This window comes from Paramormyrops kingsleyae, chromosome 12 (assembly GCF_048594095.1).
Source record: "Paramormyrops kingsleyae isolate MSU_618 chromosome 12, PKINGS_0.4, whole genome shotgun sequence".
Classification (NCBI taxonomy): domain Eukaryota; kingdom Metazoa; phylum Chordata; class Actinopteri; order Osteoglossiformes; family Mormyridae; genus Paramormyrops; species Paramormyrops kingsleyae.
In genome coordinates, this window is record NC_132808.1 from 29,537,561 (window position 1) to 29,681,739 (window position 144,179).

General features: G+C 44.9%; 4 protein-coding genes and 1 long non-coding RNA gene across 8 annotated transcripts in view; 3 read left to right on the forward strand and 2 right to left on the reverse strand.

Annotated features, from left to right (window-relative positions):
• Positions 1–10,646, forward strand: part of LOC111847319 (neuronal acetylcholine receptor subunit alpha-3-like) — a 12,495-nt gene extending 1,849 nt beyond the window's left edge. Inside the window, exons 2-6 of the mRNA XM_023818381.2 lie at positions 3,959–4,095; positions 4,625–4,669; positions 6,401–6,510; positions 6,683–7,685; positions 9,519–10,646. Of these exons, the coding sequence (XP_023674149.2) occupies positions 3,959–4,095; positions 4,625–4,669; positions 6,401–6,510; positions 6,683–7,685; positions 9,519–9,644 (1,421 nt within the window). The 3' untranslated portion in view covers positions 9,645–10,646. The remainder of the gene's footprint in view (positions 1–3,958; positions 4,096–4,624; positions 4,670–6,400; positions 6,511–6,682; positions 7,686–9,518) is intronic.
• Positions 10,647–20,727: 10,081 nt separating this feature from the next.
• On the forward strand, positions 20,728–33,505 carry LOC111847329 (neuronal acetylcholine receptor subunit non-alpha-3-like). 3 transcript variants are annotated; one of them, XM_023818407.2, is made up of 7 exons: positions 20,728–20,841; positions 20,965–21,043; positions 25,720–25,871; positions 29,308–29,352; positions 29,723–29,832; positions 30,509–31,373; positions 31,899–33,505. In XM_023818407.2, the coding sequence occupies exons 2-7, from the start codon at positions 20,992–20,994 to the stop codon at positions 32,031–32,033; spliced, it is 1,359 nt and encodes a 452-aa protein (XP_023674175.1). In that variant the 5' UTR covers positions 20,728–20,841; positions 20,965–20,991; the 3' UTR covers positions 32,034–33,505. The 3 variants fall into 3 exon arrangements, with proteins under 3 accessions (XP_023674175.1, XP_023674177.1, XP_023674176.1); XM_023818409.2 differs by lacking the exons at positions 20,728–20,841; positions 20,965–21,043; positions 25,720–25,871 and adding an exon at positions 28,636–28,694; XM_023818408.2 differs by lacking the exons at positions 20,728–20,841; positions 20,965–21,043; positions 25,720–25,871 and adding an exon at positions 28,737–28,950.
• Positions 33,506–44,385: 10,880 nt separating this feature from the next.
• LOC111847328 (neuronal acetylcholine receptor subunit alpha-7-like) lies at positions 44,386–81,183 on the forward strand. 2 transcript variants are annotated; one of them, XM_023818406.2, is made up of 11 exons: positions 44,386–44,529; positions 53,723–53,862; positions 59,814–59,858; positions 60,719–60,828; positions 69,320–69,399; positions 69,645–69,812; positions 70,740–70,934; positions 73,442–73,528; positions 75,839–75,948; positions 77,958–78,040; positions 78,155–81,183. In XM_023818406.2, the coding sequence occupies exons 1-11, from the start codon at positions 44,460–44,462 to the stop codon at positions 78,492–78,494; spliced, it is 1,428 nt and encodes a 475-aa protein (XP_023674174.1). In that variant the 5' UTR covers positions 44,386–44,459; the 3' UTR covers positions 78,495–81,183. The 2 variants fall into 2 exon arrangements, with proteins under 2 accessions (XP_023674174.1, XP_023674173.1); XM_023818405.2 differs by having other exon boundaries at positions 77,958–81,183.
• A 7,396-nt stretch (positions 81,184–88,579) lies between these two features.
• On the reverse strand, positions 88,580–92,761 carry LOC111847333 (uncharacterized). The gene is made up of 4 exons (XR_002839084.2): positions 92,735–92,761; positions 91,397–91,710; positions 91,163–91,245; positions 88,580–88,716 (listed from the first exon to the last, which is right to left on the reverse strand). It is a non-coding gene; the product is annotated as an uncharacterized lncRNA (long non-coding RNA).
• Positions 92,762–101,543: 8,782 nt separating this feature from the next.
• LOC111847308 (uncharacterized) lies at positions 101,544–105,886 on the reverse strand. Its single transcript, XM_023818362.2, has 5 exons — positions 105,732–105,886; positions 105,000–105,170; positions 103,294–103,393; positions 102,893–103,023; positions 101,544–102,415 (listed from the first exon to the last, which is right to left on the reverse strand). Exons 1-5 carry the CDS (start codon positions 105,786–105,788, stop codon positions 102,128–102,130), a joined length of 747 nt encoding a protein of 248 aa, XP_023674130.1. The 5' UTR covers positions 105,789–105,886; the 3' UTR covers positions 101,544–102,127.
• Between the last annotated feature and the right edge of the window lie 38,293 nt (positions 105,887–144,179).

Consider the following 144,179-nt stretch of genomic DNA (forward strand, 5'->3'; position numbering starts at 1 on the left):
CACTAAAGATGAACTGACCTATATAAACAGATTTTTGGTCTGCAAATGCCTAGTGCAAAACTAGTGAACGCTCAACCGATCCACACAGCCAAACCACAGATGCTTAGTTTAAAATTTACTGGCCTATCCAATGAGGTGTGTGCGATAGCGATTGGCCCATCCAATCAGATGTGTGCGATAGGCATTGATTGGCGTAAACTGCAGAGTGCACTAGCTGCTAGATAATAGCGTTAATTTAAACCTGTACTTGATATAGGGTCACGACTCAGCTGGCGTGGTAAACATTGGGTCATGGTGCAAAAAAGCTTGAGAACCACTGACCTATGTATTTAGATGATAACAATGGTCATTGTTCTATAACACCTGCCCCCTGCTACACAACAACAACAACCACAGTAATAAGGGAAATAATAATAGCTCTGGGTGGTATGTGGTGATCATAACGTCACCGCTGGGGCACTGAACACGACCTTTAACCCCCATTCGGCCCAGGGACTGTCTGACTCTGCTTGCTTTGGATTAAATCATCCGATAAATAAGAAAACGTCATAATAATGATTAATAATATATATTTTTAAGAGTTGAATCTTTTTTAATATGCTTATACGTGATGGTCTTCTGTGTCCGTATGCCATGTCATTATTGGTCTAAGGCGAATCCTGCAGATCTTGCAGAATATGGCATCTGAAAAGAAGGTGGATAAGCCCAGGAAGGGAAATTACTGGCTCTGATTCAAAGCCCCCGCACTGGCGCCCCCCCCCCCCCCCACACTTAAGGAGGCTGAAGGGCAGCCTTCTCAGCGGGAGGGGCAGTTATAGCACGGCCTAAATATGCTCATGGGCTGATAATGGCTAATGGACCAACCCGGCGGGGAATGGGCTGCGGTCCGAGGTCGTGGAATTGCATCTCCGTGTGCTTCAGTGAAGCAGCGGGAACGTAGACCCGGAGGGGGGTGTCGGAGAGTCAGCCTGTAGGGCCAAGATGGAGGAGGTGACCTGGAGCGAAATCCTGACAGGAAGGAGCCCGCTGAGACAGGAGGACTGCCGGCCTCTTCCTCGTCTTGCTCTGTGTCCTCCTTCGACTTTCCTTCTGGAATTCCCACTTGGGGGAGCGGGGGGGAGGGCAGATGTCAGTCATCTGTCACTTTCTTGAGTGACGTCTGGTTTGAGCGGGTGCGTGTGAGCAGTCCGGGGCAGTAAATGGCAGCCTCGTGTCGCGGAGCTGCTGGTTTTGATGTTGTAAGCACCCTTCTGCTGTCACTGAAGTATGGATCGAAGGGGGGGGGGGGGAGGCTGTCCCTCGGTATCTGCAACCAAGCTTTAAGTCAAGGATGCTTCTGAATCTGTTGGCTTCGGATGGTGATTTTAATTTTTTTTGCCCCGAGTCCTTGAAAGAGTCTTGCATTCATCTTAACACTCGGAGAGTGTTAAACTCACCTTTGCTTTCCTCTCTGAATTTTGAGCAGAGTCAGACAGCGGCGATATTCTGAATTTCACACCCACTCCCTCTAACTGCTGGCTTTGAAGGGCAAAATTTTATTCAGATGGAGCCTGTTTTGCACTTGCCCTTGCAGTACTCTGTAAACATACGTAATGTCACCCACATTCGCCATAAATGCCCTCAGGCGAGTAAAGAGTCTGTTTTCAATGTAAAAGTCTGCTACTGATCCCTCAGGTGCTTCCTTTAGGATACAGTGCACTTCCTCCTCAAGGCAGAGAATGGCCGTGCCAGTGAACGTGATTGGTCAGGTATTTATGACAGGCGGCTGAGGCAGCAAATGAGGAACCAGCTCCCACCCAGAGTAATGTGGAAAGTCCCACGTGAGGAAGACTGGATGCGTCTGTTTAAATCACCACACAGGACTAAGCAGAGTCTGTTTTTCAGACTCCTGGAACAGAAACAGCCTATTAGTCTGAGGAATGGATGAATTTTCACAAAATATTTTATTAAAATTAAAACAGAATAACTTTACCATTTGCACATGTTCAATTTATCTATAATAATCTTGCATCATCTTGCATGACTTGGCCAGTAAGAAAATCAGCAGCCAGCCGTATGGCTTATAATATGAACATGATAATTATCTTAAATTACTCCTATTTTACAGAAATCTAAAATGAAAATGAATGCGGGAACCCGTCTGCTTTGTGTGTGCTGCATCCTGTCTCTAGGAAACCTCATTCTGATGACTTAATTCATTGAATTAACTGAATTATTTTGCCGACAAGGAATAATTATTGACAGAGCAAATATTGTGTTGGTTATCGGGATGCAGTGCATGGGACACAGAGGCCCGTGTGGGGAAAAAGTAACAAAAAGACTTGATAAAATAAATGATAAAATAAAATAAAATATCAGTGTGTAATTAGATACTTGTGCTGCAGTGCTGCAGTGCTGTTCCTCTGCAGCTACAGTGAGTTTAGCCATTTTCATGCTAATCCTGAGGGGAAAAAAATCCAAGAGCTGAATTTTGATGATCTCTTGTCGCAAAGTGTAAAAGAATAAACTGTGTTACTGTCAGATGCGCTTATTGTGGATTTTATGAAATTCTGCTGCGCGAGACGAGGGACCGGCGAAAGCTTAGGGACATAAACCGAAGATCTGTGAAGCTTCACGGAATCCTCACGAAGATTCAGTTAAAAAGCACGTTTTCGTGATATGAAGCACGGTTTGCAAAATCTCCTCAATGTAGTAAAGTCGGCAAATGTGAGATTAATCGCTGAAGGTCGTGCATCCTGCGATGATCTTTACAGACATGCCTCTTTGGCTGTTTTGGTGCAGGACGGCACAGCGATTAACTGCCGGAAATACTGATGCCTTTAAATCACCTGACATTCTGTGTCATAAAACATGAAGCTATATGCCCGGTATAGAATATCAAGGTCAGGCATCTTCCGCTGATGGCTTTTATTTATGTTTCTTCTATATCTGTGAGGATGTTTTTCACTTTTGTTAAAAAATTTTTTTTTTTGAGGTGTGGTCCAGTCTGTCTTTTATCACCTGGTTCATCATGGCCTGACTTTTCACTCTACTGCCATTTATCGTGTTAAAATCCACACAGAATGCTTCCAAGAAGATTGTTTTTTGTTTTTATGCCTTTACGAATGTACGAACACACCACGACGGTCCAGACATTCACTGTTTAAGGTTATCGTTTCGCCCCCTGTGTCATTTTTATTCGGCTTGATATTCACCAGGAAACACACCCGCACAATTTTGTTCTGATTAAATCATCACTGCTGTGTGCCAGATAAAAGGTAAAGAGCAGTTAATCAGAAACACCCTGTCATTATGCTCCCCATGTGATTACGCTCGCTGCCTTGCCAGCGTTGCCCCTGTTGTTAGCCACGTGCTAACGCCAGCTACCCCTGCCCTATCCTTTTTGCCTTTCCAAAACAGACGTACTGCTGTCATACCTGAGTGCATCTGGGAGCTTAAACTACTCGTATTGCACAATTCTGTGCTCGGTGATTCTCGGTGAATGTGTTACCGGGGGTTGTGTGTGGTTCTGTGTGCGCTTTAGGGGGTCTGCCTGGTGAAGGTAACTCAGGCATGACCAAGCGAATACCGATCACAGCCCCGTTGATTTATTTTACACAAGTTCCCCTCCTTTTTCCGAAGTCGGGAAATTGGCACAATGGTTAATATGGATGATGTAATTTGGATTTAGGCAAGCCGCGTCTGATGGCCTTACGGTCGTTGCTGTTCGGGAACCATGGGTTGCATATTAAGCCAGGGGATACATTACATAACTATATTAATTAATAGTTATTTAGTACTTGTACTTAACATTTATTTGTATCCTTTATCTACCTATACGAAGTCAGACTGTAAACGGAAGCCTCGTTCTGGCCCGGTTGACCTGGGCTTGTGTACAGTGCAGGTTTGGTCCTGCACTAAGCCCAGATAGATGCTCCTCTGTCACAGCGATGAGGAACAGAGCTCCTCTCCTTCCTAGGTTCCTCCTCCCGGAGTGAGGACCACCTCTTCCGTCGGCTCTTCCGGAGATACAACCAGTACATCCGGCCGGTGGAGAACGTGTCCGACCCAGTTACGGTCCAGTTTGAGGTCTCCATGTCACAGCTGGTCAAAGTTGTAAGCCAACCTTCTATTGAATGGTCTTGCTTTTGTTTTAGAATCTATTCCTACCTTATTTTTACTCAAATCACTTCATCATTCATTATTTCACCTATTAAGATTTATCTTAATCTTAGATAATCTTAATAAGCCATTTTTGAAAAAGAGTTCTTAAAAATGTAAAATATTTAACAAATATTAATCAATCACAAAATTAATTTGCCTTTACTTGTTTTGACGACAGTGTATCTCCATAATGTCAGCATCTTTACCATGTAGTCAATGATTGCAACTAAACAAAACTTACTAATCATGCAGACTGGCCTTTCATTTGCATCCTGCATTGTACCACCTAGAATCTCCTGTAATAGAGCCGAGAGGAATTTTGTATTCAGTGGTTTCAAATGTCTGATCCGTAGCCCAGTAAAGTATAAGCTCAACACAGCAGCAGTTATACTAATCAAATTATCAAGGTCAAATTCTGTTTCGGTTATAGTGACAAGAGTTTTGTTCGTAACTGTGGCCATATTTGCTTCTTGCTCTGCAGGATGAAGTCAATCAGATCATGGAGACCAACCTCTGGTTGAGACACGTACGTTTCTTGGATGTCTTCCTCATGTTCTCCAGCACCTCCTCTGTCAGTGTGATGTGACCTCCTGTGGAGGGTCATTTTGCCCCCCGACCCCCCCCGTGTGGAAACATACACCGGGATGCTAACTGACAGGACCTCCTTTGGTTCTGTGTGGTGCTGAACAGGGAACCAGGACGTCCTGACAGTCATGATTGTGCGGACTGGAAGTTACGTAGAAGATTGGAGCTGTCCTAGAGAACAGACATTTTCAAGAATGTTCTAAATCTCCATGATATTATTCTCGGCATTTAACCTCTGCATGTGGTTCCACCACGTCTTCTCCCCCCACCGAGCCCCCACCCTCCGCCGCTCTGTCATCGCCCTGCATGGGGCTTCTGTCTGACACCCCGCCGACGGGACATTGCTGACATTCAGATCTGCTCACGTCCAGCGGTCACTTGTACCCTGACACACACAAATGCCGGTTCTAGATCATTCCGGTCGTGGGGGAGGGGTGGCACACTGGAGCCAGTTGTTCTGTTCCAGGGGCCGTGCACGTTCGATTTGGCCCTGGCTGCATGCATAGTCACACGCAGACACAAATGCCCGTACCTTAGGGTGAGCACCTAATTCATGTCGGGACAGCTAAGGCAGGGTTTACAAACCACCATCTTAGTTGGATTTCACTTTAGCGCCGGGGTTCTTGCTGCGTGCTGATTGGTCAGTCTCCTACAATCATGCGTGTCGCTGATGTTAATGTAATACAGCTGGATGAGTCTTTCAATCAAGGAAACAAACGAGTCAAAGCGCAAGAAGAACTGAACTATTTAGTCAAGAATAGGAACCTTTCAGTTTTAAAGTAGCTTGTAAACCCTGCAGTAGCTCATAGCGTCTCCCCTGACATGGATCAGAGGGTCTCCCTACTGTACCTAGCTACACGCAAATCCAACACGGGAGCGGCGCTCTAACATGTGTGCTGCTGGATGTGCCGGGTCACGAGATACAATTTCCATGCGTATGTCTGCTTTCAGCAGCCTGCTAGCTAACTATTAGCTATCATTAGCGACAAGGCTTCAAGCTAGCAGTTCAAAGGCACGAGTTTAGGTGGAGCATGTGACCAGTGACGCACAGCTATCCCTTTGCTAGTGCCCTGCACTTCCTGGTAAAGGCTTCAGGATTATCTTTATCTTACACTGAATAAGTCACTGGAGTAAATCATGAAGCAACATGTAATAATCCGTCTACTGTATTTCCAGGAGGTCAGATTCAATTTTCTGATTTAAACTGCAAACTCTTAGTATTATGTAGCAAACACTATTCTGATAATCCATCCATCCAGTCACTTATCCTGGTCATGGTTTGGAGGGACCTGGAGCTCATCTGGACATTGGACAGGATGCCAATGTGCTGATAATGAACTTGCAGATCACACAGATGGTGCTTTGCTTTTACTGACTCTGGTCCATCACCTTTACATCTGTCTTGGCTAGAAGTGACACAGAATGTGTGAAATATTACCATGACTATCTTCACCAACTTTAAAGAGTCATCTTAGCTCTTCATCCACACAATCTCTGCCTCTCAGCAGTCAGCATGCTCAAAATTAGACATACTCAAGAGTTTTTTATTTCCGTCATGTACTATTATGAAAGTTAGTAAATCCCGCTGTAACTTCATAATTACGGGCCTCCTTTCAGAGAATTTGAAATGTTCACCATTCCCAATTTCCTGACACCCCCCTGCCTGTTTCAGATCTGGAATGACTACAAGCTGAAGTGGTCCCCGACGGAATACGATGGAATTGAGTTTATACGTGTGCCGTCTAACAAAATATGGAGACCCGACATCGTGCTGTATAATAAGTAAGTCTTGGCAGAGTTGCTGTGAAGGTCTCTCCTTTCTGAGACCTTCAATACGTTCAGGGTGAAGTTGAACATCAAAGCCTGCTTCGGCTTGCTGACCACAGGGGTTCAGAGCCCATCAAGGCCTTTATCTATAAACAAACTCATCACTTGAATTTTTCCCTCCCATCAGTGCTGTGGGCGATTTCTTAGTGGAGGATAAGACCAAAGCCCTCTTGAAGTTTGACGGGACGGTGACCTGGGTCCCTCCAGCCATCTTTAAAAGCTCCTGCCCCATGGACATCACCTACTTCCCATTTGACTACCAAAATTGCTCCATGAAGTTTGGGTCCTGGACGTATGACAAGGCCAAGATTGACCTGGTCCTGATCGGATCCAAGGTCAACCTCAAGGACTTCTGGGAGAATGGAGAGTGGGAGATCATTGATGCTCCTGGGTACAAGCACGACATTAAGTATAACTGCTGTGAAGAGATCTACCCTGACATCACCTACTCCTTCTACATCCGCCGGCTCCCTCTCTTCTACACCATCAACCTCATCATCCCCTGCCTGCTCATCTCTTTCCTGACTGTGCTGGTCTTCTACCTGCCTTCAGACTGCGGGGAGAAGGTCACCCTGTGCATCTCGGTGCTGCTGTCCCTCACCGTCTTCCTGCTGGTCATCACCGAGACCATCCCCTCTACCTCGCTGGTCATCCCGCTCATCGGCGAGTACCTGCTCTTCACCATGATCTTCGTCACGCTCTCCATCGTCATCACCGTCTTCGTCCTCAATGTGCACTACCGCACGCCCACCACCCACACCATGCCCGTCTGGGTGCGCTCCGTCTTCCTCCAGACGCTCCCCCGCGTCATGCTCATGCGCCGACCCGTGGACCTGCAGGCCCCCAAGGCCGTGGCCAGGGGCTGCTCCGCTGGCAAGAAGCGGAAGGAGAGCACCACCCAGCAGGGAGTGGTGAACTGCCTGGAGTACGGCGAGAGCAAGGCACCCGCAGACTCTAAGGCGTGCCGCTGTCGGCACGGTAAGGATGCCCCCGAGCAGGACTCCGGCAAACCAAACCGGCCCATTGGCGCGGTTCTGGCCTTCTCTGTGGTCTCTCCTGAGATCAAGCAGGCCATCGAGAGCGTCAAGTACATCGCGGAGAACATGCGGAGTCGCAACAAGGCCAAACAGGTGGGAGCAAGTACACCATCCATCCAATCATCCATACCTCCATCATCCATCATCCATCCATCCATCCACTTACCTACTAAAGGGCCATATTGAGCACATAGGAGACACCTAATACACTATGAGTTCCCAATATTTTTGATGACTGTGGACCAGTATAGGCCTATGTTGTGTAAAAATTTCACGGACCCCTTAGAATTTGTCAACTTGGTGAAGCTGGAGGTTAAAATTACTGATCAGATTGGCAGGCCAGATTTAGTAAAATAATCTTCCTTAGTTTTCCATTTTTTTCCAGGTGCAATCAGAACCCTGCACTGCTAGTGACAGAGCTTTGGCGCCGTTTTTAAAACCTACCGCTTGAGTTTATTCCCTTTGAAGTGAGTCTGAAGAAACAGTCTCAAAAAACAAAATCATTGATAGATGTTTCATCGAGCTCACGCCCCTTTCACCCTGACGGTCGCACGGTCGCTGTGCAGGAGGACGCTGTTGGGTAAACTGCGTGTTTGCGCTTAAAAGGGGTCGATGAGATTACAGGGTGAGCGTCCGCACTGGCAGGCGATCCGTTCTGAGCGTCCGCACTGGCAGGCGATCCGTTCTGAGCGTCCGCACTGGCAGGCGATCGTTCTGAGCGTCCGCACTGGCAGGCGATCGTTCTGAGCGTCCGCACTGGCAGGCGATCCGTTCTGAGCGTCCGCACTGGCAGGCGATCCGTTCTGAGCGTCCGCACTGGCAGGCGATCGTTCTGAGCGTCCGCACTGGCAGGCGATCCGTTCTGAGCGTCCGCACTGGCAGGCGATCCGTTCTGAGCGTCCGCACTGGCAGGCGATCGTTCTGAGCGTCCGCACTGGCAGGCGATCCGTTCTGAGCGTCCGCACTGGCAGGCGATCGTTCTGAGCCTCCCATTTCGGTAATTTGAAGATTGCTGCCGTTTGTATGGCATCCCCAGGAAACTCTGCTGCTGATCCACAGTGATGGAGAACAGCATCAGAAATGGAGAGGATGCGTAGTGTCACTGGGGGGGCCAGCGCTTCTGACACTGGAATTAACTGGATTAAATGGTCGCATGGCGCTTTCATATGGAAACGTGATCGGTTGAGTACCTTTTCACCTACCCACTGACCACGAATTGGGGCTGTGTTAAAAAAACGAGCATATCAGAGTGCTAGGAGTAATGGGTAACATCCTATTAAAAGCTGGGTGACGTGATATTTTGCAGTGCTGTGCAAGTGTTTGCCGGTCAATGATGTTTCCAATAAAGGAAATAATGTTTGAGTGATCTTCATGTTGGTGTAAAACCATCATATTATGTCTGCCAATGTGTGTTATTAGTTATTTCAAAAGTCATAAGATCACCCTAGTATAGTGCTGGTGCCATTCCAGATCTGATGGGGGCGGGTGTGTGTGTGTGGGGGGGGGGGGGGAGTGTGTGTGTGGGGGGGGGGGGGGGGGGGGAGTGTAGCCACGCCCCTGGAACAGACTGGGTTTATTTGTTCTAGGATGATCGTCTGTATTAAAAAATGCAGGGGTGTCAAACTCCAGTCCTGGGGGGCCGGAGCCCTGTACTTCCCATGATTTAACACACCTGATTCAACTCCTTTTGCTAATTACCACACAGCTCTCGAGCTGAATCTTTTGTGGTGGAACAGGGAAAGAACTAAGCTACACAGGGCTCCGGCCCCCCAGGACTGGAGTTTGACACCAGTCAAAAATCATCTCCACCTTCAGGCCTCCTTTAGCCCGGCCATGGAGTCCGTAAGCATGTTGCCGTGATCCGTTCCTCATCCCCTGCTGGGTTCTTCACCCCTTGTGTCACTGTGCCTCTCTGTTCCCCCTCAGGTGGAGGACGACTGGAAGTATGTGGCCATGGTCATTGACCGCATCTTCCTCTGGGTCTTCGTGCTGATCTGCATGCTGGGGACCCTCGGCCTCTTCTTCCAGCCTCTCCTGGACTTCCTGACGTAGTGTTTGGCCGGTGTTGGCCAGGACTCCACAATTCCAGTCCTGGTGGGCCAGTCTGCAACACACTTTGCAGATTTCCCTGCTTAGCACACAGCTTATTTAGCTAACTGCCAGCTTTACTAGGTGTCTCTCAGCAGGGGAATCTGCAAAGTGACCCTCCAGGACCCCAACCGGGGGACAGGTGATTTTTTTGCGACATGATGTCACCAAACCCAAATGCTCGTTCTGCATTCTCCATCTCGTATCATCTACATGTTTGTATTTAGTTTCCCCAGATCGTAGCTCTCATCAGTCCAGAGGAGAACATGTATAGCTCAAGGTCAATTCATCAATCAGCAAAGGCATTTCTAAGAAAGGGTGTCCGGATCAGGCACAGATACATGGTGAAGCAGGGACACACGCTGAAGGGGCACAATGTGGGGACCCACCAAAAAGTTAGGGAAGAGACAGCCAAGCAGAAAGAGACCGGCAGGGTGTCCTTGGTGTGATTTTATGTAAATTCCATTCGCTATCCTTTACCCAAACGTTTAATCATTTCAAGCCGCTACAAAACACTTGAGTTCTCCAGATAGAGGAGTTCCCCATTTAATTAAGCGTGATAAATCAGCATGACCTTTTTTAGTCCGAAGGCAATTAGCTCTGTGGCCTGTGGGCCAGTCAGGATGGTTAACTTTCTTGGATGTCATATTCGGCACGGAGGCGACAGGCTTGGGGGATTGACTAGGTCTCCATGGGTGTATCTAATTGGCCCCACCGTTGGAAGATGGCCTCTTCGCTCTCCCCCTGGGTCTCTGGGGCTTGCCTGCTCATTGCTTTCACTTCTCTCCCGAGCTACAAGTGCAGTTAAACTCCCCGAAGCCCATTAACCAGCTTGACATTTCACATTAATGTTCACATTCCACTTTTCTCAAAGCCCCGTTTGACTGCACTTTCATTCTCAGCCGTGTCATTTGCGATTCCCTCTTGAAAATGACCATAAATCACTATTAAGCGTTTTTGTGAAAATTGTACCACTCTTAATAAAATTTCATTCACTGATTGGTCAGTTGAATTATTCCGTTGACTGACTGCTGTACTGTACAGCTGCACCTTTTATGTTACACCATAGGCTGTTTGTAAAACTCAGACTTTGGTTTGATATTATAGTGGGTTCCTGAAAAACTGTGAAAACCAAAGAATTCTGGAAAAGGCTTTCAGGCTCTTGTAGCGTTTGTAGCTTTGTTCAGTAGATGTATAGCAATGTATAGCACTCTCCACATTGTTATAATAGGTGACCATCGTTTGTTTGAAAGTGTCATGATGGCGCTCAATGGTCCTAGATCACCATGACGACAGGTGGTCCCTTTGGCCACTGGACGGGACTGAATATGTCATTTCTAAAGCCGTCCTTAGGGGGAATTTTTTTTTTCCAGGTAGTTGGATGCAGCAGCAAGAGGTGCAGTTCTGCGAAACCAGCTTAGTGTGAGCAGTTGTAAGCCAAAGACTATGGGGTTACAGAGGGGTCTTGGCTGAGGAGAGGACGGCTGCATGAAGGGAGTCAAGAGGAAACTCCCGACAGATCCAGGATCACCAGCCTTTCCTGCTATGCCCAGTTGGCCTGTGGTTTTCCAGTTCAACACTTCTCATATGGTCATGTGGTCTTGCCACCATTTCTCGGAGCACATCAGTGACCCCATACATCTAATCCCATGGGCCTGTTAGCCGCTAGGATGCTACAGATAAGGTCCCACCCTTTCATCTTAGCGATTACAGCTGAGCGCTCTGGCTGCAAGACCCGCGGCTCCTTGGCGGCTCGTCTCCTGGAACGGCACCAAAGACAGCGATTGATTTATAGATAGTGAGGATTAAATCTCCGGCTTTTCATCCAGCCAATAAAAAAGTGGCCTCTGAGGCAAGTTGAAAGATGCCTACCATCAGGAGGAGATGAATGCACGGCTTCCTCGTGAAAGCGCCGCCCGCGTACAGCTGCGATCCGCCACTCGCCAGCGCAGCGCTGGTCTTCAGCCTCTCGGCACACGCCGACACTTGAGAAGATGCAAATTTCTCGCCATTTATGCAAATCTTCGGCTCAAGGCTCATAAATATATATATACCAACTGGGGTGAGCGCGCAGCTGAACCGCGCCGACACTCGGCGACCCCTTGATGTCGCTAATTGGGTTTGCATTCCCTGAAGTGGAGCTGCTTCATCTGGTGACACCCGTGCACTTTCATCTAAAAGAGACTCTCTTGCTGCCGTTCCGTCTGGCTGGCCTTAGTGTACACACACTGAAACTACCCTCTACCTCCCCTTTCAGTGTTCCTCTCATCTGTTTTCCCCTCTCAGCTCCTGCTCCCACCACAGAGACTTTCTCCGTCCTGATTAGACGATGCTCGGGACACCAGGAGTCTCGCACCGACCCACGGCATTTGGCTTCCTTCGAGGGGACGAGCGGAAAGGTTCCATCCGCTTAATTAAAGCCGCCGTCCCAGTTCTGAACAGTGAACTTCGCATCCACGGCACGGCTAAACACATCGACGACCTTCTGTACCTCCATGCTCTTGGTGGAGGTGTTTAACCACTGCACAAACCACGCATTTGCATGAGCCCCCTGAGGTTTGGGAGCCCCCTATTGGACGTGACCGGTCATTACACTAAAGAGTGGGGGAGACTTTTTGTGGAGCCCCAGAAACAATTCACTCTCCCCCGCAGACGCCATTTTACTAGCCAATGGACGCTCTGAAACGAAGTAGTTCACATTATTTCTCTCTGCTAGCATTTTGCTAATGTTCCAGCGCGAGGCAGATATTGCTGAACATACTGACATTCACCCTGAGAGGTGACATTGGGTAGAAGACGTCAGGGTCACGCTGAAGGCTGCAGCTCTCACACTGACAATGTGCCACTGAATACACTGTGCTTAAGCAAAAGCAACAAGATGCAAACGCGCTTAAGCGGCAGCAGCGTGAGATGGACAGTGATACGTACAAGAGGTCAGTTATCAGTGTATACAGAACTTAAGCTGCGGACAAAATGCATTTTGCTCCTGGGCAGAAGTCAGGAGGCTATTGTGAACCATTTGGATCGGTGTAGAGTCATGTGACCACGCCTGCTTGCTCTGATTGGTGAAACCTGCACCTCCTCGGGAGAGCAGTGTGTCTATATGGTGGTAGATGACAAGTCAAACTTTCAAGGTGAACTTTATTGCCATTTCAAAATGTGCAGGCATGCGAAGAAACAATAACATTCGTGTGAGACTTTAGAAACAGCTTTACACACAAAAGACATTAATGATAAATATGCGGTACGTGGTGCAGCTTTTGAGTAGGGCAGCGCAGTGGCTTTCACTGCACATTATCTGAGTTAGAAATGCAGACGTAGTGTATAATGTACAGTGTAAGGCAGCGTCTGCCATCATGCAATCACACTCTGTGATGGAATTACGGCTGCAAGCTTAGGGGTGCAAAGACCTACGCTGCCAGAGCGTTTATCAGTGCTGACCGTCTGTGGGGCACCCGGCTGCTGTCCTGCCTGCCCCTCACTCCCTGGGGTGCTTATAAATGGGCACGTTGTTTGTTTCTCAGCCTCATGGCAGCATGACCTTGCCAGCTCGTGCCCCCGCCCAGCACAGGCAGATGCTCCCCCCCCCACCATCCAGTTTCTGTTTCAGTCCACGCTGAAAGGCAGCTCTCGCTTTGTGTGTGTAGCCTTCTGCCCTGTCCCCACATAGCCTCATTTACCCCAAAAAGAGCTCCAACTGAAGATCTCTCACACACACACATCCCATCCAGGGTGTAGGCCACCCTTGCACCCTGTACCATGTGTGCGAGTGTGTAAAATCATAATATATAATCAGGACAGCGGTGGGCCTCTTACGCCACATCGCCGGGACAGCGGCGGGCCTCTTACGCCACATCGCCGGGACAGCGGCGGGCCTCTTACGCCACATCGCCGGGACAGCGGCGGGCCTCTTACCCCACATCGCCGGGACAGCGGCGGGCCTCTTACTCCACATCGCCGGGACAGCGGCGGGCCTCTTACGCCACATCGCCGGGACAGCGGCGGGCCTCTTACTCCACATCGCCGGGACAGCGGCGGGCTTCTTAAGCCACATCGCCGGGTCAGCAGCGGGCCTCTTACTCCACATCGCCGGGATAGCGGCGGGCCTCTTACGCTACATCGCCGGGACAGCGGCGGGCCTCTTACGCCACAGGCCCTTTTCAGGGCCCTTATCAAAATTTTAAACTTCCTGAGCACACGCTGACAGCAGAGTTAAAAATAAATCTCCTTGAGGCATTGCATGCGCCCCACCCGGCCTCGTGATGCACGCCCCCCCGGCCGGCGACCTGCCCTCTGCCGTCTCCCTCATCACGCACGACAGACTCTACTGAACACGTGCAGTAAGTCTACAAAAATGTGTCTGACATCCATAGGGAAAACGGGTTATTTGCTTAAAACGTTTTAATCACATTCTGCTTGTTATTGCAAAATGAACATGATAATGTGAATTAATTCGAGGTATTTATTCTACAAGGGACATTAAATACTGCTCTGTTTCACGTTTCATTTATTGTCGTTCACTCAACTTTCCAATGCTTAACGAGAATAAAAATCTACAGTTTATGAAGTAAATGGACAAGTGGTAAAACCTGTGGTGGGGAAAAACAAGACGGGGGGGAAGGAGAATAATCACTAATAAACACGGATAACAGACAATATACATACACAGACACATAGAGGAGCAGGGGGTTCCCACAACAATACAACAGACAGAAATAATAAATACAACAGATGTAATATTATGACAGATACGACACAGAGTCTGCATTCGCAGAGTGATTAAATACCCTGGAAATATGCACGAAAAGTCACTTAACTGTCTGCATGACATATTAATGCTGTTCTTAATATTCATAACATGAACAGGGTCATATAAGTACAGTTTGCTGTAAAAGGCATTCATAATGCAAATACATATTAAAAAAGCAGTAAAGTATGTCATGTACAGGGAAACTCAGTTACACTCAGGACAAAAAGACATTCACTGCATTTCAGGGCATTCCAAGGATTATAAAAGCACTGCAACAGAATATTAGATAGATTACATTAGGATATTAGACTAATTAATTATTATTGCGTTCACTTTTGTATAGGATCCTTTACATATCAATATGGTCCCCGGTGGCATGGTAGCTCAGTAGGTGGCGCTGTTGCCTCCCACCCCCCAGGGGTTCGAATCCCACCTGTGTCGTGTGTGTGGGGTTTGCTTGTTCCCTCCCTGTGGTGAGCAGATTCTCCTGTAGATTCTGGTTTCCTTGCCATTAGGTGAAATGCCTTCACTAAGTCACTTATACCATGTCATCTTGTGAGAGTGTATTGTCCCCATGGTGGACAGGCAAGCTGTCCCCTGCTGTCCCCCTTGACCGCCTGGGAGGCTCCTGGCTGTCCATGACCTACATCGGATAAGTGAGTCAACGATACACTTCCTTCTGTGTGACAGTGATTAGCATCAGTTACCCTTTTCTTCATGGGGTAACAGTCATCGACGACTGACCCTAATTCCTGAGGTAAGAATGACCCGCATCATTGTCCATTCTGATCTGCTAATAATGTTTCGATTGATGCCGACAGAAGCAAACATGAAACTGGAGCATCGTCCCTTTGCCCTGGGCCTGAGTCAGATTATTTGTATTCGTCTTCCATAAGTGTGCACTGCACAGCAAGCCCAGAGTTATTTTGGCTTTTGGGGACACATCTGTGACCTTTTAAGCTGACGAGGAAAATCCCCGCGCATTGCTTTGCTTGGTTATCGGGACCGAGGCCGTTTGGGAATAAGTCAGGATTCTGCCAGTCGAGCTTCGGCAAACGAGGACTGGAGATGTCACTTTCCATGGGGGTCTTGAAGGTTGTAGATCTGCAGGCGGGGCGGATTTGTTATTTCTGAGATGCCACTCAAACTTTGGGTTCCCCCAGCCCTGCCATTGTAGTGACCGTTTATGGCCAACATTCGGGGCCTCGCGTGAATGTTTGGGTCAAGTGGTGCAGTAAGAGTTTCCAAGGCAGGGGACCAGTGTAAAATCCACCCTCACCAGTGGTGGCCAACACCACTGCTGTCTGGAGCTAGATCTCGCCCCGGCTTGCCTGCCCCCTCTTCTTCCTCACCTCACCATGAAGGCCATCCCCATCGATGATGTGAGGAGAGCAAACGAAGGTGCGAGAAACAAGTCGAATACTTTGCTTTGAATGAATAGGTGGACGGTCCTGATTGATGACAGCAAACTGGCATCAGTCCTCCCTGATTTACATCACTGCTTCCCAGTCTGGTCCTCGAGGACCTCCGACACTCCCCATAGTCGTCCAAGGCCTGGGTTAGGAAACACTGGTCTACTGAGTTGGGGATGTTAGAGGCATGAGGCTGTGACATTCGGACATGAATGTAGCTGACAGATAATCTGGTCTCACTCGCCGTCCTTCTGGGAAGACAGAGTCCGGGAACAGAGATATGTGTCTTGTTTCATAATCCTAAGGGTACAGGACCCTGGCTGTGATCTAACATCGACATGATCTAGATGAGGTTGGATTGGTCCTTCTTCAGCGTCGGGGGGTGCGATCACACTGAATGGCCCATTAAAGGGAGTTTTTGCTCTCCCTGCTGTTTTCTGGCTTTTTAGATTTAATACGTTTGTGTAACGTTTATTTAATGTTCTAATTTGAGCTCCAATTGCACTTTAATTAAGGAATCATATGAAATATAATTGAATAGTGCCTCTTACAGCTCATCTCGAGGCAGTAGGTGGTCTGATGTGATGGATAGGGGGTCCAACAGCAGCTCTAAAATACTGCCCCCCCACCATCGCAATTAAAGGGCCAGACTCACATTAATAGACACTGTGGTCACAAAAACTTTGCTGAAGTGATCCTACTAATGAGTGAACACAGAGACACTCCCTGCTAATGTCATCTCTCAGTCCTAAACTGCTGTGGATTTATTTCAAAGACGTTTATAAGTCCGTCCCAGCGAGCAGGATGGAGTTTCTTACAGATACAAACCCTGCTGTTTATCAAAAGGACACAGATTTTTGCTCCAGGACAAATACAGTCCTTTGTCTTTTCTGAATCTCCTTTAGTGGCGTAAGTGCTTTCAGAGACAAAAAAGAACAAATAAAGTGCCAACAAAGTGATGAACACATTGACATTTTTCATTAACTGCAGAAGATATAGGCTACATAAAACGTAAAGGCAGTTTCCCCTCGACATTGAGACATAATTATGAATATAAAATGATCAACATCACTTGTATCACACAAACCATGTTCTGTCCATGTAGAAAGAAGGACATCATCTTCAGTCCTGTTAGCATTTGCATTTCTAATTGAAAGTTAATTGCAGGTTTTTAGGTCACATGCAACTGCTTCCGTATTAGAAAGGTGATTATTTAACTAATAAAAGCAAAGGTCTGGCCACAGCAGCTGCCGACACGAAACACCTGGAGTGGAAAATCTGGATGAGCGCCTCCCTAATCAGCCCCAGTTTACTTTAATGGGATTGAGGAGAAGTATGCAAAATGCCCAGTGTGTCTGCCTCTGATCGTCAAATGAATCCATCTCCCTGATCCCGATACGTCCAGGTATGTCCATTCATTTGTCCCACAAAGGAGATTGCTGGAGGGTGCCACAGTGTTTCTCCTGCCCTGTTTAGTGGGTCCGTGGTGATGTGCAAAATGATTCTTTTTAGTGATTCGTTTCATTTCGTTCAGTTCACCAGATTGATTTGAATCATTGAATCACTGATTCGCTCGCTTCAAAAACCACAGCAAGCTATTGGCTGCAGGTTTAAAAACTAGGATGGTATCATAACATTGTAACAACTTTAGCCACCAAACAATATAAGCTATAAAAACAAGCAACAAAAACTGTATCAGTATGTACTAGTTTTGATCTCTGAACGAACAATGTGAATGAATTAATGTTACATTCATATAGCTGTTTTCAAGACACCCCAAGTGTTTTACAGAAGCTACTGGGAGCCACTAAAACCAATATGACAGTAGCACCCACATGGATGATGTGACAGCAGCCACTGGGCACCAGTACAGCCCCCACAGAGAAGCTAAGGTGGTGATGGGCCAGGAGAGAATTCACACATTAGATACAACAAAGAACTCCTTGGTTCGTTCATTGCACATCAGTATGGGTCGTATCACTTATTCTCCAGAGTCCAGATGTCACACGGTTTGTTCAGATAAATATAATCACCGTATTTACGTCAGGGAGAATTTACAAGCGTGGAGAAAACCTGCGCTGGGTAAATTCAACCGCAGTTTTTTGGTGTTAAGAACAGTGATGAATAAATAAGTTTTTTAAATGAAAAGTATACAGACTGACATGGCAGATGCACTAGCCACTCTGATTAATGCCTGCTATTCGGAAAATTTTGTTGGAAACAAATTTATATATTCCCTTAATACAGAATAAATATGAAAAATAAATGAATGGACAATTACTTATAAGGCAGAAACTTTCATAGACAGAGTGGTGCAGCAGAAGCTGCGTGGCCCTATACCCCGAGGTCGGCGTGGCCCTGTACCCCGAGGTCGGCGTGGCCCTTTACCCCGAGGTCGGCGTGGCCCTTTACCCCGAGGTCGGCGTGGCCCTGTACCCCGAGGTCGGCGTGGCCCTGTACCCCGAGGTCGGCGTGGCCCTGTACCCCGAGGTCGGCGTGGCCCTGTACCCCGAGGTCAGCGTGGCCCTGTACCCCGAGGGGCTGCGTCTCTGCCAGTTTATATCTTTCTCTCAGTAGAGTGACTTCACTGTTGGGCCCCAGAGCAAGACCCCTAATCTCCAGTTTCCCCAGGGACCGAACTGACTCAGCCTTCTCAAAAATGTGCACCTATGGATAAAAGCTCCTGCTACACAATCAAAATGTAACTCGTTTCCCCTCCTTTAATTGTTTTTTTGTGGTTTGCTTTAATTAAATGCTTTAGAGCACAAAAAAAGCACAACATTCCTGATCCAGAATTACAAATCACACTTTATATTTCTGTTTTCAAAAGGCACGGAAGACATGCTAACGGGCTGTATCAGTGCAGAAAGTTATACAGGCATTATACACTCATCCAGGGACATGAGGACCTGGAGTCTGTGCCAGACTGCATGGGGCACGGGGCAGGGCTACATCCACTGTACACACACATACACAAGGCTGTGCTTTTAAAATCAAAACATTAAGAGTTTCCTCCACTTTACAGTTAAAGGCCTTTTTAAATACATGAAGTAACTACAGATGGCGCATTAGATACATCTGAACTACAGGATAACATCACTGTCAAGGGCTGTAAGGGTTTATTATATAAATGTGAATATTTCTTCTTAGCTAATAGTCACATAGTCTCTGTGCTTAGAAACAGACTGGCAGCCTAAGGCAGAGTGAGCCAGTGTGTGTGTGGCGGTAATGGGGGATTTCTAAGCCATCCAGGAGAAAATTAGCTAATTTCCTGCCTTTGCTCTTAATGAAGTACTGAATAAAAAAGGTCATTTATTAAATCGTGCTTCAGATTTTCTAAAAATATATTTTAGAAGCAAAAGTGACTATTATGCATTAATTAATCCGCGAGGTTACCTGGATTACTAAAATCATTTAATACCAAAACCTTTGCGAAGCAATCCTCAGATTAAGGTTGCAGTGTGCGGTACACTCCAATCACACCTCAAGGTTTTCTTAGTATACTTTGGGTAAGTGAACATTACAACCAAATTGCGGAAACATTCAGATGTAGGAGTGGACAGGGAGCAAAATGAATTTATGGGCAAGCAAATCAGTAATTTCACATTAGAATTTGCATATAATGCGTGCACAGCAGAAAAATGCACAGCTGTCTGGGAGATTTGCAGTCGGCCCTAGGAGGACGCAGCAGCCAAGACAGGTGTGACAAAATCCGTAAAATAACACGACTGTAAAGCGTCGGCTCTCTTTCAGTCCGTCCGATGCTTCGACGCTTACATGTGCTGGACTGAAGCTCAAATCGTGCTGGATTTTGTATTTACAGCGATTCCCTTAAAGCGTGGAGTCAGCGGTGGTCCGAAATGTGAATCCGTCAAACTGCTGCCTCAGCCAGATCCCTCAAAGGGACAATGGTGTTACAGTGGACTGTAACATCCGAGGGCATCGCATTTATCTCTCAGCAGTAAGTCAATGAAACAGGCAGCAATTAAAGCACAATTAAAGGGAAAGCCAAGATCCGGCTGTGACTTCGCTTCATTATTCACCCATTATGTACTAAACTGCCAGCCTGTAAAATGTACTGGAAATGGTGCATTTTGTGGTTTTAAAGAGATGACTATTGCATCACCTTTAAAGAATTTACTGACATGCCAAATTAACATTTTAATTGCGCTTTTAATCCTTACACTGAGTACAAGGAGGTAAAACTCCACGTCATTTTATGATATAGCCTACCCTATACGGTGATATGTCACACAGGATATTGGTGTCAAAGTTGAGACCCGATCAGAATTTCTTTTCCCCAAGTATTACCACGGCTCCGTTTCACTGTGCCTTTAACACAGCGATCCCCAGCGGCTCAAAAGAGAATTTCCACTGAACTTGACACGAAGCTCCAGAAAAAAAAGCTACTTCGGCTTGTGGCACATTTAGGTGCCTTTCGACTGTTTACTGCAAATTGTGTATCAATCGTTTTAAAATATATCTTCATAGATTAGGATTGCGCGTGGGTTTGCACCGTCGCTAGTCTGAAGCGCCCTTTTTCATCTTGCAATATTTCCCCACAATACAGATATATAACATTCTGATTTATTTACTTTGACCACCACTAAGTGACGCGTCTCTCTTTAAATGTCCGGCAAATGTCCTATACCGGCGTGATCCGTACGATATTCAGATAGAAATCGACATAATAATAATAATAATAATAATAATAATAATAATAATAATAATAAAGACGAATAATAATAACAATAATAATAATAAAGACGAATAATAATAATAATAATAATAAATGTAACGCTTCAAGCTGACTCGGAGCTCTCGGCTGATTAATTCTCCCCTTTCCGTTTGAGATATTCCTCTGTCCCTCTGTCTGTAACGACATTTCTGCCGGTGCCAGACAAACCATTCGCGTCTCAGCTTTCCGTCCTCAGCTTTCCTGACGTCCTGATCCTAGTGGGACCACTAAGACGCTCACATAACGCTCATCACGAAGCAGGTACCCCTATAAAACCGACGCCTTTACACTGATTAATAATGCAGTATTGCACTGCGTACGTGCTGCTGCTCCCCACGGCTGTAAGTGCAGCGTCTCCCTGCCGTTTATGTTTGTCCGCTATAGATCTGAGCAGGACGGCGGTACCGAGGCATGAAGCTGATGGTGTCCGTGCTCTGCGCGGTGTTCTCGCTCACCGTTGCGGGTAAGTTTGTGGGGTCAGACCGCCTTTTATGACTACTGCATCATTTTACGGTCTCCTTCTTTGCAGTATTGAACGCGTCGATTGTTAGCCCTTTCACTTTACGTTAGTTTCTTTCTAACGACAACGGTCACAATACACTACGCAAATGACATAGTGCACCATCATTAGACAGTCTAACTTGGACGATGGAGTTATGTAGTTACAGTTTTGAAGGCTTTCTATAGCATACACATCGTATTATTTGCTATTGTTTATTGCTTAAGACATGAATGTGCAAATTGGTGAAAAAACTAAAATAAAAGAACAAATGTTTTTATGGAATACGCATTTGAAAAATATGTTTTCAAAACGCAATATTATTTATGTTTTGCAGTTGAGTTTATTAGATGTATCTGGACTGTGGAATGGCACTTATGTCAGAAAGTTTATGAAATTGTTAAATAATCCCAGGTTTTCTGGTGGAATTGAATGATATTGATGTTTCTTTATCCAGCCTGCTGTTTCCTGTTAGAAATTTCATGGAGGAATTCTGCTTATTAAGCTCCTCATTAATTCCTACCCCTGGATCTCTGTGTGCAGCTGGGCGTTTGTATAGATTGGTTCTAGGTACTGTGGGTTTGTCCTACAATCTAATGTGAGGTTGTGTGTGTGTGTGTGTGTGTGTGTACATGTATGTGTGTTTGTGTGTGTGTGTGTCAGTGTGTCTGTGTGTCTGTCAGTGTGTCAGTGTGTCTGTAGCCTATAATGCCCTTTGCTTTAGAGGACTGGCTCCATGCTCAATGTGATCTTGCACTGAATAGAAATTGTGGAAAATGGACAGATTGACTGCATATATAACCAGTGGGTAACACCTTACTTGAAGGGGCACACTTATTACTCATATTATTATGTATTATTACATAACTCAGTTACTACTGAAATACAAACCATGAACAAATATAGTAGCTACTCACTTTAAAAAGATGCATCAAGATTCACTAATGATGAACAAACATGAGATCAGGACAGTATTTCTCATGTGTAATTCATTGGTGCTTCAGTAGTTCACAAAGGTTTACAGAAGTAGCAGCTATATTAACAAACATAGCAACTGCTTAAGATGTGTCACGATTCTTTAATGATGAATGAACATCACATTGGTATGCAACTAAGACTTAGTTTGCGGTTAATTAATATATAAGTAATAACATAATAGTATATTATTTGTGCCGCACCAAGTAACATGTAAGTAACCAATTGATGTTTTATGCTTCAGTCTGTAGGCCTCACTTTCGGAGTCGCTAACATATGTGTATTTATCGTCATCGTCGCAGATGCAGTAGGGAAGTCAGGACCGTATCATAAAGTTTTCAGGCATGCAAAGACCTCACAGACTTTCACTGCTACTGAATTAATGAAGTTTACAAATGTTCCTTGACTTTGATGTTCCACAGGGGATGGTGAGCTATTGATCTGCGTGGGATGTGGAGGGTGGACAAGATGACTGTGACTTCTCTAGAGTAGATCGTTTTAAACAGAGCTACACATCGCTTGTTTATTTGCTTAATGAAGGCTTGGGCGTTACTCTTGCCTCGTTTAAGATGTATAGTCCTCTTTAGGTTGTCAGGCAGTTTCACTAATGAGTGCTTGCTGCGATCGCCGTGCTTACTAAAAGAAGCCAAACGAGAGGATGATTAACTTAGCCCTCTGGCAACATCGTGTTTTTACTGCCCGCAAAAGGACACTTCCTGGGTGAGCAGATGGCAGGGGGCTCTGATGCACCCATCCCCCCCCCCGCCCCCCGCCCCGCCGCGGGCTCATCAGAATCGCGCCGGGCCGATCTGGGACGCTCCCGCCTGTCTGGTCAGTTTAAAGGTCTCTCCGTCCCTTTCCAGTCGCTGTTCAATGTAATTCAGCATCACCTCTAAGGTTCTCAGGTGGAGGAAACTCTTGACAGAGAACCGGAACTGTCCAAAGGGAACGTGAGCTCCGGAACCGGCCCAGTAATGTTGACTTACGGTATCATCCATCGACATTAAGCCTGCTGCGTGTAGCACTATGGCTAAAATTACTTCTGAATATATCTTGCACAAGAAATGTGCGTATAGCTTATCTTGCGTTTGTATATATTAACGATGCACAGCTTGACTAATGATATTTATAATCCAAGCCCTGTCACTATTTTTAACATCACAGCATTATTAATGGGTCCATAGAGCAGAATCACTAAGACTGTCCTGCTGTGTACCATACGAGGATTTCCAGTCAACAGTGTTTGACTTCTTTGTAGTTTGTTTGGCTAAATATTTCCTCTCTCTAAAAATACATGTAGTGGATGTATTTAAATATGCCCATCGGCTGCTTGTGTCCCTCACTGCCCCCTATGCAAGGTGAAATAATCATTTGTTGTAAATGTGTTTATAAGGTAAGGAAAACGTCTTTGAAACAAGCATAATCACAAGAGCAAAAGGAGTGTTCTATGCCTTTGATAATTTCTTTGAGGGAACCAAATCGGTAGGTAAGTTACTATATAGACATTAACGGAACTGGACAGATGTACTGGATGAGCTGTCATTTCCAATTGACAGGGTTCATCCCAATATGTTGGGGAATTTAACTTGTGTTATACAACTTTACAGAAAATAGTAGGAAACCTCATACTCTTCTTTCCATCTCAAAAGTAATATCAATTTAAGCTGTTTCTAGTGTTATGAATCGAATTAAAAAAATAAAAACTGGGAACACATTGAGGGAGCACAAATAATGCAGCAGCACACTCTTATTAATGTATTAATTAACCAGAAACCTAATGTAAGTTGTGTACTGATCCCATGTTCGTTCATCACTAATCAGTCATAACTGTCCATATATTTCATTCAGTTAATTTATTTGTTCAAGATTTGTCCTTGATTAGTAACTGAGTCACTACATTAAATGTGTCCTCTTAAGTAAAGTGTTACCAAATAACTAATAATTTGCACCTGTTTTCTGTGATTAATAGTGATTAATTGCACCTAATATTAAAACTTAAAATTCTAACCCACTTTGGTTAGGGATGCCTGATTCTCTCAGTGTCATGCTCAGCCCATTCAACCAGGCGGAGGCCTAGAGAACAAGAGAAAACAATAGGAATTGTGAAGGGCGCTAAACCTAAGGAAACACAGAGGAGAGAACGGGCTGGCTAGTGACACCTGCTGGCCAAATGGAGAAATGACAGACAAGGCAGGAACACGTCCTGACAAAAAAGCTAAAAAAAACCTAAGTTTGAGAGAGTGACAGATTTAAAAATTTGTATAATGGTTTAACCTAAACTAGTGATGTACAGAGTATTCCATTCCAACAAAAATACCATTTGCAAGCAAGTACAGACTGAAATTCAATGCTTTAAAAAAGGCAAGATGCACAGATCGCAATACGACTAGAGGGCATTGCCCACCTTAGTGACTGATGGCATGTCCCACATGCGCATATAATACCACAGACTCAACAGGCTGGAGACACTATTTAATCCCGACCACGTGATCGATCTTAAATCTAAAACATATTTGGCAAATGGCTATAAAAACAGAAGCCTGACAACCGCTGCAAATACACTCAACATGACAGATGTCTGCCATCAAAGAGGCAATAAGGCGATATGACTTTAAAATTAACGCTATACATTAACGTGATTAGTTTCCCGGCCCTAGCTGCTTGGTATGAAGCAGGAAGACTAGGCGTCTTTGCATGCCTAGGTCAGATCTTATGGTAGTAGCATGGGGCAATTCGCCAGAATTGTGTTTTTGGTATAAGTGCACTTAATGCACATTTGGGGGTGTATTAGAATGGGGGTAGCAGCCAAATAGGTCACTTAGGCTTCGCTGTCTACACATGCGTCCTTTGATTCCTTACCCGTGTCCCATTCATGGCTGACTGATGTCTGAAAAGGGCTCCCTGGCAGCGGGAGGGATGAAGGGCAGCGGGACTCGCAGCTGCACTGCAGTTGTGTCTCTTTATATTGATTTCCCCCCCATATACAAGAACGATATTTGAGGTTTTGCCGCGCTCAGCATTTATGGAGCAGTTGTTTAGCTTTGCAGCTAAAAGTCGGCAGTATCGCCGCACTGGGGGCTCTCCGCGAGCGCCTTCTTCCTGCTGGTCCAGCCGACGCTTAGCAGTGAACTGTGAATCAGGTAACAACAGTATCTGTTGCATGTGAGCCATTTTTTATGCGGCAACAAGCTGGGGGTCTCCAGCCTATCCCCAAAGGTACAGGTGCAAGGCAGGGAATAACCCACGATTGGGGGGGGGGGGGGTGTCATAGGATCAAAGAACCCAGAGGAAACCCCATGATAACACGGGGGTAACATGCAAACAAAGAGCCAAGGCAGAGACTCGAACCCTGGTCATAGAGGTGCGAGGCAACCGCACCACTCGCTGTGGTGCCCCTTAATGGCAGTGACCCTCATTAAACATATCTGCCAGAATTGACCAATGAGTCTTCTGTTTAAATGGTGTTAGGATGTGCTGCTGGTTTGGTACAGTCCTGAGTGCCCGTCATGACACACCGATTAATCTGCTGTCCTTCCCCCTGAGACAGGTCTGTTAGCACCACCCTGCCTTAATGGAGACTGACACATTGTTTAATTATTCACCACTTTGAGTCTGGGGCTCGTTCCTAGGTGGGTCAGTCACTCAATCTGTCCTCTCCTGTCCAGGTCAAGGAGAGTTCGCCTCTCTGGCCGAGATGGAGGACACACTGCTGAGGGATTTGTTCCACGACTACCAGAAGTGGGTGAGACCCATCCAGCACGCCAACGACACCATCACGGTGCGCTTCGGCCTGAAAATCTCCCAGCTGGTGGACGTGGTAAGAGCATTTGGGTTAATGACACGTGACTAAAGGGAAAATGAGCTGCCAGGAAGCATTTATGACATGCTATAGTAGTATTTTCCAATCCGGTCCTCGGGGTTCTGCATACAGTCCATTTTTTTGCTCCGCCGTGACCTGGAAGGGAGCAAAAATGCGGACTGTCTGGCAGGGAGCTGGAAGGGAGCAAAAATGCGGACTGTCTGGCAGGGAGCTGGAAGGGAGCAAAAATGCGGACTGTCTGGCAGGGAGCTGGAAGGGAGCAAAAATGCGGACTGTCTGGCAGGGAGCTGGGAGGGAGCAAAAATGCGGACTGTCTGGCAGGGAGCCGGGAGGGAGCAAAAACTTGGACTGTCCCCGAGGATCAGATTGGGAAACACGGCACTGCAGGGCTGGCTTTGCATCTTGGTCACAGTAAATGAATGAAGGAGCTTTACTATTAAACCCAGCTGATCCAATATACATTAAAATCTCTTTCAAAGATATGCACTCCATCAAACCTGGGATGCATTACTGTCTGATGGCAGTTATTCCATTCAATTACGGGCTGCTATCTTCTCTACTAAGCAGTGAATCGATTGTTTTTCAAAATATAGCTACAATTTTGCAGAATTCCTTACGGAAAGATAAAACGAGACGAGCTTAAACGGCATTAATCTTTACGGGAAGAGTTTATATAGATTCTGCCTTTGATTCGCCACTATAAATGGTTGCCCGGGAGATAAAGAGAGGGGGTTTACATGCATTAATTATCAGGTGCTTTGTGTCGTTAAGCCATATTGTTGGAGATGAAGGAGCGATCTGAATCTGCCAGGGAGGGGGGGGGGGGGGGGGGTCACGTTTCTGTTAACTCCCTAACTGCACATGCACTGAGTCACACGCACATACAGATTTCTCAGCATCATGCAGTTTTAGGAAACCTTGACAAGACCGGTCAGTTTGTCACTGCTCTTGCATGTGTTTGTATACATTCCCTGATGGAATCTTCCTTTCACCATGACCTGAAAATGCTTGCGTCTTCTGGATTCCTGAACTTGCATCCAGTTGAGCGATACCTTCAGGAATATGAGTCTTGAAATTTTTGGACCGGGGTCTCCAACTCCGGTCCTGGAGAGCTACTATCCAGTAGGTTTTCTGTCCCACTTGGCTTCTGATGAGCCACACCTGCTCCTGGTATTTACCTGAGAACAGCTGTGGCTCTTCAGAAGCCAGGTAGGATTGAAAACCGACTGAATAGTAGCTCTCCAGGACCGGAGTTGGAGACCCCTGCTTTAGACGTTGATGGCTTTAGTCAAGGTTGTTTCTGATGTAGCACTATTGCAGATGGGGTTCATAAAACTGGCACCAGTTATGGTGAAATTAGAAATATTCAGCCAAGTCATTTAAATTAAACCCCGTGGTTCAATCATCGTGACAAAGCTTGCGCATTCCCAACAGGCCCAATCGCTATGGTGACCAGAAGAGATCCATGTCAAGGGTAATTACCTGCAACTTAAGGCCTTGACCTCACATCCTAACTAATGGCAAATCCTTGTAAATTTGGCCATGACCATGTGTGACTGACACACTAGTCTTCCATGTGATTGAGGGGAGGCAGGAAAGCTGTTGGAGCACCTCCGACCTGTAGGGGGCACCGCATTCCTACTCTTAAGTGTGTTTTTTTTTAGTTTCACTAGCTATTGACGCAGCTCTCGAACCACATGGTATTTACAGGCAAAAACCTAAGGGCTGAAGTGCATTCTATCACACATCTGTGAGGGGAGTCTGTTCTTCGGAAGCCTTATGGACTGAATTCTTAGCATGGTGTCCAGCGAGGACGCTGCAGCACTTAAAACACAGCTTACAGCAGAAAGGGGTCAATTCAGGGTTTGGCTCCAGCCCAGAGAGCTTTCATCCAGCCAGTCCGTCGAGCAGAAACCATTGTGCTTGAACAGGCATAATGGTGAAAAGAATTTCCACTCCTGCACCGGGGTAAACATTAGAGGTTCTCGCAGCTTTTATCTACATCTCACCCATTTACCTTTCAATTTATTGCCACCAGTAGAAGGTAAAGAGTCTAACATCGGTGCAATTTCCTGAATCAGATTATTATAACATTAGCCCCTATTAGGGGCAGGATAACGAATCAGCGGCTCTGCTGTGATGTCACTCAGACTCTGGTATTTCATTGCCAGCGAGTCTAATCAACATCTGCTTAATGGACTTTGCTTGAATTTTGTAAAGCTGGATTTTTTTTGTATTATATTATTCTAGGAGTGTTGTATTGTGGCCTTATCGGAGATCCTGAATACTTAACCATCTCCATTGTTGGATACATAAAGCAACTATGAATTGATACACACATATACACATGCACAGTGTGATAGAAAGACTAGGCTTTTTCAGGTGGCAGGCTGGAGGCGGGTAAAGGGACTGTTCAGACTCAGAAAAAGCAGAGTCATTCATGACACCTTTTTTCACCTTGAGCTTGAGAGCCGATACCAAACCGATGGGGACATTTAGGAAATGTCTTTGGACGAAACCCAACAGCAAGCCCTCCGCTGTGTTTCTGTAGGGATCCCAGAACCTTCCCATGCTACAAAACATGGAAAGCAACCAATGAAAATTAGCTAATGGAACAGACGCTGGTATTTTCTAATTTGTTTGTGTGTTTGCTTATGGAACTGCAGTAACTTCAAACGGTAGGGATATACTGGCCTCTACTGGTCACATTTATAAATTGCACGTAAAGCAGATACGAGTCAGATTAAATGTGTCGGTTTTCTTTCGGGAAGCGCCGCGTCTGACTGGGCAGCATCGATACCTCACGTCTCGGTTTTGGGGGTCTGAATGCCGTCCTCGCGCTCTGTGTGTGTGTGTGTGTAGTTTGAATGCTCACTGTCTGTGTTGTACAGTGTTTATTATCATGCAGCAGTCGCTTCGTGAAAGAATGTTATGTGATGCAAGAGATTTTAAAATAAGGATTTCATTGTGTAAAGTAAGATTAACACTGTTTAAAGTGCAGGTTCACAGCTAAACATAACCAAATAAATAAAATAAAGGAACTAATCCATGTGATAGAAGGAGTTTGTCTGACACGGTACTGCACTATTTGTTGTAAGGACGTGCCGTCGTCGCGCTCTGAACGTGAATGTGAATGGGCCTCAGTAATGCGCGCATTCAGAATGAAAGATAAGGAATACACTCTTCATTATTTCTTTTTTTTCCGGGTGGAGGGGGGGGGGCACCATTGAGTGTGTTTGGTCTCTGATGGACTCGCATCCTATTCTTAGTGCTCTCTGCCTAAACGGCCCTTATCCCTGTCAGCATCTGCTCCAGCGCATTTCACACTCAGAATTCAGAGGGGCTTCTGGTTTATGATGGTTATTGGTTACTGGTTACCAGTACAGCTTCAACACTTTCTCAGCTACGCACCGCTCTGTCTGTTGGCCTGTAGGATGAAAAGAACCAGCTGATGACCACCAACGTCTGGCTCTGGCAGGTAACCTTTTCCTGCCCCTGCGGACGGGCAGCGATCCTTCATTACCAGTCACCCATCCCACACTGAGGTGTCTGCATTAATCACGTACTCAGCATTAGCATTTAAAATATTAGTATTTAAAATACTTTGTCTGCATTAAACACAATGTCCTAATTGCTTTCAGATGGACAGGTTTTTGTGTGAAATCTGTTACATTTGGAGTAATTGAGAAATGTCTGTGTTTGGTTACATTAAATCTACCATCAGGGCAGAGATTGAGAAGGTTACGCTTTGGTAGGGGGCTTGTTTTTGGAGATCGTCAGCGAGTACCGAGTCGCTGGCGGAGGGCCAGTCATGCTGATCTTGTGGCTAAGTTGGGCTGTGACTGCAGGAATGGACGGATCTTAAGCTACGCTGGAGCCCGGACGACTACGGTGGCATCACCTCCATCAGGGTCCCCTCGGAGACCATCTGGCTGCCCGATGTCGTCTTGTACGAGAAGTAAGTTTGCTCTTTCCGCTGAGGATTCTCCAGCGTACTGAACATTTACACACAAGATTTCGATGATTTTACTGCACATCATACTGTGGAATCCAGAATTTATGTTTTTTTCCTGATATCAACATCAATATCGACTAAAATACCCAACATATCTCACTGTATACTGTGTTAATGTATTTCTATATATTGTAATGCTCGCATTAAAGCAGGGGTGTCAAACTCCAGTCCTGGGGGGCCGGAGCCCTGTGTGTCTTAGTTCTTTCCTATTCTACCGCAAATGATTTGGCTCAAGAGCTGTGCTGTAATTAGCACAAGGGGTTGGATCAGGTGTGTTAAATGAGGGTGAACCATAAACTGTGCAGGGATCCGGCCCCCCAGGACTGGAGTTTGACACCCCGGCATTAAAGGAAGCACCTCCCTACGTTTCAGCAGATTCTAATCTTTCTTATGAATTTATAATGATATGAAAAGCCTAATAGTATTCTAGATGAGGAAATGCTCACTGAATTATACAAAATCTCCGCTGACTGTTGATATATTCCGATTCCAGCCACAGTAAACACAGTAAAATTTCCCCACGAAAGCAGTGTTTTCCTTTCATTTAGCAGAAGGTTTTCTTTGTTTATCTTGAACTCTTTCTCCTCTCTATCTGGTCTTTTTCTGCGAACACCCACAGTGCTGATGGGCGTTTCGAGGGATCCCTGATGACCAAAGCCATCGTGAAGTACAACGGCTCAGTCACATGGACGCCACCGGCCAGCTACAAGTCCGCCTGCACCATGGATGTCACCTTCTTCCCGTTTGACCGCCAGAATTGCTCCATGAAGTTCGGGTCTTGGACCTATGATGGCAATATGGTGGACCTGGTTCTGGTGGATGACCACGTGGACCAGAAGGACTTCTTCGATAATGGGGAGTGGGAGATCCTCAACGCCACTGGAATGAGGGGCAGTCGACAAGATGGGCAGTATTCATACCCTTTCGTCACATACTCCTTCATCCTCAAGAGGCTGCCATTGTTCTACACGCTCTTCCTCATCATCCCATGCTTGGGTCTGTCCTTCCTCACCGTTCTGGTCTTCTACCTGCCTTCCGACGAAGGCGAGAAACTCTCTCTCTCCACCTCCGTCTTGGTGTCCCTCACCGTCTTCCTACTAGTCATCGAGGAGATCATCCCCACCTCTTCCAAGGTCATCCCGCTCATCGGCGAGTACCTCCTCTTCATCATGATCTTCGTCACGCTCTCCATCATCGTCACTGTCTTCGTCATCAACGTCCACCACCGGTCGTCCGCCACGTACCACCCCATGGCCCCGTGGGTGAAGAGCCTCTTCTTACAGCGGCTGCCCAAGCTGCTGTGCATGCGGGGCCACACCGACCGGTACCACCAGCCCGAGATGGAGATGGGCAGCCCGGGTCCCCAGAAGACCTCTGCTGGGAGGGAGGACGAGAACCAGGCCTGGGTGGACATTCTGGAGAGGGCCTGCAGCTCTGTGCGCTACATCTCCTGTCACATTAAGAAGGAGCACTTCATTAGGGAGGTGAGCCACACCTCGATGCCTCTAAGAGACTGAGGTAGCGCCATGCTAGCTGTTAGCATAAACCCCCTGAAATGTAAGCAGCATTTTACTCAGTTCTGCTTATTTTGACATGAATATCATTATTATTTACATTAAATACAAACTCTGTAGGGGCGGCATGGTGGTGCAGTGGTTGGACTTGGGTTCGAGTCTCAGCCATGACCGTGTATGTGTGGAGTTTGCCTGTTCTCTCCTTGTCGTCGTGGGGTTTCCTCTGGGTATTCTGGTCCCCCCCCCCGACAGTCCAAAAACATGCTGAGGTTAATTGGAGTTACCAAATTTCCTATAGGTGTCTGCATGCCCTGTGATGGGCTGGTGGACCATCCGGGGTTGTTCCCTACCTTGTTCCCTACCTTGTTCCCTACCAGGTACTGGACCCGCTATGACCCTGAATAGGGTGAGCAGTGGCAGAAAATGTACAGATGGACAAAATCCGCATCTGTGAACTTCAATGTTTGTGTGTATTTCGGTCGTCTTGTGTTGCAGGTGGTTCAGGACTGGAAGTTCGTAGCCCAGGTGCTTGACCGCATCTTCCTGTGGGCCTTCCTCGCGGCCTCCGTGTTGGGCACCATCCTCATCTTCACGCCCGCCCTGCAGATGTACCTGAGCAGCCCACCTTGACCGACTCATACACGCCACGCCCAGCAACATCTCGACGGCATGATCGTAGCCACCGTCACCAGACAAGGACTACGTGCGGCGTAGACCTGCAGCAAAGGGCACGCCCTTTAAGTAGCCAATCAGCTTCCACTCAGCTCAGTTTCTGAATTAAGCACAAATTATTGACAGTCTGTTGCAGACCATATAGAAATGAGTAGCATTGTTTCTGTTGTGATTATGTATTGATTGCAGTACTGCTCACGGGAACAGCATATGGAAAGCAGTTCTTATTGATTATGGTAATATATGCTTTAATGTTTGACTTTGAGTCACACTGACCACTGATCTCCATCCTCCATATTACAGTAGATGTGTAGATATACAGAACTGTAAGCATAGGAAATAGAGAAGTTTCTTATTGCTGTCATCTAAATGCACAATATGCAAATTTATCCCTGTGATGAACTGCTATTTCCACTGCTTCCTGGGACAGGTTCAGGGTCTCTTTGACGTACTGGACACGTGGCTGGTAGATGGATGGTCAATTTGTAAAACCTAAAAAAAACTTTACATGTGGATATTTAATTTAGTAGGATGCAGTTAAAATATGGCTGGGTTTTCCTGTTTGAAAAGGATGGATATGCTTCAGATTTAACTTCACTGGGTAATTGTTCACAGATCATGCCTGGTTCATGAGACCTTTGTTTTATTTTACCACCTGACACTAGGTGGCAGCAGTGGCTAGATAAAGACTCCGTGGGCGGCTTGTCAGCAGCCTGCCTGACTGGGAGACCACATGGAAATTGCAGAGAGACCATAGATTGGTAATGGCGGTGTTAGACCCACCACTGTAATAATAATAATTATCATCCATCTTCCAGTCAATTATTCTGGTCAGATTCATGGGTTAATAATAATTGATAGCAGGCAACTTAAAAAACAAAATGGGGTTCAAACAGCTGTCTGACATTGTCTGTTCTGCTGAAGCTTCATCTGTCTGTCTCTCAGTTTTATATGTTTGTTCGTTTATCCGTTTTACAGTCTCCTGTGATTTACTGCTAACTCCTGCAGGTTAAACCCTGGGTGACGTCATAATGGCGACAGGGTTGGTGTTTGGGGCAGAGAAGGACGCCCAGTAAGTGATTCTCCTGATCGTCCGCTGAGCAGCCGGGCTGAATTCGGTGGGATGGCTTTGCTCTTGGTACATTACTGGCCATCCTTTTGTAGTCAGTACTGGCTTCAGTTTCCTGTGATATCAGCCCAGTGACCTTCTGTCTTCCAAGCCCTGGACTCACCTTGGCACCATGTCCTACTTCCTCACAGTTAAGGCCAAACTGGAGCAACTGCATGCAAAGCTGCTCCTCTTTACTCCTGCTTTTGTGCATCTGATGCAAACTGTGATCCCTTTTGTAGAGACGCCGGCCTTTTTCCACCCCTGGAAATAGCATTTTGGTTGCTGTTTGTAGAATAAACTATTGGAATTATTCAGTGTTGGTTGAAACGTTATTATCTATCGGTAGCTTAAAGTACGGATCAGATAAACTTTTCAAATCTCTCAAAATTTCAGGTGGTCTCTTGACCAGGGGCGTAGCTAGGAATTCTAAATCCACAGCAAATGTCTCCTTGGGCCCCCCAATAACCCAGGTCCCCAATGTTTTTGGGGCCCCAATAAAGTGAATCTGCCAGGGTATCCAGAAACCCTCCCATGCTCCTGCTGTACATCAGTTCCTAACCAATGGAACCACACTGGTTTAGCGTTTCCCTCCTCACTCGCACGATGTCGTGTTTGACACTTCAGAAGTACGTGACAGTCACCTTCTTTACTCTGTTTCCGTTGGACAGACCAGTGCGGCCGCAAAATTGTTGGGGAAGCGGCAGGAGATTACCCCCAGATTAGGGGGGAAAGGCGACGAGCGCAGAAGGGATTGTGGGACGCGTCCGTGCTGATTGGCAGACAGGGGAGGCAGACTGACATGTGACTGAGGGACCTCCGTGGGGCGTGGAGTCTTACTGTCTGGAGAGTCAGACACAAAAATGTTTGCTTTTTCCATGAAGAATGGACCCCCCTTGAGAGATGGGCTGTCTATACTCCTGGGCAATATGAGAAAACAACAGAGAAAGAAATTAATGTGTCGGCTCAGAACTGGCGTTTTGTATGTGTCAGTACAAACTCTGACAATAAACTCACGTCTCACGGAGCGCTGGAGATCTTCGCTTTGTTGCTGTTCGTCGGTCGCGTTAAAACGAGCCGTCACCGATGTTTAAGGTCTGTCACCAGTCAGCCGAGTCGAGAAGCCCAGGGCCGTGCAGAGAGAGAAGGTGCTTGAAGAAAGAGGGCGGCTAATGTAATCAATCAGCAGGGCTTAAATCTTACAAGGACCCTCTTTGATTCCTATAAAAGCACTTGTCAGAAATAGAAATGCAGAGTCAAACTATGTAGTTTGGATTAAAAATAGCTTGTAATTCAACTTAACAAGCAATCACGCATTTAAGGATGAGAGTGTTTGTGAATAATTATCTCTTCATTTTACTTTGATAAATAATGTGTTATTGAGGTACATTAACATCCTTTAGATTTACTTCCATACCGGTGACTTCAGGAAGCATAACCGCCATGAGTGATTAAGCAGCGGCCTTAAATGCTGAGGCCGGCTGCAGTAACTCATCCACACATTCACAAAGCAAGCAGGCCGACTTCGGGATTTGCCGCACGCTGACAAGCGCACACACTACTCCTGCTTGTATTCCACCAAATGAAAAACAAAAACCTCCATAAGACTGGGATTGTATTTGCCTGCGCGGGATTGCGTACCATTAGCTAAACCCACACCCCCCATCCCCCCCCCCCCCCCGCCTGCTTCACTGACCTTTCCATGAGTAGTCGAGTTTGGATGACTGTCGTGACCTTTCACAATTCCTACCCGTATAAATAAAAATAGGACACATCCTCATTGCTGACAGACACATACATCCTTACCTGAGACATGATTGTGAAATTGTTTGAATTTCCTGGCATGAGGGAGGTGTGACCCCCCTCTTGCACACCCTTACTGCTCTGTGTTCCCTTTTGAAATAAAACTTCGATCATGAAACCCTTGTAGTTTTTGAATATGAATGGAGCATTGACATGTTACAACTAATTAAACTCGAACATCTCTTTGAACCTCTTAACATACTCAAAACTTACATTCACGTGTAATAATTATTAAAATGACTATCAAAGCAACAAAGCAAGCCATACAAAACTGGGGGCTGGTATGTGGATCAGTTGGTTTGGCTGCAGTTCCTATAATTAGAAGGTTGCAGGTTCAAATCCCAGCAGTAGCAGAAGGATTTCACTGTTGGGCCCATTGTTCCAGGGACCGGCTGATCTTGCTTTATCACTAGTACGTTGGCTTGAATAAAAGCATAAGCCAAATAAACATACATATGAAATTGTTTTAAGGTGATAAATAATGTGATTAGTTCTTCTAGAGACTTTCTTTGCAAACACAGATCTCACATTATCATTAGATGATGCCATTTACAGCTCATCATAACACAGAACCCCACACGTGAACGTGTATCGGATTTTAATGGGCCGTTGTTCCTCAGTAGGCATCTCGACCTTTTGTTCGGGTAATAGTCCTGAAAAGCTCAAAGGCAAGTTTGTCATTGGGAGATTCAGTGTCCTTTACGTCCACCTCTCTTTACAGAGATTCAGTGTCCTTTACGTCTACCTCTCTTTACAGAGATTCAGTGTTCTATGCGTCTACCTCTCTTTACAGAGATTCAGTATCCTTTACGTCTACCTCTCTTTACAGAGATTCAGTGCTCTTTACGTCTACCTCTCTTTACAGAGATTCAGTGCTCTTTACGTCTACCTCTTTACAGAGATTCAGTGCTCTTTACGTTTACCTCTCTTTACAGAGATTCAGTGCTCTTTACGTCTACCTCTATTTACAGAGATTCAGTGCTCTTTACGTCTACCTCTCTTTACAGAGATTCAGTGCTCTTTACGTCTACCTCTCTTTACAGAGATTCAGTGCTCTTTACGTCTACCTCTTTACAGAGATTCAGTGCTCTTTACGTCTACCTCTTTACAGAGATTCAGTGCTCTTTACGTCTACCTCTCTTTACAGAGATTCAGTATCCTTTACGTCTACCTCTCTTTACAGAGATTCAGTGTTCTATGCGTCTACCTCTCTTTACAGAGATTCAGTGCTCTTTACGTCTACCTCTTTACAGAGATTCAGTGCTCTTTACGTCTACCTCTATTTACAGAGATTCAGTGTCCTTTACGTCCACCTCTCTTTACAGAGATTCAGTGCTCTTTACGTCTACCTCTTTACAGAGATTCAGTGCTCTTTACGTCTACCTCTCTTTACAGAGATTCAGTATCCTTTACGTCTACCTCTCTTTACAGAGATTCAGTGTTCTATGCGTCTACCTCTCTTTACAGAGATTCAGTGCTCTTTACGTCTACCTCTTTACAGAGATTCAGTGTTCTATGCGTCTACCTCTCTTTACAGAGATTCAGTATCCTTTACGTCTACCTCTCTTTACAGAGCTTCAGTGTCCTTTACGTCCACCTCTCTTTACAGAGATTCAGTGCTCTTTACGTCTACCTCTCTTTACAGAGATTCAGTGTTCTATGCGTCTACCTCTCTTTACAGAGATTCAGTGCTCTTTACGTCCACCTCTCTTTACAGAGCTTCAGTGTCCTTTACGTCTACCTCTCTTTACAGAGATTCAGTGCTCTTTACGTCTACCTCTCTTTACAGAGATTCAGTGCTCTTTACGTTTACGTTTACCTCTCTTTACAGAGATTCAGTGCTCTTTACGTCTACCTCTCTTTACAGAGATTCAGTGCTCTTTACGTTTACGTTTACCTCTCTTTACAGAGATTCAGTGCTCTTTACGTTTACGTTTACCTCTCTTTACAGAGATTCAGTGTCCTTTACGTTTACCTCTCTTTACAGAGATTCAGTGCTCTTTACGTTTACCTCTCTTTAGAGAGATTCAGTGTCCTTTACGTTTACCTCTCTTTACAGAGATTCTGGGCGCCCATCCCAGATCAATCCAATTACGTCCCAAATATTTTAAGGCCCGATGCCTCGGGCATCTGCTTAGGATGCCTCCTGGACGCCTCCCTGGTGAGGTATTCCGGGCATGTCCCACTGGGAGGAGGCCCCGGGGAAGACCCAGGACACGCTGGAGGGACTATGTCGGAGCTGGATGAATTGGCCGGGGAGAGGGAAGTCTGGGTTTCCCTGCTGAGACTGCTGCCCCCGTGACCCGACCTCGGATAAGCGGGAGAAAATGGATGGATGGATGGATGGATATTTTAAGGCCCCCGTCACTCAGAGGCTGCCCGAATCCTCCCCCCTCCCCCTTCACAGCACCCCTCCCTGTTTAATCCACACTCCCACCGCCCTGAGTAAAGGAGTCTCTGCTCTCAAAGCGTCACCTTCTGTCTGCTACCCGTTTGGGTTTTTCTTTCCTCCTGCCAAGACAACAATGGCGTGAAAATGAGGCATGCATGCATCCTTCTGCCTTTTCGCAGAAATGCTGGCGCAAAGCTGCCGGTTTCACCCATGGCCAGGCAAATTCCCTCAACACTGCGCTTGTTCATCGGTACATTGTGCTTCTGATAAGAAGCTGCTGACATAGATACGGACGACGCCGGGCGGTCCCGGCTCTCGTTACGGCTGTCTGGGTCTCCAGTGACGGGCAGACGTACGCCTGCTTTAACACACGTCACTTTTATTCATTTGCATTGTTTATGGATCTTTCCTATTGATCCATGCAACTTCTCTTGTACGTAGTAAAATTTACATGCCAATAATAACCATTATATTCATCAGCCGGACAGATTAATCTCACTTTCTTGGGGCATTTAAGGACAAACAAAGAATAACACACCACTCTACCATAAGGGTTCAGTATATACCATCCAAGCAATCTCGAATTGCTCACCCTCACTGGGGTCGTGAACAGGTGGGGGGGGGGGGGGGGCGGAGCCTGTCCCAGGCAGTGGAGGTCACCCTATATGCAGTGCTAGGCCATAGCAGGACTGAAGCACATGCACACCAGAGACAAACCCTGAGTGAACCCCAACGCTGATGCTATGAGGCGACAATGCAAAACTCCAGAGGCTTGATTCCCTGCTCACTATATAGATTAAAGCGAGAAAGCTGTGACACAACGGTACCTCAGTGCTTTCCTGTCCCAAAACCCTACTGGGGGAGACGTACAGGTCACACTCCAGGCTCTGTTACTATGTACATGTTTGTACTGAAATTCTGTAAGAATGCTGCAATTTTTTTTGGCTTCATGACAAAAGTCCCTTGACAAGCGATGTTGACCATATCTGCACAAACCCTCCTCACAGACATTTTGTTATTATTAACAGTCATAATTGTGGCTGGCTAATTCAGTTTTGTTGTTTCCATTTTTTGTATTAATTGCAATTGTAGTGACCGGCTCCCAAAGGGATACTAAACACAAATGTTTGGTGTTTTATGTTATTGCAAAGGTGTTTTCAATTTTTAAAAAATCACGAAGTGAGGCTGCCTTTCAATGAACTTTTCAAATCAGTGCAGCCCTTTTAAAACTATAATTTGGGTTTCAGTTGATTACTACTTTAAATTAATGTTTTACTTTAAACTACTGGGTATTTCTAATGTGATATATATTTTCATAAAATATTTTTGAATATATTTGCAAAATTTCTCCTGAATTAAGGAAGTGTCCCAAGACTTTCTGTGAACACAGTCCTGAGCTTTATCACATTATTTGTCACTGGGATGGAAGGTACTGACTTACAGTGGGTGGATAAAATAACAGAAACAGCACATGAGAAAGAACTTTACCTCTGAAGGAAGTAAATCACAAACACAGCCAGAAAGATGAGACATATTAGGCTAAATGTAAATGAGCAGCATGTGTCAGATACTGTATAAAAGAAGTCTGACTACAGAACTTTGATACATGAGTTTTCAAAGCAATACAAGGCACCAAGCACTGCTGTATGTCCTGCACTGCACTGCTGTATGTCCTGCACTGCACTGCTGTATGTCCTCCACTGCACTGCTGTATGTCCTCCACTGCACTGCTGTATGTCCTCCACTGCAGAAGAATCCCAGCTCCATCATACCTCAAAGAAGTGGAGGCTTTTCATCTAGAAGAATGGTCCATTTTGCCATTATCCGATTATGTCTTTTATGGCAGTGTTCCAGAAAGGACAGAACCTGTTCTGAGGACAGAGCGTGACCCTGATATTAGGTGGTTCATTTACTTCACCTACCCTCTGCATGTCTGAATCTTCAAATACCACACAAGGTTATATGGATGCAGCTCTTACTTGTTTACTTCCTCTTTGTATCGACCAATGATAAATTCATTCAAGGCTAAACCTCCCAAAGAGCAAAGTTACCTAAGGAACATTTTGTGACCAGAGTCACTGGCTTTGTGGTGTAACTTATTTAACTGCGCTGATAGGTTTTGGAAATCACACACAGACACGGTCAGACCTGCAGCGGCATTTACTGAAATACAGAGTCACTTCACTACAACCACAATGCTGATGGAGGAATAACATGCATGAATATAACTGGAGAAGATGCATGTGTCACACTCCTCCACAACACACATGTTGCAGGTATCTGTTGTGTTAAGTGGAGAAATGAAGATCAAGTGTACAAGATGCAATAAAACAAAAAATCAACTTTGTTTGTACAAATTCAGCATGATTGGACCAACACAACAGTCTCAAGGTTGTAATATCGATAGCCACCTGCCCACTCCGATTACATTCACAAACCGTAAAAATTATATAAAAATCCATTCCCTGCACCGGACGTAAAAAAATGAACGGGTTTCCTTTGATTAGATTAGCAAAGACAAATAAATATATGAGTGAATAGTCTACCGTCCCCTCGGTTGGTCAAACGACAAAGTGATTTCGGAGCACACATGCGGAGACTGACGTGCACGCGGATACTCAGCCTGACGAGCACGCGGAGACTCAGCCTGACAAGCACGCAGATAACACCGTCAGACGTGGTCTCAGCCGGGAGGCCCTGTCTTCTCCATATGACCTTCACCGGCCCAGAAACCCATCTTGGGGTGTCGTGGCCGCATGGTACTGCGCTGACTGCTAATGTAGCCAAGCGGAAACCGGAGAACAATTCAGTACCCCTTTGTAACACTGTCCCAGGACTGAAAATGAAGATGCGAGTTTTACCAGTACGTACTTCTCAAGGTAGGACATCTGTGATATACATGGAGGTGGCCATAAGTGTTACATCAAAATATGTATGAATACATACAAATATAATTATAGAATTTTCAAATAGGCAGGCCTACCATCAGATACTAAGTTCTATCAGAGTAACACTAGTAAATACTGTAGTACTTCTTATTTTGACCCTCTAAATGGCTGTGGAAGCTTTCTGTTTGTATTAAACCCATGGCTACAGTTTTCTTAGCATAAAATGTATTTTCCAACCCATCATGAAATCCGTACTACGGCAACAGCAATTCCGCCTGCTACTTTCAGAAAAAAGGTCAAAGTCGAATAAAGGTTAAGACATATAATGCAAACTAGCAACTAATTCATCCTGATAGCTTTCCTAGTTTTAAATTTCAGGTGAGTCATCTGCAAAAGTTCCTCATCAGCTCAAGGGATTGTTAATATCAGTCAAAAAAAAAAAACTTAACTATACAAAAATCCTGATTTAAAAAAAACACACAAACAGAATCTCTAGCACAGGATTTGTACCTATATTTATTTATACTATCATACTACAAATACCTAGTGCATAAACACCTGTTGATGAAGTTAGAAAATCGCTTTTCATTATCCTTCATTTCCGTTTATAAAATTGAAGTCAGTTTTAAATAAAAATTAATTGCAGCAACTCCTTTTCAAAGGACTGGATGGTTTTTTTTCCCGGAATGTATTTTTGAAATTATGGGAGAACACAAAAAGAAGCCAAAAAATAAATCACAAATGGCATCATTTTCTACAAACTCTTAAACCCGTCTGTCAAATAGTCTGTGACCCAAATTCTTATACAGTGGAACCTCGGATTACGAGTAACGCGGTTTACGAGTGTTCCGCAAGACGAGCAAAGATTTTTAATAAATTTTGACTTGGAAACCGAGTCCTGGTTTACGAGCGCCAAGTATCATCAAAAATCATATGGCACACATGCGCTCCTTGTTTTTCTTGTTTTTACGTGCGCTCAGCTTCAAAACAGGAAGCGCATGCATGTGCTTCTTGTTTTGACGCCGAATGCACGTCATCACAACTGAACCAATGGTTATTCACTTTCTCATGCTGTGGAATTGTGGGTAATCGTCTCCCATGCTCGGTCTCAGTCGGCATGCCTCACTCGTATAGTCAAAATTTAGTAGAAAAGCACCACCTGAATAAGGGCGTAGCAGTGCGAGCGATGAATCTGTTTAACGACAATGCAATGTGCACATTTTTGCAAAATCGAAAAGGAGGCAAAAGATGCTGTCATTGGATGGGTTCCTAGTTAAAGTCGCACAGAAAAAGATTTCAGTGAGCCAACAGATACTGTAGCAGTGATTCCGTTAATTATAGTGAAAGTCGTCCTACAAAATAACCCTCCTCTTCTCCTCTCTCGTCTCCCTCACACCATCCACGATTCTTTTCAAAGGTAAAGCACTGGTTAATTTGTTTTATGTATTTTTACTTTATATTTTGTATTAATAATTTTTATATGAATATTTTTGAGTTGTGGAACGGATCATATGAGTTTCCATTATTTCTAATGGGAAAATTTGCTTTGATATACGAGTGCTTTGGATTACAAGCATGTTTCCGGAACGAATTATGCTCGTAAACCAAGGTACCACTGTATTTTAACTTCAGGCAGAAAACCCTGATGCATATATGTGTACATACCATGCAAGATCAATTTTTTTTTATAAAATCTGGCAGAAGATATGGACAGGTCTCATTTTTTGCTTGTAAGAATGGTTTATGCAGCTTGAGTGTCATTCTGTTTGACTTAAATGGGGGGCTCCTATATATTTTTACATTTCAGTTCTTGGTTATTCAGATTCCTGTTCTGCGGCAAGCTTCTTACACGCCGTTGTATACAGTAATGCATCAGGAGTTCACATGTGATAAGGCTGGTCCAGGAAAAAAAAGGTAATTGTGACAACCAATAGAAAACCCTACAGAATCTGCGATAGATTGTTGTGGGTGGACCTGTCAACCATTAGGAGCAAGTTAGTGCCTTCTAAGACTGACCCAAAGCCAAAGTCTTTTGTCGTCAACTTCAGATGTATGACGCATGGAGTTGTACACTGATGCGAAATATTATTCTTGCTGTTCTTAGCGCAAATGAGAAAGTAATAAATAGCATATAAATACTGAGACATATAAAAAACAAACAAGACACTTAAGATGTGGGCATTACGGCATAAACGAGAATATACTGCTAACCACCTAATCAGTGGGGAAAGATTGTACAAACTGGCATGGAATCAGAATATGTAATAAATAAATAAATAAGGGTGTAAATACCAAGAAGAAGATCGTACTTGTGGTCTTGGTAAGACCGGTCTTGCTAACTTGCCTCCCAAAAACAAACTTAGGATGCAATGAATCATGGGACTGGTCTTGTTTGGTGAGGATGCAACTAACGTATCCTTGATATTTTATTTGGGGCGGGGCAAGACCGACATCAGTCTATAGTTCTGTCCTTTCAAGAGACCAAGGCTTCGGGAGGGGCCAGACTGTCCTGGCTTTGAGGCTGCAGAACCTCCTATCAGATGCTGAGGAGCAAAAAGCCTGTGTGAGGGTGTTCATCGTGCCAGTGGCTCCCGCTGCAGTGGCCACTGCAGACGTGCAGCAGGGAAGGCGGCGTAGGTAACCCACACTGAATGCAGGACAGTAGCTGCCCTCTTGTTGATATCTCCTGGCAGAATCACACGGGTGGGACCCCTACCCGCGTCTCCCAGCAAACCGTGTTTTGGGTGTCATTTCTTTCACAAAAGATGTTGGGGAAGCAGCAGTATTCATGAGAGAAGCCCCCACATAGTAGAGTGTATGAAAAGCAGAGAGCCCCTTGGATCAGTGCTGTGTCAGTGGATGGCTTGCTCTCGGAACATTATGGACAATGCTACGAACTGCATTCTGTCCCTTCCATCCACTGGCGTGACGGTTACTATGACGATGTGAACACTGATAGCTTATGCTCTGGTTTTTGCCTTCAGCCTCATCTGCTCATGGTCTGTCTAAGTTCTCTTCAGCTTGAAGTTGGAGCAAAGAGGTTGTGAACTGCATATATTTCAAAGGGTGGACTGTTGCAGCTAATATTCAACACTTATAGTGGATGATGGTTATTAGGCTGCTTTTCTCTTTGCCCTCTAATCATATATGTACCATACAATCGACATTGAAGATTAAGGAATCATTTTAAATGTATAACATTACCTGAACTGGGCTGGAGGCTGTTACAGAGTTCATTAAACATTTAATCTCTATTTATAGCAATATTTGAAAACAAGGGTATAGTGGATTCTTGTATCTGTTATAGCTCTGCTGAAAGTGTCACTGATGGTTGCGCTGACGTGATGTCTTGCTTCATCTAGTTTGTTCTGGTGGGTTTATGTACAGCCAGGGTTCGAATTACGGAGTGAATTTCGGGAGAGCCCTATTTTCCGATGTGCACCACGACCTCACAAGTCACGTGGATGCGCATACATATGCGTGCGCGGCAGAACACGCAGCCAGAACTGGCAGATGTGCTCAAAATGTCCCCCACCCCATATATGTTATAATTACGTCTTGGTCCCCGCAGTTTTGACTCCCTGGCACAGCCTTGTTACGCATAACACAAAAGTGGACATTCTTAGAGCTCCCCTATAGGTCTTGGGGGATTCTTTCAGAGGGATTCACGTGCGTTACGGGGGAAGCCGAGGGCCCCAGTAATTCGAACCATGAGTACGGCGCAATTCCCATAAAATACACGACATGATCCGCCACGTTTAAAGCATTTAAATAATGACTGACTCTCCAAAGTACATTGAATCTGAAACCGCTTTAGGAATGCACAGTGAAGGTGTCATCGTTTTGGGGGCTCGTATGTAATGTCAGCCGCGTTGCGAAGCAAGGTACGCGGAGCGCAGAGTGTGGAGGACAGGTAAGGCAATCAAATACACAGCACGTAATTGATTTGACATGCAATTATGCATTTTTAATGTTTAGATAGTCTGGACTTTACCTGTTCAGTTCTTTGCAGTGATGCATAGTTTTCCGATGTGAAACCCAAGATGTGACCCTGTGACTTTGGCTGCGCGCGCTCCCCCCACCTCTCTCTCTCCCTTTCTCTCCCTCAGTTAATCGCATCCTTTCTCAGACTCCGGATAATCGCGTCCTTTCTCAGACTCCGGATAGACACAGGGGCGCAACAATCTCCCAGAATGCCGGCTCGCAAGTTTCTGGAATTTGTTTGTCTTGGGATGTTTCTCTGCTCCGCTTTTCTTTTTAGAGGTGAGACACTGAATAATAATAATAATAATAATAATAATAATAATACATAAAGTTGTTTTGTCTTCGCATGCTTTCGGTCTATTGTAGTTACAGTTGAGATGCAGTACCTGCAGTTAATTTTACCGGTATTATCATCATTGATTCACTGCATTAACAGCAAACGGGTTCTCTGAGATTATTTTTTTAAACGCCTGTGTGAATATGTGATGTATATGAGCAAAGCTGTACGTTTATGACCTATATGTATATTTTCGCATTTTTTGCAACATTCCTTTAACGTATTATGGGTACAGTTCTTCACATAAAATCGATAACTGTAAACTATATATAAAGGACACTATTTTCTTCATTTTATTGCACTTGTTTGAACTCGTCCATCAGTAGTTTAAGGACGTAAATATATCGTTTTCCCGACAGCTGGCGGTGGGTGGAAGAGAAAACTTATTTTTTTACGACTGTTCCTGTGCCAACTTATACATTTCCACACGTATAAATGTTTCCCCTTATTACCGCATTATAGGAGACGGACGTGACGGCGCTCATTCCTGTATGCCGTACGGCATGAAAGAAGCACCGAGCACTGGTTTAATTTAATGTTTTATTTTTATTGGTGGTGGTGCGGGGGGGGGGGATCCTCCAGGTGTGAGGTTAATTTGAGATGTATTTTAGAAATACAGGGAAACCATGCAAGAATCTAATCCCGGGAGTATCGGACGTGATGGAGCGTCATTCCAGCGGTGCGCTTCCTGTGACTGAGTGTCACGCATCCTCGTGCTCATGAGCTGCGATATTGTTATTCATCCAGCACCACCGGGAGACAGATCACTATGCTGTAACCGATTTCCTTCAGCGTTGGGTTTTATTTGGCTTCCTGTTCTCTACAGGTGAATGTACAAACTACTGTACAGTATGTACAAATTCCTACAAAATACATAGCAAAATGACTTGCGTCTTGTTGTGTGTTCGTGACAATCAGCGCCTTATACAAAAGTATGCGTCATTAAACCATTTTGGATTCCATATTTGCCATCCTAGCTTCTTATCATTGTGGTTGGACTGGAGCATATTTTAGGCAGCATAGCCCTTAAGGCAGGTCCATCACAGGTCACGAACAGCAGACAGTTTAATCAGCCTTTCTGCATTACTTCGGACTGCAGCAGTAAGCTGGCGTACCTGGAGGAAACTCCACAAACAGGTGGGACTCGAATCCCAAACCCTAAGGCAACAGCAGTACCCACAGCCCACCATTCCTCTCTGCATAAAATATGTGAACAGGAGAGTTGGCCTGACTGATTATTGGTTAGAAAACGATCATAAACCACAGCATGGAAATGTCAAGGCCACACACGGGAGCGTTAGGCTGTGTTTACATGATTAGTGCTGCCCCCTTTGTTTAGGAAGTATTATTACATGATGCTGTAAAAAAAAAAAAAAAAACAGACGGGAGATTAGTATTATGGTCATGACTTTGTTTTGAGCTGTTTGTGTTTAGTCTGCATCGGGGGGATTGTGTTATTTGTTTGTTTATTTGTTAAGATGGGGAGATAATTTAATGATGCAGATAAATAGAGAGCAAAAGAATGAGAACCAGAAAAATGGAAGAGCAGGATTGAATCTATAGAATGCTAAATTAATACTCTGGTAAGAGAATACTCAGCCATGGTACTGTTGGGAGCGTACTGAAATAAAACTGAAAAGGGGCTTTTATCAGTATGGTCATCATTTGTATCACTACATTGGATTTTGTCAGTCAAATTTTTATTTAGAAGATCAGTGGTCATTGTTGACACACCACAATGAAATGTGTCCTCTGCATTTAACCCATATGTGACATAGCAGGGGGCAGCTAATTCAGCGCCCGGGGAGCAGTGCTTGGGGGCAGTACCTTGCTCAGGGTACCTCAGTGGTGCCTTGCTGGTTGGGGATTCGAACCTGCAATCTTTCAATCACAAGTGTGCTTCCCTAACCATTAAGCCACCACTGCCCAAACAATTATATTCTAAATTACGTTATAAAGATAATGCACCTTTTTAGGGTGTTTTAAAGTGGTTTTGGAAAATGGATGGATTGAGCAATGGATAAGTAACATAAAAAGCTCCATAAAGAGGTGCTGAAATGTTTAAAATATTAATATATACTTTTCATAGATTCTCTTTCATAGGTACGGTTTCTCCCTGTAATTAAGTCTGTAGGAACAGTCCCCAGGTCACCGGCTAGAGTGCTGGCTGTTCATATGAGGACGGATTACGCAACGTATTACCGATGTGCTCTGGTGTCGGCCTCTGGATTTTTGTAAAGTTTGTGGACAGGTCTTGTGTTTAATGCGACACAGCCTCCTCACAACTGCTAACAAATTATCTGGTGGAGAAAGATAGATTCAGGCCACCTTTACCCATCCATCCATCCATCCAGTCTACTCAATGTCATTGGTCTTAAATCACACTGTAGCCCTTTTCCATTTGAATACTAATCCTAATATGACAGTGAACGATATTTTCTCAACTAGTTCATTCGTAAGTTCTAACTTGTAACACAGAGCTTAGAATGACGTAGCTGTAAGGCGGCTTCGGGACACTCAACCCTGCAGCAGTATAGCTCAGACTTATGGATCAGCGTAACCGTGGGCTTCATCACGGAGCTGGAGAGGAGGGTCTCTTTGGGCTCCCTGCTGTTGACGAGACCCCCGTTCCCTTCATGCCTGTTTTTATTGATGGATTACTTCTGGATGGGGGGGGGCAGTCCCACCTGGACTACCCCAGGAAAGTCGTGCGTTTGTTTGGTTTGTGGGGAACAGATATTTACGCTCCTTCAGAGGGTTTGCAGCTTAGCTTCGGGGGGGGGCGGAGAGAGGCAGGAGACGACGGCACTACGGGTGGAAGGCGGGTGGCGGGCGGAACGGGCCCCGTCGTCGGTGAGATTAGGCGTTTATCGCGGAGCTGTCAAAACCGCGGGATGCTCGCTGTAATTAACGGTGATGCACGGGAGGGTGTTGAATGGGAGACGGCTTCTTTATTCTGCTGCTCATCACCGGAGTTTCGGCTTGTCTTTATGGGTCAGATGGCTGTATTTTACCTGTCTGTCTTCCTTAACAGCAATGAGCCGTGGAGCCTATCCCAGAATGCACTGGTCATTGACAGATATCCAGTCAGACACTCAGCGGCACCGATTCAACTACCTGAGGAATGTTTTTACTGGAGGATTATGCAGAGAGAATATGCAAACTCCACATGTACATAACCAGAGGCAGATTTAAAGCCCATATTAATTGTAATTAATGTGTGGGGCGCCATCTACGTGTACCTACACGCCTAGGAGAGCGTTCCTCTTTATTTTACCATTTGGTTATTTAGCACAGCTGGTTTCTGTCTGTTCTGGACTGCGGGCAGCATGTGGCTCAGTGGGTTAGGGTTCTGCGGCTGTGATCGGAAGGGTGTCGGTGCAAATCCTGTGCGCTGTGATCGGAAGGGTGTCGGTGCAAATCCTGTGCGCGGTGGAGCAGCCACGGCTGCTTTGGTTCTTAACAACGGCTGACGCTGCGCTCAGGCTCCACGTTTCACTCTCACCTCTATGTTAGTGTCTCAAAGGACAGGACGACGAGATATGTGAAAACAAAAGGATTTCAAAATAACTTCTCATGTTCTAATGAAGCTTCGTTTTGTCTTCCCTTCGTTGCCGTCAGTGTAACAGGTGTGTGATGTTAACACGGCATGGCTGTCGCAGTGAGTTCCGTGCTGCAGTGACGGGGTCCCACTTTCCGGATACTTCTGTGCTCACCCACTACACTTTTACACTAATTTATTAAACATTTTCGCCCAAAGTGATGTACAAGATGTTAAATTAGGGTTAATGTTGTTTTCCCTCAAGGGCTCAGCTGTCATGCCATCAGTCTGCCAGCCAGGGGATTCAAACACATGACCTTCTGTATGCTGGCACGGATCCCTAACCCTGCTGCGCTACATCCAGCGGAACTGGTGATTTTAATGCTTGCAGAGATAAGCGACTTCCACATGCTTTGGATTAGGCTGAAATATCACAGGAATGTTTCCAAAGCTCACAGATTGTATCTAGCTTGGATAATCTGGCCGCGTCTGCCAGGTGAAATGGAATCAGACTCCCTGTTTTACCCATTTAAGTTGATTTGGGTCGTCGGACACAGAGATAGCCACAGACACGGGGATTTTTGCCTAATGTGGTGCGGGACTCCTGTATAAATAAGGTAACGATGAGCAGAATCTTGGAAGGTCATTTCTGGTGCTGTGACACCGTCTCGCTATGTCTGGAGGCGTCTGCTGCCTGTGGCGATAGGGGCTCCAGGCGCTGACAAGTCGAGGAGGTGCAGTGCTGACATTTCGGCTGTGAGAGGAGTTAATCACAGCCCCTAGAGATATGTATCCCTCCTAAAGGCAAATATAATTCCTTTTGAAAGATTGCTTTTCTTTGCATAATGGTTTGTTTACTGCACATCTGTGAATGATGACTGCAGAATGTATTCATTCTATCCTGAATTCTGTGTATGTCTCCTCATTGTATTCTATAGTTAATATTCCTCCATCTGTTCCTCATTCTGCCCAAATAACAAAACTTGACATGTTTGCGTTTCTGGAACGTAGGGATCATTAACTTGTGTAATTAGTCATTTTTCCTCCCTCCCTCCCTTCCTTCCTTCCTTCCTTCCTTCCTCCCCTCCTTCCCTTCCTTCCTCCTTCCCTTCCTTCCTCCCTCCCCCCCTTCCCCCCCCCCCCATTTGGTCCCCACAATGTAATATAAACAGAATCCCCAGACAAGCACACAGAGCAGAAACAGTGATTATTCATCATTGTGAATAATAAGTAATGTTTAGAATTATGACTATTTTGGGTTCAGACCTCACTTGCTGGGGTCACTGATCCCTGACACTCTTCTGTTCTATTTTGTCTGTGTAAATGCACCAGTATTCTGTGTCCCCTCCCCAGTCCTAATCCTAATCTGTCTGTTTTAGCATCAATAACATGCTTCTAAAACCCCCCTGCTTTACATCTCCCCCCATTTTGTCGTATTTTGACGGACTGTAACATTTTCTTAATTATAAACCAAGTTATATTTCATTGCAAGATAACAGGTTTACCATTTATTGCTAATTTGTTTAAAACACTATCTGTTTCTCACGGAGATAATATTTCCAGTCAATCTGAACACTAATTACAACTGTGATTCACTCAGTGGGTCACAAACTCAAGGTTTAACTAAGCGATCTCCTTCATTTGAATCATGTCAGACACTTTTGAGGACTTTATGGTTTTAATTTGCATAATTGATCATACAATATTTTACTAAATCCTTGAAATAAAAACATGTATTTTAACATTATGAGGATTGTAACATTTACACATGTATGAGTTACCTTACATTAAATGGTTATTATAATCATGCAAACCAGTGATGACAGCCTACTATAATTCAGTAGAATATTTCAAATTTATTGGTATTAAAAATCATTACTTTATTCCTTTGTTTACAAAAAAACATATATTCGAAACAACCAGTAGTTATAAGTAAAACATTTATTTCAAGTAGTAATAAATTGAAACCCAAATTATAGTTCTAAAAGCTGTTCTGAGTTAAGAAGTTCATTGACAAACAGTCTCACTGGGTGCTTTTTAATTAGCAACATCTTTACAATGACATAAAACACCAGACATTGGTGTTTAGTATCCCTATGGGAGTCAGTGACTACAATTGCAATTAATAGCAAAATGGCAAAAACAGAACTGAATAAGTCAGTCAAAAAAAATTCTAATGAAGAGAAAATGTCTGCATGGATGATATTTGCAGATATGCAGACTTTGCTTGTTTATGGCCTTTTGGTATGAAGCCAATAAATTTGCAGCATTTTTACAGAATTAAAGAACACATGTTTTCACTTCCATGCGGGGGGACCCCATGGTGCCTTTCTGGGTGGGACCGCAGGCATGAATCTTCATCATCTGTAACTCTTTGTCTGTCACAGCAACATTTACAGCAGGACCGGATGTGTCTGACCGCAGTAATTCCTGGGACATTATTAGTTAACAACAAAACACAAGAGGAACAGAAAATGCACTGGAGCAGTTTGCAGAAATGGGTCATCACTGGTTACCGGCTGTTTGTTCTATGAGGCTCCATGCTGATCCCATAATACAGGTGAAGTCTTGAGCTGTTATTTCTGAACCACAAACACCAGCAAGATTTATTTTGGCTCTCCTAAGCACTGGAACGAGTCTTGCGGGCAAGTATGTGACGTAATAAAGCCCCAGGAGAAATAGCTATTAATTTTGCCGAGTTTACACTTTGGGGTGTTGAATCGTTGTGATTTTAACCAGCTGAAGATGAATATAAATCGGACTTGATTATATAGCAGAGGACTGATCAATAAGACTGATCATGTGACGTTATCTTCAGTGTCTAGATCAAAGTTTATCCAAGGGAAATAGGCTTTTTATTAAGGTATCAGCCTCTTGTATCTGTAGAGGACATTACAGTGACCGAATTACAAGATTCAGTCGCCGCTTTGCATCACCATCCCTCTGTAGTTATGGCAAAGGACACATGGTCCAATCACGCATAGATCTGCATTCGTTAAAGATGACATCGTTAGTTAGAACACCTTTGATACAGTAAGACTACGTGCGGCTCTACAACTTAACTGAAGTCTGGATCCCGGAAGGCCCTGTTCACGTTCTGGCTGGAATTTAATAATGTGAAAGAGCTGTCAGCTCAAACTCCCAGCTTTCGCATAGTAATAACGAGAACAGCAAAGCCGGCGTACTTTCAGCACTGGTCCCGGTCAAGGAACAGACGTACTCACCTTGACGATGCACATGTTATTGCTGCATCGGGCACAGGCTATGAAAAATAATATGCTTTTCAAGAGAGATAAAAAAGAAATTTTGAAGTGTAGGGCTACTGTGCATTGCATATGGGTCACCATGGAAACCGTCTCGTGGGAAACTGGGGTTCCGTCTGCAATTTTTGGTATTTACATCATGTTTATGTGAGCAAGGATACGTTTAATTTACTTCAAATTTCAAAACAGAAACAAGTATCATTGCATACTTATTTTGGGCTCGTCATTAACATTTACACAACAGTGACGGAAATATAAACACGGCTGGTGCATTTATTATCAGAAAATAAACTGCATGAAAATACACTTTCATAACAGAAAAGTTGTTTTTAATGCTTTTTTAATAAAGAGCAATATTATACACTTAAGATCTGCTATTTCTAAATTAAGACTATCCTCACTTTTATGGTTGACAAAATATTTATTGCTGAGTTACAGTTAAGTACCAGTATTTCCCACTAGAATATTGTATTTACAGTATTCATAAAAATATTGAAAAATTAATGACCAATTCAAGACGTCCTACATGTGCAGCATTTGCTATGGAACCATTATATAGTTCAGATGCCTTTGCAGAAGATTGTGACTGATTTCTAAACTTAAAATGGTTTATTTCGGTGCCTGAGCAGCAGGACTGTTTGAATGGTCCGTTTAATGTTGAATTTGCATGGTGATGATTGCAGTGATTTGCTGGCTTTATGGAGACTTGGGGGGAAGTGTGAGGGACATTTGGAGAGATGTCCTGACGGCTTGGGCACGTATATATAAAACCAGCATATGTGAAGGTTGTATTTCTGTGTTTGTGTTTTATAAGGTTTACCCTCAGTGTTTACCCTCAGTGTCCTTCTCTGCTTTCCATTACAGTATTTTTTTCGCCCTACATTTAATCTCTTTTGCAGATGCTTTAATCCAAAGCGACATACATTTTATTTTTTATGTTTTTTTTTTTTGCAAAAGGGTCATGCAGTGCGTGGAGCCTTATTAGGGACCTTGCTCAGGGGCCCAACAGGAAAATCACTCTGCTGCCCCAACCTCCCCCCTCCCCCCTCCCCCCACTCTGCTGCCCCCCCTCCCCCCTCCCCCATCCCCCCTCATAGCCACAGAATCCTAACTGCCTGAGTTGCACATCACCCCTGTTTTCATGATGGGAAACTGGCAGTGGTGGTGAATCAGGAATACCGAGTTTTATGGATCATAGTGAAGTATTTTTAACCTGTTCATAGTCAGAATGGCCAACCAAACTCTGCTGTGGGTTTCTGTGGGTTACCTAGGGGTGATATAGTGGTTACAGAAGAACAGGCTTTATGTTTGTGTTTGAAAAAGGTATATAGCTCTCATATCCTTGGGACAAGTATGGAACCTTTTCACATCCCAGATGTACAAAAAAAAAAAAACAAATGAATAATGCTAATATTGAAGACCGTTATTACCTCACTAAATACCAATCTTCACTGTTGGCCCACCACAGGGAGCAGGATAAAACACAAGGTCGAATTAATCAAGCAGTGTAAATAGTGGAATGTGAAGAAAGAAGATTAATGTAGCCGGCACCAAGAGAATTTAGTTTGCTAGCTATTTTTGGTATTTTTAATTTACTTTTCGAACAAAGATAACAAGAACCCAATTTCTTGTTTGTGACAGAGGAAACATCATGTTTTGAATTTTTGCCAGAAGAGGTTTGAAACTCTTGATTTTGTGATTAAAGCGTTTGTGACAATTTACTTTCAGGAGAGTTAGTAGGAATCTGTTTTTTCATTATATTGCTGGTGCCTTGAGGAAAGACGAGGCCTCCTCATGTTTTCTCGTGACAACTTCAGGAAGCTGAGCATTATGTGTGGAATAGAATATGGGAAGGAAGCGTAGGAAACACGTGTTCATTTTAATTAGTACAATGACCAAAGGATAAGAATCTTCTTTTAAATAATTAAGTTGCCAATATAAATCTGTACATTTGCATAGTAATATTACCAAACCATGCAATTTTAGATAACATATTAAGACTAATTAATATGTGATTGTTAAAAAATGACTTCTTACGGCTCCTGGCCTGTCTAGCTTTGACCATGAAGAAATGTTAAATTTTTATGTAGCAGCGACAATAGCAACACATATTACGAGTATATTTTTGGCTTAAGTGTTTGTTAAAAGGTGCCTTGGATTGTATGGATGAGTACGGTAAATCCAGTTTAAAAATTTGACTTGCGTAAGTGTTTGTGTATCAGATTATGTGTTTCACATCATTCGCGCACCACCAGTGTACGGTTAGCGATGTATCAAGCTATCATGTCGCAGAGTTTCTGCAACTTGTGTTCCCTCTCAATGTCACGTTAGGGTCACTGCAGGGGGAACACCAGCGGAAACTCTACAAGGAGCTGATGGACAACTACAACCGCTTGGAGAGGCCGGTCTTGAACGACTCTTCGGCCATCCTGGTGGAGCTGGGCATGACGCTCCTGCAGATAATCGACGTGGTGAGTCAGAGGAGTGATGGGAGAGCATCTGTTCAAGTCCCAGAGACAAAGCCATTGAGAAGAGTGTGTCAGATTGACTCAAATATCTGTGAATGAGAAGCACTATTATTTTCCAGATAATTGTATATACGTCATACAGTTTAGATTTTTTTGAAGCTTTTTAAGCCAATAATCCCAATATTGCACTAGAAATAAAGTCAGCATTTGCAGCTCTTTATTAGACGGCGATGCGTTTTGCCTTTGTAAAGATGCAGGGAGCATGAGATCTTTGGGAAATGTGTTGCTTTTGTTGTTGTTTGTTTTGCAATTATACCGTAGGCATAATAAACAGCAGCAAAATTTTGTATCCATTCAGAAAGGCGACTGTTTCTGTAAAGAGCCCGGCAGCACTCTGTCTAATTCCGGAACTCTCTTGGTGGCGTAACAGATGCCTGTAATATGCCGCGTTGATTTTCAGTCTGTTCTCTGAAAAATAAGTGTCAGACGGCACCAAGGTTTTGGGAGCAAGGAACCTCCTTCTGCTTTGGGTTCAGAGCTACTGAGGATTCCGGTGAAGATTCTACTCCATCATTTAATGTCACCTCCTCGGTGGAACCTCACAAGGCCGTGTGACAGTTATACGGAGCTTGGCGACTTATCTATGTCCACTCAGTGTTTCGTGCTTGATAAGGGAAGGTCATCACCTCTTAAATGGCATGGGGCCTTCAATAATACTTTATCTAGGGGTGAAGACCTAAATACAGAACATAGAAATGGATGAATGACTGAAAGAATGGCTGTTGCGTAGTCGTTTAATGGCTTAAAAACTGGTCCAAAGTGACACCCTCACTGGGAGGGAGCAAAAACCTGTCTGGGGGCCCTGAGGGCCTGGGAGCTGGGAGGGAGCAAAAACCTGCCTGGGGGCCCTGAGGGCCTGGGAGCTGGGAGGGAGCAAAAACCTGCCTGGGGGCCCTGAGGGCCTGGGAGCTGGGAGGGAGCAAAAACCTGTCTGGGGGTTCCAGAAGACTAGGCTGTGAAACACAGGCTATAGCCCAGGATAGCCCAACACATTAATCCGCCCAGGACTTTAGCCCTAGCATTTACAGTGATGAAAACATCCAGGAATAGATGAAAAAGGCACTTTGGAATTCAATTCCATAATAGAAGCATCAGCTTCCAGTGGGCATCTGATATCAACTGACATGGTCGTGTAACAGTAAAGGGTAAATGTGCAGCAAAACCCAGGATGAAAGGCTTTGCATTTGGGTCATTTAACACATCCCTGGGGTCAGACCTCTTTCAGTAACTCCTTTTTCAAAGCAGACATACCAGGTAGTGGGAAAAAAATCATAATGTGGAAAAAAAAACGCAGGTATGATATCTAATGATCCAATAGTCTGTTGAAAGCAGCCTTTGGGATAAAATATAATCTTTATGGACAGTAAAGGGTAGAAGTTCTTTGGGAATTAAAGAGCAGAAAATCAACTGAAAGCCATAAAGTAATCTTATACCATTTAGACAATTTCAAAATGGAATTCTAGATAAAGGGTTTCAGATCTGATAGAGACGCGAGACTGATAAAGAAATAAACGTGAAAGCAAAAAATGGGCACTTCTAGTGAGATAATCAGGTTTGTTTTCTGGTAGTGAAGTGCAGCCAAGTTTATTTCAGGAAATTTCACATTTGATGGGACCCTTCGTGGGCATTTCACAATCACTTATCATGGTAATCATGAGGAGCAGACGCAGGAAGTAGTAGAAACAACATATTACCGGTTGTCTCCATTCGCCTTGTGGGGGTGGGTGGCTGTTAGCTATCTTGAACATCAGTAGAATGGTGGAAAAATGAAGGAGAGTTTGCAGTTTTAAAGATAGAGAATAGCGTGCTTCACTTCAAAGCTGCAGCTTCAGCTAGTGCTGCTAGACACCAGGCCTTGGATGCTGTGGTTGCTGGGATTACCACCCCCTTGTTAAAATAATACTTGGTATAACCCAGTGGAAGCCAATAATGTGTCCAATAGTATGTGGGCTGTGATGGTCAGTGACTGACATTGCATAATAATCTACTCTATTCCCACCCACAAGATGTCCTGTCATTTGACAAATTGAAATACCTTTTCTATTAATTCATTTAATTTCACATAAATGCTCATCCACTATAGGGTTGATTTTGGGATGTCTTTAGTAGAGTCTAATTTGATGTGCACATGGCAACCAACATATTGCGTTTTATTTTTTGTTGGTGTACCCTCTCCCATTTAAGGACCCATCATGTTTGCGGTGTTTTCACATAAAATGAATAAATCAGCTTTTTGGAAGCCACCGTAGTTCTGAGCCACATCTGGGCCCCCAATCAGTGACAGGCTTTCATTTCTTTGTGTGAGTATTTCAGATCCGGGGGGATATTGGATCATGGCTGTGCAGCTGGGGATTGCTGCCTGTTCTTTGCACGGTTATAAATCAGCTTACAGAACTTCTCTCCCCGTAGGACTCTACATACTCCAACCGCAGAGCAGATTGTCACGTCTCCACATGAAACAGAGCTCTCTCTCTTGTCTCCCAGATCAGTAAAACTGCTTTATAATCAATACACTATCAATCATGTCTCATTGGCCAAATGATATCAAATAATTCCTCAGTATAGGGGGCATTGGCCAATCATTCAGCCTGCTGTCTTTCCATTGGGCTACTTCGCCGATTCGTTAAATCCAGGCCCACGATAATTCAGCCCTCATTTCTCCCCTCATTAGTTCCTACAGGCCTCTTCAACCGAGTGCTAATGAGAGACTTGTTACAAGTCAACCATAAAACTCAATAACAAGCCAATAAGGACACGCCTGGAGAATCCTGCTTACAATCAGTTGTGTCTAAAAACAAGAAAACACAGTCAAGACATTATGCATGTCTATGTCATTCCCATCCATCCATGCATCCATCCATACCCGCTTACCCTATTCAGGGTCTCAGGGGGTCTGGACCCTATCCCAGAGGATATGGGCACATGGCAGGGAACAACCCAGGATGGGGCACCATCCCGTTGCAGGGCACACTCACACACGTCACTCACACACCAGTCACTCACACACCAGTCACTCACACACCAGTCACTCACACATGGACAACAACAAGCAATTTGATAACTCCTGTTAACCTCAGCATGTTGTTGGGCTGTGGGGGGAGACCAGAGGAAACCCCGCAATGACACGGGGAGAACGTGCAAACTCCACACACATGGAGCCATGGTGGAGACTCAAACCCTGGTCCCAGTTCCCAGACTTAAAACAAACTAAGTTTATTTGTTGATTTTATTATACATCATGACAAACTGTAGTTCAAACCCCAGAAAAGAAACTACATTGCAGTCGGGTGCTTTACTGACAATTTGATCTATTATCTGCCTCATTGGTGAGAGACCAGTAGCCCAGAATCATGTAATTGATAGAAACCAGTGTTAAAACTGCAAATTGACACTGACATCAAAAAAAAAAAACTTACCAGAAATCCAGTTGACTTGTTGATGAAACTGTAACCAGGACAACCCAAGTTATCTGACTGGCCTCTAGTAATGGTAATGGAAATGGTAATGGTAGTGGAAATGGTAAAGGGTGCCAGACTGGTGTCTTGAAAGCTCCCGTTTTTTTTTTGTTTTTTCTTTTGAGGGGGGGGGGGGGGGAGGGGGTTACTTTGCTAGCCTTATCTTCTGCCTTTCAGAATCACTCCGACAATGACCAGACCTCCACTCGTCTCATGTGGGGCTGGGGTCTTGTTTTGTTACCACAATTCATCATCGGCTATTAAGGCACCAAAACATATCCAGGAGTTATGGTTCAGGAGTCCATTACAGAGGAGTGGAGGATAAACTAAAGATGGTCACTGTTGTATGTGTCAAATACTCTAAACACTCATGGCATGTGTAAAGCTTGGGGAGGGTGGGGGGGGCGATCTCAGTCAACAGGCACATTCATCATCCTTTATTACATCCTATAAGATAAAATTCATCTGTCTCTCCCGGGAGAAAAAAAACATTCCTAGGCGCTGAGGTATGAACCAACAGTGTTTTAGTGTTTACCACACCCCCGTGTCCCCCCTCCTCCCCCCACACACACACTATTTCTGTTAAGTCCATCTCTAACCTCAGCTCTCTTCCACCCTCCTCTTCCCACATTACATGGTCCAGATGGTTCTGATCATGTCAGGTCACGTGACCCACCTGTTTTGGGAATTCCTCTGTTAGCCTGATGTCCCCCGAATGACCTTATGTTGAATTTGTCACTCGATGCTTTCACACCGCAAGAACGTTTTTCAAGAACAAGAATCTTTAAGAAACTAGGATCTTTTGTCACGCTGCCGGAACTCGGCCCGATTGTAGCTCCTCGAAGGCAGTTCTGGAACCCTTTTTTAGTTCCTACTCCAGCCTAGGTACTTTTCATTCAAACATGAGGTACTGGGGAGGGACTTACAGCAATAACTTGCTGACTGGTTCACAAGCACCGGCGCTAACTTGGAAATTAAGGTTCCAGACCAGGTCTCGGTTCTGCTACTTCAGGATGAAAGCACCTATTGACTTACCAGGTTCTTGCTTTGTTTGGAAGATGTTCCGTAGTTCTTGCTCCAATACTGCTGACACTTGGGCATTCCCTGGAGGCTCAGCCTAGCTGCACTTACGCCTGGCCGACTCCTCAAGAGCCGTATGTTTGTAATGAGCCGTCTGCCTAACTCGTACATCAAAGGCGTCTGCAAAATAAAATAAATGTCTTGCAGCATCATTCTTACAATATTTTCGGAGCCACAGCAGGTAATTGTATGTCGCTTTGGACAAAGGCGTCTGCTCAGCGTGCAAATGTAACTGTCATTGTGGAATTCGTCACCCCAAGGGACAGACGCAACCACCAGTATTTTATATATTACGGACAATCTATTACCACACGCCGAATAATGTCTAAATCAATAAAAACATGTTCAAATAACATTAAATGAAGATTAATGTAAACACTTGCTTGCAGCTAGCGTTGTCACCTGAATGCTTAAGCGTGACGAGTACCTTCCCTGGCGTGACACAGCAACGCTTCTCCGCTTCTCCGAGCAGAGCTGTGGATTGTTATGAAACAAGGCAGTTGACACATCAGGGAGGATTCTCTTTCCTTCAGTGGAGGATGGGGGGGCACGGGAGACCGGGTGGATTAGTTTAAGAGCTTCTCCTGAAGCACCCGGTGTTAACCTCTAGATATCACATGCTGGGATTTTCTGACCGGCGCTCCGACGCTGCCTGACCCGAGTCTGCGGGGGCCTGAAATAAGAGCCAACCTGCAATCTGGCAGGTCCGGTCTCCGCAGTCTGACGACACTTTGATTGTGCCAGTCTAGCTGTTAATAATGTGCAGTCTTGTAGCAGCAGGGGAAGACAGTGAAGGTGGTGTGTGTCTGTCGTGCAGAGACACTTTCAGCTCTACTTATTTAACTCATGGTTTTGGTAAGCAAAAGCGACGGACACTTTTTAGGTCACGTTCTCTCACTTCGGAACACTAACTGTGGCGTGCGGCTTGTCTCAATCACGCCGCGTGTTCAGCAGAAACAATGAGACGAGACTCGTCTGTGTTTCGCGACACTGCTAGAGTGTCAGTATCCTCGAAGCATAAAGGAAAAATCAGAAGCATTGTAATAATGTGCTGTTGCCTTGACGCCCCAAAAATGAAAATTCCGGAGTCTGCTGCAGCTTTTGATTTTCAATGGCCGCTGGGAGCCATGGCGACTGTCAAACCAGGATGGACAAGCTGACAGCTTCTGTGTTATTTTTAATTCATCTCAGTCTCTCAATCTGCTGTCATTCATCAGTCATTACTAGCAGAGGAGAGCATTTTCAGAATCAGCTTACAGACCCTCCAAATGTAATTGCGGGTCCTTTAAATGTATCGTCTGAGTGGTCACAGTATTTTTTTGGGACTGATTTCGCTCCTTTTTTCTATCTTTCCTCTAGGATGAAAAGAATCAGGTCCTGATTACAAATGCTTGGCTGCAGCTGGTAAGTCGGACACATTTGCGTGAGGATAATTTGCAAGTTTAGAAAGCTGTAACGCTTGGTACCAGAAACCAGATCATTTCAGGACAATTTCACGGCTTAGAGTCTCCATTATCTCCTGCCCTGCTACGATCAGCTGAGAAATCAGCATCGCAAAGTCCGTCACACACAAAGAAAAATGGACTTCGATATCGAGTTCCTTTCCGTCTGACGATTATCAAGTGCTGCTCTACGTGTCTGGGGACCGAGAATGTTGATTTTTGTTAAATACCACCACTATTTCATTTTTCATTGACTCTTTTTAAAAAAAATATATTAATTTCCTCAGTAATGGACAAATCCGGCTGACCCCCAAGCTACCATTACCGCGTAATCTTGGCAAGGAATGTGCTCCACACGGTGCCCGAGAATTTGCCCAGAATATTAAAATTACAAAGGTGTTCCTTGGAGACTGTTTTCATTTCAGTCGCAGCGTGATACTGAATAATAAATAATCTCTCACTACAGAAAGGCATGACAGATCTCAAACACAAACAAATTTGAACGACGCAGCCAAACATTACCTTTGTTATTCAAGGGGATTAACATATTTAGATTCATAATCATGAAAAATCCATTGAAGGAAGCAAGTATAGATTAAAAGTATTTTGATACTAAATACAACTGAATGACAATTAATTATGCAGACCAAATGAAAGGCAAAAGGCTTAAATCTGCTCCTTTTTGATGGATAGGAATATAAAATCGGTGTCTTTAAACTGGATAGACCAATGTCCCTTGTAATTACATATCCCAAACTCATTTAGAGAGGCAGCTGTCAATGGACCAAAGCAGTGGGTGTTCACACTCTGTGTTGTCCTCAGCACTGGACTGACGTCTATCTGAGCTGGAACCCTGAGCTGTACCCGGGGGTGAAAAACCTACGATTCCCATCCAGTCAGGTCTGGGTGCCAGACATCCTCCTCTACAACAGGTAAAGAGATGGCGTCCATCTCCAGTGCAGAAATAACATAACCATGACTGTATGACGATGACGATCATCATTCATTGTCATGCTATTGTTATTCCAGTCATCCTCCAGCGGGTCATGGAGGTGTGTGTGTGTGTGGGGGGGGGGGGTAGATCAGGCAGCATGGGGCCCAGAGCAGGGGAACACCCTGGAAGGGATGATGATGGTGGTGGTGATGATGATGATGATGATGATGATGATGATGGTGGTGATTATTAATCCAGCCTTTTGCTGCAGGATCATTGGAATGCTTCATCATTCAGCCTCACTAGGTTACCAATATCCAAAGACAGCCCGCAAAAATACGGAGTTTTAAAGAATACAAAACAGTACAAAACCAGATGGCTGATGAAGCATAGAGATGCCATGTGTTACAGAAATGTGCATGTTAGAAATTCATACCAGCATCACTGTTATACATGGCCCAGTGCTAGACAACTGGAGTAACATAGTAATAGAAATTGTAATAATGACATTTTTGAAGAGTGTCATGTCTTATACAGCTTTTTCCAATGGAGCTCTTCTATGCTCGGATGGATCAGTTTCTGAGAGTTTTTGTAAGTCAGGGAAGCCCCAATGATGTCATCCACATATGCGTTTATTTCCCAGAGTCCCCTGCATGCTCTTCCTGGAAGCATGCAGGGTCTCCTGAAGTTGGGCCATCGGGTTTTCAGTGATATACGTCGTCATGTGGAAGCAGCAGGCTTAATTTACACAGAATTTGAGCAAATGACGGTATTGACAACGAGAGGGGGGGGCAGTCCCCTGAGTGACAGGGGCCCTAAAAAATGGATCCGTCTGAGTTGGAGGCCCTAAACGCTATACTTTCATGGGGCCTGAAACTTCTAGAATGCTTTAACGGTGACTTGGGGCCACCACTCATGAAGATAAAGTCTACCTGTTTGTTAAAATGCTGCATTGATTTGGAACATTCTGGAACATTCTGTTGCCTGAAGAAAAATATGCATTTAAACTGTAGGCATTGTCCCAACATTGCGACGAGACCCTTATCATCGTGGTGTTCTTGTTTTTTAACTATGCTTAAGCGTTCTGCTTTGTACCAATATCTTTCAAATGTTTTACTTGTACTGTAGCATCTCAGCAACTTTAATTACATCCTCAAGTTCTGGAAAACATTGAGCAGCTGCAGCTGCGGATCCTGAGCAAGCCGTAATTCACTCCCTCTGGAGAATGTATTCCAGTTCTCTAGCAAAACCTTTAATCAAACGATGAATCTAAGTGAGCGTCTCGTAAGGGCTCAACCACCAGAGGAGGGGGGGGGGGCACTTCCGATGGGCTGACAGCCACTTGTTTAAAACAAAAACGGGGAATGTCTAATCGTTAGTCATGGTCTGGCTCCCATTATTTTTACAGTTCACATATAAAGTGACTTACAGTGACAATCACTCTGCTAACTGGGATTTAAACTGGTGACCTTCTGATTACAGACACAGCATCCTACCTCAAGGAGCTACCCTCCGTCCCTGAAGTTTACAGGGAGTTTTTCAGATTTTCTCAAACGTGATGCCTTGGGATGATCCTCATTCCATCAGACTCTCACCCTCGATTTCAGAGATGAAAATCATTTACATTTTGGAAACGCAACAATAGGGTATTATCCATTCTAAGAATAGGAACGAAAATACAGTTTTCTGGCAATTCAATTTTAAAAAAGCAAAGTATTAATTTACAGTGAAGATATGAATGTTTTCTCAGCCCTATAACTGACAAAGTAGCTGATAAGAATGTCACCTACATTTGATTTATTAGAGGTTTGATTCACCTTGAAGGCAATTCACAGACCTGAAAGGGAACCACCTCAAAGTGAGGCACACTCAGCTACCTCAGGGACGAGAGCTTCAAAACAGTCGGGGTGCATTACCTTCTGGAATGATATACGACATGAAACGATTCATGGTCGGAGTGAAAGATTAATGGCGGTGCGCTAAGGAGCATGAAGATGATTACAGAAACATCCGGAAACAAAACAACGGCTCCATCTGGAATTTGTACAAGTATGAAATCATGTACATTGGAGTGTGTTGGTTTTCACGTATTCCATCCTGCTTGTCTCTGTAAGACATGCACGCCTATAGGGGTGAGCGGAAAGCACAAGGCCAGCCGTTCATCTGGGGCCCCTGGTTCATTTTTCAGGTGGTTAAGGGCCTTTCTCAGGGGCCCGACAGATGCAGCTACCCTGCTGAGCAAAGGGACTCAGACTGGCTCAGCCACACACGCGCCCCGAAAATGTACTCAGTGGAATTAAACAAGAATGCAATGAGTCAGAATGTGAAACTAAATATGAAAATTATTTAACCTTTTATACATAGCAGCTCTGCAAATTAACACCCCACTAATAGTTTAGTAGTAAATTACACTCAAACTAGAATACTCCTCAGAAACCGGGCTGTTAAGGAGAGCAGTTTTTACTCCGCACTGACGACGATCAGGGTGAGCAGTGCTATTCATACCCCAGAAATCCTCCATCTAGCCGGTACTTTGATTTCTTGAACAGTAAGATGAAAGGAGAGATCCCAAGACAAATGCATCTCCCCAGTTAGAGCTGAGATCCTCCATTACAGAAGAACAGTGTCACATTTTTAACATTACAGTATTACTGTAGAATGCGATTTTATTTGCAAGCTGATACATTGTTTACTTTATGCGAATCTTCACAGATAAATAACGTAATACAGCGAGATATTTAACACCTGTGTCACTGGCAGCCAACAATGATTTACGAATATTATTAAACCGCTTAAGATCTGTTTTGTGCCAAATTAACGTGAGTAACCTGGGCCGTATAAGAGAGAGAACAATCGAAGTCACTCTGGATACACATCAGAAACTCATTGGTTAGTAGATATGGGAAGATATACTCATTCATTACTGGAAAGAGGCTGAATTCTCCATTTTAACTTGAACATTTTTCCGGTTCATTCATTTTCAGCACGTATCAAAAACCACCGTGTTGCATCCGGGTGGTTTTGTGAGTTGTGTTCTACTCTGGTTCTGCTTTGTCGCACGTTTTCAGCTGACAGGAGGTACTTGGCTCGAGCTCTCAGTAGAACCAGAAACAAAAAACAATACTTCCTTAAATGAGCACTAAGGCTGGGCCACACAGTCCGGAATTCCGCAGCACTCCACGGTAACCATCTAAAGGAAACAGAAAGCGCATTACGTGGAATAGCATCTCCTGACTGGCTCTCGCTGCCTTATCCTGTTCATCTGAGTCCCTTTACTGGCATCTGTGGAGGGTTTGTTCTCCATCGCTATCGTTTCCAGTTATGCAACAGGCAGCTGTGTCACATAGCGATGAGGTCCATTGATTAGGAGAATCTCTGGAGCAGAAAAGGGCATTCCGGCCTTTAGCGTAGTGACAGTCGGTCAGCCCCTGTGCTTCCCTATGCGGGCAAGTTCTTCAAAGTTCAAGTTTCGAGTTTCGTTTGTCACATGCACAAACAAGCCGCGCGTTTGGAGTGAAATCGTTTTCCCACTGCTTCCTGGATTGTGTCCGTAAAAAATGTTTGACATAAGAAAAACATAAAACATTTGATGAAATAAGATTTAAATCGCAATAGAAATAAAGTAATAAAAGCAAAACGCAGTGATATCATTAACTGTATTTTCTGTATTGACACAAGACGGATTATGAGGAATGAGGAGCAGACTGAAGGGCGTGAAAGTGCCACACGGGGTGACCATGCATCCGTGTGATTTTAGCCGAGACATTAAAACATCCACTAGTTAAAACAGGAGCTTCATTTAGCCGTGTTAACATGCTAGCGGCAAGCAGAAATGTATCGGAAATGGGCTCTAATGTCCTGGAGATCTCTGAAGTGGATAAGAATCCATGGGGCATACGAGTAAGTCCGAGGTCCACAGTAAATAATATACACTGATGGAGAGACGTCTGAAAGTGAACGGATCAGGACGTCAGTGGGGGCTGACACTAGGCCTATTGCCTAATGTAACAGGCACAGGAGAATGGGCAGCTCTGCCGGCCGTATAAGGACACACTGTCCGCGTCTACAGTATGTATACGGTCATGTAAGAGTGATGGACAGCCACAATACGAAGATACGCCCGATTTGATTGATACCGGCGGTCCCGGTCCCAAATGTGAACACAAGTCAACGCAAGACTGTATTTTTAATTGTTATTCAGTGGCATTATATTAAGGGACTGCTGCCCACAGTGCAATCACAGAGTAGCACTTTGTCACCTAATATAAAGGTCTGTCCCCCTCTCACTGAGCCCACGGCCTCCTACATGTCACAATGGTTGCATTACCTGTTGTCTATTTTTGTGCCTAATGTACTGTACATGCAGCCGACTAGGTCACTGTCTTCTGAGGGAGTGATTACTTTGTCTCAGACAGGGGGCGCCGGCGGTGAAGCTGGCCTAGGGCACCATCTTCATGTTCCCCCCCCAGGGGAACATGTAAGGACGACCAAAAATTGGGCAGTGAAGTTTGCCGGGGGTGGGGTGGCGGCTTGGCTTGTCTGGGGCTCCGCATGGGATCCGACCAGGACCTGCTCTGTCTCCTAATGCCTGTATGCCTGACAGGCCCCAAGCAGCAGACCTGGTTTATACCGTATCCTTTCCCTGTCCGGTGCCGCGTTTGTTCCCTACCCTTTCCTTACTCTGCCCCGCCCACCTTCCTTGACATGATCTCATTTCACACTTCTAACTAGAAACTCGGGACAGAATTGGGTCAGATCCTTTGTACAGCAAACGTCTCTATTCTCCTGTTTTCTAGCTTCACAGATGGTGCACTTTCATTTAAAAGCTCTGAAACTTCTTTAAAACATCATATATGTAGTTTTTTTTGTTACACGATTTGTATAGTGACCATTATAGCTAATTAAATCAGTAGGTAAAATTTATTTTGATCTCTTATTGGAGCAATACCCTGTGAAGACGATGCTATCCAATATTTTTAAGACATTCATGTCTGTAAATGGATGACTGACGCCGTTGACCTTGAACTGTACTGGTTGCATCTGAAATATTTGATTTGAAAGCTGAAGAAAATCTGAAATATGAATTTAGCAGAAGAATTGCATCTTCTGAGTCACTTATCAGCTACAAAAAGCTTAAAGATGTGACAGCCGACAAGAGCAGAGGGGATAATGGCAAAAGCACATTATGTTTGATCCCAGAAGTGAAACGTAATACAAGACTTGGGGAATATTTGTTCCCAGATGGTGAATCAGCCCTGTTTTACTCGTGGATTTTCTTGCTCTTCCCTGTTTAATTTTCACTTCCAGATATCAGGAAAACAAATGAAACTTCTGAGCCTTGCAAGTGACTAACAGTTTGTTGGAAAACCTGTTTGTTTGTATACAGTATGAATTCCTTGATAGGCTTCCTAGTCTTAGTCTGTGCCTCATGGCTAGAGTCTTGACATCTTTGAAACACACAGATGCCACGTGGTTCTTTGCAAATCTGAAACAGCTTGAAATGAGGCCACCGTGGTAGACAATAGTTCCAGCTGTCACGCCCGGGGTTTAAGTTACAGTACATGCACAATTTAGCCCACCATATCACCATTTGGGCCAGCATATCACCATTTGGCCCACCATATCACTAAATATTGAAGTTTCTTAAGAAAGCACCATCATTTCCAGTGCAAAATATCAGTGAAGATATTTTGCCCCTCTTTAGGGTGGAGTTCTGCCGCACAGGCCAAAGAAACGGAACAGCTGTGTTTTTTTTAGCCGGGCTGCCAAAACCAAAAGAGCTTTGTTCTGCTAACACATGCAAAGTCCCCTTTCAAGTGGCAAGTTTAGAAAAGAGACTGAAAACACGCTTCTAAAAGACCGTAAACACAAACTAAAGTGAATCAGCGTCACACCGAAGGAAAAAGGCTGCACAAATAGCCCTATTTATGCAGTTTAATTGGCCTCATTAGAAGCAGCTGAATTTCGCTAATTGGGCCGCAGCCGTGCAGATGGGGATGGTAATCAGCTGGTAAAGAAACACAAAATCGCCTTAAACCCAAAAGTTTATCTATGTTAGCAGATCGTTATCTTGCATCTTAAAATTTTAAATTGACTTTTACATTTTAAATTACCTTTTACATTTTAGACTTTAAAGAACTTTTTGGACAGAACAGCTACTTAAGATGCCGATTACGCGTCATTTGAGATGGACCCTAACTCCCACAACTGCAGATTCAAATTCAGACTGTTGCCCACAGAGATCTAGAGAGAGTAACGATGATTATGGGCCATCATGCAACATCTCATGAACAAATTGATGTCAAACTAAAAATATACATAATGATTTTCCCCTGTATAACAAATCAATCCATTTTTTTACACTAATGATCCATTGCCTAACACTAGTGTTAAGTGCCTTAGGGCAACTGTGTATAGATATGTAAATATAAATTGGACTGATTATTCAGAGCAGGGTTGTGGTGACTCCGGTACCTGTCTCCGGGACAAAGGGCAAGCCAGTCCATTGCATGAAATCCACTTTTACTCCTGAACCACGGGCAATTTCAAGACACCAAGGTTACCTTCACATTGCAAACCTCATTGTCCAATTCTGATGTTTTTGCTCAGATCGGATTTGCCTGTCTTGATGGTTCACATTCACAATTATGTTACCTGTATTTAACTGTAATGTGAACGCATCTGTCCACCGAAACGGCATGTGTGTTCACATTGATATGTTTTCGCACAAGTCATCAGCGTCAGCAACAACGAACATGCTGACTGATGACAACAGGGCTCAGTGTATGTGTATAGGCAGAAAAAAACCACATGAATTCTGATCTGACTGTTCTCAATCATGTCGCATGGCCATGAATCAGATACGTATCTGATGTAGGGCCACATATGAAAGTGACTCAGATCTGATGTGAAAACACTGGATTTGTGTGTCCACACAGCTCGGAAAGAAGTCAGATCTGAGTCACTTTGGTGGGATTTGAGTGACTTGAGCTTGGTAGTGTGAACGTAGCCTAATTCATGTAGCTAGATGATTTTTGGTTGCGGGAAGACACTCACAATCCCTGGGAGAACATGCACACTCGGACGGAGCGGAGACAGGGCCTGAGAGGTCTATCATGCCACACCCAAAACAAACGAATTCACTCATTAAATAGAAGTTAATTAAGTGGGAACACATTAATTAAGACCGGAAGGGTAATCCACAACATTAACGATGACTTTCTAGAATCTACGAATGATGCCTTTGCTACACAATCTCAGTCCCGACAGCCCAAATGTAAGAAGCCAAATAAACAGGAGCAGCGAGAGCGCCGGTCATGTGACAGTGGTCTCCTATCTGTTATGATCAGCTTCGCTCTAAACTCCTTTCTGAATCGCCGGGATGTTCATCTCCTCCCTAGACTGACATTACGTCACTCTCAAACGCCTCAAGAAGTTCACTTTGGTGTTTCTTGGCAGCCGTCTGTCGGGAGGTACTCTGCGTTCCAGCTAGGAATGCTGTGGTATGAGTGCTCAGGATTTGACATTCATTCTGTCTTTTACATCTCGGGATATTAAGGCCTGTATAATTCTGTTCTCCTGCTTCCCGGCTTCTGCGTTTACTGTCACCTTTTAGAAACCCTATGTTTTTGTTTGGAAATGCATTATTCAACCAAAAATCTGAAAAACACTACAGCGAGACAGTAGTGTAAACTCTCCAGGGTTGTGGATTTGATTGCAGCCCCAAGCTCTCTGTGTGGGGTTTGTGTGGGTTCCCTCCAGGCTCTGTGTGTGTGGGGTTTGTGTGGGTTCCCTCCAGGCTCTCTGTGTGTTGGGTTTGTGTGAGTTCCCTCCAGGCTCTCTGTGTGTGGGGTTTGTGGTGGTTTCCTCCAGGTGCTCTACTGTCATTAAAGATCCCTCGGAAGTTGATGGTGTGCCATTCAATAGACTGGCATCCCATCCTGGGTGATACCCTGCCTTGTGCCAGCTGCTTCTGGGAAAGGCTGCAGGCCCAGTGTGACTGTGTACTGGATAAGTGATTATGGAAAATGAAAACAGAAGAAAAAATCTGAAATGAAAGACAAAAGATGTCTCGGAAGAATGCATTCCAAAGTGAAGACCTTGAATAATTACAGAAAGGAACAGACATATGAAATGTACGGAATACAAAAGCTGTCAATATTCCAGAAATTTGAAAGAGCAAAATAAATATATAAAACATTTAATTAGAATTGAACTTACGATTGACGAGATTGTAATCAGATATTGATTAACTACATAAGGCAAGTTGGAAGTGACAGTGACACTGAGATATGGGACCAGATGGAATGCATTGTCTCAGATTAATAAAAAAAAAACATTTTTCATGTATGATATTCGGGTTGAATGAACGATATTCAGGTTGAATGAAAACTCAAGATAAGTATCATTCATATGTATTGAGATTTCTCTGAGCAGGGATGCAAATCCCATAATTGCTTTTTGTCTGTCCTGTTTTGTCTTACCTCCAGTGCAGATGAAAGGTTTGATGCCACATTTCACACCAACGTCCTGGTCAATGCTTCAGGGTACTGCCAGTACATTCCTCCAGGTGAGGGTCCCTGAAGTTCAAGGGCCTTCAGTCCTAACTAAATGTGACATATTTTGTCCAGTGGTACATTTAAGATCTTTGGCCGTTCTCTACATGAACGTTCCCGGAAGTGTTGAAGGCATTTGCCAGTGTTTTGGTGCTAGCGAATGTAGTGTTAGCATTAGTCAGGGCTACCGCTAAGATCCCTTTGGTCAACTGGTCAACCGACAATGTGATGGATGTCACCAGCGTCTTGTGTCCCGCAGGGATCTTGAAAAGCACCTGCTACATCGACGTGCGCTGGTTTCCCTTCGACGTGCAGAAATGTGACCTCAAGTTCGGCTCCTGGACACACAACGGCTGGCTGCTTGACTTGCAGATACTTGCCGTGGACACCTCTACCTACATCCCCAATGGAGAATGGGACCTTGTTGGTGTGGAAGCTTGTCTGTTTCCTTCTCTTACCATCTGTTCTCTTCCCATCAATGAGCACTGATAGAAATGCCCATTTAGCCTTGTGGCAATACTACCTATTAATGTGTAGATGTATCCTGGAAACTAATGTACATAGGAGAGTTTTCCTAGTTTTTAGAAATCTTCTCTCTTTTCATCTTGTCGATTAATTAATCTAAAGCTCTTGGAGTCTCCAAGGACATTCCAGCTTCTGTGAACTGAAGAAGTACCAGCTATGGCTGAGTGTTGTATTCCTCGCAGTCACTGCTCTGTCGATGCCTTGAAGCTGCCGTTCATTAAGAATTAACTTGACAAAGGTTGTCATTTTGGGACTTTTGTCCACAGTCATATGTCTATAAGACACTTTGCATGGTAAGACAAATGAAACAAAGCATGTTACTAAATTTAATGAGAGGAAGACAGGTCAGTTATGGATGCTTTCATATTTAAAACTGAAGGGGACCACTAGCTAATCAACATGTTAATACTTTCATATTAATTGCATTCAAGATGCAATTAAAATAGTTCGCAACTTGAATATTTTCCTCCTTAATCACATAGTGTGCCGAATTAACTTTAATCGAGACTTCAAAATGACTGGTAATCGAGGAGTTTCCCAAAACAGTTACAACTGGGCCGTGACTTGATTTGATTAAGCAAATTATTTCTCTCAAATGAACTATGGTGAACTCTGAGGACAAGTGAAAAATATTAAGTTTTCCTACAGCTTTCCCTATTAAACAGGCAGCAGCATGTATAATTAATGATCGAGAGGGATGCAAACAGAAACACAGAACATTAGCTTAAAATATTCAGACATTATTACCGAGAAGACAGTGAATCTTTTTTGTTGACGGTCGTGAAAACAGATGGTAATGGTTTTCCTGCGACCATTAATGCGATCGCAGAAGTGCCGGCCAAGAGGAACGAGCTTTACTACGAGTGCTGCAAGGAGCCCTACCCCGACATCACCTTCACGGTGGTGATGCGCCGCCGCACCCTCTACTACGGCCTGAACCTGCTCATCCCCTGCGTGCTCATCTCCGGCCTCGCCCTGCTCGTCTTCCTGCTCCCCGCCGACTCCGGCGAGAAGATCTCGCTGGGTGAGTTGCTCTGTGCTTCACAGTAACCTTCTCTCCCTTGGGGCAAATGTCTTGCTGAGAGATGGTGATGCCCATCTCAGCACTGGTAGACATGGATCTAGAAGCTCCTGTTTTTTTTATTCTTAATTGCTTAGCTACACCAAGTACTTAATTTAGGTGTAGTTAATTTAGGTGTCCAGACTCTATCTGTACTCTGTGCTTTTGATGCATTTGTCTCTGTTTTAGCTGTGTTATTCAACATTTAGTAAAAGGCCTCGATGGCAATGAAGTAATACATATCAAATATTGGAATGACCAACAGAAGTGTTCAGCATCTAAAAATTTTCGACTCTTCAAAATAGCCCCCTTTCGCTTCGATGACATCTTGGCATTCTTTCAGCCAGCTTGCAGATTTATCCACCTCTAATAGTCTTGAAGGAGTTTCCATACGTTCTGGGCACAAGTTGGCTTTCTTGCTCTTACTCTTCGAACCAACTCATCCCAAAGCAGCTCTATAAGGGTTTAGGTCGGGGGATTGTTGGGCCACATCGTCTGTCACTGCACTCCATCTCTTTGCTTGTTCACAAGATAATATTTATGACATAACCTTGATGTGCACTGAGGGTCGTTAACTTGTTGAAAAACAAATGATTTTCAGTAGGTGTTTCCAAACCTTAGACTCGTGTATTTTGAGACTAAGAGCATCAGGAGTACGCTAGCAACAGACAGCTCACCTTTCACTAATCATGTGGTTTTCTAGCCTTCAGTAATGGACACAGGCACCACAGGTGCTGAAGGAAACCACAGGTGGCAGCGCTGACGGTGTGTTTGTGTGCCGTGTTCCCATCGCTGAATCTCTGCCCGCTTGCTTAATTTCCAGTGTGAATGCTAACAATGCTAACACAGAGAATAGAGCGTGAAAAGCCGAATATAGCAGTTACCCATGCTGCAGGAAGGGTGTCCCAAGCCCTATGGGAGAAGCTAAAGGCTAACGGCATAGTTGCAAAGCCTAGAATCCCAATAAGCAATGGATAATGCTGAAACGTAAGGGTGTAGGAACCAACAGGGGTATGGGCTAAGTCAGTCCCGGACCCACTTCCCGCCTAAAGACACGGCATTCCAAAATATTGGTGCGGACATGTCCTTACAGCCCATACCCAAACCGACGGCCTTGTCAAAGAGCCAGCTGAGTGGGTATAGTCGCTCATAGAAATGGATAGAAAAGGGGCTCATGTGATAATGCACAGATTAAAAAAATGAGATGAAGTAAAAGGCGAAATAGCAACCTTACATATCGCTGATAAGATGACAACTTTTTTGTGACATTGCAGTCCCAAAATACTTCGCAAAACTAGATGCTTTGGCTTCTGGATGGGGGGGTTACACACTCTGTACCTTCAGTACCCTGTCTGGATGGGGGAGTTCCACACTCTATACCTTCAGTACCCTGTCTGGATGGGGGAGTTCCACACTCTATACCTTCAGTACCCTGTCTGGATGGGGGAGTTCCACACTCTATACCTTCAGTACCCTGTCTGGATGGGGGAGTTCCACACTCTATACCTTCAGTACCCTGTCTGGATGGGGGAGTTCCACACTCTGTACCTTCAGTACCCTGTCTGGATGGGGGAGTTCCACACTTTATACCTTCAGTACCCTGTCTGGATGGGGGAGTTCCACACTCTGTACCTTCAGTACCCTGTCTGGATGGGGGAGTTCCACACTCTATACCTTCAGTACCCTGTCTGGATGGGGGAGTTCCACACTCTATACCTTCAGTACCCTGTCTGGATGGGGGAGTTCCACACTCTATACCTTCAGTACCCTGTCTGGATGGGGGAGTTCCACACTCTGTACCTTCAGTACCCTGTCTGGATGGGGGAGTTCCACACTCTATACCTTCAGTACCCTGTCTGGATGGGGGAGTTCCACACTCTGTACCTTCAGTACCCTGTCTGGATGGGGGAGTTCCACACTCTATACCTTCAGTACCCTGTCTGGATGGGGGAGTTCCACACTCTGTACCTTCAGTACCCTGTCTGGATAGGGGAGTTCCACACTCTGTACCTTCAGTACCCTGTCTGGATGGGGGAGTTCCACACTCTGTACCTTCAGATCCCTGTCTGGATGGGGGAGTTCCACACTCTGTACCTTCAGATCCCTGTCTGGATGGGGGAGTTCCACACTCTATACCTTCAGATCCCTGTCTGAATGGGGGAGTTCCACACTCTGAACCTTCACTACCCTGTCTGGGGAGTTGAGGTTCACATGTGTTCCTTTCGGACTGATTCTGTCTCCTGACGCATTTTGTAAGAAAGTTCAGCAGATCTTGGACCAGGTAGGTTTACATTGATGACGTTTTGATATGGGACTGAACTGATCAGAACCTGAAAATGTATCTAATGTAAAAGGTTAGTATAATAAGATTTATATATGTTTTGCATATATATAATAAAGAATGTGTTTCACAAGACTCTTTTGTGGTTTCCAGGAAAGTGGCAAAGGATGGTTGACTTTTGTTTTCACAGGAATTACGGTTCTTCTGTCTTTGACTGTGTTCATGCTGCTGGTGGCCGAAATTATGCCGGCTACGTCTGACTCTGTGCCTCTCATTGGTAAGTCTGTCCTTAAAGACTTCAAAAACGTTATGCATCGCATTTTTCAGTTACTGAAATTTCCTCTAATTACTGAAGATAATTGTTACACAACCAGCAATGTATCTTTCACTCGGAGCATCGCGTTGGTATGAAATTAAGTTCTGCCTGCAAATTCAGGGGTTGTTTTTTTTTTGTCTGCAGTATTATTGGTGTTAATGGGTTTTGGTGAATGTGTCACTTGCTTTAAGCTGACAAAGGGATCAGGCAGTCAGCTGCTCTCGCAAACAGGGGGCGGTCCATACCCCAGTGCTGACCCTGCGTGGAATTGCAGCACTGAATTTCAGACCCTGATGCCAGGATTGTTTGCCGAGAAAATTGGAAAAGGAGATTGACAGAAGAAATCAATTACCTAAAGAAAAGTTCTAAGAGTATGGATTTTAAAGGTCTCCGAACGTGTCAAGAACCCAAAAAAAAGGGAAAGAGAATGAACTGAGCTGACTGGGAGACTATAAAGCTTTCCAGTTACTGTTACGTATCCAATCTGAAGTTGCCTGGTAGCTACACTGCTGGGTATTTTCATGCGTCTCACCGTATCCATGGCGATGAGAACACATGAGACAGTCATACATCACGCCATCTTAATGAGCCTTAAAGGGGAGGTTACGTAAAACGAATCAGGGTCAGTGGGACGTTCCGGAGAGGTGGAGGGAATCCACCACTGTGTTCTGCAGTGTGTCTCCTGTCTGTCTTGTAGCATTGTTATGTAGTCCAAGCTTGGCACCGAAGCACAAAAGATTCTGGTGTGTTAGTACATATTGGCAATAATGTGAGCTGCACACGATTAAAGCTGTTATAACTTGTCTTGAATGGAAATGAAATGAAACAGGGAAATTTGTCGTTCTAATAATCAATCTCTTGCAAAGTTGAATTCGAAAATCTGTTGAACTATTTTCCCCCAAGTTGTCAGATTTTAGATCATTTTTAAATATCTAATTTTTATTAGACTTGCTTTCCAGGCTCCTCTGACTCGCTATAACATCATTAGCTAACAAAGTGTGACAGATATTAAATTAATCCGTTATTGCTGTCTCTATGGCCGTATAATAATTCTGTGGTGCCTTTTCTAAATGAACTGTCTCTCAGTTTCTTCTGTCACTTGGAAAAATCAAATGTGAAAAAAGCTGCTGACTCCCTAAGCTCATCTGACCTGGCATCTTAGAAGTTTGTCTTGAAAACTGTCACTGAGCAGAAACTAAATGTTAAACCAACTGTGAAATAGAGAGAATGCGATGGAGAGTTTAATACTCTTCCCACAGAGGCAGGATTAAATTGGATACTGTTTGCTCTTTTATTTATTCTGTATATATTTCTAAATATTCCGGAAAAAAAGCGATTGAAAAATTAACGACAATAACTTTTGAAAATAACGGGTCATGACTATTGATGAAACATGAAATGCACAACTTTGTACAGCTGGAAAGGGAAGCTTTCAGTAAAGTTTGTGTTCTTTCTGCAAGCTTCTGAAAGATTCTTTCAGTGTTTTCACCCACGATGCCTTAAAACTTTCTGTGTGTGTTTTTCTGCTGAAATTGCACAATGAACATTAGAAAATGCCAATCATCTACATTCTACTGTGGGTTGTTGTTCTTGGGTTTCAGTTACAAATTCTAAACAGTGACAAACAACACACCAATGCACCAGCATGGCATCAGATCTTAACAAAATGTTTAGAATTTAGAGATCAGTGTTGACACGCCACAGCACACAACAACGAAATGTGTCCTCTGCATTTAACCCATATGTGACGTCGTGACACAGCAGGGGGCAGCTAATTCAGTGCTTGGGGGCGGTACCTTGCTCTGGGTACCTCAGTGGTGCCTTGCTGGTCAGGGATTCAAACCAGCAATCTTTCAATTACAAGTGCGCTTCCCTAACCATTAAGACACCACTGCCCAATCCACCCAATCCATGGGGATCCCCACAAAGTCCACATTTTCGCTCCCTCCCAGCACACCTGAACCGGGTGTAGGTGCGCTAGGAGCCGGGGGTGGGGGCCGTCTGGGGGTCCCTAATGACTGGGTTGAGAAACAACTTAACTTAACAGACAGTGTCATGTATGTGTGAAGATGTTCTGTGCCCGTTACCCCCAGAAATATTTTTATAAAGCGTTTCACAGATGCCTGTTAGCATGGGAAGATGTTCCATGTTTCTTACTCCCAAAAATGCTACCCTCTTTCCAAATATCTATCCACGTCTTTCATACACGCTTATATACATATCTGTTGGATGCCTGCAGTTCTTTGTTAACTGTGCTTTGTGCGGTTCCAGCACAATACTTTGCCAGCATCATGATGATCGTGGGCTTCTCTGTGGTGGTCACGGTGCTGGTTCTTCAGTTCCACCATCATGATCCTCAAGGTGGAAAGATGCCAAAATGGGTAAGTCTGCAGATGTTAGTATCTTATATCCTGGTCCAATAGTCATCCGCAGCTTTCTCATACTGTGTCTGCTTGTGGGGTAAGAGGACAACCATGTTCCGTTCGCCAAAACAGTGATGTGTCGTGTTTTACAGTGTGATGCATACAGTGGCTGATTCTTCTTGATATAAAGCATGCTGATCTTTTTTTTTTCAGACGCATTAATACACATAGGAAGCCAGTCAAAAGGTCTGAAAAATGATGGTAAAAATATTACGCAACGTAATGCTGATATTTAGTCACCTTAGACACTCTATGTCAGGCTCAGCGAGTTCTGCGACATGCTCCATGCGATTTAGCGCCCCTGACAAATGCGATCTGGTTTAATATTGAGCATGTAGTTCCAGTACCTCCTTTATGCATTACGGGTTGGACCATTTCAGCAATCAATCATGCACATTTCATTAAGGTTTGCCCAGTGAAGTGAAGAATAATGAAGGAATCTAGCTGCCATTAGTCATACACGCGCAGTCCTCAGCCCATGTAGAATACCAGGGAAAGGCACGCCATCCCTTATTTTCTGCGTGTTTGCATTTGTTTGACATGAAAGCGGCCGAACAGTAATTGATCTTCATTCAAAGGTCGTAAAAGTAATAGCTGAAAAGAAAGCAGTGCCAGTCAACTCATTAGGCGATACAGGCGTTTCTGGGAGTTTTACTTATAGAAAAATGTCCTGAGGGCAGAAGGGAAAATGATTGGTTTAGAGAGATATCCAATCAGATTGTAGAGGGGGTGGGTCCAAGCAATTAGCAAAGGTAGGACCAACCAATCAAATGGCTTGGTCCTGCCTCCTCTAATTGCTTGGACCCACTTCCTCTACAGTCTCATTGGTTATCTCTCTAAACCAATCATTTTTCCTTCTGCCCATAGAACATTTTTGTTCCCATGAGCCACATAGGCAGCCAACTAGGGCACCGTCTTCTGAGGGGGCGCCGACTTAGCAAGCTGATTTTACTTTGTATCGGATGGAGGGAGCCGACAGTCGAGCTTGCCTACCTTATGACCTTCGATGAGTACTGAAGGAAACAACACAACTTCTAATGCTTATGTTATTGATCTAGTAAAGAAAGTTATGCCACAGTGTGACTGTTTGACACTCATTGACTGGCTATGTCTTCCCTGGAAACAAACACTGCAACTGAATGTTCCTGATTATCGATCAATCTGTCACAGCTTCCGGGCAGATGTTTCACCCATCGTCCATGCAGAACTGATTCACGTCAGCAATGCCTGTGGGCCGGCAAGCATGAATCACTCATACATGTCATTGGGGTTTAAGTCAAAGCTTTGTTTTTCTCAATAAGAATGTATATATACAGTAGTTTACAGTCTTCAGCCATTGTCCTGAATGATCAAGCTGTGTCTTATGGATGGATGGATTGAAATTCCCTCATAGGATTCTCTTGTGCAAAGTGGAATTGGTGGTTCCATCAGTGATGGCACATTGTCAGGGTCCTCTTGCAGAAATGTTTCCCCAATCCATGACACTACCGACCCAACAGTATCATTCTTGACTTTTTTTATTGTGTGAGGTTCTTATTGTGCAGTATGACATTGAATTTCCATCACAAAGAACATAAGTTAAAAAAGATCCACTCTTTGTTCATCTGTTTATAGAGCATTATTCCAGAAGGTAGCTTTCTGGCAAACGTGACATGAGCATCCATTATCTTCGAGAGAAGTGGTTTTCACCTTGCTCATTCATTATTGCACTGAAATGCAATCAATAACAATTTTAAAGATATTTTGGATTCTTGAGTTTCCTTGACTTGATCCCATTGTCCTTCTCTGTCTGTGGTTTGCCGGAGTCCAGGTGAGTTCAAGGGAATGTTATGTTCTTGAATCTTCTTAGCTTGATTTCATTGTCCATCTCTGTGGTTTTACTGTAGCCCAGGTGAGCTTAAGGGTATGTTGTGTTCTTGACGTGGCTTGATCCCGTTGTCCTTCTCTGTGGTTTTTCTGGACCCCAGGTGAGGGTGGTCCTGTTAAACTGGTGCGCCTGGTTTCTACGCATGAAGCAGCCCGGGGAGGACCGGAAGATCCTGGGATACAGGTACAGCCCCCCGTCCCTCCAACGTCGCTCCAGCAGCAGTAGCATGGAGATGAACGCTGTTCCCAGCCAGATGGCCAGCAGCAGCAGCAACGGCAATATGAACATCTACTACAGCTACCACACGGTGGAGAACCCCTGCTTCCCCCCGAGCAGCGACTCAGGCGTCATGTGTGGGCGGAGTCCCGGCTCGCCGGCCGAGGACCGGGAGCTGCCCCGGCCGCTGGGGGAACACGCGCAGGAGATTGGCAAGATCCTGGAGGAGGTGCAGTACATCGCCCAGCGCTTCAGGGACCAGGACGAGGGGGAGGCCATCTGCAACGAGTGGAAGTTTGCGGCAGCGGTGGTGGACCGCCTCTGCCTGGTGGCCTTCACACTCTTCTCCATCATCTGCACCTTCACCATCCTCATGTCCGCGCCCAACTTCATCGAGGCCGTATCTAAGGACTTTACATAACTTCTGTGAATGGCCATCGTGATGGGAAGGGAGAACGGCAGAGAGAGAGAAACGATAAAGCAAATGAGTACAGATTCCCTTTCACTTTCAGTTTGCATTTATATACACATTTAAAGTTCTATATATGGACACCCACATAAGTAATCCATGAAACGACATAGCATTGGCGGTTCCTCTCTTTGCTGAGTTTAACGTCTTTTTCATGTTTCCTGAGAAGATTAGAAAGGTGACGTCTCACTGTGAAATGTTCGTTACAATAAAACTTCAGAACAGTTAGACTTAGCAGTCAGTTGTATTTGCCTCCCAGTTCACTTGACTGTTTTTCTTGCGTTTCACCATGTCTGCTTAATTCCTGTTTTTATTTTCGCTTTGAACTTTCAGAGACATTCTCGTTAATTTAGGCTGCGGCATACAGCTGCCAAACACCTTGTGCACGGTAATATGTTTGCTTCTTGTGGAGAAACTGACGCCGACAAGCTTCTGGATAAGGCTGTTTGTTTTTTGGGAACTCAGAAGAATCACATCGGGAGAACTGTCCCAGGACGGTATTAAATATTGTAAAGGTTTTGGAAGAAATGTTAATTAAATGTGACAAAACATCCCTCACTTCTGCAAAGAATAACCTTCCATTGGGAACTGAGTGATCACTGGAATGAAACGAGACACAGAAATTCTGATGAAGCTATTTATAGTCAGACCACCTGCTTTTCTTAAGTTTGGTAATTTGGTTTGTGAGTAAATTGTGTGATTGTTCTAACATTTCCAGGAAATCCGGCATGTGGATCTGCCAGTTCGCTGTACGGTTTATTCTTCCAGTAAATGGCAATGTCACCTGTGTCATTGTTGTGGGACAAAAACTCCACAGAATGGAATATTGCCAACTTCTGATGAGAAGTTGATCCCTTTATACACAAAAGCTCCACCTTGTTCTGTTAAAAATAACCGCAGTTGTATCTTGTTCAGATTGACTAGCATAAATACTTTCTTAAATTTCATTATTAAGAGATGTGTAATGTACTTAATATTTTGATTGCCTAAGAAATGTTGTAACTTAAACCGAGGAATTGACAGCTGAATCCTGTGTTCATGAATATGATGGTCTGGTGAAATTCAAGCATCTTCTGATAATTATACAATAACAGTGGAACTGCTGTCTTAATCGTGGGCAACTATCAAAGAACATATAAATGCTTTGAATGCACATTCTTGAATTCACAGACAAATTGGTGCAGCTGTTAAATTATGTCATTTGAAATATTCAGTTAACAGCCAGTTTGAAATGTAACTTAGACTAATTATCAGTGAGGTGAAAAGCCCATCAAAGACAAACTGTCATGCTGAATTTCCTAATCATACATGAAACAATGATTCTGTTTACTCAAGCAGAGTGTGCTTTGTATTTGAAACAGTTTGTTGGCAGAGTTGTCAGTTCTGTAATTACTTACATGAAACAAATTACTGTGACATTTCACAAGTGCAGCATCTTCTGCCATTCAGCCATTGTCTAGTTATTTTAACAATATCATATTTAAGCTGAAGCACATTTTGTACAAGAAAATAGCATCAGGAGCGAAGTAGCTACTGAAGAAGAATATTTTGTGCGTATTTTCAAGAGTAATTTAAAAATTTTACCTAGCTGTTGTGTAGGCCTGATTGATTTTTGATTTTTCAAATTCAGACTGGGAAATGTATTTCTTCAGGTCTGGACATCCAACACGCCCAGTTTGGCATGATTATACAGACGCTAAGAGATATCCCTTCATCCCAGCACAGGAAAGTCGAAAATAAAAGCTTTCTGATACAGAAGGTTATAAGCAAGACCTAGGGCAGAGTTGATGTTCCTACCTTAGTTGTGTAGCAGATATGTGTTACGTGAAAATGAGTGAAGTTCTTGAGTCATAAACAGTCCGAACTAACATCAGGTTGTGGAGACGGAGAATCTGGCATCTGTCATGTTTCAGAGAGCAGTGATCTTCCTGCCACAAACGTCCAATAAATGATAACAGTCATTTAAACTGTATTCTTTCGGGATAACACAAAGATGCTTGTCACCTGTTTTTTTCTGCTGATATTAATTCTGTACTCCAGAAGGGAATCAGAATTGTTGAAAGGGAGTATAGTAGGTACATTGTGCGTTTTTATGGTAAAAGCTAAACGCTTAGAAATTTGGAAATTGTTTTTTTTTGGAGCGTGGTATTTCCGTGGAATAGCTTAAAGCAAGCAACAGTACAGGCTGAGGTGTTGAGATCTTGCTAAGGTGTTGTCATTTTTGTGTCACAAGGATGGGAGCCAATAGATTTAGCTCTGATCAGGAAATAGCACACTTGTTCAACTCGCAGGAAGGGCTGAATATCACATAGACTGAGTATTATGTCATTGGCTTCAGAAAAAATACACAATAAAATGTAACCCTTTTTACATTGCCCCATGAGGGCTATTGCTCAATAACAGTGACACAATAACAGGAGAAAGCAGGTCAATTACCTACAGTATATGTTTTTAGTATATATAGCTATATATATTTAGATTGGTGTGCTATATAATTGTGTGTTTTGTATTATTTTCATTTATTTACAGTAAAGCGTGTGGTTCATTTTTAATAAATGGTGTGATTTTGTGGTTCCAGTCCAGGGACTACAGACATAAAGTTACTCAATGAAACACTGTTCAATAAAAAAATCAAATAAAAGTCTCTGACTGACAGCACTATGTCATGAAAGCGCAGCTGTACTCTCTCTCTCTCTCTCTCTCTCTCTTTTTTCAATAGTAATAATAGAATTTTGAGTAGCTATATTAAAGTACAAACTATGAGGTTTGGGGAGTGTCTGGATGTTTCAGGTGTGGACTGAGGATGAGTATTTTCCCTGGCCATTTTTTAGTCAAACCAACATCTCTAACACCGTGTTGGACCCGACCAGGGTGTCCCCCGCTGTGCGGCCCGACCGGGGTGTCCCCCGCCGTGCGGCCCATCTCGTTCCTCAGCATCTTCTGCTCGAGTGGAGACCCACTTTCCTCCTGGGACAATGCATAAATTATGTGCACCTCACTGGGCACGCTCCACAGCTGGGATTATCCCGTAGAGTACAGTCCCTCCACCTACGCCCCCCCCCCACCCCCCCGCTGTGGCTGTGCCATGTCTAATTGCATATATTGCCAGCTGATTCACATGTGGCACTATGATCATTAACAGCATTAATCAGGATTTAATTAATAGGAGTATGTAGAAAATGTTTATAAAAGGCTTAAATGAACTTTAACTGGTTTTCATTTAAAAAATATCAGTTTTGAAATGTAGGTTTTATGTGACATTAAACATTAGTTCATTAGTTTATATTATAGCTTTTTTAAAGCTATATTTTACTGTCAGTGTTACTTTAAACATTACTCCCAAGTTGCAATTTGCAGGAGTATAAGTAATATCATGCTTGGTTAAGTATAATAAATTGTGTGGCATTCACCTAAGATGCCGTCTAAGGCCCGGTGTTCCGCACGGACCTTCAGGGACACAGAGGTCCCAAAGCAGGAACGGCTTTTCAGTGACGTCAGGTCACCTGGGAAAAATTCGATACACATGTTGACACAAATAAATTGTTCGCATTTTCCATAACTGCTTATTTAATTCAGCAGCTTATCCCATAAATGGCGGGGGGGGGGGGGGGGGTACCCTGACAAGTCGCTAGACTATCAGACCATACAGTCAGTCAACAAGCCTGAGGGACGGACACCAATTCACCGAAATCGGGTCTCGGGTCTGTGCGAGGAAACTCAAGGAGAATCAGAGAGAGCTATAAACATCCCGTATATTGTAAAAAACATAAACGGAAACATCACATAAGCTGTGAAAATCGGGGAGAACTACAAAAGGTCACAAAAACAGAGACCACGCCACCGGAGAGCACGCCATGCCACCCGACAGCACGCCATGCCACCCGACAGCACGCCGTGCCACCCTACAGCACAGCGTGCCACCCTACAGCACGCCGTGCCACCCTACAGCACAGCGTGCCACCCTACAGCACGCCGTGCCACTCTACAGCACAGCGTGCCACCCTACAGCACGCCGTGCCACTCTACAGCACAGCGTGCCACCCTACAGCACGCCGTGCCACTCTACAGCACGCCGTGCCACCCTACAGCACACCGTGCCACCCTACAGCACGCCATGCCACCCTACAGCACACCGTGTCACCCTACAGCACGCCGTGCCACCCTACAGCACGCCGTGTCACTCTACAGCACGCCATGCCACCCTACAGCACAGCGTGCCACCCTACAGCACACCGTGCCACTCTACAGCACGCCATGCCACCCTACAGCACACCGTGCCACCCTACAGCACACCGTGCCACTCTACAGCACGCCATGCCACCCTACAGCACACCGTGCCACTCTACAGCACGCCATGCCACCCTACAGCACACCGTGCCACTCTACAGCACGCCATGCCACCCTACAGCACACCGTGCCACTCTACAGCACGCCATGCCACCCTACAGCACACCGTGCCACTCTACAGCACGCCATGCCACCCTACAGCATGACGCCCCACCCGAGACCACACCATGCCACCCGAATATACTGTATACATGCATAAATAAAGGCCATTTCCGCTTCCTCCATTAGCTGCCATGCCTGCAATTATAAATTATTTAACTTTTATATAATCACAGAATGCATCACATAGCGTGTCTGGGTCACATGACCACTGGCCGGCATCATCAATAATTTAGCTTGCAGTAAGTGTGCATGGACCAGTGTTTACCAAAGCCGCCTTCATGCGGTAATTAAGGGCTTTCCTATGCTAGCTTCCTATACCAAATCTGCTTCCAGAAATTTCTAGAAGTTTCACGTAACTAAAACATCACTCAGTTTATGAACTGATTCGCCAAATGCTATATTACTAATTATGTCAATTATTGAATAGTAAATTCTTACTATTAACGGCATCCTGTCCATCAGCTAAGCCTGGGTGCAGTTCTCTGCTGAAAAGATGTTAGAGAAAGTGTTGATAGTAGACAAATGTATCTGCCTTGTGGGCAGTTTACAGTTAATTTGGGATTCAGAGCCCATAATCTGATCTCTCCTGCTATTTTGTCCCATTCTAAAGGAACATTTGCAAAACACCAGCACAAATACTACCTGTCTCAGCTGAATTAATTACCCAAGCACACCGCACTCCTTTGAGCAGATGTCTGTATCTCCTCTTCCCTTTCATTCATCACTGAAATATAAACATTTTAATGTTCTCCTCAGTGTCGCTACGTCTGATTTCTTTACACCTAATGTGTACTTTCTTCTTTTAAATAAATTAGAGTGCACATCACTTACAGGAGCGCCTGCCATTTGGAGCAGTAAAGTCCTTCTGAGTGCCAGCATCTGGAAGCACGTGCCGCCCTGATAAGTGTGTTGGAAGCTTTTGTTCCACGCCTGGATAGGCCCTTCTGGCCGAGCTCCTTAAATGGTGTCCCTCGCGGCAAACACTCGCCAGCAATATTTGGCCGCTGCTTTTCCCGGCTCACACAGGGATCACGGCCCAATCTAGAAAATTTACCGCTGTGCCCGGGAAATCTTAAGCAGGCAGGATCGGTTCGGGCCCCCAGAGGAGATCCGATCCCCAGCATCTCACATACATAGCTCTTTAACCTAATGGTACAGCAGGTTATCTTCTGTACCATTTTAGGTAGCATGTTTGGCTCAAGGACACAGCATCGTTATTTTGAGCTGGTCTTTCTTGTTCACGTTTTTGGAATAGCAGCAAACGCCTGTGAAGGCCGCTCCTGCCTGATACAAGGACATCTGTGACAATCCACTGAACTGGACTGGATGCGTCCCTATGTGCCTTTAGCCGTGCGTCACGCTGAATAATTCCTGCGACGCCGCGGGGCGATGTCAGTGTGTTCCGACACAGACGGATCAGTTACTGATAATGGTGAGTAAAAGTGAGTTAGCCGCATGATTAGTGAAAAATACATTAGGTCTCACACTTAATGATGGCCGCTCATCTGTCACAAGGGCACGAGATTTAAACTACTGATTAATTTTTCAAGAAAAGTACCTAAATTAAAGCAGGCCGTAGCACAATGCAAAGAAATGCACACACACGTGCACACACAGACACACACACACACAGGATTGTAATCATATCTTTTTGCTGACTCTTCATTCATTTCTATGGATAACACTCTAAACACAACATGATGACCTTAACCCTTTCCCTAACCTTAAGCATAAGTACATTTTAAGTTTTTTGATTGCAGTCACAGATCTTTGTGGGGACCTGAAAAATGGTCCCCACAATGTCAAAATGACAGGTTTTCATTGCATTGTGGGATACATCTGGTCCCCATCTGTTTTCTATTTTCAGCTATTCAGTATTATTGGCTGAAATAGCAGTAATAGAATCACGCAAAAAATAATAATAAAATGAAATAAGCCAATTCAAGGGGAAAAAGCAATCAAACATAAAAATCCAAAGTGATAATAAATGTGACATCATCGCTTAATTGGCAGGGGACCTGAGATGGGCTACCATGCTGAATTTGTGTATCTATGGAACATCAGAGTCACTTAAGGTTCCTCCACAGCATTGCAGCTGTCAGCAGTGCAGAGAACAATCGCTCTTATTTTCAGTGTTCTTGTCAGTGGTGTCGGACTCAGAGCTCATGTCTCACGATCTCAAATCAGTGATATAAACCCCACTGACATCAACATTCCACTCTCCGTTCTCCTTTTACCTTATTTGGAGAAAGAGGCGCCTCTTTGTTCACCTCCCCCTCACCAAGGAAACAGGCACTGAGAGAAACACACACACATTTGTTTAATACCATCTTGTATTTGAGTTATATATATGTAAATGAATCGGAGTGGGACAGATCTCCTGATTTTACACCTAACTTACTAAAATGTATAACTGCAAGAAAAAAACGAATGATGAATGTTTTGCCTTCAATTTGAAGCCCTTTGTAACGTTCCACCCTGCTTAAGCTAAGCCACCCACTACCAACCTATCTAACGAAACATCTACCACAAACACACAGCATCAGCTGAATGCTTTTTCTGGGCTTGATTGCCTCTGTCTTTGGAATGCATTGTGTTGTTGGGGCTCTGATACTGATCCGTCAAATATTCATTAAGGACTGAGAAAAGAGACGGACTCACATCACCACGGCTGTTGTGTTCAGTCTCCCATCGATTCCCAGGTTTAAAAAGTCCTCTGTTTACTCGCTGAAAATGTGGTGTCAAAGGTAAGAATCACTTGTTGCACCAACCACTGCGAATCTAGAGGCACAGTCATGCCTTCAAATCTGGCAGCACTTCTGTGGTTTGTAAGCATTTTTAAGTCATTTAGAGTAGCTAGAAATGCACTAATGGACACTAATTGCACTCATTCTGAACACGGTGGGTGTCACGGTCCATCCCTGCCTTGTCGGTCACTTCCCCATTTGGCCCGCAGGTGTCACTGGTCATCCTGTTCTTTTCACTGTGTTTCTGTAGGTTTAGCTCCCTGGGCCACTGTGCGGGTGAATGGGCCAAGTGTGTTCCACTATGGCTGGGCCCTCATCTGTGCTGCTCATCTATTTCAGCTATTAGTTTCCCCAGCGTTAAGACGTGCTTGTGCTTATACGTATTTCTGTATTGGTTCTTCTGTCTGCCTTTGTTTGTGGTTTTCCCCACTCATACCTACTTTTGTTGTTACAACACTTCACCTAGTTCCCGGTATCTCCTAGTGTTTAGTGGATAGTGTTGGCTCGATCGCTAATCATCCACACCTGTTTCTCATTATCAGTGTACACGTGTGCCCCCCCCCTGCCCTGTGCTTTTGTCACTCGCCGCGTTTGTTTACTACGTGTCACCCGATCATGCAGCCGTTGCTTGCACCGCTTCCCTCAGCCTTTCCCGCTGCTTAGTGTAGCGTTTTTTTTACTTCTGGTTTTACAGTCCTATTTATCTTTACCCCTCATGGTCCCTTTTTGATTCCTCGTCTGTTAAGTTCAGTTTCACTAATCCTCCTCTGCTACAAGCCTCTCTGTGGGTCGCCCCTGACTTCACCATCTGATATTGGGTCATATGGGCCGAACCAAGGCCTTAACCTGAGCGATAACATGTGCATCTTCATTTACAAAAGATGGCTTCAGGGCTAACCAGTTAAAATAGTTTATTGTTAACCTGAGAAGCACTGGCTCCAGTACAGTATGGCTGCCTCATTTAGTTTCCCGCGTTAGACTACCCAAGATCAGCACGTCCTAGGGCAGGATTTCTCAAGCGGTCCTTGGGAACCGCCAGACATTACTCGTTTTTGTTCCCTCCTAGCTCCTTACCCGGAACAAAACATGGGCTGTCTGGGGGTCCCAGAGAACCAGTTTCTAAGAGATGGTCATAAATCTAAAAGCTGCAGTGAGAGATATCACTCTCAGAAACACTGCCGGCTCTCTGGAATGCTGTTAGGAAAAATAATACAGAATTAATACATTTTGACAAGGGAGTGGTGTGAAGCATAAGCTGACAACTTCAAGATACTAAAATATGATGGATTTATATATTTTAACATTAAAATGCTTACTAAAAACATAAACTATGAAAACACAGTGGGATGGCATTTATGAAGACATTCCTCAATATGAGTTATGGAACCTCACTATTAACATCAGTGTGTTAATTTAAGACGGATTTTCACGCCAGGCTCCCTTGATAATGTGAACAGACACTTTAATTAGCCCCCATGCTGCCTCTCGCTCTTCTGCTGTTTTAAAACGACCCTTTGGATTCACTGGAAAAAAATATACGCTGAATATTAAGGCATCTGGACAAACTCACTCATTCTTACTATTCATAAGGAATAATCGAACCCGAATTAAAAATGTACGCCACTGAATTATTCTTCGGAGACTCTTAACATTGCGATCAGGTTTACACAGGTTTCTTTAATAACCCAGAAAAGTAACTGTTTCGTAAAATACTAATAGTAAAATATTTTAGTCTGATTCAAACAACAAAATAAATGAATGTCACTATTTCACTGCAAAATTAAGGATGGCTGAAATGTGCCTTAGTTGTTCGTTACAAAGCTGTCCCTATGTCACAGCCTTACAGACCAGACCAGATGGTGATATTGTCCTTTAAGATGCATAAACATGAGGTTTAGCAAGAAGATGCAGTGTCACTGAGCGGTAGTTCGTCACTGCAAGGCGGCCGTGCCATGCACTGTCCCTCCGGGCACCGTGTCACGTTCTGTCACACACAGATAGCCACACTTGCTATACGGTGACACCTTTTCCATCAGGTACAGTCATCTGGCCCCAGTCCCAGTCTGCACACAGGGAAATGAATAAAAATACGTGTTTTTGCCATTATTGATACGGACCACTGGGACTGAGAATGAGATTTTTTTTCGTTCATCTCTGGTACTGAGGAGCTGGTTACTAGACAGGAGAGCTGGCATGAATTCTCTCAACTAGCCTGATGGTTGTATCGTTCATAACGCACCAGGAACAACATGGATATTTTGTTTGGATTTTTACAAATATACAAACATGTCTGATATTATTTTGCTATCATGTCGTCACCCGGGTGCCAGGGAATATTCCACTCTTGTCTGACATCTCGCATTCATGTTACCTTTTGCAGCTTCCTTTGAGCAGTGTCACGGAAGAGTTGAAGGTCTCCCGTCCTAGAGAATCACTGGAGTACAGGGACTCCAAGGACAGCAAACTGTCTCGCAGGCGCTGAGATCCGGACCGGCAGGAAATGGAGTGGGTCAGGGTTAGGGAGCTGCAGATGGCAGAAGCGAGGCTGAGGAACAAGGCTGGGGTTGGGGCAGGTGGCAATGGGAAGATCAGGATTGGGCAGCTTTTCAACACGTCAACACAACAAGATCCAGGGCGAGGAGACGCGGCGGCTTGTCCAGGAAGGTGAGAGCAGCAATGGACGGGGAAAGAAGCAGAAGGATGGCAGGCATGAGGCAGCAGGGAGGTTGGATGAGAAGGGAGAATACAATGGAACGAAGGCTCCCTTTGATGGACACCTGGCCAGCAGAGCTCCGGCACATTCAGCTTTTGAGAGGAAGCTGGCCAAGTACCAGGGGCTTCTGGACGATTCTCGGAGACAGGGGTGGTGAGCACACTGCCCTCCAGTGGAAGTCGTCTGCAGAAGCGTCGCCGGCCTCTCTGTCTACACCCTGCTGAGCGTGAGTGAGCTGCTCAGAAGGACAGCCATCAGGACTCACCTGGGTGAGGGTGCATGATGTCATGAGACCCGAAACAGCCTATGGACCCAGGAACCATCACTGATGATGCATCGCAGCGCATCGGTAGGATGTGTCTTCCACCTGCAGTATCCTCTCAAATCACTCTAAAATGGTTCTTGCACTAGTTCTCATGTTTAACTTAATGTCTTCTGTTGATCTGTACTCTCTTAATTGTATCGCTTTTTTGTTTACATACTGTTCTGTGAGGTGTTCCCCTGTATGTCTTGTAATTATGTTTGGTCCTGGGCCACAAACAATTCTGGTGTGTTTGCACATACTGGCAATAAAGTGAGTTCTGATTCTGGTTCAGATTCTGATTACAATGTTAGTCGGCTACATTTAGACTGGGCTTTCTGGGGCGGCACTTCCAGGATATTATTGATAAAATTCTCCCTGAATAACCAGCAAAATTAACAGTTTTAGGCAGATAGTGAGTTAGCTAGTGATGCATCACTGTGTTGAAAGTATGTTTGAAATTTTTTTATGTACTTTAATTTGCTGCATATGTTAAATACAATAGAGATTAGCTCTGAACACAAAAACTGACACACGACTTGTTCAAGCCGCTCTGAAGTCCCACAGTTATTTGGGATCGTTCAGATACACGGCAAAGAAGGGCTTTTAGATGAGGGAGAGCTGGCCAGCTCCTGAACCTCTGAGGAGACGACCTAATCCAAATCTTACATCCCCGTTACGGCTAGTCGGTAAGTCATAGGCTGGCTGTGTTCGGTTATGGTTTCACAGATAAGAATTGCGCTTTGGACAAGCTGGGTGTGGATTCAGCGACAGGCATCCGCCTTACAAAAAGAAATAAAGTTCTCTCATTATTCGTGCATTTAAACAATGTAGTAAACTTTGACAAAAAAGACAATGAGAGGGGTGTGTAATTCTGCCTTTTCAGGGAAGTGATGATGTCACTGATGATGTCACTGCTCGGTACCTTGACGTTAGGGAGCGTCCCTGTCTCTTTTTTACATGAAACTTTAGTGGCTGTTTTCCCACTTGGGGTAGCTGTTACCTGTAGCTGATCCCACTGGATCTGTGGAAACGTGGTCCAATGATCACACATGTACAAGCACAGGCTAGTCATGTGCAGTCACACATGAAGAACATGGAAGCTCCACAAGCAAGGCGCTGCGGCGGGACGCAAACCCACAACAGACTGACGATGGAAAACACTGAACTGCTACTATCATGGATCTGACACCACTCTCAAAAAACATTGGATTTCCTGCAGAAAGCTGCAATTTCCAGCTTCTTACACAATGTTCAGCTCATATTATAATTACATACTAGCTCATACATATTATATTGTCATCTTAACTTTCAGGTATTCATTTTTAAAAAGGTAACGTGCTAATGTAGTACTTTTTGCACGTTTAACTCTTGATAGTGCTATTATTATTCAATAAAGACATTTACTGCAATCCTTCATTACTACAAGTCTGAGTTCCTTTCCTAGTCGCTGTTGGAAACGTGAGTAGCCCTTTACCATATACATACTATGGTGGGTGAGTAGCCCTTTACCATATACGTACTATGGTGGGTGAGTAGCCCTTTACCATATACGTACTATGGTGGGTGCAGGAGTCTCTCCTATCTTGTCTACATTCCCTGGGTCTGCACCAGTACATATTGTGGGGTACGAGACGGCACAAGTGCCAAATTATGATCTTCGGCAGGTCATTTTACTGGCCAGCTTTCCCAGGCGCCAGAGCATGCTGGTCATTATGGGAGATGCTTCTCTGCATGATGGAACGTCATGGAACAACCCAGGATGTGCTGTAAGCATTTGGGTTTGCCTAATGCATTATCATCGCTAATGCATACGGCACAAGGTCCTAAAATGAGGGGACAGTGAAAAAAGCCACGTTAACTGTCTCGGCTGGTCGTTCCTTATCTGTCCCAATTTTCCATACATTCTCTCACTTCCTGTTTTGCCATTCCGCCGACCCTCCTGTACGTCTTTCTTTTCAGGCTTCTTTTCATTCTCACTGTGTGTCACTGCCGTTGGTTGGCCATGGCCTACTTCAGCTCCGCTGCTATGCTAACGTGCTAGCACCTCCTGCCCGAGCTCAGGCCCCATCCAGTACACGGTGAGCGATACGAAACGATAAAACGATTGTGTCTGACAGGTATGTGTGTGTGTGTGTGTGTGTGTGAACAGATCAGTCGGGGGAGATGTGCTGTTGACAGGCAAATAGATTTTTCTTTCTCTCTGTTCATTTGGCCTTAGTAGTGCCACGTGTCATTTAAAAACTGGCAAAAAAATACGTACTTGAGTCTGTAGCGTGATTTTGTCGCCAGATGAATTGCTAAGGGACTGGCCCACCCTGGCTATGATTTCTGGCTCCGCTATTGGCTACCACCCCTCCCCCAGACACCCCCACTCCTTGGCCAAAAGCGACCTCAGTGCTGGGCTTACCAATCTCCGGTGTTCCATGTACTCATTTAGTCGACAGCACAAGCTCTAAATCAGCTCCAACACCTCATTTCTCTTCTCTTCCTCTGTTGAATAAAAAAACAGAGCTGCCACCATTAATTAGCCCAGTATACAGGCCTTCTTTCTGCTTCTGTAAGACAAACTGACCGGTTGGTTTATAGAGACGCTTATAAATGGTGGCTAGATAATTAATATTAGATTGTTTAAAAATAACACCTGTTATAAATCTCCCGCAGTTCTTCACTTTATCTTCTCTGCCTTCTTTGAGTAAACGTTTGGAGCAGCGCCTTCATTTTCCAAAAATGAAAGGTGCATGCTCGTGTGATTACTTTGGTGAGTCATAAACGTTAAAGGCTCATTTCCGTTGTTGTCTCAGGCTTTTGTCTCCCTCGAAGTGTAGCCTGAGTAAATTGTGGTCCTTAATGACGCCCGGTTGACGCCCGATTGACGCAGAGTGACGGTTCCCTCGTCAAGTCGTAGTCAAAGTATCTTTATTGTCATCTTCAGCTTTACGATCCTTGGGTCACATGCTAAGACGAAATTTTGATCTTGTTGTTTGGAGTGCAAGGAATAGTAATAAACAGAATATAACCACATAACCACTCAAAAGTTTGGACACACCTATACCCATAGAAACATCTATTTGCATTATTATCTACATTTTAGTATAATTATAAAGACCTCAAAGCTATAAAATAACATGTATGGAATTATACAATGTCCCAAAAAAGCATAAATATTTCTTTTTTTTTGGGGGGGGGGGGCAGTTCTGTGGGTTGGGACTCAGAAGGTTGTTAGTTCAATACCCAGAGTGATCCCACCACTGGACCCTTGAGTAAGGCCCTTAACTGCTCCAGGGACTGGCTGACCCTTCGGCCCCCTCTACTGTCTCCTCTACACCAGTTCCATGAGGTGGCCTCCTGGGATGCTTCTCCAGCTGTCCTGAAGGAGCTCCCACATATATGCTGAGCTCTCATTGGCCGCTTTTCCTTCACTCTCTGGTCAAAAACCATCTCTACTGAGTTTTGGTCAGGTGGCCAGGTCATGTGATGCGACACTATCACTCTGCTTTGCAGGCGGCTTGCTGTGTCCAAACTTTTGACTGCGGCTATATACAAAAACGTTTAGACATATTGAGTCGTGGACATAAGACAGACAAATATGGTTAAAATTGTGGACAGTAGATGCTGGCAGAGGCTTTTTGAAGATGAAGATGTCACTGACATCCACCACTATGTCAGCACAGAGTCACTGCTCGCTGGAGGCCTGTCCCAGTTTGCTGTGGTCCTCTCGGACGTTACATTCACGGGTGAACGCATTAAGCTGTTGCGCTGAGCTCGTCCGGCTGTCTTTGACTAATCCCGGCTGAATAAATCATAACGGACGTTACGGACTGCTGCTCAGTTGGACAAGCGAGACCACAGAGATGTTTATTTGCCCGTGTGACTGAAATGCAATACCGGTTAACCAAGACGGGCTAGGTTGACCGAACACAGAGAAGGGCATCCCAACACTACAGGGGAAATCCGCAAGCTTTTCACGCTAAGTACTTACAACGTCAAAACCGTGACACAAATCCCATATCCCCTAACCGCTGTCTCCGATTAAATATAAACAAATACATTATCCATCCGTCTCCCATAAGCAGCGGCATACCTTATCTGAAGGCTGTGCCAGAAATCAACCCAAAAAAGGCTCGCTCTGGATTTCTAAAAAGATTTTTACTTTTTCACTCTTTAGTCTGTTCTTCCGAGGTGAGAAATTTAATTTGCGGTTTTATTAGCCATGAAAAAGGCTTGTTTTTTGTAGTAAATATGGATTTCTTTGTAAATGTGAATATTGCTGTTGTATTTTTTCAGTGCCATTATTCTCTTCAATTAGGGCAGCTAATGGATACGGCCAGAAAGGAGTAATATTTTAATGTGACGCTTTTTGACAGACCATGCATTAAAAATGCACTGAATGATGCTTTTAACGTCAGCAACAGTGAAAATTTATTTTCCTTTTATATTTCATAACGTTATACCTTTTTGCTAGCCTAATCAGTATTATAGCAGAGTTTCTATGATAACATCAATTTTCTAAATAAAAAATGTACTCAGAGACAGTGCATGCTACAATTTATAATGCATTTGACTTAATTCTCCAAAGGAATATTTAATATGTAAAAGAGGCTTAGAGCAAAATGAAATGCAGACAATCCTCTTATGACAGGAAAGGGGACAGGACCATTGTATCGGATCTTTTCAGTATAAGGGTACACTATGGGCGCGCGCAAGCAACCGGTCACCGGGGACAGCAGCCTGCCGATTGCACGCGACGTGCAGAAGAAAATAGCTGTTAAAATCAAGCATACCCACAAGAGGGCGGTGTGTGTATTTGTATATGTACGGAACCAATATTTGCAAAAATTACACGATACACGAATCAAAGTAATTACTCGGTAAGACGTGTTTTATATGCTCTGTGTTTCTATAATCAGTAAGAAATGACTAGGATACTAACCCTAAACTGAGATTGTATGAAAGCGGTCATTACAGTTTATGTATATAGTATGATAAAAAAAATTGAGTGAAAAAAACGTTGTATGATTACTTGATGATTACACAATGACGTCATATGGTCATTCAGGGAATCCTTTTTATTAAAACATAATTCACATAACACTGTTACTTTATATTTGGCATTCTGTGACACAGGAGATGGATGAGACTTTCCAATAGTCTCTTAAAAAGGCAACAAAGTACCTTTAAAAATCCCAGCAGTGCCGGTCTAGCCTAAGGCTTCTAGCCTAATACCCAGATTTTTTATATAGAAATGTAGTTCCGTATTATTCCTGGTATCCAGATCTTAGCTACCAACAAAACCTCATTCTTGAACCTCAAATCCCCTTCTCACTGTCAGCCTTGAGATTAATCTGAATGTTCTAAGACCCCTTTTTCTGAAGGGCTATAAGGGCTATGAATGTTTGCACATTTCTATTTCAGACCTCCAGGGCTGCCAAAAGCACCTCACTGAATAAGGACACAGACACTGAACTCTAACTGTAAACTCAGGCAAACCTGCAGTGTTTTGACCACTGTGTGTGGTACGGGTGTCCAACAGGGGGGTACCTACAAATCCAGGCCCCCCTGGCAAAATGCCCCCTAGGGTCTTCCTGCCTAATTTTGCATATCATTTTATGTGTTCAAGGGCCCCCGTAAAGTGCAGGCCCCCCTGAATCTGCCAGGGTCTTCATAACCCTCCAATACCCTCGGTTGTACATAATTGATTAATGATGAATGAACATGGGATCAGTACTTAACAAACACAGTTACTGGTTAATCAATGTATTAAGTAAGCATGTACTACTACATTATTCCTGTCCCCTCAAATAAAGTGTTAATTTGTATATGTACAGAACCAACTATGTTTCTACTACATTCGAGCATCTTTACCCATTGGCATCCCAAAAAAAGTGATCCTTGCCTCGTACCCTCTCCTTCCTGCAATAGACTGTAAGCTCACTGCAACCATGCACTGTATTAGTAGTATGGACGATGGGCCGATGGACATTTCTTTAACCCAAACTGAAGGTAGAATCCAGTGCTTCCACCTTACAATCTGACTCTCTCTTCTCATCTTCTCAGTTCAGCAGGTCAAGTTCAACAGGCAAGGTACCTGTGTGTGAGAGGTTTTGATGTCACTCGTGACGCAACATTTAACGTTACTAAAAAAAGTCAAGGTGCCTCACTGCATGAAGGCATTCATTAAATTCCTCTGCTGCTATTGTTCCAGGTACTAAAGCATCTCATTTCCTATTCTGCATCATCGTTCCCCTTTGTCTAATTAACTGAGTACTTCCTTCAGCACGACAACTGCTAATTGAGTTTGAAGACACCACTGAGCCTGTAGTGCATAGCATGCATAATTTATCACTGGCTTATTGCACTCTTGACTGACACGAACCCGGGGATAATGAGACGATCACAGAATTTATGGCCTCTGTCAAAAATCATTGGCAGACGTTTTAGTGTGACATAAGACCCTGGGGTAAACATGTAGTAGCTGCTCGTAATTCATCACAAGAACAGAAAGAGGAAATAAGAGACAGGTTAGATGATAAGAAAGTGCGTCAGACTCCAGAAGAAAATTGCAAGTGCTTTTATGCAACTTGCTGATTGATCACAAAAATTACTCAGAATCTGTACTGCAGTGTCCACAAGGTGTGTTGAACAAGAACACCTGTCCAGGGGTTTAGGGTTACCTTAAACTTCTAAGGAGAACATATACTGCAATATAAACAGCACCTGGTACAAAATGATACTTTGTTGATTCATTTTTCATCTCACTGCTTTCTCCAGAACCGCCACAAACTTAAAAATCTATATTCTCCAGTTTTTTCCCCCACACTCCACATTAAAAATAAAAGTTGGCTTCAAAATAAAAGTCTGGAAACTCCTGTTAAACTCTTGCCTTTTTACCTGCGGATTTTCAAGGTGACGTAAAAACATGTTTTTCTATTTGTTTTACTGGAAGAATTCAAGGTTGATCTTGAACTCTAACACTGCAACTGCATTTTAGGTAGCAAAAGCAACGTTAATCTCCAGAAGGCCACCGACCCTACGCTCAGCGGTGACACAAGGGTTACAAATAACGAGAACAACTCCATCCAAGGTTAACATGATTTGTCAAGTATGTTTGCTATCTGAACCAAAGCAATTGAGGAAAGTGTTGCAAATGGCTTTGAGGAGGGTCATGAGATGGTCATCAGATCAGGGGCCGAAGGGTTAATGGACTTTCAGGGAGAACATTTATCCTCCACTTGACCTCTCAGGCCTCAACCTTCAGCCCAAAAAGCTGTGGAGTAAAAGCCAGCTACACAATGGAAAGTGTGAAGCTTTGTGTTAGTAAACCTGCCTTGATTCGTCATTATCCTCTCGACAGAAGGCTTTCTGAGATTCCAGCAAAGATCACTTTGTCTAATGTCCCTAACAAACACCTCTAATGTCTGTAAGTCATAACAGTTCTCCCAGCGTACGTTATTACGTAACCCTAACAGGAGGCCCAGGGTTTGATTCCGCGACGTTTGAGGTTTTGTTTTCTTTACTTTCCAGTCTGGGAAAGACGCTCAGAGAAAATCCAACATGGCCTGGGTCTCTCATGTGTCCCAAGGCGTTTAAGGCGCGGGTTAGGGTGAGGGTGACGAGGATGATGCCATTGAGGAAGATGAGTAATAGGGCTGGGGGCTCGGGGGTCACGGCATGCAGCACTGACCTCGGTTCCTGGGGGAGTCAGTGCCGTAGCAGCTGCATTTTGAACATATTCAGTCCCGTCTCAGTAAACAGCTAGAAAACAATGAAAGGCTCCATGTATATAACTGTAAGTGCTGACATGAAGCCCGACACTCTCTGTGTGCAGCTTCACGTTTGTTTGCTCCTACAGGCCAAAAATTTCAGGGCACTTGGGAAAATAACAGGTCTGGCATCCCGTCCAGGGTGTACCCCAGCCCCGTGCCCTGTGATGGACTGGCATCCCATCCAGGGTGTACCCCAGCCTGTGCCCTGTGATGGACTGGCATCCCGTCCAGGGTGTACCCCAGCCCTGTGCCCTGTGATGGACTGGCATCCCGTCCAGGGTGTACCCCGGCCTGTGCCCTGTGATGGACTGGCATCCCATCCAGGGTGTACCCCAGCCTGTGCCCTGTGATGGACTGGCATCCCGTCCAGGGTGTACCCCGGCCTGTGCCCTGTTATGGACTGGCATCCCGTCCAGGGTGTACCCCAGCCTGTGCCCTGTTATGGACTGGCATCCCGTCCAGGGTGTACCCCGGCCTGTGCCCTGTGATGGACTGGCATCCCGTCCAGGGTGTACCCCGGCCCCGTGCCCTGTTATGGACTGGCATCCCGTCCAGGGTGTACCCCGGCCTGTGCCCTGTGATGGACTGGCATCCCGTCCAGGGTGTACCCCGGCCCCGTGCCCTGTTATGGACTGGCATCCCGTCCAGGGTGTACCCCGGCCTGTGCCCTGTGATGGACTGGCATCCCGTCCAGGGTGTACCCCGGCCTGTGCCCTGTGATGGACTGGCATCCCGTCCAGGGTGTACCCCGGCCTGTGCCCTGTGATGGACTGGCATCCCGTCCAGGGTGTACCCCAGCCTGTGCCCTGTGATGGACTGGCATCCCGTCCAGGGTGTACCCCAGCCCGTGCCCTGTTATGGACTGGCATCCCGTCCAGGGTGTACCCCAGCCCGTGCCCTGTTATGGACTGGCATCCCGTCCAGGGTGTACCCCGGCCCGTGCCCTGTGATGGACTGGCATCCCGTCCAGGGTGTACCCCGGCCCCGTGCCCTGTTATGGACTGGCATCCCGTCCAGGGTGTACCCCGGCCTGTGCCCTGTGATGGACTGGCATCCCGTCCAGGGTGTACCCCGGCCCCGTGCCCTGTTATGGACTGGCATCCCGTCCAGGGTGTACCCCGGCCCCGTGCCCTGTGATGGACTGGCATCCCGTCCAGGGTGTACCCCGGCCCCGTGCCCTGTGATGGACTGGCATCCCGTCCAGGGTGTACCCCGGCCCCGTGCCCTGTGATGGACTGGCATCCCGTCCAGGGTGTACCCCGGCCCCGTGCCCTGTTATGGACTGGCATCCCGTCCAGGGTGTACCCCGGCCCCGTGCCCTGTGATGGACTGGCATCCCGTCCAGGGTGTACCCCGGCCCCGTGCCCTGTGATGGACTGGCATCCCGTCCAGGGTGTACCCCGGCCCCGTGCCCTGTGATGGACTGGCATCCCGTCCAGGGTGTACCCCGGCCCCGTGCCCTGTTATGGACTGGCATCCCGTCCAGGGTGTACCCCGGCCCCGTGCCCTGTGATGGACTGGCATCCCGTCCAGGGTGTACCCCGGCCCCGTGCCCTCTGATGGACTGGCATCCCGTCCAGGGTGTACCCCGGCCCCGTGCCCTGTGATGGACTGGCATCCCGTCCAGGGTGTACCCCGGCCCCGTGCCCTGTTATGGACTGGCATCCCGTCCAGGGTGTACCCCGGCCCCGTGCCCTGTGACGGACTGGCATCCCGTCCAGGGTGTACCCCGGCCCCGTGCCCTGTGACGGACTGGCATCCCGTCCAGGGTGTACCCCGGCCCCGTGCCCTGAGACGGACTGGCATCCCGTCCAGGGTGTACCCCGGCCCCGTGCCCTGAGACGGACTGGCATCCCGTCCAGGGTGTACCCCGGCCCCGTGCCCTGAGACGGACTGGCATCCCGTCCAGGGTGTACCCCGGCCCCGTGCCCTGAGACGGACTGGCATCCCGTCCAGGGTGTACCCCGGCCCCGTGCCCTGAGACGGACTGGCATCCCGTCCAGGGTGTACCCCGGCCCCGTGCCCTGAGACGGACTGGCATCCCGTCCAGGGTGTACCCCGGCCCCGTGCCCTGAGACGGACTGGCATCCCGTCCAGGGTGTACCCCGGCCCCGTGCCCTGAGACGGACTGGCATCCCGTCCAGGGTGTACCCCGGCCCCGTGCCCTGAGACGGACTGGCATCCCGTCCAGGGTGTACCCCGGCCCCGTGCCCTGAGACGGACTGGCATCCCGTCCAGGGTGTACCCCGGCCCCGTGCCCTGAGACGGACTGGCATCCCGTCCAGGGTGTACCCCGGCCCCGTGCCCTGAGATGGACTGGCATCCCGTCCAGGGTGTACCCCGGCCCCGTGCCCTGTGATGGACTGGCATCCCGTCCAGGGTGTACCCCGGCCCCGTGCCCTGTGATGGACTGGCATCTAATCCAGGGTGTACCCCGGCCCCGTGCCCTGTGATGGACTGGCATCCAATCCAGGGTGTACCCCAGCCCCGTGCCCCGTGATGGACTGGCATCCCATCCAGGGTGTACCCCAGCCCTGTGCCCTGTAATGGACTGGCATCCTGTCCAGGGTGTACCCAAGCCCCGGCCCCGTACCCTGTGATGGACTCCAGGCTCATTGTGAGTGGATGAACACTTGTAAACCCCTCTGGATTCAGCTGACTGGTAGATAATAAAACAACATGCGTCATATCTGCAGGTGACAGGTTTATCTAAATAAGTGAAATGTGGAAATCCTATACTAGATGGTGTATATAAAAGTTTAGATAAAATGGTTATTATACAAACACATGATAATTTGAGTGGAAGTTGTCCTTTAATGTCACAATGACAGGGACACACACACAGACACACACAGACACAGACGTTACACAGACGTTACACAGTGTGGCAAATGTAAGGGTGTGCAGCCCTCTAGTGGTGTAACTCACAAATGAACAAATTATCTGATTAATGTTACCAAGAGATTCCGAACTATAATTGCTTATTCCATTGTTGATTATTCTTGTTGTTATTATGTCTTCTGTGAGAAACACTGTGCATGCATATTCTTGCCGACTGATCTCTCTAAATTGCCCTGAGTATGTAATTGCCAGTTTGCACTTGGCAATGATCTGGCAACAAAAATTCCCATGTATGCAACCCTGATCCCGAACTGCCGGATTTCCCATCCTACCTGATGAGTTACTATCTGTCTGAGACCAGGAGTGATTCATCAGAGATGAGGGATGATGGAAAACCTGCTGGATGCCAGCACTCCAGGATAAGGGCTGCCCCCCCCCCACCTCAAGCCCTCCCTAAATCTGCCTAGGGACAAATCAGCCAATGGGGGCAGGTTCCACTGGACCTGATATCATTACGACTGGCCCAGTCTAGCTGCTTTGCCCCATCAGTGATAAAGGTCACCTCTATGCTTCTGTGATGATTATCCACCCTCTCTGGCAGGCCGTACATATCCAAGGCACTTTAGACAACAAACAAACCCATTTAAAGTCCTTTTTTGTAAGGACTACAGTTACTTTGAGGGTATTACTACTGTGTTTCTCTGTGAACACAACCAATTTCTGACAGGCAAACTTACTGAAGGGGTTTATAAACTCAGAAGTGAGAAACGGTCATTACTCAGAATTAAAAATAATAAGAGTAAAGTTAGCAGTATGACCGTTACTCTCAATGTCAGTGTAACATCACCACGATTATTCAGATTCATTCAATGGCTTTCAGCAGATGAGCCCAAGCTGAAATTAATGTTACAGTTATGTTTAATGATCAGGGCTGCAGTTATCTTAATGATTATTTCAAGTAATTAGGAAGCTGTATGACAAAGGTTTTTCACAATTACAATACTGCATTAAAATGTCACCCGTTTCCAAAATGATATAAAATGTAACCATCCGGCAGTGTGTCTGCCAATCTAACTGCGTCTTTCCTTAGGTTAGTTCAGCTGCAGAAGCCTCATATGTCTGCTGTTTATCTGACATGGTGTCAGATAACCTGTCTATTGAACGACCAGTCAGTCATGTGACCGGTCTGTTACGGAAAAGGACTGCATCCAATTCACTGCATGAATAAGGCAATACTTTTGTCCCAAAGAGAAATGAACTGGTCACCATTAATGAGCTCTATTCTGACAGCAAAATGCAAGCGACCATATTTTTTTCTATTATTTATTGTAGTCAGAGAAGCATTACTGCAATGTCCCCTGGAAATTCCAATTTCAGCATTATCGAATCTAATTATGGAACCTGACTATTTATATGCTTAAAAACACTTTTTTTTTTTTGCATATTGTGTAACCTGGGAAGTTCCAAAAATGGAACTATGTTCACATTGTAAAGTTCTAAATCGGATCGGAGGAACATACCCAGTAGCACCCTTAATAGAACATTTTCATTAAAAACAAACAACAAAATCTGCAGTGAGAAAAACCCAGAGAAACTGGAGCAGTAGGATAATGGAGGCGCTGTGTTATAACCCGGCTGGTTTTCCCCTTAAATTTCCCATGACGTTAGAGGAAATGTGTGTGTGTCACATCTAGGGAGAGACTACTCCATTCTTACAGAATCAGTGTTTCTCAATAGTAAGAATACAAAGATCATACTTGTGGTCTTGGCAAGACTGGTCTTGCTAATTCGCCCCCCAAGAACAAACTTGGGAGGCAATGCATCATGGGATAGGTCTCGTTTGGTGGGGCCGCAGCCTGTGTAACCGATTGATATTCGGGGGGGGGCAAGAACGACACCTGGGAACATTTACCTTCCTCTGTACCTCTGTTATCAGTATTGGAACTGGCCTTCGGCAATGGAAGATGATGTAAAACGGGTACATGAGAGCACAAGTACGGTGAAGTACGCATATGTCTCAGGGAGCCGAGTCCAGCTTCAAGGATGAGGCTGGATCTTCAGAGATCTACACGGATTTCCCAGGGGGAAGATTTATTTTCGGTATTTTGTCTGAAATGCTGAAATGTTCATTGCCACAGAAAAGTCAGCGTGAAAATGATTTACAGATACAAAAAAAAAAGAAACTTGCAAAGATCATATTTATTTAACAATATATTTAAATTAACAAAACTGGTGTTACTTTACATATAAATAGTGCATAGCGTCTCCTTAGACAAAAAAAAGAAAAGAAAGGAGTGTGAGAGAATATCAGTCATCTTACAGAATTAAAGAGGACAAACTGTAACTTTTACTCAAATCACACTCAGATACTTCACTTTTAATCTCACCAGAATAAAATTATAGCATCACGGTGACGTTTAACTTCAAAGTGTACAAAATTACTAAATTTCCATATACTTTGTCATTAAAAATTAGCATTTCTGATATATTACATACTGTATGTTACATATTACAATCTTAAAGTAATCTACAGTATTATGGAGACACAAACACTTTCTACAGTAAATTCTAAGGCCAGCAAGTATCTTCATACTCTCAGGTCATCCTTGGCTGGGAAAAACTCGGCACCAAGCCGGATCATTGCTAATTTCAAGCAAGTCGGATCTACATTCAAATCAAGGCCATCGCGCGGAGTTTACATGTAAACTGGATCGGGACCGAACCCAAAGTCCCCCAGCGTGGTGTGAATCCGCATACGGCACTGCTAGCTACGCGGAGTCCTCCTGGCCGCTCTGGGCCTTGTCCCGCGGCGTCCGGCCCATGCCATAGAACTCGGCGTTGGGCCGCATGCCGGTGACGTGAGCCAGCCGGTTGGACATGGCGAAGAAGGCGGCGATGGCGCCGATGTCCCAGGCGTCTTCGCGGTCGAAGCCGTGGGCCTCCAGCCGCTGGAAGTCCTCGTCGGTGATGGTGTCGGAGCGGCACACGGCCAGGGCAAAGTCCAGCATGGCGTGCTGGCGGGGGTCAAGCTCCGCCGTCTCGTAGTTCACGATCACCTGCCGGTGGGAGACGATTGGCTACAACCTCAAAAACAGCCCCCCTTCCCCCCACATCAGAACAGCCTGTAGTCACAAGGACTGGGGGGACTTTCAACGAATACGTAAGACTTCTCCAGCTGTGGGGGCGGGCATCCTCCTTTAGGTATTAGTGAGATGTGCTTGCAAACCTCTGGGCTAGAGGGTCGGAACGATCGCAAAGGTGTCATTGTGGAGACAAGGAATGAAAAAGGGACAAAGGCTGGGTGACACTTCTACCGTTCAGCACCCCTACATACTCAGCTTTTACTCTTACTGCCTCCCTAGAGAGTAAGAAGCACATAAGTAAAATCCGGACTGAATGGGAGACACTAGAACTAAAGAGGGACACTGAGACCCAGGGAGATCCTGGCCTTTCTGTGCACTGAGCTGGTCACATGTGCCGGTCACATGTGCCATCACTGCACCCCTGCCTGACTTAAAGGCGCAGGGAGTCACCTGGTCAGCCAGGGTGGGGTTCTTGGAGTAGATGCGGTGCAGTGCACTGTGGGAAACCACACAATACAGGCAGCGGTTGTGAATGCTGCTGGCCACCACGATCAGCTCCCGGTCCGCCTTCGTCAGCCGGCCTGGCAAGGGGGTGCGAAAGGTCATGCGATGACAAGACACAAAAAAAAACCAGACAGGATGGAAACCGGATGCCAGTCCATCACAGGGCACAAGGCCAACAAGCCTTGATATTTTAATTTACGTTAGAATTATTAACACATTTGCAGGTTGGCTTTAAACATCCAGGAACTGAAGTTCCTTCTCTATAAGTGGCAGTACAGGCATATATGGGATGGGAGGGGCGTATTATAAAACAAAACAGTTCCCAAAACACAAGGAAGACATCCCACCTGTGTCTTTGTTCATCAGTGCGTTGTAATAAGCAAAGAAAGCGCGGAACTCCGAGGGCCGGTGTGCCAGCACCTTGAAAACATTGGGCAGGAAACCTCCCTGGAAGAGGAATAAAGTCAAAATTGTATTATTACATTTTCACAAATTACATTTTACCTGATGCTTTTATCCAAAGCGACTTACAGCAGAGGGAATGGTTGGGGTTTATCCCTACCCTCTAGGACTCGAACCCACAACCTTTGGCATCGTCAGCACAACACTACTTGTTAAGTCACTGGACCTATGTGTATTACACTTCATCCGATCCACCTTTTAACGGGGCCCTATGATGCTTTCCTGTTTTCTTCCTTTCCTTTAGTGTGTTATATAGCTTTATGTGCATGTAAACGGTCTGCAAAGTCTTAAGGCCCTAAGTCCACGCCAAAGAGTAACTCTCACCACAGAAACCATCCTTCTCTAATATGCCTAAAACACCTTGTTGGAATTCCGGCCCTTACTTCCGTGACATGGTGAGGTCACCTCATAACATAATCCTTATTGGCCGCCTACCTGCAAGGATCTGTCTGCAGACTGCAAGACAGGAGTAGAATGTGTAGAGCAAGCTGACCAATCAGGCTAACTGACCAATCAGAGCACACTGGCCTCAGTGGGGGTGGGGCTTAAAGCTCTAACAGAGCATTTCAGACAGAGTTATAGACAGAGTGAATAGAGGTATACCAAATGCTACTCCTATAGCAGTGCCATTGATGCAGGGAGAGTTTGCTTGCTGTGTGTTTTCCTGTATGGAGGAAACTTACTCATTAATAGTGTTCACTTGATTTATTAAAACTAACTTTTCAGTTGTCCTCCAATTACAATACACAAAAATGTGCACCAGTCGCACTAAGACCAGTGCCCGCATGTGTTTACGTGAATGAGTAAGTACACCAAATTAACACATATAACACTGTTAACAGACAAGTTTCGAGTCCCTGCTCACCTACACCACATTAGCGAACATCTGTGAACAAGTAATTTACCCTCCACCACACCCATGTGACATACAAATATGGCTCCTACAAGAGGTTTCTGGAACACTGATCCCCAAAATAAAATTATGAACAGTGAAAATGAGCATAATAGAGCTCTTTTAATCAGTAATCAGCTAATAAAGCGGGTGCGGGTGGCATCTATCACCAGCAGCACACAGAGGTATTTGGACAAACTCTAGTGAACAAAGGGAGAACATGCAAACTCCACAGAGAGAGAGGGGGGGGGGGGCTGGGGGGGCTGGATTTCATACCCACGGCCCTGGAGGTCAGAGTCTACGGAGGGGGTCACCTCCTGTCCCTTATAATACAGGATCGCCCCGCATTGGAAAATAAACTGCTGCGTCCCGTATTATACAGTACGGTGCCATATTATAAGATACGGGTGTCAGTCCCTGGCTACTGCATTACCCACTGCATTACCCACTGCATCACTGCGCCACCCGCACATTAAACAGACAGATGGAGAAATAATCACAGACTACTGATATGCAACAGAGCCAGCATAGAAATCCGGCATAGATTTCCCCTTGACCTTAACTGTGAATATGAAAATGAATCAGGACAACACAAACTGCCGGGATACACAGAAATACTACTTTACTACAAAAGTAACATTTTTGTAAGGTATTTTTGGCACTTTGAGAACCACTACTTGAAAGGCGGCAATTTGCTACCTTTGTCTCCACCTCCTCCATCAGCTCGACGATGTCGTAAGGTAGGTCCTTCTTGTAGGGAATGGGATACCTGCTGATGCTTTCTGGGGGTTTGCTGGACAGGCCTTTCCAGTTTATACCGGCAGTCACAGCGCAGGTTCGCTGGCGCTTATCTAGCTGTAACAGCCTGGCCTAATCAAACAGAGGTTTTACAAATATCATCATTTCACGTAGGATGTGTCAGACACAAGATCAGTTGCAACATCGATTTAAAATTACTTGGCGTAACGTGGCGGCGGATCTACCCCACTTGCGCAAGGTAAGCTTTCAAGTTACTCACTTCAGCCCGCTGGCGTCTCGAGCACTTTTTGAAGCGTTAACGTCAAACTGTAATTTTATATGACCTAGTTTCAGCACTTATCTAGCTGCATTAGAGACAAAAATCTTAATACAATGGAATAAAATAATTCGCGCGATTTTGACTTAGAACACTTCCAACACGTCTACAAGACCAATCGACAGCTTAACAAAAACTCAAGATAATCAAGCAATTTTAATAAGCTCTCAAAGCTAACTGCGAAAGGGATTTAGGCACAATTATACAATAAAATCCTCATGCGTTTTTCATTACCACTCCGCAAGAAACATAAATACCCTTTACTGAGTATAATCTACAGCAAGCTGCTGTTTGGTATTTGGCTGAAATAAACCCCACGCACGGCCATTTTATCTTTCTGTGGGGAGTTTACTCACAGACAAGCCAAAATTCACCATTCGAGCCCATCTCAGCAGACCCCCGCCACAGGCCATGACCGTCCCACTGCACAGAAATATATTAGTTTATAATCGGTACTTCTCGACCAGAGACACCCCGGCACTTCCGGGTTCGCGACCCCGCCTTCGCGTTTAAGCCTATCATAGAGCCGGATTCTAGACACGCCCCCAGCCGAGCAGCTCACGCTAGCAGCGCGATTCGGGTGTCGCCAGAGTTCATCTTAGATTTAAATTGATGTTTTTATATCTTTTTATATGTATATATCTTTATAGTTTTATTCCTTGCTGTTTGTTGGTATCCAATTTCGTCGCACACGTGCAATGACAATAAAGATATTCAATTTAATTAAATGATTTTTCCCTTTTCCTCCAAATTTAAAGCAAACAATAATGGTAAGTAACCGTGTATATTTCAAACTGCAGGCTACCGCTGTGACTGGTAGTTTAAAAAATTGTGTACGAAACGAATTTGTTCAACGTTAACTGCTTATCTTTGTAGATATTTTGGGGTACTCAAATTGAATTTTACTTACATTATATAGCAGAATAATTTTGCTTACAATCTGTTGGCCAGAGATGACTAGATTTTTTTTAATTTAAAAAAGAATGACATTTTATTATATTTCCACTGTAATATACAGTAAACAGAATCGGAAAAGCCGGTAAAACTTCAGAATTATGTTCCACCATCTTTATATCTGCTACAAAGTTGTGGTAGTACTCGATTGCAATTAAAAACAGTAATCCCCTGTTAATTAATGAACGCAACTAATACAAACTTACTACGTGATTTGTGACTTGAAATTAGTACTTTTCAGAGGACTGTCCTCTCTGGTCTATTGCGCCATCTGCTGCGCGAACTTGGTATTTTAATGAATTAAAAAAATAATTCGGCAATCTTTTTGTGTTCGATTTTAGACTCATTTCAAAAGCCAGCATGTACAAAACCTAAGGTTTTGGTCCCGAGCTTCCTGTCAGAGGTGGAAAAAATGCCAAATTATGTTTTATTTGTATCAAGAGTATTACGTTTAAGTAGGCTACCTGAAATATCACTATTCCTAGTTCAGGGAGAGAAACTGTATGCGTTTGGTTTTTGTGATCTCCCTTGGTTCTTTACAAGCCTCTTTACCCGCATGATTCAAACATTAAAGTAAATTATTGACCTGTGCATGATCCAAGTGTGTGAATATTTGCCGTGACGTTAAACACTATGACCCTAACGGTAAATTTACGTAAAACTGAGTAACAATGCCTTATTGCTGCATATTTAAATGGAAGAGAACTGTAGTACAGACATCACAGCATAACAGTGCTATTAAACGACTGCCTAATATGCAAAAAAATCACAAGTATAAGTTTAAAAGTATATGTTCATTTAATAACGTTTTCTGGAATGAAAATGAACGACCAAAACATTTTCGAAAGAGGTCTGAAAGAAACGTCTTACAAATCTAATTCAAAACAAAACTGTACATTTACATTGACTGCATGAAGACACAACCTCTCCTATATTAGCATAAATAAAACACAATGGGAAAACGTCAATCTACTGTCTGCCCTTTAATTTTTCAACCGAGGTAATTATACCTTGCTATTTAGTAAACGGGAATAATAATTTAATAGTAAATCTTAATGATGCATGCACAAAAAATGTTCTTAGATATAATGTGCTGAAAAAAATGGGTATTCTATTATAGTAGACACGTGAAATGAAACCCACGAGACGTCAGGGAATGAAAGCAATTATGTTCAGCTGCATCTGAAAATCAAAAGCATTTCACGAATGGTTCTCTAATTCATCTCATCATTTCCCCAACGTGACAGCGCTCTGAGCTGGGATTTTTGTTTGAATTAAAAATAAGATTTACATCAAATGCATTTTTTACACGTTTAACCAAATAGTATGATAGTCACCCCAGATGCAGAACATAGCGACATTAAGAGATTTAAACGGAAGTGGACGTCCCTGATGATTATAGAAAATGCACATTTCTTTCCGCACGGATTTTTAATGCATTCATAGATCAGCTACGGAAATGTTACAAAGTGGCATTTCGACACTTCGGTATAAATCTACTGCTGTCCGTGAAGTCCCGATGGAAAAAAATACTAATGACTATGCCCGTGCAAATGAAATCTTCAATTTCCCCTTGTTTTTTCATTTGCGTTTCGCGAGCATTTTTTACGCGTGTTAAGCGGGGCAGATATATTTCCGTCTAAATGTGAAAAGCGGGGCTGTAATAAAACTCCACGATGGGTATTCCATGGAAATTACCGGCGGGAAAAGAATGGTTGGGGGTTCTGAGCGACCATTTTACTTATTAAGGGGAAATAGCCCTGGTCCGGAGAGGCAGCCTCTCGTTCGGTCAGCATCCTGAAGCCTCGTGGTCGAAGTGATGGTCATGTGACAGTTTATCCTCTGGAAAGGGACAAGAAGTTTTAGTGATAGATCAAACGTATTCGCTGAAGACTAACATGGCTAATCGCATTTTACACCTTCGATAGTAAATTTCTTAACTTTGTTGGAGGGGCAGTGCCTCAATTTTTTTTAAAATGTATTTTTCATTGCGTTACAGTGCTTCTGTAAAAAAAACGGATTTTTTTCGGGCATCGGATCACAAAGTACAAGCGCATTTACAAAATGGATTATAATACATTTCACTTCCCAGGGAAAAAAAAAAAGAAAACTATTAAAACATTAATCAAATGGGTAATTATTTATAGTGGAAGTAACCCATAATGCAAATTACACAGCACTAATTACAACCTTAAATAGTTAACTGGACACATTCCACTGGGGCAAAGAATTAATGAAAATCGTTAAGAATTGATTAATCTCCAGTTAATTGCGTAAATACATGTTCATTACGTCGTTTATGACAGACTGCGCATGCGTGGTGTGCTTAGCCTATTGCGCTGTAACCGAGCCGATAATTAATATATCAGGAAACACACGAAGGATAAATCAGACCTTAGTTTCCTTACTAGTGGTGTACGTCTCTCTGAGGCTGGACTTCAGCCAAGGCTTATAACTCTCCAACTTATTTAGAAGTTGTCGATTTAAAAATCAAGCCTAAATCAGTTTTTTATTCGCCACGTTTCCATACTTTGCAGTTACCGTCGTTGACCATAATCTGTAACCGGCTCTAGCTGGTTGTGGTAATACGTCACCTCAACTGGACTACGGCAGGTGGAAGTCGGCCTAAGGAGCTCTCTGGGGAGGGGGACTCTGCTGCTTTCACGCTGGCGGGAGGGGCCGCTGTCATCTGACCAATGACAGGAGGGGCAGGGGAAATGACCTCATAAAAAGTTTTTACAATGAGATGTGTAATGGTAACAAATGTGTATGACGTTAATGAATGGCTATTAACGATGTGAGGTTACATGTATCATATTAATACTAAACCATACATACAGGAACTACAAATCAAACAAAGGTAAGCACAGGTATTTAGCTGCCTGTCGTCATGTGAGTATCATAACATGTCATAAATATATCATAACACATTATAACAGTATATCACCCTTTGTTGTAAACTGAGATGGAGTAGGTGGACTTGCAAGAATATACTTTAAAAACCCATCATAAACAATGCATTTATGATATTATGAAGGCAATTGAAGTAAATCGTTTATTAATAGCCTTTACAAGTCATATTCTATATGTCTATATTATCTGTCTTAGCATTATCATTATAAAAATACCATGCAATAAAATAAATACATTTTACAGTGGTACCTCGGTTTTCGAACTCACTAGAACTCGAATTTCTTAAGTCGAACAAACCAGTTTGACCTAGAAATCGATCGGAATATCAGAAGTCGAACCGTGAACGCTGAAAACCAGTTCTCACTGCTTTACGTGATATTCGGGAGAAATAGCATATTACGCATCGGAACTGCCTGGGATACAAATGTCATGCGTGTAACTAAACTCTTCAGCCAATAAGGGCAAAGGCGTGTCGTCACGGAGGCGGTTCCAGTTCGTGCAGCCGGGCGAGAGGTCGCAATGCATCTAACCGTAATGCATTGCGTCAGGATCAGATTCAGAATGCGTTGCTTTAAGCCAGTGCTGTAAGCAAGTCGAACGCACCCAATGACCGGACTGGGGATACAAACTGAAACGCGGACTTAATACAGGGGACTAATGACAACAACCAGAAACAGGTGATCACATGGGGATCCCACACGAGGTTAATGAGGGGGCGTGGCACACGGAAGAAGCGGACAATCGGGGCAGGACAGGGGTAATGTTGGGATAAGATCTTTATCGTTTTGGAAGCCATTAAGAAAAAAATGCTCTTCTTGTTTTATCCTGTTCATTTTGTGTTTAAAAAAACATATTTAGGTGTAATTTTGGGGGGCCGGGAACCAATTAATTGGTTTTCCATTATTTCTTATGGGAAAAATTGGATCAGAACTCGAACTTTTTAGGATTCGATCCGGAGTCCGGAACGGATTAAATTCGACAACCGAGGTACCACTGTATAAGGTTTTTTTTATGCACTTTCCGGATAGTTCTTTTTTTTTTTTTTTGAGTAATATTACATTCCGAGGCATTTTCCTTCCCACAATGTTTGTGAAAAGGTATCTTTTATTCTCCCGGCATTTGTATCCTGCTCCATCGTTTCCTTTGTAATGTAAACGTCCTCTAATAAATGTTAGCCTGACCTTTATAATCTCATAAATAAAACCCAGCTATAAAACTTTAACGCAAGCTAGTGGAATAAAGTTTGAGAAGGCCTGCTTGACTTGTGAGAGAAAGAGAAAAACAAATGACCACAATAGGCAACGTGACTTCAGCATCTTCATGAATATTTAGCAGCTAAATGTTTTTGCCTGACAGGGATTAAATATTAGGTTGAGTTATGATTACCCCCCCCCCCCCCCAAACATCCACACGTCCCTTACAAAGAGCCATAGCCTTTGGTTTAATGATACACGCTTGAGTGTTTCTGTGTGCAAATATGTTAGATATCTATGTTAGATTCTAAGATTTGACCCTTAGGGGGGCTCTGCCCCATGAAGAAATCCGATATGCCGCAGATCTCCCATGATTAAATTTGCTGAGCCGGGGGGGGGGGGATGAGTCCCCACAATAACATTTTCCCTAAGAGCAGGTACAAAATGTATACAAGAATAGAGGGAAAATCACAAAATGGTTTTAGAACTATTATTTTTCAGATGGACTGAGACTAAGGGTCTAGAACCACCTATGACTTGTGATCAGATGGTCACCGGTTCAAATCCCATGATCAGCAGAGTGATTTCAACATTGGGTCCCTGAGCGAGGCCCTTAAGCCGCATTTGCTCCAGGCACTGGGTGACTCTGCTTTCTCAGATGTATGTTGCTTTGGATAAAAGCGTCTGGTAAATAAGTATAAAGCCTGACGTTGCACTGCCCGCTTCCCTCTATCTGGTGTTCGTGCCGGATGGATCTTTGCGGCAGGTGCTGTACCAGCAGGAGGTTAATCCGGCTCTTATGTTCTAATTTTGCTGGGTGTTCCCCTCGGATAAGCAGACTGCCGTCAGGCTTCGTGAGGCGATGACAGAAACACGGGTATGTGGAGTTTCCGAGATTCCTTTACGAAGGTAGCGTGAGGAGCTTTGATTGGCGATTTCATTTGGTTTGAAGCTTGAATGAAGAAATTGCACTTTGTGCAGAACATAAGGTAGACCCCAGCACATGTGCTGAGTTGACCAGGTATTGGGCCCAAAACTTTAGCTTGGTTCTGCTTGTGATTAGCATGGATTAGGGATCATCCTGGAAGGTCTTAGAGATTTTGGAGCAAAGGTATGTTGACCCCAGTTGCAACCATTGATAATTTAAGATGTTTGAATGTGCTCTTTGTCTTCCTTATACATCGCTTTGGGCAAAAGTGTCTTAAATAAAAGTGAATGTAAAATGGACTGCTGTTCCTTCCATCCCCACTGGAACACCAGGTTGCCCCTCCGTCTAGCGTGTGCTTCCTGGGCTAGACTTCATGTTCATGCTCGTCATACTGGACAAATGGCATGGACGATGGAAGCTGTATGTACGAAAATGAGGCAACAAATAATTTCTATATGCCAAGCTTCTGTCAGTTCTGAGAGATGCAAACAAATGCATATACACAAATAAGTGCACAGACATCATGCCAGCACGTTAGCTATCTCCCTTCTCAGTTCACGAGCTCTGCCTAATCAAAGGAGACTGGGCTTGGATCTGGTTATTATCTTCAGACGGGCCCCGATGAGCCTTTGTTCTGTAGACGCGAACAGCCACCCCTCTTGGCTGGGGGGCACGTTTTATCGTTCCATATTAATGCGCCCCCACCAAAGCCCTGAGCCGCTGGAGTTAATGAACAGCCATTGATTTAACAGGGCCTACATCTCTTACTCTAATTTAACTCTCCGTCTGGCCGGATGGTCAGGAAAAGCCAGCGATTTGGACGCCTAATGTGCAGAGGGTGGGCGAGCAGAGAACGGACCTCTCTCACCCTCGGCCGTCTATTAAAGCTGGCAAGGGAGATATGGACTCGCATGATCGGTGGCGAGGTCGGCGCAGGCAGGTCCGGGCTCTGCAGCGGCCGGGTCCTGTTGGGATTCATCAAACGCCAGCGAGATAAATTCCTCACCTGCCCCCCCCCCATCCATTGCTGCCTTATCGGTGTTTATCTCTGACTCGCGACGCTGCACACCGCCGGATCGCGGATCACCTCATCTGGCTCGGCCGACGTCGAACCCTCTGAAAGGAGAAGGGGTCAAAGCCCCCTAACAGGAGGCGTCCTTCCCCCGGATGGGTGCTGAGATTTACAATTTACTCAGGCGGTCCGTCACGTGGGAGATTGCCCCGTGTCCTAGAAGGTGTCTGCCATTCTCCTACAGCTTTCAGGACCCTCTGGTGCTTCTGGATAAACTGCCAGCGGCATGTAATAACCTGAGCAAAACGAAACAAAAGTAAACAAGGGGTGGGGGGGACGAAGCTGTGAGAATCAGCGTTCCCTTAATGTCCCGAACCTCCTCTGGATTCCCGCAATAAAGCCACCTTCAAAAGCCAATGGGACGGCATGACCTCGGGCCCCCCCCCCCCTCCCGCAGGACCGCCGCGTTATTGAAAAACAACAGAACGTGCTGTTTATTGTTGTCACAGTTACAAACGGAACACCTCATTAGAACGTTTATATTAACAAAAGCAGCTGTGCGAGCCGCTCGCCGTGTCACCGGCGATGCTGCGCTATTTCTGCCTTATTGCTATTCAAAAGGTAGAATTAATTTCAAATCCGACGCTTTGTCCATGACGGTTTGATGCAATTTTTCACAATTTATTTCTCAGCTGAAATGTAATGCAGCTCTAGGTCTTTGCTTCTTTGTCCCTAATATACATCAGCAACCTTTGCTGGGTTTATTTTATTTTATTCTGCACTAATGTGGAACTAATGGAAGTAATGCAAATAAGATTTAATCTGCCGATGCTTGTGGGGGGCAATAACGTCACCTTTGACCCAAATCATAAGTCTGATTTCTAATGCGGTGATTTGCCATAAAAATGTATGCGGTAAACAGGGTTAAGATCAGATCACAGTGTGCCCCAAATGCAAGGGCATCATCCCAAAAGCACGGTATATACCAGGCCTTGCCATGTATCACAGTCAGACATCCATCCCAAAGCTACAGTAAGTGGGGGACCTTCATTAATTATGGCATTACTTTCTGGGTCCCTCAAGTCATGAACCTGGATTCAATGAAATATTTATTTACCAAATGCTTTTTTCCAAAGCAACATACAATTGAGAAAGCAGGTCAGACAGTCCCTGGAACTATCAGGGGCTTAGTGGTGAAACTACTCTGTCGACCCTGGGATTTGAACCAGCGACCTTCCGGCCACAGATACAAGCCTGCAGCACCACACACTAGCAATATAATACTCGTTGTTCTTGCAGGGAATATGGGAAGAGAGAAGAAGACATGAACAATAAGGAAGAATAAAGAGATACAGCGCTGATCCAGAGCCGCTGGGCCACAGGTAAGATTCCAGGACATACTTCAAACAATAAAATAAAAAGAATGAAATGAAATCTGTGGAAAAAAAAAAAAGTTAAAATGACTTGTTCCAAAATAATGACCTAAATACATTTGAAAGACAAACAGCAGTTACAGAGGCACTTTCCTTCGTGTTGGGGGGTGCCGGAGCGATTCGGGACAGGGAGACGCCGCTGTGACCCCCAGACACGAGCATCACTAATTTCTCTCTCTTCCTCACCTTGTCACAGCTGTCCCCGTTCAAAGCCGCTCCATCTCACCGCCCCCCCCCCCCCCCCCAACCTCATCGACACGCCAGCCTATTTGTATTCCGCTGCAAGGTGGGGGGGGGCGGAGGGTGCTGACAAGACCTGACTGGCATCACAAAGTCCCGTCTGTCTCCGGTGAGCTTCCGACGGGGTGTTTCAGAAAGGCCCCCGTGCCAACCCCAAACACCCCCCATCCCCCCCCCCCGCCCCACCACTGTCACCCTCAACACCTTCCCCGGTTTCCAGTCCTCAGAGATAACCGCTCCCGCTTTCAAACAGAGATGTAAGCTTATTTATTTATATGGTTCTAACCTATATACGGATTCTTAAAGAGCGAGCATTTACAAAAACATAAAACTAAACAGGCCTGATCCAGCCGTGGAGGCTGTTTGTGTGTCGCAGGGGAGCTGAATCTCGCTGCACGCATGCTGGGTGTCTATCATCATCAGACAGAAGACGACTAACAGAGAAGCAAAGAGATCACATTCCAGCACTACTAAAATATACAAACATTACCGTGTTACTTTTCTTACTAAAGCTTAGCGAGGCAGATAGCAGGACTTTGTGGGTGGCTAATAGCACACGGTCCCTACACGGCTGTAAAATTACTGGTATGTAAAAAAAAAAGGGAGTGTCTGAATTTTACCATGAGCATCTAGCAAACCGAAGGGGGGCCGGTTTTAACGGCGTGGTGGCCTCTGTTTTTCTTGTCTCCGATGCTTCCTAATGCGACCGCAGAGGGGGCCGCGGTAGAGTTGGCCTGTGATTTGAGCTGGGGGGCACGCCGGTCTGGTAACGAGCTCCTCCTGTAGAGCAGTGTTTCGGCCTGCTGCAGTGAAGTACCCTGACAGCTTTCATGTCCTTTCATTTGTTGGCTGGAATAAAACGCCCTCTGAACTTTTATCACACCCCCCCCCCCCAATATGGGATATTAATGGGAGTGGTTCGGTGATATGGAAGCATAACTTTCATCATGGTTTACAGCACCAAAGTCATTTGAAAATGCAAAAGCATTAAGCTAAATTGTGAAAATAATCAGTATTTTGCCGGCTTTCTAAACTTTTAATGGCACGGTGTATTTTGTAAGGTGATTAAAGGTTCTTGCTCCTGTCCTGTTAGAATGCTTACATGTAGGCAGTCCTGAGGGGGGGCACAGGGAGGCTTTGGGCATCCCGCTAACAGATCGTGTCCCTCCCGTCGTGTCCTGCCACCAAAACTAGTCTCGCCAGTGCTGCTGTCTTTTGCACGAGGATTCTCTTTCAAAAGCAGTTTGTTCATTGTCCTGCTGGTGTTTCTATGACCACAGTTTCATAAATACCAGAGAAATAGTCAAACCTTTATAAAACGACATATGAAATGAGTACTGATGATTTAGGCAGGTGAGTTCACTGTCGCTGCAGTGTGTTGGTCAGGACACTAGATGCAAGTATGCTTTATAGATTGAATAGTTCTTAATATAATTAGCAATGGAATATATGTGTGATTTCATTTTTCAGTCATTCATATGGAAGGATATTCTCACTCTAACTAAACGAATCCAAAACATACGTGTTCCTACTAACTATAAAGGCAAAGCAAAACGTACGTGCTGGAGCGGGTAATATTTACATTTGCACACTACTATTGGTCATCAGAAAATGGAAATTATCCTACCTAATTATATAAATCAAACTATATACATCCTCAGATCATATCACTCTTTTGTACAATTGAACTGAGTAGCTTTGATGGATATGAATCAGAGTTGGGATATTTCAGACTGCAGCTGCAAATAGTGCATGAAACGGGCAGGCCTCTCATTATGACACCCAGGGGCAGGTCTCTCACTGTGACACCTGGGTGGCAGGCCTCTTGCTGTGATTCCTGAGGAGCAGGCCTCTTGCTGTGACACCTGGGGGGCAGACCTCTTTCTGTGATTCCTGGGGAGCAAGCCTCTCGCTGTGACACCTGGGGGGCTGGCCTCTCACTGTGACACCTGGGGGGCAGGCCTCTTTCTGTGATTCCTGGGGAGCAAGCCTCTCGCTGTGACACCTGGGGGGCTGGCCTCTCGCTGTGACACCTGGGGGGCTGGCCTCTCACTGTGACACCTGGGGGGCAGGCCTCTTTCTGTGATTCCTGGGGAGCAAGCCTCTTGCTGTAACACCTGGGGGGCTGTCTTCTTGCTGTGACGCTTCGGGAGCCGGCCTCTTGCTGTTACGCTTCGGGGCCAGGCCTCTTGCTGTAACACCTGGGGGGCTGGCCTCTTTCTGTGATTCCTGAGGAGCAGGCCTCTTGCTGTAACACCTGGGGGGCAGGCCTCTTTCTGTGATTCCTGAGGAGCAGGCCTCTTGCTGTGACACCTGGGGGGCAGGCCTCTTTCTGTGATTCCTGAGGAGCAGGCCTCTTGCTGTGACACCTGGGGGGCAGGCCTCTTTCTGTGATTCCTGAGGAGCAGTCCTCTTGCTGTAACACCTGGGGGGCAGGCCTCTTTCTGTGATTCCTGAGGAGCAGGCCTCTTGCTGTGACACCTGGGGGGCAGGCCTCTTTCTGTGATTCCTGGGGAGCAAGCCTCTTGCTGTAACACCTGGGGGGCTGTCCTCTTGCTGTGACGCTTCGGGAGCCGGCCTCTTGCTGTTACGCTTCGGGGGCAGGCCTCTTGCTGTAACACCTGGGGGGCTGGCCTCTCACTGTGACTCTCGCTTCGACATCTGGGAGGCAGGCCTTTTGCTTTTTAGGTCATGGGCCTCACACACACCTCCCTGACCTGCTCCCTGTACCAGATGCACGGCTTGGGACCTGGCTTCCCATGCTGCCCTCGCTCTCTGGTCCCGGGGAGGGCCAAGGATGACGGATAGGTACTATCCTGTGTGACCTCCCCTCCCCCCACCCCCCCACTCGAGCTGCCAATCCCGCTGAAACGGCCGGGGGGCCTCTGGGGCGGCGCTGTGCTGCGCCGCAAACAGATAATCACATCGCACTCCATCTGCTCAGACAAATGTCCCCCGTGTAGGAAACTAAAGAAATAAAAGTGTCTCGGGAAGAGAGGCTCTGCGGTCAGGCGTAGATGATGTCGTCAATGTTGTCCTGGGGAAAACAATGGCTCGTTCATGGATGAAGCAAATGGAAACAACAGCACAGGTGCTGTTTATACTGGGTGACTCGGTGGTTTAGTGGGCAACCACCATATTGAGGATTTCAATCCTGCCACTAAATTTGTGTCCACATGTGAGAAGTACATTCTATCTGTGTTTGTTTGGGTTTGTGTTGCTAAATTGTGCCTGACCCGTGATGACCTGTGTGCACATTGACCTGTTTCATGATGACCTGTTCATGATGTCCTGATTCATGATGACCTGCTGCATGATGACCTGCTGCATGATGACCTGTTCATGATGTCCTGATTCATGATGACCTGCTCCATGGTGACCTGATTCATGATGACCTGTTGATGATGACCTGCTCCATTATGACCTGATTCATGATGACCTGTGTGCACATTGACCTGTTTCATGATGACCTGTTCATGATGTCCTGATTCATGATGACCTGCTGCATGATGACCTGTTGATGATGACCTGCTGCATGATGACCTGATTCATGATGACCTGTGTGCACATTGACCTGTTTCATGATGACCTGTTCATGATGTCCTGATTCATGATGACCTGTTGATGATGACCTGATTCATGATGACCTGCTGCATGATGACCTGATTCATGATGACCTGCTGCATGATGACCTGTTGATGATGACCTGCTCCATGATGACCTGATTCATGATGACCTGTCTATGATGACCTGCTCCATGATGACCTGTTGATGATGACCTGCTCTATGATGACTTGCTCTATGATGACCTGCTCTATGATGACCTGCTCCATGATGACCTGCTCCATGAGGACCTGCTGCATGATGACCTGTTGATGATGACCTGCTGCATGATGACCTGCTCCATGATGACCTGATTCATGATGACCTATGGATGATGACCTGCTCCATGGTGACCTGATTCATGATGACCTGCTCCATGGTGACCTGCTCCATGGTGACCTGATTCATGATGACCTGCTCCATGATGACCTGATTCATGATGACCTGTCTATGATGACCTGTCTATGATGACCTGTCTATGATGACCTGTCCCTGATGATGATCCCATCCAAGGTGTTTCCCTACCCAGTGCCCTGTGCTTCCTGGGTTTGACTCCAGTCTCACTGCAATCTTGTACTGAATAAATGACTATGGAGCAGGCTTATGCCGGGGTGGGGGGGGGTTGAGGGTACCTGAGGATCTGCCCCTTTTCCCAAAGTGACTGAAAGTGCCCCCATTTTCAGTGTCCCTTGCGATCACATAAAAAGGGGGACCTCCTACACCTTGAAAAGTCTGGTATGGAGGATGGACTAATGCTTTATTTAAAGCTCAGTCTATGCAAGAAAAGTTTGTGTTTGCCTACCCTATGCAAATGTTTCAGCGTCTAAGGTCATGAGTGTTGATAAAGTTTTTTTTTTTCTGGAAGATTCCGCAAGGTGCCGGAGAGCCGTGGTGTCGTCTGTCACGGCGCCGCCGCCAGATTCCTGTTCTGCAGTCTGTTAACGAGCGGCCACATTTGCACCTCCTTCAGCGCGATAGCGAAGGCGGCTGTTTGACAATCCCCGTCCGGTGGCTAATCAGATCCGAGACGATAACCTTTCCTCACTCGGCCGTTGGCGCGTCTGCCTGATGAAGCCAAAGGGATTTTGAGCGAGATGAAGGCTTCCGCAGATTCGTTTGAGGTCACACGTCAGAATCTGTCTCCTCTTTTTTCCCTTCCTACTCTTTTCTTCCTTATGAAGAATAAAATTCTGCTAGTGAGTATTTTTAAACAGATTTTGTGCCTACATTCTGGAGGACCGTGTAATAATTAAGAGATTGAAGTTAACCAAATCAAATCCTAGGCAAGAAACTGCTTTTGTTCTGAACAAGTTCAGCCCTTATTTTCATCTTATACTCAGTCCATTCTCCATGGCTACTTATCCATCCCTGTGGGGGGGAGGGGGGATCCCTGGAATGTCTACAATCATAAGCACCAGTTCGGGGACAGTCAGAACGGGATGCCAGTATAACCAGTACTCAAGCCATGCACTCCCCATAACCATTTATCCAGTATAGGCTTCTGCATAGTACTGGTCGAAGTCCTTGTGGTACCCCAGGCAAGATTCACCACCAGCACCCCGCCATGTGAGACCCCCCACCCCCCCCGGCCAAGTATATTGCATCCTAGGCAGCTGCCTATGTCACCTAATGTGTTCATCAGCACTATTATCCTGTATCCTATCTGTTAATATCCAGACATACTAAAATGACAAACTAAAATGATAATTAAGCCACATAAACTGCAAGTCCATTTGGTAACAGGTGAAGATATGGTTGATAACTTCAGCGGTCATAAGTCTAGGGCAGGTAGCAATGACTCTGAAACACTCTGCAACTTTCCTCATTCTGACACTGGACACATTCAGAGACAGAATTTTAAAACCACGTCTCAACCCCTATGTGTTTTAAGGATGCTAAAGACTGCCAGGGCATTGCCCTTAGATGTGACATGCATGGACAGACAGAAATGAGTGTTTGACATGAATATTTACACCTGGAATGGAAAGATAGGTTTCCACATGAAGGTGGGAGATGTCTCCATTCTTTATGAGCCTCCTTAAAAACCAACAGGAGCACTGTTGTGCACTTTGCACATCTCTGCATGCCTGATCTGAACCTACAAACACAGCTTTCTTATCTTCTCTCTTCACTATTGTCTGCAAAGGCTTAACTTGTCGGTGACGTCTTCCTGGGTCTCACCCCCGACAAGGAAAGTAACGAGGTCATGAAATATTTGCTTCATCTCTATCAAAGGAATCCCTCGAATTTTCCCAGAAAGCCCTTTGGCTACCAGTAGGTGGCACTGTGGCTCTTCAGAGCTCTCCCCTGAACGCATTAATTGCGTTAGCGTGTGGCAGCAGATTAGAATAGAGCGGTGGGATTTTCGGCAAGGCAGTAGCACCGCATCCATACAGAGGTACAGCTCACCTGACAGATAACATGCGACGCGTCAGGGATCGGCCTGACCCTGCCGCTGGAAAAAACCCGGCTCTGCTTCGATGGAGTGGGATCTGGGAGCATTTTCCGCTAGTAAACTGTGTAAAAATATCCCGCAGGAATACAAATGCCAGCCTCCATGTCTCTCTGGCGTGGAGACATCGCATTAAATGCCGCGCTGCCTTTGTTTCACTAATGGCACCCCGTCTCGAAAAGTATAGCTGAATTACTTTCGACATTAGCTGTCACTCGCCAGCCGCTCTCATACTTTACAATTTGCCCTTGGCTCCCTGGAGAAACAAATAAGAATTAAGAGTTTCTTGTATCCAAGCGTTAATTAGGATGAGAGAATTTAGAAGATATATCCTTCCTTTTGGGAACGAATAATCTTATAATAATCTGAAGGAAAGCCTTCTTTCAGCTTTGTAGTCCATTCATAAACCCAGGATTATTTTGTTAATTAATAGGGAACACTGTTTTAGAACTTGGTGCAGTCTGAGACAGGGTGGTGCGGATGAGGGTCATCCGATGGATTAGCCCAATATCGGGGGAGACGAATCCAGTCAATCTCGTCAGTCCTGAGCGATTAACTCTTGGCTGCAGTGGAGGACAGTGTGAGCACTGATTATATGAAATTGACTTCATTCCGCCTAAGTGGTAGATGATGTGGTCAATAGTGAGGGCTGAGCAGTGAAGACAGAGAATGGAGGCAGGTGTGGAAAGTTCCGGCCGTGGAGGTACGACTGCATTAAGATGCTATGCTAAGCTGCTCCACATTGTGAGTCGAGCAGCCCTTTAGTCCCGATGGGAAAACAGCGGTAGATGTTAGCTTGGAAGGGGATCCTCACACCCATCATTTCCTCTTTGTAACGTATTTCCACACGAGAGGGTGACTTGGTGTGCGGCACCATGACTTTGCACCACCGGGATTATGGGCAGCTTCAATCGGAATTCACACATCCTTTCCAAGCTTGTGTGAGCGTCTTCCTGCGATCCAAAAACTGCGGCTTGGCGAATCGGTGCCTCTAAATCTACCCACTGTATGAGAGCGTGCCCTTACGATCCGGACCAGCATGCACCTGTCTTCATGCCATGTGTTTCCTGTAATAGGCTACAGGCTCACAATAGCCGGCGACTGTATTAGCGAGGGGCCGATTCGCCATCAGACGGTTTACGATAAAGTAAAATGTACGGATCAGCTACGTGCCGATGACGTTTCTTCATGCAGCATCGATTCAGGCCAATCAATTAATTTGAGGTCCCTATAAAGGAATTCTGGGAGAAGAAGCTGAATTATTTTAGGCCGCTGTGGTTCTGAAGACACCACGGGCATTTAACGCCTCCTCTAAGATGACTTCTGATGGCAAAAAATATGTCTTTGAACATCTCTGAGTCTTGTTTCTGAGGTCTCACAACAGAGTTACCTAACGGCGTCTTCTACACAGTCGAGACATCAAAGTGGGGCTCTGTTCCTTACCAAATATTCTTGCATCACAGTGATATTCTTCATATTTTTAACATCAGCAAGAAAAGGGAAGAAAAATAGGATTTTTTTTTTTTAAACCACACATTTAAAAGCTGTCAAGGTCACTTCTCCATCAACAAACAGTGAAGGTGAATCAAATTCTTACAGTCAAGCTGTTTATATAAAGTGTTCAATAAAAATGGCCTCAGTAGCAATATGGCGAAACAAACCTGGTATGACACTCATCAGCATGCATCACCCACACATGCAAAATGTCTCTCTGATCTACTGTAGCTGCTCCATAGTACGCAGATACAACCGTAAGCTAGTAACAGGCAGAGCTCATTCCTTTCAGTTTGAGTATTTCCTTATATGATTACATTTAGTACCATCAAAGGAGTAATAATGGGGCATTTCACCACAATGAAGGTCATCCACACACACAGCGCAATGTGGTTGAGAGACAGAGACCCTTTGTTACGTCGGAATTACCTGTAAACAGATGGGTAATGAGATAATGAATATGACAGCTGAGCGTGAGTTTAATTTTTGTCGTAAACCCTTATTAATTCAGCCACTATGTAGACTCTAATGACTTGAAATATGCTTAAATCCCGTAACACGTAATTTTGCACTGACACACGGCTGTTATATCGTCTCTAGTTTACCGTCAGTCACAGTAATTTCTGTCACCACCAGCAAATTCATTTCAGGTTGTGCACTCTGCACTCTCACACACGTCCACGTGGCCCCGTGGTGATGGCAGCCGTTTACAGCACATGAGATAAACCCGGCAGGTTAACGCTCCAGCTATTTTGGTCGAAGGAAGTCGATTGGCTCCTAATTGGAGGGGGAAAAAGTATATTTGATTTGTAAGTTAGCTGGGGTGACCTTTACATTATGACTTTCATAGGGAAGGACAAATCAAAGGGAAATGTAACTCAATAAGTAAAACCAGATCGATGGGCGACTTCAATACATGTGACTATGGAGACGAATGGCTAGTGTAGGTAGATTGTCATGCCTTTTGGGTTACAGGCGAGTGCAGGAAACATCAGCACTCAGTCCAAAGAGGCTGAAGCACAGTCATACTGTACTGCTCAGATTTGCTGCATGTGAGCTTGAGTCCGTCCCTGATGGGGGGAGGAGTGACTTTCACCTGAACTCAGCCAGGATGAGGGGCGGAGCCTATCAGGGGTCATGGGAACACTGGTGAGTGGCCAATCTCTCGCAAAGGTCCAGGGAGGGAAATAGGCAGAAGTGGGAACACACAGACACACGCGCGCACACACACACACACACACACACAGTCATGTAATCATATCATATTTGTGTCCACACATTCACACAGACATGCACACACACACACACACACACACTCTAGCTACTGATACTGAATCCCTAATGCACTGTAAAATAGTCATGCTTTGAGCATTTAAATAATTGACAAATAGTAAATTTAGTTCATTTACTGGACCAAAATGCTTTGTGGAATCCTGAATTAAACCTTTATATTTTTATGGTAGCCTGACAGAATAAGGATGAAACGGCTGAACGTCACGGAGTTCATCTTAAGGCACTGATAATTATCTTCTTGATAGTTGAATGTTAAGGACTAGCAAGAGAAATGACAAATCAGTCAATTTGAAGAGTGCTGTACCCTTCGAGGAATGTGCTGTCTTTCTTTTCGGACATACATTGACTCTGCTTTCATTTCAGCCCAGTGACGCAGGTCTGTGCGCAAAAGACACTGTATATATGCAGCTGTCATTATTGGACTTCCTATTTGATGCGGCCGCCTGACATTTTATCACAATAATTATGATTCGAGCAACAACAGGCAGCCTCTGTTTTCACAGCTGAGACAGGGTATATCGAATCCCATGCACACTCTCGAATTTGGGGTCCTTCTGTAATGCAACGGTGTGAAAGCATGCTGTGAAATATGAAATGGTGCTTCCATCACACGTGCACGCGCCTGCGCACGCGACTGCGCACACACGTACGCATGCACCTTAATATCAGCTTAATTCCTGCGAACACACGTTCATCCTTCACTGCCTCTGCAGCTGCTGTCGAGAGGTGGATGAGGCTGATGACTTCCAGGCCCTGACAGTAGATGGCAGTGTAACACTTTCACCCAATTACCCGTAGCGATGAAACTGAATTATGCTGAAGACCCCAGTCCTGAGAAATGTTCCGTAATAGTTTCCCTTTCTTTAGATAAATGAAGAGTTATTTTCATTAGGAATGAGCTGTAAATTATGAAAAACGAAGTTGGGAGAGACATCCTGTCCCATCCTGTGCAGAGGCCAGGGGAAAGAATCTGTGCAGGCTAATACGATTGGTCAGAGATTGGATTCCTTTTGGTCCAGGGTCCAATGTTAAGAGAGGTAACATGTGCAAGAGTACATGGCGCAGACAGGAGCAATCAATGACCTATGAAAATCACCGAGTGAGTGTGCCGCCCCCTGTCCGTCTTAGTGGTCACTGCACTGTCTTTTCCTCATATAGTTTTCATTCAACTGGAGCACTGGAAATGGGCAAAGGAAAGGAAGCCCTGCAATAATCCTTGGAACACTGTAGGTGTGTCACACAGTTAGCGTATGCTGCCAGATATAGGCAGCCTGGCTGACGGCCCGGCGTTCCCCAGGAGTGCCTCGCGCCGTAGCCACGTTTATCTGCTGCTGAGATGCAGATCCTGGCCAACATCAATTCAGAGATTCACAGGGCCGAGAACCGTATAGTGTAAAGTTAATATCTACTTCAGTGTAACTCACGATGCAAGGTATTGTGATTGGTTGAAAAATAATACATATTACCCATCCATCCATCCATCCATCCACCCAACTGCTAAGTCAGTACAGGAACACAGTGAACTGGGAGCCTTTTCCAAAAAGCACAGGATGTGAGGTAGGGGACAAGCTGGAGGTGAGTTTCCATTTCCGATAATCTTCTTTCATCTTTCATGTTGTATTGTTGTCATTCCTGGTCTATACGTTTTTTAAGCTAGGCCCTGATAGCACGCGACTCGCCAGAGTGCGTAGCATTGATCGTAGCGTAAGATGGAGAAATGGTAAATCCATAACGGGCCCCAGCCAGGGTGCGGCTGACCTTTGTCGAGCGCAAACACGGCAGCCGTAATTAGCGCTGACTTGTTGCACACTTCAGGACGGCCTGTTACACCTGAATCCCGTAAAGCAAAACCACGGTTTTAAAAAAATCAATCACCGGGGGCAGCACTGGGCTTGGCTTTATGGCAGATTTTTTTCTCCTTAAATTAAATTCCCAGGTGGCATTACGGAAAGGGTCAGACAATGGCCGCGAGCGACTCCACACTGGCAGTGACACCTGCATCGATGTAGCTACACGATCCGTTTTAGTGGGTCGCCGGTTCAATAATTTTAAATAAATGATTTGCCACTCTTCATTAAAAGTAAATTAGTATTTTATTCTTCCCTTAGAAGATAAAATCCCACCATATAAAAAGGCAACATGTGCTTTTTTTTAATATGCAAAGTTTAAAGGGTCTTCCAGTGTAGGTCTTCTGGCTTTGTAACCTCTGAATGGCTTAATTGGTGCTTAGCGCTAAACTGCGAAGCCTCCGGGGGCAATAAAAAAAACTGGGAAAGTAAACAACATGTTTATAGAATACATAAATGCCATGTATTGCATTATAAACATCTCCCACCAAATGGAATTTTATTATGACATTTTACATATATATAATTATATATATGAGTAATATGTTAATTCCTCACATTTAAATAGCACTGAGACGCACATTTGGCCTAAATGTCTGCCCTATCACATTTCTTTGAGGGAGGAATGTAGATGGCGCATGTAGGTATGTATCAGGAGGTAGAAAAACTGTGTCACCACTGACATTATTACAAGAATCAAACCGTTTTTCCAAGAAAGCATTTCTGCATTGTTTAGTTTGAATAGAAGTCTGTTCCCTGCCGTGGTCATGTGACATCTAGATGGACTGTACAGATATAAGCCCTGACATCAATGTCGCATTCTGATTGTATAATCAGACATGATTTAAAATCAGGAATAGTGCAGATTTATACTGTGGAAAAGCTCCACGGTCCTTGAAAATGTTCCTCTCGTTGCGTTGATATTTTCAGCTGAGTCAGCTGCACCTACAACGATGGGAACTGGTATAGGTTTGAACCTGATTTCATCATCTTAAAGGTCTATGTAGAACAAACATTTCAACTGACATATTTCAGTGCTCTATTGATTTTTTTTTTTTTTACCACGGTCTTTGTTTCAGCAGCATTTCTATCCAAGCGACAGGGGCACTGGAGAAGGCGCAGTGTCCTTTATTGTGGAGGCCGATGTTCACTTCACTGGAGAAGGCGCAGTGTCCTTTATTGTGGAGGCCGATGTTCACTTCACTGGTGAAGGCGCCGTGTCCTTTATTGTGGAGGCCGATGTTCACTTCACTGGTGAAGGCGCCGTGTCCTTTATTGTGGAGGCCAACGTTCACTTCACTGGTGAAGGCGCCGTGTCCTTTATTGTGGAGGCCAATGTTCACTTCACTGGTGAAGGCGCCGTGTCCTTAATTGCGGAGGCCGATGTTCACTTCACTGGTGAAGGCGCCGTGTCCTTTATTGTGGAGGCCTATGTTCACTTCACTGGTGAAGGCACCGTGTCCTTAATTGTGGAGGCCGATGTTCACTTCACTGGAGAAGGCGCCGTGTCCTTTATTGTGGAGGCCGATGTTCACTTCACTTGTGAAGGCGCCGTGTCCTTTATTGTGGAAGCCGATGTTCAGTTCACTGGTAAGGCGCCGTGTCCTTTATTGTGGAGGCCAATGTTCACTTCACTGGTGAAGGCTGGAGAGCACTTCCCCAGAGATGAAACCTCAGGGATACTGTCACCAACACACAGTCTGCTCTCTGTTATTCTGAAATGCATGCAGAAACAGAGCCGCTCCTTCTGGTCGCCCTTAATAATAAATCAATCAATTCTGTTTAGACAAAAGGATGATTCAAGAGATGATACTTAAGGGCTTCTTACAGGCTGGGCAGACCGTTATTGTAACAGCTAGTAATTTCCAACTCTGATTAGACTACATTCTCACTATGACCCTCTATGTTACTATACTATATATCAGACTTTCTCAACCCTTTCCTAGGGGACCCCCAAACAATCCACATTTTTGCTCCTTGCCAACACAACTGAATGAAATAATCTAGCAATCAGGAACACTGAATACCTTGTGTTCTACACTGCACTGCACTACACCACACTACACTATGCTGTGCTATACTTTATTATACTATACTATCCAATACTATACTGTACTATACTATACCATACTGTGTTATTTCACTCATTCAGCCATTTTCATTTAAAATTTGATTGAGTTTCAAGCAACATTACCTTTACAGTTCACACTTATCTTCACATTTAAGCATAATAAGCAAGGCTGAATTTTCACAGAACCTTGGGGAAAAGAAGATTAAAAAATGAATAAACAATGAAAGACCGATTAATTTTGGTCATTCATTCTTAAACCATAAATGTAAAACGTATCCTAAACGTATCATTGAATTACTGTAATACATATGGATTGATGCTAAAAACTTATACTTCTTCTGTTACAAACTCGCCCTAAATTATTATGCATTTTTATTAGTAATTAAAAGCAGCGCACTCAGACTTTGCACAGGGATTGCGTGTAGTGCGCCAGCGGCCACGCCGCCTGGTCAGTGGGGGCGGCACGAAACCCCGGCGCGCGCCGAGGGAGTCCCCGGGGATCCCGTGCTGGGATGACGGCGAGGTTCCCTGATCATCGCCGCAGCGGGAGGCTGTCGGACCCGGGGCTCCGCGTACCACGACAGATGAAAGGTAGCGTTTAAACACGCTGATCTGAGCTTGTAAACGCTAATGAGCCGTTTCATTTTCATGCACAGCTTTTCAATTCATGAGCTGGTACATGGCAGCCGCGTCACACAAGTTCCCCTTTTTCTTTATTCGGGTGCGCACGAAAAACAGCGCGCGCCTTGCCAAGCCCCGTACTTAGAGAAGCGCGCGCAGGTACCAGCGTTAACTTTCCAAAGGGGTGATTGAAATGTGTCTGTAAATATGTCTCAAGTGCGCGACTGTGTTTTTATCCTCGCCTTTTATTTACTTAGTCCAAATCCAGGATGAAAAGAAAAAGAGAAAAAAGTAAACATTATCAGTGTTGGTTTTCATGAACTTCTGCCAAAGATGGATTCAGAGTGCCATGCTATCCTAGATATGCAAAAAAGTCTAATTGAACTGACTAAAATTTTACCTTATTACAACGAAACCTTACACCCGCATGTCCCCACAAACCCCCTCCCGAAATCTTGTTACCAATGTGAGTTATGGCAGTTTCTAGCATAGTGTGGAATTACGCACCCCCTGCCTTATCAGTAATCTTTTTAATTGCTCAAAGGCCTACTTTCTTGGCGCACTATATCTGGATATGAATGTAATTGGTGCGCATGCAAATTCTCGAGTGCCTCATATCGAAAATTAATATGATCTCAATTAATCTTCCTGGCTGCACATGGCGGAACATTCCAGCATGTTCGCTGGGAGGTCTTTCCACCTGCAGTTGTCTGGAGTTTACCTTCTAAACCCACCAAGCCTCTCTGGTCTTAAGCACTCATACAATGTGAGGTATGTGAGGGGTCACTATGGAAGGCTCTAGAAACACATTTCCTGAGAGTAATTACAATTCCATGCAGTGTTTCTCATCGGAAGGTAATTTTTTCCCCTTCCATCATCCTCTTTTATCCTTGGGAAGAAAAAAAATGCAAATCAGAACGCTGGCCTTTTTGTCCTGGATTTCGGAGCTTGACAGCTAATCATAATGTGGTTTCTGCGTTATGAATTCTGCATCGCCTCCGTTCCCAGCCAGAGTGCGACTAAGACTAAACCATACTTTTTAAGCGATTGGTTTCTGTTATTTCACAGGATCTCTTTATTGCTTTTGATATCAGGCAGTTGCATGGGCGAGACCCTTTTTAAGATTGATTTCCCTCCCACTCTGAAGCAATTCAGGTAAGCACCTCGCTTAGGGGCAGAACATCACAGCCCCTGTGGAGAATAGGACCTGCAGCCTTTTTTGGTGACAAATCGCGCTCCATGGCTGCCTCAGGTGTGAACACTGAGTACAAGATCTCTGTAGGAACTTGGCTCCTATGATGTATAAAGGAAGAGGCAAATAAACCTCGTCATGGACCTGGATGGGCCTTTTAGCAGTAAAACTACTGGCTGCAAATATTTGTGTTTGCTGCAGATCTGTCACATGGTCTGGGGGTGGGGGCAGGTTGCTGTGTGTAGGCCGTAAATATTTGTGTGTGGGGGGGGTTACTATTCAGATGTATGTGTCTACATATACCTGCTCCTCCCTTCTAATCCTGGTTATCTCTTTGCTAGCCTGACATGTGCATTCCTTCTGCAAATTAACGCGATATTAGATTTCAATTAGCAGGCGCTTTCATCCAATTGGAATATCAGGGTCAAACAGTCCCTGGAGCAGTTGGGGGTAAAGGGCCCATGGGTTCCAATGGTAAAATCTCTCTGCTGACCTTGGGATTCTAACAGATGACCTTCCGATAACAGTCACATTGTCTTAAACTGCCGATTCCCCGCCCCAAATATTAAGCGACATTTCTTAACAGTACTTGCCACACGTCTTGTGAGACATTTAATATATATTCCATTATAATCCAGAACAAAATGTGGCAAACAAATGGGTTTGACACATAAGATCAGACCTCCATGTTAGTGAAAGTGATGATGAATTTGAGAAAAAGGTGAATTCGGAAACGAGAACATTTCCATATCTGCCCTTGCAGAAGTAGGTGAGGTGCCAGAATAAATCAAGACACCTTCCCTCTTGCTGTTTAGTGATAATTAAAAGCTGCCGTCTAGGTGCATCATCTGCATGTATTATGCTACCGTCTTGCGTAAACAGGGTGTTTATCGCATTAAACGCTGTATATCCTGTACTGAAAAATCCCGGCATGGTGACAAACGTTTCATTCTCACAGCATACAGCTTTTCAGATCACTTGTGGTTTTCTGACGACACTGACCCCCTTTAAACCACATAGCGCTCGTGAAAACCTCAGCGATGCGATAACGTCCGAGCTACCGGTGAAGAATGTCAATGCCTACAAATGTAAATAAAAAATGATAACAAAAATTAAAACGGCAATGAAAATCTGCACACACGTTATCAGTCTCTTGCTACACAAAGCAGCAGTTTCTCAGACGAGCAGGAATCGTTCATAATCCTGGCCTTCAAACGCTCAATCATAAAATCTACAGCCCCCCCTGAAACTAGGCTCTTCATTGTGCTGAATAACAATGACCCCAGCGGACAGGCTGCAGGCCCGTCCACTTTGATGTGCAGACACACAGCTCCTGAGTTTCTCCCGCTTATGCTTTAGCCCGTTCGTTTGCTTGTGTTGCGCCATTTCAGCTAATCGCGTAAATTTTAAATTAGATGTGCAGCGTTATCGTTCACCGATTCATGCCCGATTCCTTCCCCTTGCCGTTATGTGTGTGTGTGTATATATATATATTTCTGCGATCATCCGCAGCAGCCGATCCACTATCTCGTTAACACGTCCGCACTCAACGCACTTCAAACGCTGCTAACACCCGCCCCCCCACCCTGCATTTCACGCAAAGTTCCCAAATGCGCCACGCGCCTCAGAAAGTAAACAGTGCATTATGGAGATCATGTAGAGATGGAGGTCGAGTTTTCCCCAGGTGGGTGAGAAAAAAAAAAACTAATGCATTTCATTTAACGGAAAGTCATCTAATTAGCTAGGCAAATACTCCGCGTGCACATTGGATTCTTGTTTACATTCACATGTATGTTTTTAGATTTCGGTGCATTTTTAAGCATTAAGTGACTTAAACTATAAAGAGCATATAGCAAAACAGGCCATAAACACAGTGAATTATCGCAGTGCCACACTTCCTAGTAGCACATGAAATAATAATAATTTTAAAAATGTATTAAATATGCTGTTTATAGAGTTGTAAGTGTTTCCATTACTGGGCTGCGCTATGGTCAGTTTCCAGACTTTTCTTGAGCAGCTTTGAGGACTAACTAGGTGTTTAATGTCAGGAGGCTATTATCCTGACATGGGGGCCAGAAGACTGTGATTTATATGCTTTCAGGTGTGGGACAGTCACCAGAGCCTGGATTGGCTTTAAGTTATGTAGGTAAAACAGTGAGTCTCTCCATGCCAGCCTATGATTTTATATGGGTCTCTAAAGGTAACAAGTGGAGAATGAGGTCAAAAGCAAGACGTCTCTTATTCTTCAGAGTGTTTGCCTTGATACGCCCTGATACCCTCATCTTATCTCTGCCTGTTCATGATTTATGCATTTTGCAGAGACTCCGCTTAATTAATACAATGGAGGATTGAGTAAACATTACTATTTGCACCTGCGAGTTCTGAAATAATTAATACAGGGCGACAAGGGATGGGCCCGACTCCGTTATAACATAGTGGGCTGAGATTTATTATGTAGACTGCAGATTTATTCTTTAATTTATTATGATGGACCTCTGGAGCAAAATATCTGCTGTGGCAATCTTACTGGCAGGGTGACTATAGCGTAGATAAAAGCCGGAAATTGTAAGAATATGCTACAGTATGGGTCTTATGGGAACGATATAGTGGGAAAATTGCAGTAACTGGGAACTGTGGTATGTAGATTATAGACTTAAAGTACTGCATGTTATAAATGTAAAATAGTAAGTAAATTACATTAACTGTGAACTACAGTTGCATATTGTCAGTCTAAAATAGTGGCCAACTTAAAGACCTTAAAAATAAAGTCACGTTGCAGTATCACTCAGATAAAATTAATCCATTCAATTTTTAAAGTGAACAAATGGCAAAAAACAGTATATTCCGCAGTTCTCTTTTTAACCTTGGGGTGGCGCAGTGGTGCAGTGATTATAGCTGTTATCTCGCACCTCTGGGACCAGGGTTCGAGTCTCCGTCATGGCTCCATGTGTGTGGAGTTTGCATGTTCTCCCCATGTCGTGATGGGGTTTCCTGCAGGTACTCTGGTTAACCCTCCACAGTCCACACAAGTTAATGATGCTGCATTTCATTTACCTCGGAGGTTGGATCTGGGACCTGGGAATGACGTCAGACACAGTACAGCAAGCCGGAAAGCCATTTAACAGTACCGGGGACCCGTTTCAATAAGCAAGATTTCTTGCTTAGCCAGATACCTTGTCGGATTTAATTCACCCCAGTATAAAGGCTCTTTACCTTAATTTACTTACATGTAGCCTGGAGTACAAGTTGTGCCGCTTGAGCAAGAAAGCTTAATGAAACGGGCCCCAGTTATTTAATTGTTAGCCATTGTTAGCAATATCACTGGATATCAGCACATTATGCAGTATTTTGCTCATAAAAACACTGTAGCAACACGTGGACAGATAGCGCCTGGTCAGCACTGTGTGTAAGACTGATTTAATGAGACACAAATAACGCGTAAGTGCTAATAAACAGTACAAAACTGTTTAAACTGTTGATAAAGAGCGCCGCCATCTTGGATTCTGAACTCGGGGTTTCCTCCGAGTCCACGAGTCCGTATTCTGGCTTCAGGGGTGGTACAGTTAAAATTTCCGACTAAGAACCCGAGTTATGAGTTTGAATGGAACACGGCATAAGAGCGGCCAGATTGCCCATAGGTGTGTGTGAGTGAGTGGTGTGTGGGTGTGTCCTGTAGTGGGTTCGCGCCCCATCCTGGGTTGTTCCCTGCCTTGTGCCCATAGGCTCCAGACCCCCCATGACCGTTTTGTACCGTCGTTGGGTCACCATAGTTGCCCCTTCGTCACAGACGTGTCCAAAGGACATAACGTTGGGTTGAACATGCGAGGGGTTTCCTCCACCCGTTTAAGGGGGTTTTATTGGCTGGTTTTGTTTATTGGGGGGGTTGCAGCCCCCCCATCCCCTCATAATTTGCAGCCATGGATGCGTCTGCTGTCCTTGTTCAGTCCCATAGAGCTTTGTGTTGCTAGGGTTTGGCTATGAGCCTCATGGTGATTTTACTTTTTGGTTTGAGGTAAACAGGACTGGTGTGTTTATTCATGAACTACACTCACGGATTCGCGTAGAGGTAAGGAGTGTGTTTAGTATTAACCTATACCTCACGTTTAAAAGAAAAAAAACACGCACACAGACATACACACAAGTTGCTGTTTTTGTGGGGACTTACCGTGGAGCCTGGGTTTAATGCAGTTATTGATCTGTAGCAGTTTTCCGGCAGAACTAGAAAAAAAAAAGTTGGACGAAAGAGAGAATTTTAGCACTTAGTGTCTGTTTTTCAGGTTCCCTGTTTTTGTGGAGAAATTTTCTCAAAAGTCCCCATTAATATGACAAAACTTGTGCATGCTCACCCACATGTGCACAAAGTATATAATCAAACTCTCAGTTTGCATTGAAACTGCTGGCAGCAGATAATTAGTATCACTAGTAATGTACGCCTGGATCTGCATTGCTGCGTTCCTGTATTCCCTGCAGTACTTGAAATTAACTATGACTGTTAGTATTAAAAAAGATAACTCCATGGCACCAAGACAGAGGTGGTCGAGCGTGCCAATCCTCCCTGACGGTAAGGTGGCACAGAGCTCTTTAGGAGACAAGCTACGTTCCTCAGCCAAACATGAAAAGCTGCCTCATGTCTGAATGAATAATGTTTGGGTATGAAAGAAACCCACTCAAATCTTCAGTGGGTTCCTCAGAAATGCATGCAGGGTAAGAAACGCACATTGCTGCCCCCACCACCTCAGGAATGAGGACCCCAGGGCAGCGGGTGACCCCTCTACACCACACTATTTTGAGTTGAATAGAACAGCGTGAGAGCCAATCCTGCCATCAACCCCCAAACATCCCTGGAAGCTGGAGGACCTGCTTGCAGGGCTGGATGTAGGTTAACATCATACGCAGGTTGAAGCAGTTGCAGATTAAGGCCCTTACTCAAGGGCCCAACAGAGTAGAATCACTCCTGGGAATCACAGCATTCGAACCGGCAATCTTCCAGTCGCCAGTACAGATCCCCAGCCTCTGAGCCACCAAGCCACCCACCAATATGCAGGAAAGCAACTTAAATAGAATTTACAGTCTTAGTTTTGAAATACTTCAGGGAATGAAACATTGTCTTAACTTTTGGTATCGTTTGCATGTTACTATGTTACTTAGGCTAATTGTTATTTCTGGGGAAAAAAAAAAAAAAAGGCCACGGGAAGGATGCTGGTGTTGCCGTGGCGATGTATCACCGCAATTGAATTTCATATCCTAAGGACATCAGTCGTAATGATAAAATGAATCATATTTCGGGCCATCACAATGGTGAGAATAATCGTTTGCAGATTGTGTTTTATATAAATCCTCCCTGTCAATGGATGTAAAAAGCGAAGGGGGGGGGGCGTACCCTTAATGCCGCCATCGATTGTGGGTCACCAGGGCACCACCCACGTGAACGTGTGACCTCTCGCTGTAATTAGACAGAGGGATAGGCTAATTTCTGGTTGAAACTTCTTCCAAGTTAAGTCAGCTTCATTAGGGCTGCGTACAGGGGGTGTCGCTGTGGATGAATTATGTAGCTTTGCTGGGAGAAAAGGGAGATAAAAAAGCAGACAACAGAAAGCTTCAGAAAACACATCAAACCTGAGCAGAATGACTCCCCCACCCCCCCGGCACCACCGTCGACCGAATAAACAGAAAATAACACAAAGGAGCCCCCCCACGCGGTATTGTGTTACTGGAAGGCAGGGATCCTGGCGGGGAGGGTAAATGGCCGCTCCTCTGGTTGCGACGGCAATGGGCCGGTGGCGTTTACAGCCCCGGCGCCCCGTCGCGCGTCAGAGGCATCGCCTTGGATACACGCCAGCGCAAATCACAAACACCATCACCAGCGTCCGCCCGTGTGGCTTTTCCCCTAGCCACGCTCGCTAATTGACTGCTTTGAGCAACAAAGGACGGGACAAGCTAGACGGAACAGAGTGGGGCCGCCTATATGCTTTCTTTTTCCGCTTTCAATTTCCTCTCCCAAAGAAGATTATGTTTTGTCATATTTAAAAGCCATAGAGAACAGTAGCCGTGGGATTTTCGTAAACATAAATAATAAATAAAGGATAAGAGCGGAGTGGTTTCTGTACCCGATTTAGGATTGATTGCGGTGAGATTTTGGTCGCCGCGTATGTTCCCCATACGTTTACTTAACCCTCAATGGTTCCTTGGGGTGCGTTCTGCACCCCCTGCCCATTTCTATGGCTACTACCATGTTGTTATTAAAATGACAGCAGTTATCCTCTAGGACATTGTAAGTGCACCAGTTTTACATACGGTCATGCAGAAAATGATAGAAAAAGTGTTGACGTCAATTATCGCTGGCATACTTTCTTCGGGGGTGCAAAATGCACCCCAAAAAAAACTTAATTTATGACAGATGTCTGTGGAGATTCTCAGTTATCCAGGTCATGGTTATCCTAAAAAAGGGTTATGCAATAGCAACTGGACTTTGTTTTTCATAGAAGAAGTGTTGCACTCCATCCAGAGTGCTTTCTCAATTCTGACTGACTGGTTGGCATAGCAGGTTGATGAACCCTGTAGAATCCTCAAGTCGTTAGCACTAGATGGTCACCTATGGGTTGTTGTTGTTCCCCCTGGCTTTCATGTGTTTCACTGATACCACCCAAGGCTGAGCGTGAACAACTGTGGAAGCGTCTGGGCAAAGTTGAAAGAACTGCATTGTAGGTAGGTGATAGACGTCTTAGGCCACCTCCTCTGTTCAACGACGGTCGTTCATTTGAAGCAGTTGTCCTCCCGGTCCACCTACAATGCAGTTCTTTCAACTTTGCCCAGACGCTTCCACAGTCGTTCACGCTCGGCCTCAGGTGGTATCAGTGAAACACATGAAAGCCAGGAGGAACAACAAAAACCCACAGGTGACCATCTAGTGCTAACAACTTGAGGATTCCACAGGGTTCATCAACCTGCTATGCCAGTCAGTCAGAATTGAGAAAGCACTCTGGATGGAGTGCAAAACGTCTTCTATGAAAAACAAAGTCCAGTTGCTATTACATAACCCTTTTTAGGGTTAATTTATGACATTGATATGATCGACAAATTCAATTAATTAGTGATAATTGCTACTATAATTTTTTATGTAATTATATTCTAGAACATTTTCGGATATTAAAAAAAGTCAGCCATTTTGTTTTGTTTACATTTCAACTGTTAGAAAAGATATAACACCATGGCTAGGTATTCCACAGCTGAAGCTCTTCGACACATTCTGCAAGAGGATACAGTCGGAATGTGCATTATATGACCAGTCCCCTCTGCTGCCCCCCCCACTGCCGCAACCCCTTTAACTGCACTATCTCACTGCGTAAGCTGTGCAAGCATCATGCAGTTAACTAATAAATGTATCTTAACTTTAGTTAATTGAATTTGAGCTTGGTACCATTGAATTATATATGCCAATGGATAGGGGTGCAACTTGATCCCCAAGGACCTGGAACGTAACTTTCTGACAAGGACCCATTGAGGGTTAAAGCCATGCCTTCTTATGTTGTGTGTAATCTTTTGTGAGATGGATTTTAAAGCAGTGCAGGGCCGTATTACCCCGTGTCGATACTGCATGGTTTATTTAATGATGTGTTACGCTATTACTTGGGCCATGATGGGCGAGCTGCTTGCAGCATATGTTTGGTGTTGCTCTCCTCCATCACCTTCATCGCCATGACCTATGAGATCTACGTGGATGCTGATTCTGTAGATTCCCACTCTAAGGTTGCAGCGATGTGACGATCAGGGAATGTTTCTTCTGTTGAGGCCGCAGGATAATGAAGCTGTGAAAACGGGGGCACAAGTGCTCCTGCTGATCCCTTTGGGATCTCAGCGATGATCTTGAGGGACCTCGAATGGACAATGATCATGCATTCTCACATGTCGTCCTCATTTGATCCTGCTTGTCTCATCGCCTTACTCCTCCGCCCCCAATTCCATGTGGGTCCTTGATGGGTTAGTCAAGCATCATTTGAAGGGCACTAAAACTATTAAATATTGATTTTCGATTTCCTGGCATCAGATCACATTCGCCCGTGCACCTTTTGGTTGCAGAGGATTTGGGGGGGGAAAAACAGAAAAGATGCATCTCTTCATCTCACACCCAGATGCCACTGTGGAATCATGTATCCACATTTGATACAGGCTTTAACGTTACAGGTAAAAGCTGACCTTCTGCCAACTACTTAAAAAAATTACAATAAGTAGTGTCAGTAAGGTAACCATAAGAGGTTATAAGAGGAGAATGAGAGTTTCTAGGGTACTGTACTTCATTGCGACATCATGTCAAGGTTGTACCAGACCCTATTCTCTAGGACAGGGTTCTTCAACTCTGGACCTCGATTCCAAATCCAGGCCGTGTTTTCAGTTCTCCCAGGTAGTTGTTTAATAATTACTGATTCTGATTGGTCAGAGGCTTCACACCTGACTGACAGGTAAAGGAAGGCTGGAAAACCAGCAGTGCTCGGACCTCGAGGACCGTGAGTTGAATAACCCTGCTCTAGGATAAGCACAGGTTCACAGCCTGACCCTCTACTGGACAAGCAGTCGTCGATGGTTTGATTGATTTTAACGCTCCTAGCATGTTGTTTCAGAAAGTGAGACTGTATTTCCTGCAAGCAAATGCAGACTGCGGGTTAACTACAAGAATAGTAGGGGATCCCTAGTTGTGCTCTGCTTTCATTTGGGGGTCCCTGGTTTCTGGAAGGTTGAAAACTCCTAACTTAAGATTCATAGTTGCTCCAAAGGGAGACACGTTCCTTAAGATGTCCTACACCTCAGCCTTACAGTGAGACCCTGAAGCAGCAGACTCGACAGTGGATGCTGCACGCTGAGATGTTCTCCTGGACTTCTTGGAACCCCCCGGTGCTGTGAGGACTGAGGGGACAGTGTGTGGCTGCTGCACGGCCATCAGGAGGCAACATGATATCAGGTTGGGACACTTGCAGAAGAAGCGGTGGAGGGGCAGGTGCACGCCAGGGCAGAAGGGCCACAGGCACCGTGTCTGTCAGAGATGACGCCGTCATCAAGGAGGTGGAGACGTCGGCTCAAAAGACCTTTGTGACAAGTCAATCCACTGAAGAGTACCAAAGGACGGCGGGAGAGTGAATTATCCTTGAGCAGTTTCCGTGAACGCCGAGCTTTAAACTCCGCATACAGATGAAGGTACACAACCCCAGAACTTCAAAGTAGGCGGTGGACTTTAGCGAAGCCCTTTGTTAGCCACCCACCCTCCGTGGTGGAGAACCGCCTGGGAGTTCACAGCCGAGACCATCAATGAGACTACAGAGAATGTCAACCGCTGGCCTTGAAGCCGATGGGTCACGGTTTGTCCTCACAGAGCTACATCAGAGATGAGTGCTAGCAGATCTGCTGAGGCCGAACCCATGTTACGCCTGCAGGACGGTGGATAATATCAATCCTCAGGAGCTACTGATAAAGCTGCCGCTTTGAAACTCAAGACTCAACTTCATAACTGCGCTTTTATAAGGTGTTCATGAGGTTATAATACCTTATAAGCTTTCCTTAAGCTTGATAAACGATTCGTGTGTGTTGATCTATGTCATGTCAATATTTTAATGACTAATTTATTGCTGCCGTAGAAGCGAATGCTCTTAGCTCTGTCCCCTGATCAGGGGTTTCAGCCCGTGCTGTTTTTGTGCCGCGTTCACAGCCATGCCACGAGACGACGAGGAATTGCCATGGCAATCCAGCTAAGGTCCCTGCGAGCCCGGGACATGGGGCATACCTGTTGTGCAGCAGTGATGCACGAGATCAAAGCAAGCATACTGAATTAAATGACTAACCTTCAAAGGGGTAAACCTTAGGCCTCAACCGCTAGCGTTTGTGTCGCTGGCATCCCCGCCCAGGATATACCAAAGCGTTTTCTGAGCGCCGCGATTGGCGGGCCCCGCTAATCTGCCTGATGACTGTGGCCCTTTGATACCTGCATTGTACACACCTTTCATACTCGCCGTGCCTACAAACATCCCTAATGACTACAAATGCGTAACAAAAGCCTGTTCCTTTGTGTGTTTGTTCATCTGCAGGCCTGTGTGATGCAAATGAGGCCTCAGAGATATGGGCGATCGCCGCTTAATACGGTCACAAAGTGTGTCTGTTTCATTTATGTTATTGTTCTCTGTTGACGGCTACAGAAAGGAAAGCAAAAAAAGGTTAGAAATGTCTGATGTTCCAATTAACAGAAATCAAGGAGCAACGGTAACATATGTGATTCTTCGGGTTTAAATCCAGTGTTTCAGTTTCTATGTTTCTTTTTAAGCAACATTTATCCACCCGTTTGCTGTAACCTTGTATCCAGTACAAGGTTCCTGGAGCCAATCCCAGGAAAGCTCAGGGCAGAAGACGGGGAGACGCAGTGAGGGAAGTCAGTGCATCGCAGGGCACACAGTCATGCACTGTGGGAAATTTAAGGACACATTGTCACCTACCTGCGTGCTTTTGGACTGTGGCTGAAAAGTGGAATATCAGGGTGCCGACAGAGATGCAGGAGAACGTGGAAGCTGCGTACACACGGGTAGATAAAACAAGATGGACCTTTATGGATCCGTGTAAGGGGACAGTTCTCTGTCCGGGAGCACAGAAAGGAATACAACATGACAGGGTATGCCAAAACGGAAGAAGTATTTGTATGAATGGCAAATAAAGCGGAATTTAAGGTAGAAATAAACATAACAAAGGATAATGTAAGTAAACAGACAATAAATCCATACATAAAATAAATGCTTAAGCAATCCATTAAAGACTAAATAAGGATTCTTGGGGTAGGGAGTGAAACTCGTCAGCCTGGGGGGGGGAGTAGGTTTCACAGGGCTACATGTCGATCCATCGTACCGCCCACTAAACGCATTTATAATGATTTAAATGATAGTTAAAAACCATAAATGTGTTCTGTAAAGGGCTGACGTAATTCCCCTCAGTCTCGGAGTTTGTATCTCGGTGGTAATACCAACAATCCGCCACGATCAATGTGCTTTTTCTCATCAACGGCAACGTCAGGGAAGAGCAGCTGGTCGTCAGGTAAGGCCTCTGCTGTGGTTCAGTATTAGAGGCCGAACACAGAGTCAGCTTGTGGCTTTCAGCGTGGGGCCTAATCTGCATAGACATATGGCTCTTACGCGCCGGTGTCCGGACCACATATTTATGGGAATGGGGGGGGCAGGGGGCGCTGCCAAGATCATCTCACCTGCATTATTAATAATTCTGTTTCTCTACATTTTTTATTCATTTTTTTTTTAAAACCAGCATTATAATGTGCCTTTTTATAACCAAGGGCACAAATAAAAAAAATTATGATGTTATACAATGTCATTTATTTTATATTTACTTGCTTTAGCCTGTTTATGTTATAGTAACTTTGGGCAAAGGAAAAGATGTGGTTTTGTCTCCAGTCTGTAATTTCCCCATTGACTGTCACCGTGTCACTTCCTTCAGGGAGCAGAATAAATGTGTTCCTTATAATATATTGAAATTATTAATATATTCTGTTTTTCCCTGGGAATGGGAACAGGAAAAAAAAACTGAATTATTCATATTGAACTTTGAAGTAGCTTTTTTCTGTAATTTCGCTAATTGTTTACAGAAAATTCTTAGGTAATTCTTTGGAGATTATAGGTGGTGATTATGGAAGCGAGGGTGAAATCCATTGCTGGGTCCAGCTGTAGAAAATGTAATGTGTGATTTTATATGGTTATGGCCTGTAGGCGGACGTCTCTAAAGGCTGGATCCCTGGTTGCCCCTGACAACACAGCCAGTGACAAGATGGCAGGTAAGATACTTCAAACGTATCACGACTGTCCGTCGTACGTAGCTGTACATCTGGTTTACGTTACACACACCGGTTGTGGCTTCCGTCCAAACTCATTTTGTCTGTTTTCGGTGCTCTTCTTAAGAACATTTCTGTCAGACTTCGGTTTTAAAAGCACAACTGCACATGGACTGAATGAGGCAAAAAAAAAAAAAAAAAATCAATCGCAGGGTTTATTATTCTTAGACCTCACATAGACTTCCTTAAACATGAACCTAAAATGGTCCATAGGTCACAGTAAGGGGCAACAACAGACCTCATACCTGCAAGCAGCCGGCCTAATAAAACCACCTTGCTTGGATCTTACTCGTTAGGGACCGTAAACATTAAACGATATCTTCCATTGAAAGATATAAGAAAGATATAACGTCTAAGAAATCCAGCCCGGCTTGCTGGTGAACTGATAATTAACCTCAGCTCAATATATAACCCCAAGCTGGCCCCCTTTTTTTCCGAGAGTAACGAAGGAATCGTCTGGATCGATACGGCGCCGGAGCCACACCACCAAGGAAACACTTCAGACATTCGCTTATAAAAAGGCAGGAGAATGAGGCCGGGGTTCAGTGATCTCGCTGTCATTCCTACATCGCCGCATCGCAGATCGATGGATAACAGGCTGGGAAGACCTCCAATCAGACGGTTGCGTTTCTTTCCCAGTTTTCACCAGCAGTAATGCGAAAGGTAGCTTACCAACTTACTAGATATGTCCTGTTTTTTCCCCCTTCTGTCTTCGCCCGAACATAAGTCCGGTTTAATCCGACCTGAAGCCCCTGTCTTGCCGAAGCAGCATCAGTCTCTAAAGCGAAGCACATCGCCAGTGAAAGAAATGAGCGAACGTGTTTAAGGAGCGCAATTCGACTGCATGCGGACGGGCCGTGCCGCTTCTGCTGCGGTTTCAATTATGCGTCGCAGAGGAATCTCAGGCCGGCAAGTGTCCCTCGCAAAGCGAGGCATGACGCGACGGCCGAAAGAGATGTTAAAATCAGCGAGATGCTGCTGCCTTCGAATCAATGCACGCCAATGGAAGTCAATGCCAGTACAGGTATGTGATAAGTTCATTACAATTGCCTCTCTCCGTGTTGGGGAAATGTATATCAGATAAGCAGCCTAACAAGGGGGCGGTTGGTGTGTGGCTCAGTGTGTTAGGCCTTCATGGATGTTTGCCCTTGAGCAAGATCCTTGATCCTCAAAAATATGCTGCGGAGATGCTTCGTGGCTGACCCTGTGTTCTGACCCCCGACTTTGATCTCACCTCTATATGTGCTCGTGTAATGAAAGAGAGCAGGACTGGATATACAAAGACAGACATCCCAGACTACTTGTGCGAATGGGACACAAAGCTTAATTTCCCGAAGCCTTAATGCGGACTCGTGATCACGTGTCTGTTACGATTTTTCTCCCGTTCAGTACAATCTGTCAATCTGGATCCTCGTCTATTGTTTCTCTTTAATACAAACGGCCCTGGATGTTTGCTTGGATGGAAGCGGAAGCATTTCTGGTTCACTGGATAAAGGTGTCAGACCGCGGTTTCTTCAGCGAGATCCACCTCTGGCAAGCCGCCCTTCAGAATAGGCTCTCTGGTCTGACATGGACACCCCGGGCTGGGCGTGGGCCCCCACAGCGGCCTGGTGACAATTGGCAGCTCATCCTCATGCATTCACATAGGGTCACCTGGCGCTTTTACTCTTAATAAAACACAACAGGTGAATCATTCTACACGGTCTGCTAACGACACCCCTAACCTTTCGATCTCTGCCTCCGGGAAACAACTGGCAACCGGTCCTTAGGGTATAAAGTCTATATCCATTTATCATTTTTTTTTTTCCCCTTTTCAGAGGATGTTTTGTGCACAGACGGTCACAGGCTGGAAAGGATGACATATCTCCGCATGCATATTTCACTAGGCATTAAGTTTGCTGGGAAAGAATGACCCAATTTCACGTTGAAATGAAGATGAGCGGAGCTAAAACTTTTGCCATCTTTCCCCGCAACTTGCCTCTTAAGTCTTTTTTGGCGTGTTGAACAATAAACAATCTGATATCTGGCAAATTCATAACGAGCAGTGCTGTGCAGCACTCCCTGCTGATCTCACGGCAAATCAAAGACCTTGTTTGATATCAATAATATATTAAATACTGCATTTCAAAAATGATTATACACTGTAAACATACAATTATATGTTGACATTGCTTTTACAGTTCCTTTCCTTAATCCCTGCAGGGGATAAAAGAGAACTGATTTTGATATTTCTTTTGAAAAAAAAATAAAACAAGAATCGTGGATTTTTTTTTTTATTGTTATAGTAATTATTTATGAATTACTTAAGGTTAACTGAAAGTTATGTGATATCCAAGCCCATTTTAGTTTGTGGCTCTGGGTTTAATATCTAATGCCAAAGACTGAACATGATGAATAATATCTAACATTTCTCGCATCACCTCTGAATGTTGACATCAAAGTCCATATTTGCCTTTGAAAATGGCACTTTTTTGTGTTGTGCTGTATTGAAGGCAGACGTTTAAAATTCACATTGAACAACCTTCATTACCCCGCGCTAGGCGTCTTTTGTTCCCCGAGCGTTTGAGAAGGAGGGATATGCAAATGCCATCACGTTGTCATCCCCGCTTTTTGAAATAATTACGCTTAAACCGCGCAGCCTGTCAGGTCCCAGTGTAAGCCGATTTGAGGTATTTTGCATGAATAGCAATTAACAAAATTATCTGATCTCATGCATGAAATTGTTGATAGTAAAAAAAAGCACATATCTGTAAGGAAAGGGGAACTCCAATAAATCATAAATCATTTAAGTCTCCGATCTTCCCGGAGAACAAAAACAGGTTTGAACCATGTGCGTATGGATAATATTTAGCGCTGGCTCTGTCCTGTTTTAGCAGGTAGCCGCGGCTGCGGAACGTGATGTCCTTACCGGGCGGCATCCGTGTCATTTCCACACTGCGTTTTTGCCGACGGCTCGGCCGTTTGTAATTTTCCCACACACCCGGCGTGTCCTGAATAGGTACTCTGTTCGGTTGTGGTGGCACGCAATAAACTTGGCGGTGCCCTCATTTAAATGCATTATGTTACTCTCCCTCCTCAGATTTAATCCGTGGCTCCCGGATGTATTCAATCCAATTACCATTGGCTTCATTATGTGCGCCGTGTTAGCCATTAAAAAAAAAAAAAAAAAAAAAAAACGTAGGAATTATTGACTTGACTATCTCTCAGTCTTTCATGTTGATTTTTTTATCTGTGGAACTTTTTTGTGAAGAATCATAAAAGTTACCTGAAGGCTATACGTAACAGTTTTTTTGGTCATTTTTTTTGTGCAAAACGCCTATTAAGGTAGGACGTTTCCCAACTCCACTTTAGACTCACCTGTACTCCTGTGAAAGGACAGGGCTAGGGCAGTTAGACCTTCATTAGTGTCTGGTTTCCTTAAGGTCCTCTCACTAGGGGGACAGTTCTGCCACCATAACACAATCGGACCACTTCACCCACTCCGACAGGTTGGCCTATAGAATGTAGCCTTGAATGTAAATCAGACGATAATGTCATTGAGTGGAGATGGCACGCTGGCATGGGCTGCCTTCAAAGACCGCAGAGTTCCTGCTTTGAATATATTACTACTGGGAATGTTAGCATTTAATTGGTAGCCTTGAGCTACATTCAAGCGATTACATCTTTCCTGCATTCGAAACTGAGTTTAATAA

Bases quoted from the DNA above. Each gene is read 5' to 3' on its own strand.
- LOC111847329 (XM_023818407.2), top strand. From the start codon at position 20,992: ATGAAGCTGATGGTGTCCGTGCTCTGCGCGGTGTTCTCGCTCACCGTT. The intron at 21,044-25,719 runs GTAAGTTTGTGG...TCTCCTGTCCAG, and splicing joins GTTCTCGCTCACCGTTGCGG to GTCAAGGAGAGTTCGCCTCT. The intron at 29,833-30,508 runs GTAAGTTTGCTC...GAACACCCACAG, and splicing joins GATGTCGTCTTGTACGAGAA to TGCTGATGGGCGTTTCGAGG.
- LOC111847328 (XM_023818405.2), top strand. From the start codon at position 44,460: ATGCCGGCTCGCAAGTTTCTGGAATTTGTTTGTCTTGGGATGTTTCTC. The intron at 44,530-53,722 runs GTGAGACACTGA...ATGTCACGTTAG, and splicing joins CTCCGCTTTTCTTTTTAGAG to GGTCACTGCAGGGGGAACAC. The intron at 69,400-69,644 runs GTGAGGGTCCCT...TGTGTCCCGCAG, and splicing joins CTGCCAGTACATTCCTCCAG to GGATCTTGAAAAGCACCTGC.
- LOC111847308 (XM_023818362.2), bottom strand. From the start codon at position 105,788: ATGGCCTGTGGCGGGGGTCTGCTGAGATGGGCTCGAATGGTGAATTTT. The intron at 105,171-105,731 runs GTGAGTAAACTC...CTGTTTGATTAG, and splicing joins TGGTGAATTTTGGCTTGTCT to GCCAGGCTGTTACAGCTAGA. The intron at 102,416-102,892 runs GTGACTCCCTGC...TCCCACCGGCAG, and splicing joins ACCCCACCCTGGCTGACCAG to GTGATCGTGAACTACGAGAC.